The 111,016-nt window shown below is 47.4% G+C and overlaps 3 protein-coding genes and 1 non-coding gene across 11 annotated transcripts; 3 read left to right on the top strand and 1 right to left on the bottom strand.

Annotated features, from left to right (window-relative positions):
• The first annotated feature begins 914 nt into the window (after window positions 1-914).
• FAM3B (FAM3 metabolism regulating signaling molecule B) lies at window positions 915-29,438 on the top strand. 3 transcript variants are annotated; one of them, XM_019745760.2, is made up of 8 exons: window positions 915-1,381; window positions 4,856-4,999; window positions 9,762-9,885; window positions 18,776-18,834; window positions 19,775-19,825; window positions 20,937-21,024; window positions 22,434-22,566; window positions 26,854-29,086. In XM_019745760.2, exons 1-8 carry the CDS (start codon window positions 1,363-1,365, stop codon window positions 26,941-26,943), a joined length of 708 nt encoding a protein of 235 aa, XP_019601319.2. In that variant the 5' UTR covers window positions 915-1,362; the 3' UTR covers window positions 26,944-29,086. The 3 variants fall into 3 exon arrangements, with proteins under 3 accessions (XP_019601319.2, XP_019601322.2, XP_074181234.1); XM_019745763.2 differs by lacking the exon at window positions 915-1,381 and adding an exon at window positions 1,482-1,577 and having other exon boundaries at window positions 26,854-29,438; XM_074325133.1 differs by lacking the exon at window positions 915-1,381 and adding an exon at window positions 1,532-1,686 and having other exon boundaries at window positions 26,854-29,438.
• A 3,074-nt stretch (window positions 29,439-32,512) lies between these two features.
• Window positions 32,513-67,118, top strand: MX2 (MX dynamin like GTPase 2). 4 transcript variants are annotated; one of them, XM_019745756.2, is made up of 14 exons: window positions 32,513-32,652; window positions 39,459-39,784; window positions 40,308-40,557; window positions 41,977-42,117; window positions 47,243-47,397; window positions 49,364-49,502; window positions 53,109-53,307; window positions 57,614-57,692; window positions 59,731-59,853; window positions 60,158-60,299; window positions 61,080-61,238; window positions 61,667-61,743; window positions 63,571-63,825; window positions 64,790-67,118. In XM_019745756.2, exons 2-14 carry the CDS (start codon window positions 39,530-39,532, stop codon window positions 65,018-65,020), a joined length of 2,205 nt encoding a protein of 734 aa, XP_019601315.2. In that variant the 5' UTR covers window positions 32,513-32,652; window positions 39,459-39,529; the 3' UTR covers window positions 65,021-67,118. The 4 variants fall into 4 exon arrangements, with proteins under 4 accessions (XP_019601315.2, XP_019601318.2, XP_019601317.2 ...); XM_019745759.2 differs by having other exon boundaries at window positions 32,629-32,767; XM_019745758.2 differs by lacking the exon at window positions 32,513-32,652 and adding an exon at window positions 33,416-33,594.
• An 8,110-nt stretch (window positions 67,119-75,228) lies between these two features.
• MX1 (MX dynamin like GTPase 1) lies at window positions 75,229-107,521 on the top strand. Of its 3 annotated transcripts, none has more exons than XM_074325077.1 (15): window positions 75,229-75,310; window positions 79,943-80,008; window positions 80,726-80,851; window positions 85,508-85,700; window positions 86,707-86,844; window positions 87,584-87,738; window positions 88,388-88,526; window positions 89,370-89,568; window positions 91,820-91,898; window positions 93,501-93,623; window positions 94,019-94,160; window positions 97,068-97,226; window positions 99,446-99,522; window positions 100,594-100,839; window positions 106,835-107,521. In XM_074325077.1, the coding sequence occupies exons 3-15, from the start codon at window positions 80,747-80,749 to the stop codon at window positions 107,063-107,065; spliced, it is 1,986 nt and encodes a 661-aa protein (XP_074181178.1). In that variant the 5' UTR covers window positions 75,229-75,310; window positions 79,943-80,008; window positions 80,726-80,746; the 3' UTR covers window positions 107,066-107,521. The 3 variants fall into 3 exon arrangements, with proteins under 3 accessions (XP_074181178.1, XP_019601325.2, XP_074181166.1); XM_019745766.2 differs by lacking the exon at window positions 75,229-75,310 and adding an exon at window positions 75,688-75,816; XM_074325065.1 differs by lacking the exon at window positions 75,229-75,310 and adding an exon at window positions 75,791-75,949.
• On the bottom strand, window positions 104,855-104,928 carry TRNAI-AAU (transfer RNA isoleucine (anticodon AAU)). Its single transcript has one exon. It is a non-coding gene; the product is annotated as a tRNA-Ile (tRNA).
• Window positions 107,522-111,016: the final 3,495 nt, after the last annotated feature.

Here is a 111,016-nt window from a genome sequence, read left to right as displayed (position 1 = left end):
TTCACAGTTGCATCAAAAAGGATAAAATACCTTGGAATAAATTTAAAGAGGTGAAAGACCTGTACTCTGAAAACTATAAGACATTAAAGAAAGAAATTGAAGAGGACACAAATAAATGGAAGGATGTACCACACTCATGGGTTGGAAGGATTAACATCGTTAAAATGTCCATATTACCCAAAGCAAGCTACAGATTCAATGCAATCCCTATCAAAAATACCAATGGCATTTTTCGCAGAAATAGAACAAATGATCCTAAAATTTATATGGACTCACAAATGACCACAAATAGCCAAAGCAATCTTGAGAAAGAAAGAACAAAGTTAGAGGTTATCATGCTCCCTGATTTCAAACGATACTACAAAGCTATAATAATCAAAAGAGTTTGGTACTGGCACAAAAACAGACACATAGATCAATGGAACACAATAGAGAGCCCAGAAATAGATCCTTGCTTATATAGTCAATTAATCTACAACAAAGGAGGCAAGAATATACAATGGAGAAATGACAGTCTCTTCAACAATTGGTGTTGAAAACACTGGATAGAGCCATGCCCCCCAAAAATGAAACTGGGCCGCTCTCTTACACCATTGACAGAAATAAAGTCAAAATAGATTAAAGACTTAAAAGACCTGAAACCATAAAACTCCTAGAAGAAAACAAGTAGCAAACTATTCGACATTAACCTTAATCATGTCTTTTTGGAACTGTCCCCTTGAGCAAGGAAAACAAAAACAAAAACAAAAATGGGACGTCATCACACTAAAAAGCTTCTGCACAAAAGGAAAGGAGCAACAGAAAGAAAAGACAAGCTACTGAATATATAAGGGACTGGAGCAGGTGCTGGGCTGTGACAGAGCAGTGGGGTAGCCAGATTAGCCTTATGGTGATGGCCCAAGGCCACGGGGACGTGGACCCTGCTGAGACCCGGCTTTGAAGTTTAAAAGGCTCAAGTCGTGCTTATCTTTGCAGCCATTTCCTTTGTGAGACATTAAATTGGGGGCTTGGGGTCTCCATCCGTTAAGGGACCCTGCATCCCCGCTTCATAACAAACCCTGCTCATTCTCTCTGGGCCCTAGTCGCTGGGCAGAGAGAGCAGTCCCCCGGGACCGGGGACCTGGAGCTCCTGGAGGCCGCCCAGCGCACCTGCCCAACGGCTGGAGCACCTACCTCCCAGGCACCGCCCCTGCCCGGCCGCCCACACCTGCCCGACCCGGTGTCCGCCCTTTGCCCGCCGGTCTCCGCCGCCGGTCTGCCCCAGGACGTGTCGCCCGGCCCTGCGTTCAGTGGGTAGGAGGTTTCTCGGTCGCCCGGGCACTGCGGCCAACGGCCAGGAGGACGGGAAGCAGCACCCGGAAAATGCGGCCCGGGGCTGCCAGTGAGTGCGACCCCCACCGTGGGAGGAGGAAGGGGGGACCTGGGCGGGGAAAGGATTGCCCCCTCGCCCTTGAAGGGACCGCCCGGCTGAGCCAGAGGGTGGAGCTGGCGCTGGAGCCGGCTTCTCCCTCAGACCTGGGATCAGGAAAGCTGGAAACCAGCCCAGCAGAGGCCAGTCGGCTGGGGGTGCGGAGCAGGTACTCCCCACAGCGTTTCCCCAGGCTCCCTCTGCCCGTCCCCGTCGGCCCAGTCGGGGTGCGTGGCGGGGGGCGACGGGGATCAGTGAGTGGGACAGTCATCTGGAAAGTAGGTACTGGGTGACCACAGGACCCAAGGAGCTGGGGGGCGGGGCGGGGCGGGCGGGTCTCCTGCCGTGGAGGAGCAGGTGACTGCAGGGTTGCCCTGGACGGCGGCGGGTGCCAGCAGGGGGCGGCCAGCTGCAGGTTAGATGCACCTGTGGCTCCACCTGGGGCTCTTCTGGGTAGTGAGGAGTCAGCCACTGCTCCGTCCAGCTGAGCAACCCAGGAAACTATGAAAAGTGAGGGGCAGTGAGAGCCCTTTTTAGGTCGCTGGGGACATGGGTGGGTGGGGACTAATTAACACGGAGTGCCCCATGGTCACTGAATCTTTTTATAAGGCTGTTATTATTTTTTCCATTTATCTAATTACTTGAGACCACAGAATGTTTGGGGGGAAAAACTAGGAAAGAGGGAAGAAAAGACCAGTGTTTTCATCAGTTATTTTCTCTTTCAAGTCCTGTCTTTCTGACTGTAACCTCTGTCTGTCTTTCCAGTGGGTCTGGGGTTCCCGTGTTGACCACCCCACCTCTGTCACGCACTCTCTTCCTGGTGGATTTTGCTGTTTTCTTTCTAGAACTGAGGAACCTGGATTCCTTTTTTGCAAGGCAGCAAATCCTGTACAAAACCAGAAAGTTCTTTTGGCCTCCTAAAGGTCATTTCCCTGTCTCTGGATGGCAGATCATTAGCCATGAGGTTTTTGTGAGACTAACATTTCCAAACTAGCTTCTGGTTGTGTGGTCACACTCCAGAAAGTTCAAAACACCACCTTTTCTGCTCCATCCCCCAAAGGGTAGGAAAGCCAAATTTTAAGATTTGTGATTTATTGTGTGAAACCAAAAATGGTTTCCTACGAAACCATTTATTTATGAACTGGTTTTGGTAACTCATGTGGATTATAGGATAAATGGGTGGAGATATAGATCTCTTTTGGGGGAAGAAAACAACTCCCTTGGGCTCTTCCGTGATACCCCTCTGAGGAATTGTTTTCATTTATCTCCACATGACATACTTACAGTACCATTTTGCCGGTTACTTAGAGGAAAATGCGGGATACTGTCAGGTTGCCTTGCCATCCACCACTTTGCCACACACACACATGCACACACACACCCAACATCACCATTCATTCATGAGCAGTGAGGTCCTCTCACTTACAGCTTTGCCATAACACCAGGAATGAGTTTATCTAGGTGTGTGTGGTTGTGAGGAATGTCACGTGCAGAAACTCAGAGCCACGTCACCTTCAATTTTATGAGCTAATAAAGGTTGGGCAAAGTTGCTGGAAGCAACATTTCAGTGGCGACTTCGGTCAGATCTGTCCCAGGTAGACCTGGGAGGACGTTCAGATTGAATGGATGAAAAAGTTAAGCTGCGACCACCCTCGCCTGGGGCACACAGTCACCCTAGTTTTTCAAACTTAGGGAAGAAGCATGGCAGCTTTTAAAGGTGGCTTACCTTGCAAACTTGCTGTGGTGTGCAGGTGTGGCACTTGCCAGCTCTTCTCCCACAAATTCTCAGTTGACAGGACAGTGACACCAGTGGTCACCAAGGCCAACAGAGCCTGGAGTCACAAAGCAGCTGAGCCCCAAGTATAGCTGAGTCCCCCAATACTCCTGGCCCCTCAAGGACAAGAGGTGCATCTGTGACCACCTCCGGGACGAGGGCATTTTGTTTGTGTTGGCCAGGCTGCCAGTGACAAGGCTTCCTCGTTCCACCTCATCCTGTCCCTACAGGTGGGGGGAAATCCCACCGGTAGGAGTGTGTTGGGTTCAGAAGTGCCCTCTTTAGGGGCCCTGGACTGAGACCCCAGGACCTCCTAGCCTGTAGCCTGGTGTACTGTAAGATGATTGGAGGAATGATTTCTTCTCCAGCGTCAGTGTCCAAGGCCAGCCTGAGTCCCCTGAGAACTCACACACACAGGCAGATGCACATGTATGCATATGCAGACACGCACATATACACACACGCACATTTAGCAAGGGACTCAGGAGGAAGTCCAATGCCTCTGCCCTGTGCTCTGAGATGGAACACGTGGGAGGACATGTCTGTGAGCTGCTGATGGCTTATTACCTTACGAGGAAAGTCAGGTCCTGGTTACAGAAATCACAGAAGGTTCCTGGACTCAGGGCACTTCCTCCCCCAGCCCTGAGTCCCTGGGCTCCCAGCTTTCCCAAGACGAGTTCCCCCTGCTGCCCAGTGTCTGACCAGCTGCCTGCGTCCCCCACCGCTCTGCCATCACCCCTAGAGACTGAGCTCCTGAGCTCGAGGCCACAGACAGGTTGGACCCCAGCTCACCACGCACAGCCTGCCTGCCTGTCCCTCACCTCCGGGCTCGTAGGCCTGCCTCCCACTGGCACCTGCAATGCTTCTGTGACTTTTATGCAGGGCCTGCAGCCGTCCCTGCATTGTGGCAGTTTGGGTAACCCTGATCCGTGAGCTATTTAGGGGGTAAAATCAGAAAGACCTGGCAGCCGATTGCCTGTGAAGGGGTCGGGAGCGATGCCCTGGGCCTCCGGTGATCTAGGAGTGGGTAATGCCTTTTCCTGGGCAACTGAGAGGAGGACATTGAAGCCACCACCGGCCAGAAAGGTGATCTGCAGGCCCTTCCTGCTGCGGGGAACCTTGAGGGTCTCCGCAGGCTGGCCTCTGGTGATAATGACGGGTTCGGGGGCTTCCTCCCGCGTTACGGGGACCCTTCGAAGGCTCACAGGGCACTGGTTGATGCCACAATAAACAAAGCAGACGAAGCCCCCATCCTCTGGAGGTCTTGGGCAATGTCAGAGCAGAGTCAGGTGGTCGCAAAGGGAGTGAGTTGTGGCTTTTAGGCCCACGTGGGGCATATTGGTTCACACGGGCCCTTGGTGAATCATGGACGTTGGCATTTGAAGAACCTCAAGACCCAAACCAGCAGCAAACAGAAAAACGTGCATGTCTTGTTTGTGTTATCTGCTACTGTCCCCCTCACGTACCTGGCCTGAGCGAAGTCAGCCAAGTCACGGCGGTTCACCAAGGCGGCTCTGGGCCTTACCTGTCCCCCACCTCCCCAGAATAATTCCTCTTCAGAGCACCTGCTGCCATTGGTGCACGCATGCGGGTGGGGGCGTGGGCGAGAATCCAGCGGGGCTGCTGATGGCGCCTGGCCTGGGCATCCACCTTCCTGTCCGGTCTGTCCCCAGGCACCCTGAAAGTACTCTTCTTCATATTCGCGTCCATGTGTGCCTGGTACTCCGGGTTCCTACTGGCAGAGCTCATTCCAGACATACCCCTGTCCAGTGTTGCTGACAGCATCCGGAGCATTGGTGACAGGCCCATCCTCACAGGTCAGTACCGTGGGGCATGGTAGACTAAGGCCTCTGCAGCTCGGTTTGGGTGAGAAGTGGGTCCTGGCCTCAGCGCTGCCCGAACAGCCATTTTACGTTGATGGTGATTGGGTGGGGGTTGGAGGAAATGGCTGGTCCTTTCGTGCCTGTGCGATACCAAGGTAGCTATCCCTGCCCATCCCGTGGGACACCCCAAGGCAAATCAGGATGCTAGGAAAACAAACTTTACATGCAGGACATGTTAAATAACAATATGCATTTGGAATCCAACTCTAATTGGGAATGAAGTGGAAAGACAAAGTAGCCAGTAAAAATTACGTTGCTAAACATAATTTTACAGAGGAATACTGAAGTAGTCCTCTGTACCCTTTTTCAGTATCTCATTGTGAATAGATGTGTATTTGTAATACAGAAATACTTTATACAAAATTAATTTATACAAAGAACTGGGTAATGATAAAAATGTTTTTGTAAAAGCCTTTCCTTTTCAGTTTGAGTTGCCTTTTATGGCCAAAAAGAGAGAGAGAGAGAGAACTTTCTAGGAACTGATCATAACTGGGGTATTTATATTTTAATAAGGTCGTCACAGTGAATTTGCTTGGAACCAGAGAGACATATTGCATACAGACTGGCAGGGGGGGCCCAGCGCTATCCGTGGGATTCCTCGTGTGGAGGCAGGGACACGCCTTCAAAGGGCTTCCTCTCTTTTTTTTCCATTTTCACACAAAATGGGAAGCCTGTCCTGGATATGGCTTGCCCCAGGAGCCGCCTCCGACACCAGGTGTTCTAGGAGGGCTCGTCAGGATGGTTTCTGGTCCCCCCATCACGGGCCAGGGAAGCACATCACCCTCTCCCTGTGACAGAAGCACCTCAAGTTATGGGAAACCAAAGGTGTTGGGAGAGGTGTGGCAATGGCCGGCTGTTGCTTGGAACCCCCACTTGGAGGGCCACGTGACTGCTTGGGGGTCTGGTGGGCTCAGAGGCTGGGGGTTGGACCTCTAGTTTGTGCTTTAGTGCTCCTGTGGCTAAGAGAGTACCAAGGGGACTGCACTGTCCACAGGCCACACTGGCCTTGCAACAAGGCTTATTTCCTGCTGTTCTCAGCAGTGACCGGAGAGGGGCCCCCAGGATTGCCCTGACCATAAGCACAGGTGTCCTGTCCAGGTGCTGTGAGCAGGTGGTGATGAGAGATGAGTATTGGGTACTGAGAGAAATGAGCCGCGGAAACTGACACACAGAGCACCGAACCCGGTGGCCAACGCCACCAGCGGAGACCGCCTGAGCTCAGGGCCCTCACGGCCAGTCAGCTGTGTCCGTAGGCCACCTTGACTTCACTCTCAATCCATGTGGGTTCTTTCCACTTTGTTATCTATTCTTTATAAATGAGCCGCCTCCCAACATGGGCAGGCCGTGGAAGCCCTTGGATCCCGGCTTTGGAATTCCTGAAGCGAACCCTCATCCCGCAGTCTGAGCTCCCTCCTCTGCCCTCTTTTCCCCCCAGGCAGTTCTCCATTTGGAATCTGCTGCCCCTGCCCCGGGCACCTGTCATGGGAGGCTTGGTGGCATGGGTGCCCTTTGAGCTCCTTCCTTAGGGAAGAGCCGGTTGGTGCCAGAGCCCGAGAAAGAAGGGCACGGAGTGCATGTCTGCGGTTCAGCCTCACAGCGGCCTTTTAAAAATTTTAATAAATCTGAAATAACTTTACCTAGAAACCGTTCACTACTACTTTTACAGTGAAAATGTATTTTCAGTCAAAGCTGTTATTTGATATGTTTGCAGACATAGCCCTTAGCTAAATCATAAAAATACTGATTATTTTATAAATCTTCCCAGCATTTTTGCAGAGAACTTTCTTCTTATTACCCTCCCCTCCCCCATTACCCAGAGGCTTAATTTCTAACCAGCTTAAGTACTCTCCACTGTCTGAGTTGCTTTCTCACTGAGCAGACTGTGGGGTCTGCACGGGAGGCAGCCAGTGCAGGTGAAAGGTTGGGATGTATGCAGGTGGGTCCTTACACCCAACCACGCTGTCGCTCTTCACTGCTCAGCTGAAAGGGCCGCAGGCTGGAGGCTTTGCTGTGGCTCTGATGCCTCATTCGGCCTGTGGGAATCTTTCTCGGGCTCATTGCGATTCCATCGGACACTGGTTACCTGCTCAGCTGGCTTCAAAGCTAAGCAGAATCCCTCCATTCCTCCTCCGGTGCCCTCGCTGCCCCAGGTACTGAGCTGCTGCTGTTCTGTGTGCAAACTACCATGTCCAGCATCCCGGGGGACTCGGTGTCCTCGTGGCCTTATCGTGTTAGAACCTTTGGGGCCATGCCTGTGCGCGTGAGCTAGCACACCTGTCGGACCACCCAGCACACGAGCGTGAGGACTGGGGTCTTTGTCCTGATCTAGTCAGGGGCCAGTGTGGCTGAGCAGTCCTGCAATCCCGTGACGACAGTCAAGGGGCCTGGAAACACCATCATTCTCCTCCGACAGCAGAGAGCTGGTTCAGTGCCTCTCGGCCACTGTGGCCAGAATAGCAGGGTCCCCATGAAAGGGAGCAAGGCTGTGCCCTTGTTAAGAGGGAAAGGTCACCTATGGGAAGGGACAGGCAGGTGACAGGTCAGAGGACGGTGGGTGCCACGCTTGGAGCACTCTCTCTAGATGGGGTACACTGGCTAAGATGGGTGTCTGCCAAGTCAGAAGCAGGGCACACCCACTTTTCAACAGCGTGTTATACACTTTCAAATATTATGCTCAATGTGTCTTTAGGGAAGTTACCTCTAAATTGAAAGTAGTGAGTATTATTATTAAATTTAAAAGAAAACTAAAGTAATACACTGTAATGTCCAAAATGCAGAAACACTGGGAGATACTCTATTTATGGCCCTATTCATGTTCATAGTTGGATCGCTTGATTTAAAGTTAGACTCTGGAAATGGAGGAAAAAACATACTGAGTATATTATCTGAAAGTTTAAGTAACGTAACCTACTGTCCAAATGTGTTTCGTCTGTGTTTCCAACTCTGCAGACGCCATCTGCATGCATCGAAAAGTCTGGAAGGGAGTATATGGGAAGGTGAAACAGTGACGGTTCCTTAGACTGAAAATATGTACGATTTTTTTCCCACCTCTTTGCTTTTCTATTACTTCCACCTTTCTTCTGCAGAAATTATATAAGGAAAGATAAAAATCCCATGGTCCTTTCCCATTTAAAAAAAAAAATTAGAATCAATAGGAAGAAAAATGGGTAAAAGCAAACCCAAAAGAGCTGCAGTCCACGAGGTCTGACGGGGGCTTCTATCGGGGACGCAGGGATCAATTTATCTGGCATTTTCACTGAATAGGTGCGGATTTCTGCCCACCAAGGGGCCACGTGTCCTTTCACTCATTTAACAAACGTTGGAGCAGCTGTGTGCACTGTCCCCACTCCCGCCCCACCTTGGAGCTGGGGGTACAGTGGGAATAAACAGACCACATCCCTGCCCACGTGGAGAATTTTTAAGAAGAAAATTGTAGGATATTAGAAAGTGATGAGTGCTGAGGAAAAGAAAGACAAGCAGGGTGGACAGGGCTGTGTGGGTGACAGTGGAGGTGAGAGCTGGGCTGGGGCAGAGGCGAGGAGGAAGGTGTGAAGGTGAGGAAGCACAATGTTGTACACTCGCCTGAGAGCTCTGTTTTCTCCTCCTGGGCCCCAGGGCTGGTGCCCACCCACTTCCCTGTGGTCACCGAAGCTCAGCCCCCGTCCGGCTCTTCCGGTGGCAGCTGGGCCATCACAGCACCCGCCTGCACTGACGCCTCCAGCAGGCGTTCTGAGCCCCTGCTCTTGCTCTCGTGGTCCTGGTATCCTAGCTCACGTCTTTACCACTCGATGAGCTGTGCTTCGTGGCCTTCAGTGCTCAATCGGAAAAGCAGTCATCCGTAAGACAGAGCCACGTCCCTACTCAAACTGGAGGAGTGACAGCACTTGCTGATTATTTTTCTGGAGACTCGGGGGTTTCAATTTGAACCAAGCACAGCACAGTGTGTTCTGTGGGCGACGGACGGTCACCCTGCCCCTGTGATGTGAGCACCTGGTAGTGACAGCAGAGCAGCACCCAGCAGTGGGAGATTCACTGGGTGGCGGGGCCAGTGTCCAGGGTCAGCTGGACTCACAGGCAAGTGCTCACTCCACCCCAATGGCTGACCCCTCTGAAATACGGGTGCTGGACGCGTCCACTCCAGAGCCTGCCAGCGCTGATGTCACAGCAGTTCAGGCAGAAAAGCTCAGTGCCTCAGGCTCAAGGAAAGGGACAGGGTCGGCCATCGCCAGAGAGGTCAGGTGTGCATGTGTGTGTGCGTGTGTGTGTGTGTGTGTGTGTGTGCGTGTGTGTAAATGCAGAAGCTGGATAGGTGCTCTGAAGATGGCCGTGTCTTTCTTCACTCCCACTCGTAGGCCCAAGTAATCTTTCTTCAATTGTAAGAACAAAACACGCATTGCATGCCAAGAATGTTGAGTTACATGGCCAGTGATGGGCGGTAATTCCTGACTCTTTCAAACTTGGTATGCCCACTAACCATCCCCTCCTTTTGCACATTTTTTACTTTAAGACAGAAGCAGATTGGATTAACTTAGTATTTTTGTTTGAATTTCTGACTCTCCTAATGAGAGTTGGTGATCCCTTCCCCACTCCTGTTTATCCCCCACAACCATCAGGACGTGTGAGTGTGAAGGTCAAGCAGTGGGTTTGACCGTGGGTCTTTGCATGATGCAAACTCTTACATCCTTGTTCATTTCAGCCCCAGCCCCCAAAAGGCAAAAATGTGACCACTGGACCGCGTGCCCCCCAAACACCTATGCCTACCGGTTGCTCAGCGGGGGTGGCAGGAACAAGTATGCCAAAATATGCTTTGAAGACAAGCTGTAAGTACCAGTGTGGACAAGGAAATGGCGGCCCCACTTGATTCCTTCCCTTCTCTGAGGCTAGCCAGCAGCAAGTCTGCCCGCAGCAGAGAAGGGCTCGTCCTTGACCTCAGGCAAAGGCTGGGAGCTTGGGGTGGGGGGATGGGGGACCCTGAGACTGCCACGCTCTGCTCCTTGGTGAGGATGTGCGTTGTCTCCTGTGGTTTTATGTGTCCCCCTGTTGAACTCTCATTTCACAGCAGGTAGAATAGGCCTTGTTTTCTGTTTCATACTCTTCCTTGAATATGTGGCATAGCCCTACCAAAGTCATGGGAACACCAAAATTCAGCGGACACAATGTTTCTTCCGTTTTGTTGCATGACCCCCATGGATTAAAGCAGATGTAGTGTCCCTTTGCAGCCCACAACTCTTTGTTGCAGGTCTGTGTGACTGCCTTACCCACGAGAGCCTAAATCAGCCCTGCACTTGGAATTGTCCTGGCCTAGTGTGTCTGTCCGCTGGGGCTGCCCTAATGAAAAGCACACACTGGGCGGCTTAAACTACAGAAACTTATTCTCTCACAGTGTGGAAGCCAGAAGTCCGAGATCGAGGTGTCAGTGGGGTTGGCTCCTCCTGTGAGAGAGAACGTGCCCCAGGCCTCTGCCCTTGGCCTGTAGGTGGCCATCTCCTCCCTGTGTCTTTATGTCATCTCCCTCTGTGTGTCTGTGTCCACGTTTCTACATTTAAAAAGGACACCAGTCCGATTGACTTAGGACTTATTCCAAAGGCCTTAATTTAACTCCCTCACCTCTTTAAAGGCCCTACCTCCAAATAAGATCATATCCTGGGGTCCTAGGGGTTAGGATTTCAACTTTAGAATTTTGAGGGAACACAGGACAACCCGTCACACATATATATATATTAGGTTGGTGCAAAAGTATTGCGGTTTTTGCCATTTTAACCTTTTAAACCATGATTACTCTTGCACCAGCCTAATAGCCAAGGAAGCTCATGTGATTGAATAATCACTGCAAATGAGGGAGGACACAGGCTTTTCCTCACACTGAGGCGGGAGCATTTCCTCACCGCCATCCTGAACAAGTCATGAGACTGTCATTTGGGTTTGATCAGAATCCAGCATTTACATTTACTGACTGTCAAAAGAAGATTCGGGGTTTAACTGGATGATATGGATATTTTATTGAGTGAGAAACAAACAGTTCAAGAACAAGGGGACTTCCAAGCCAGAAGTGGTTGAGAAGCTCGGCACTCGGTAGTCCCGCCTCGGTGTGTAAGCACGAATGAGTGAGTGCATTGTTTTCTATTGTAATTTGTTGCTAGAAGCTCACACTCCGTCCGTTGCGGAAGCTTCTGGTTGGTAACTACAGTGGTATGCTGACGTGAAGAAAGCTGAAGTTTTGTTTAAGGGTCAGAGTCAGCATTTCAGGGAGGCCAGGACAACTTTTGGTTTTCTGACTGTGTCTGGTCGAGGGGTATCATCAAACTGACCTACAGTTTATTTATTTATTTTATTAGTTTCAGGTGTACAAAACAATGTAACAGTTAGACATTTACACCCCCCCACAAAGTGATAAGCCCCCTCCCCCAATCTACCACCCCTCTGACATCGTGTATACGTAGCTGTTACAATCCCATTGACTCTGTTCCCCATGCTGTACTCCACATCCTGTGACTGTATGTACCGGGAGGTGCCAAAAATATGTATACACATGATTTGTAGTCATCTTTTGTTATCAGTATATATTGAGTATTACAATTTTAATACAGTTTTTTCCTTTCTTAAAATGTGTATACATCTTTTTAGCATCGTCTGTATATATTTCATTATAGTTGGCATTCATTATTTCATTATTGTTCAGCTTCAGCTTCAGGCATACAGCGCAGTGGTCAGACATCTACACATTCCATAAAATGGTTTCCCTAATAAGACAAGTGCCCATCTGACCCCCTACAAAATCTTTTCAACATTATTTTGTTATATACATTTTATTGGAGGACTGTGTGTTTCCCCAGGGCCCATCAGCTCCAAGTCGTTGCCCTTCAGTCTAGTTGTGGAGGGCGCAGCTCAGCTCCACGTCCAGTTGCCATTTTCAATCTTTAGTTGCAGGGGCACAGCCCACCATCCCAAGCAGGCATTGAACCTGCAACCTTGTTGTTAAGAGCTCGCGCTCTAACCAACTGAGTCATCCAGTCACCCCTCTTTACGACATTATTGATTATATTCCTCAAACTGTATTTCATATTTCCGTGGCTATATTGTGATTACTAATTTGTACTTTCTAATCCCATTACCTTCTCCCCTATCCCCCTACCCCTCTCCCACCTAGCAACCCTCAGTTTTTTTTCCTCTGTCTCTGAGTCTATTTCTGTTTTATTTAATCATTTATTCTGTTCTTTAGATTCCACATATAAGTGAGATCATATGGCATTTGTCTTTCTCCACCTGACTTATTTCACTTAGCATAATATTCTCTAGGTCCATCCATGTCATTGCAAATAGTAATATTTCATTCTTCTTTATGGCTGAGTAATACTCCATTGTATAAATATACCACTTTTATCCAATCATCTATCAATAGGCATTTCAGTTGTTTCCATATCTTGGTTATCGTGAATAGTGCTGTAAAAAACATAGGGGTGCATATATTTTTTCAAATTAGTGTTTTGGATTTCTTTGGATAGATACCAAGCAGTGGAATTGCTGGGTCATAAAGCAGTTCCATTTTCAGTTTTTTGAGGTACCTCCATACAGTTTTCCATAGTGGCTGCACCAATCTGCAATTTTGCCAACAGTGCACAAGGGTTCCCTTTTCTCCACATCCTCGCCAGCACTTGTTGTTTATTGATTTATTGATGATAGCCATCCTGACAGGAGTGGCGGTATCTCATTTTGGTTTTTATTTGCATTTCTCTGATGATTAGTGATGTTGAGCAGTTTTCATATGTCTGTTGGCCATCTGTATGTCCTCTTTAGAGAAATGTCTATTCAGGTGCTCTGCCCATTTTTTAATTGGGTTGTTTGTTTTTTGGTGTCCAGTTGTATGAGTTTTTTTTTAATAAATTTTGGATATCCGATGGACCATTGGCAAATATCTTCTCCCATTCATTAGGATGTCTTTTTTTTTATTGATGGTTTCCTTTGCTGTGAAAAATACAATGTTGTTAACATGACTGAAGCTTCTTCATGACTAAAACATGTTACATACAATAGTTATATCTGCTTGTCTTCTTGTTTGTTGTTGGCTTGCTTGTTTTTCCATGTACTTGCATCCATGTAATGCCTAATCTTTCCTCTAGTTAAAATTAATCTTCTCTCACATTAGATGTTTACCAACTTCATCTTCTGGAACCTTCTGCCCCACTCCGTCCAACTAGGTTGCTCTGGAGACCGCTGAGCCACTGTCATCTGGCAGCCCTCTTCCCCCATCATCCTGGGGGTGGCCTTTGTCTCCTGCTCTGGCGTTGGAGCCCCGGTTTCCAGGACACAATATCTTCCGCTGTCTCAGCTTCCTCCCTTGCTTTGCTGGCGCACATCCTCCAATAACATCCTGAGAAAAGGGTAGAAGGAGAGGTAAATTTTTAAAAGATTCGTCATATTTAAAATGTATTCATTCCCTCTCACAGTTAATTGATAGTTTGGCTGAGTATAGATATCTAAATTAGAAATAATTTCCACTTTGAATTTTGAGGTCATTGCCTGGAACCAAAGTACTCTCCCACCAGCGATGTTTGAGTGTGGTAACCAACCATGAGGAGGCACTTCTCAGGTGTCCAGGGGCAGGGAGTTGATTGAGCCAGAGCCCCCACTGCTGCGTTCCGAAATCCATGGCATGTTTGCTTGAAGCTGTGCTTCCATGAACTGTTCCTAGCCAGTGATTGAGCACTGTTAAAGAAAAGTATATTCATGACACTTGTTGAAGATAGTAAAGCAAACTTTATTCAAGGGGGCCATGGCAAAAGTTGTAGGGACCTCTGTAATGGGGTCTTGCAGTGAGGGAAAGAGATTGGACTCCAAATACATCCTGGGCAAATGGTAATTATAGACAAGGAGTGGAGTGGGGTTGGTGGATAGACACTTATTAAGAGGAATTACATCATGGGTCAGGGGGAATTCTAGCTCAACTGACCTAACAAGATTCTTGCCGAAGGTAGGCCAAAGTGGTCAGATATCACCTGGTGGGGGAGGCAGGCTGATGGAGGATGAGGGACCCAATCAGATATGGAAGGTGATCAGATACAAGGGGGGGCGGTTCTAGTTAAACTGACTTGGCAGAATTCTTGCTAAAATTGGATAATGCAGAGAATGAACACAAAAATAAAAAAGTTGGGCCTACTTGAAAAAGAGCTCAGGGGAGGCTGAATAGAGTTTGGGGAAGGAGAGAATCTTTGTGAGCACAGAGGGGTACCAGGCAGGCCCAGTTCAGGGTGCCCTGCTGGACCCTGCTGAGACTGCATGGCAATCTAGTCCACAAGCTTTGCCCTCTTTCCCTCACTTGGGGTCAGACTTGCAGCATAGTAGGACAGCTCTCCCCAGTTAACCCAGCCCCCACCCCATCTTCTCTCCAGGCACTTCCCTTGATAAAAATGCTTGCGTGTTTGGTTCTGTTCTGGTGTCTGCTGCTCAGAGAACTCAGGTTATCATGGTGAGAATGACTGTTTCTCCACAGTCTCCAACACAGCGTGTTGAGAATATTTTGATCTTTGCCATTTCGTGAGAAGAAGCTTAGAGTCTCAGATGAGATTTCTACTAGGTTATTGCTCTTGCTGTGAAGATCTGTTTGTGCTGAGAGGCTTTGTATTTATTTTCTGTGAACTATCTGTTCATATCTCCTGTCCATTTTTATTGTTTTTTATTTTTTGGGTTTTATAAGACACTTTTTACTTAAAATTGAGGCCTCTTTGGAGCCACGTGTGATGTATGTGTCACACATAAGTAAACCTAACTTACGGCATGAAACACGATGGACATAAATGAATGCTGGAGGGTGCTTTACAACTGTTTAACAAGAAATAAGTATGCTGTTTTAAACCACCCCAGTTCTCCATTGAGGCTGAATCCTGGGAAAGGCAAACCCCTTTGGGTCAGACCATGTAGAGCAGGATATATAAGATGGACTTGCAGCTCCATTTTGTCCACTTTTATTTTTGTCATTGGACTTTGTTATTGATTTATAAGATTCTTTACATATTAAGGTAATTAGCCCTTTCTTTTCTTTTCATTTCATTTATTAAAATGGTATTTTTAAATATGCTATACCTTAGTTAATTTATGACCTTTAACAAAACAAAGAAAATATACATATATAGTGAAAGCAAATTTTTTTTTTAAATTTTAAACCTCAGCTGGAACCACCATCTGATTGGAAAAATTATACTCAAAGAAATCTTCCCTCTACCCTCCACTTTGTTCTCCTTGCTCTCTGTTCCCAGCTCCATTAATTTTTTTTTTAGTTTCTGATTTATCCTTCCAGTATTTGTTTTTAAGTCAAAATAAACAATGGTATGTGTATAATTAATATATACCCATGTTTCTGTTATATATATATATATGTTTTATTTGTGTGTATGTATAATTAATATATACCCATATTTGTGCTTTATATGTTTATATATGCATATGTGTGTGAGTGCATTTGTCTGTGTGTGTGTGTACATAAAAAGCAGCAAAATCTATACAGAGCTTTGCACTTCACTTTTTCACTTAACAGTGTAATAGAGATCACCTCATATCAGTACATAGAGATTATCCTCAGTCCCCTTTATGGGTACATATATTCTATAACATGGATGTGTCATAGTTTATTCAACCAGTTCTCCACTGACAGATGCTTTTGATGTTTGAAATCTTTCAGTGTTACAAGTTATACTGCAATTAATAACCTTGTGAATATGTTGTTTTGTTTTGAATTATAATAAAGTGAACACTTGTGTAACCACCATCCAGACTAAGAAATAGCACACCACACACCCTCTGTGTACCTCTTCCGAAATGCAGCCCCCCTTTCCTTACTGCCCAATGGTAATGTCTATTCCATCTTTTATGGTGATTATTTCCTTGCTTTTCTTGATAGTTTTATGGCCTAAACATACATTGCAGAATACTATTCTTTAATGTTATCTATTTTGAACTTTATGTAAATGGAATAATAGACCATATATTCTTGTGTCTAACTTCTTTTGCTCAAAATTATATCTGTGAGAATTATCCTTGATGATGAGTAGAGCTAGTGTTCATTGACTTGTATTGCTCTGTAATACTGCGTTTCATGAATATACTACAATTTGTTTATCCATTCTACTATTGAATGACATTTGGATCATTTCTAGTTTGGAGCTATTACAAATAATGTTCATGCCTCTTGCTGCACATATGCATATATTTTCGTTGGGTATTCTTTTGAGGGCATCCCACAACTGCTCTCAACTTCAGTGATACTCTACAGGGACTCTTGAGACTCAATAACAGCTAATACTTATAAAGTTTGTACAGCAAAAGCTACAGAACAAAAGCTTCTGTATTGTCTGCTGGTGGTGAATTCTCTCAGTTTATGTTTCTCTGAAATGTCTTTATTTCATCTTCATTGCTGAAAGATATTCTTCCAGGTTGTGTTGCTTATGATTTTCTTTCAACCCATTCAAGATACCATTCCATTGTCTCCTGGATTCCATTGTTTCTCTTGAGAAGTCAGCTAACAGTCTAATTGCTTATACTGTGAAAGTAACTGCCTTTTTTCTCCTCTCTGATTGCCATTAAGACTTTTTCCTTATCTTTGGTCTTCAACACTTGTACCCTACTGTGTCTGTTATTGTTGCTTTATCTTATTGGGGTTTTTTTGAACTTCTTAAATATGTAAGTTTTGAAGTCTTTTATCACATTTAACAAATTCTCTATCATTGCATTTTCTACCCCCTTCATTTTCTCCTGTTCTTCTGAGACTCTTAATGAAATGTGCTAGATTTTATTATTATATTCTCTATAGCCTGCAGTCTATTTTGTATTTTCCATTTTATATCTCTCTGTCCTTCATGTGGACAGAGCTATTTTCCTCTGAACTGCTTTCAAGTTCTTTAATTCTCTCTTCTGCTGTGTCTAATCTGCTGTTAAACCAGTTCTTAACTATTGACTTTAGTTATTATTTTAGTTTTAGAACCTCGTTTGGTTCTTTTTCTAATCTTCATATCATTTTTTGTAGTTTCCAGTTCTGAAATTTTCAATTTTATTTGCCACCTTCTTGAACATATTAAGGATAGTTATTTTAAAGTCTATTGGATAATTCTATTATTTGGAGCCCTTGTGAGAGTGCTCACTATTATCTGTTGTTTTCTTCTGGTTCCATTGGCTCTTGTTTATGTTGGCTTCTTTCCTTATGCACATATTTGATAGTGTGCTAGACGGTGCATCATTCAAGAGGTTTTTTGTTATTTGTTGTTTTTGTTTTTGTTTTAATTAAGACAGTAGATGATATTATATTCTTTTTCTGAGGATTTTTGTTTACAGTCAGGGACCTGGAACCATTAGCAGAATAGAATGATCTGAATAAATGTTAAAGACTGAGATTTTTCTGGGCCACCTAGTTGACTTAAAACTGGGCTGCAATTATATTGCTTCTGATTTATTTATGGTTCACTCTCACTTTTAAGATGCAACCCTTTTTTATTCCAACCCAAATAAGATGTGGGGAATTTAATAGGGTAAGCCCTGGTTTCCAACTTTTGTCCCCCTAGCTTCACATGGTTGTCAGAAGCGCTACTTATGTTCTTGGGCACTTTTTCTAGAATCATCAAATGCTTGTAGGATATAAATAGCCTTAAATGCTGGACTCAGCACCTTGAAATTTAGTCTTCTCATAAATCTTGCCCTGGGAATTCTTTACTGCCTTATTAGGTCTCTAATATATTGAAGCAGATTTTTTTTTAAGTCCCCCCCCCCTTTTTTTTGGTTTATTTTTCTTTATGAGAGAATAGGTTCAGATTACTCAACTTTCCATTATCATACATGGTAGTTGCTTTTTGCTTCTTTTCCAGTTCGTATGGAATATTCTCTAAAATTGTCCAAATGCTGCTCCTCCAAAAAGGACTTAGCCTAGAAGGCTTCAAGGCAGTTTAGGTAAACTTGCCAAGAGCAGAGTGTTCCAGTGCCATACTCACTATTCCAAATTCTTTTCATGAAACTAACATATCATTGATTCTACAACTTGACTTGTGTGCACACATACACAAAATTCCCAAGATCGTCAGAAATAATTACTATCTCTAGGAAAGTCAGCCTTCTTCCTGGTTTTAGGACAGGATTCCCTTGAAGTTGACATTTCATATTCTCCAATTTAAAAGTGAAAATTAAGTGAAGTAATATAGGGGCTTATTTAAGGAAATAAACTGGGTTATATTCTGGGGTCAGAGAAAAGGATCTTCAAGTATCAAGCAAAATCTCCGTTCATACACTGAGGGGGAGAGAATGTGCAGCTGTTGATGCCAGACTTGGGTTGGATCCATCTCTTCCTGCTCCACCTCTCCTTCATATGCATAAAACAGAAAAATGAATGCTTACGAGGCGGTGGAGGATTCAGTGAAAACATATTTGTAAAGCGCTTGTGCTAAACAAATCTTAGATTTTCCTCTCCTTGACCGTTTGCCTAAATTATAAGATTAAATGCAGTTTCCAGATTCCCTGAGGGACCAAGTTTATAGAAATTTAGGAATAGATGTGTGTGGCGTGAATGTGGAGGTGACATTCAAGGGATTTGGGTCAGGCCAGTGCATATCTGCGAGGGAATGGTAAGTGACAATGGATGGGGCAGTGATTCTGCCAAGAGAAGATCTGATGGAGCAGGGAGGGTTACCTGTTGCTGAAAGAAGGGCCTTCTTTGACTAATGTTTATTTACATTTCAGGCTCATAGGAGAAAAGACCGGAAATGTTGGGAGAGGAATAAATATTGCCATTGTCAATTGTAAGTTATTAAATGTTTTCTTTAAAACTTCTCTACAAGCTCTGTGAAATGATTTTCAAAGATACCTTGGGTTTTCGGTGATTTTTGCTCATGACCTAGTCTAGATTTATATTTTAATGTGTTTTAAAAGTAAATATTTATTTATTTTTACAATGCCTCTCACTTTACAGATTATTTGTGGTTCTTAAAATAAAAAAAAATTAAGAAACTGAAACCAAATATAAATAGACTTAAAAAAACAAAGGACCGGCAGAAGGCAAGGTTAAAACCAAAAGAGCAGAGCTAGAGCCATAGACTGTCCTCAAGTTGAGCACCACATTTGCTCTCCACTTCCTGGTGGTCTAGCAAAGGGTGACACCACTAGCCAGTTGCCACCTCTGTGAAACAGAAGGTGACAAGGTCCTTGGGTGGGAGTGAGGGGAGGGCAGGGAACAAAATCTGGCCTCTTCTTAGGCCTTGGAAAAACGTTCTGTCATGATTGCCCTGACAATAAGAACTGTAGCAGGTTGGAAAAAGGGGTTTCATACAGTATCATGTAAGCAAGCTGAGAGCATAGTCCAGGGACATAGGTGGGGCTGCAGAACCCAAGATAAAATGTGCCCCACAGGATAATCTGACGGGGAAACCTCAAGTACAAAGTAGAAAAGGCTGAGCTGGGGCTCTAGTGTCTGTGGGAAGAGGCAGGTATGACAGAATCAAATCTCACGGGACACAGACAGGAAGGAAGTTCTAGGGCAGCTGAAGAGGCCTTTCTCTCTGCCCCCACACTGATAACATCCGTCCGGGGAAGGCAACCCTTTCTTCCGGCTGGGTCATCACAGCGGCCATGCTTTCTGGAAAGAGACAGAGAAGAAATACCCCGTTTTGAGAACTGTGGAGCCACACATGCACCCTGAATCCCGATGAAGTTTCTTTTAAAAACTGTTCCTTTTATTTTCAGATACAACTGGGAAAGTGATAGCAACACAGTATTTTGATATGTATGGCGGTGGTAAGAAAAACTCTTTTCCTCTTAAAATTTAAATGAATTATAAACATAAATTAAGATTTTTTTGAAAAGCACAAACAAAAATGTCACACATTCTTATTTTGTCTACTAAGAAAACTGCCAGAAGCTCATGTGAGTATTCTAGAAGTTTCATCCATAAATCCTCGTTGTCTCTAACAGAATTCATGTAATGAAGTTTGAAGGCATTATCTAGAAAATCCCTTTTCTCTGATCACACTTGTCCTGGATCTTTTCCCTCTGTTCCTTCATTGGATAAGGGGAAAGAAAAAATGTTTTTAAAATTGAATGTATGTAAAATCATGCAGTCAGCATCTAGCCCTGAATATGGTCACAATCACCGTCTTGTGCCTGGTCCCCGCTGGGCTTGGCCCACCCATTCCTGGTCCCGCAGTGCCCACTTGCCACCAACAGTTTCTCCATTCTCAGCACTGGGTCTTGACTACCATTATCGGTCAGGATATGCCAGCCCCTTTTGTTTTTATTTTACACTGAGAGTTATTAAAAACAAGTCTCTATGAAGATAATAGGGAAGTATAAAAAGAAATGCCCAGGTGAATCTGCAGAGGAACTACGCCTTTTTTCTCTTCAGTTCATTTAAGCATAACTATACAGAACAAGCCCAAGTGGCAGGTAATGGGGTTTGAAAGGCACTTTCCTCTTTTCTCCTGTAAGGCGTAGAGAGGTCACTTAGCAGAGCCGTGCCCCTGCCCAGTCTGGTCTGCATTTGTCTGTGTTCCTCACATCTGCCCGACGCGTCAGGGCCTGGGGCTGCTCTGATCTGGGATGCTCATGACCTGGGGTGCTCGTGTGTGGGCTGGGCGTTCTTAGGAATTGCAGACAATGCTCCACGTGGGCTGCCAAACTTGTTGCTGGTTTCGAGTTTGATCGACAGAATCTTGATGATCTGAGCGAGCTGCTCATTTCAGAGGGTCCCACCATGGAAGCCCAGCAGCCGTTTCCTAGTAAAGAGCTGGAGGGCCATTTGCATGGGACTTGGAGTGGACACAGACGCTGAGGGCAGAGGAAGCACCGCATGGAAGGCAAGAGTCTCAGTTAACAGAGATCCTAAAACTGGTTTGCATTGACCCGGCAGATAACTCTGGACCGATGACAAGGTTCATTGAGGGCGCGCCTGCGAAGTCCCTGCTCTTCATGGTGACCCACGATGATGGCAGCAGCAGGTGAGCATGTGCGGCTTTCTCACAGCAGTGGGGGTGGGGAGGAGGAGGCAGCGGGGTGCAGAACGCCAGGCCTCATCAGAGCCCCTCAGTGCACCCTCTAGGAAAGCACAAACTCCAAGGAGCGAGATGCTTCTTTAAGGAAAAGGAATGGAGCTCATGACAAAACAGACTGTGTTTCTGAAAACATGGCCAGCCAGTGGAGCACATAAGTACCAGAAGTTATGGGGTACGTGCAGGTAGCAAGACAGAGCCTCCACTGACCATAATTAGAACAGCATGGCCAGAAGAGCTGCACCTCAAACTGAGAACATGCCTCTGTACGAGGAACCAAAACAGGACGCCCGCCCGCCCGCGCAGTGCGTTCCCTGGGGAGCAGCTGATCTAGCTGGGTTCCCCCACCTGTGCTCTTCTAAGTAAACAGGCGTGTTCACTGCCATATGACCACGAACCTTGAAATACTCATTTGCATTACTGTGAATTTCCGAGATGGGGCTACTGATTTGTTTGATTAACCTCAGATGTCCCCCGCCCCTCCGGTTCAAGCCGTTGTTTCTCAGTCTAGTTGTGTAGGACACAGCTCCCCGGCCCATGCTGGTGTTATGAGCCTTGCGCTTGCCCAGCTGATCGCTGGCCGTCAGTAGGCTGCTCACCGCAGCCCACGCCAGAGGCTCACAAGCAGCCCTGCTCCAGGTCGAACTGTTGTTCACAATCTTAGCTGTAGAGGGCGCAGCTCACTGGCCCATGTAGGAATCGAACTGATGTCCTTGCTAGGAGCACATCGCTCCAACCACCTGAGCCACCTGGCCACCCCTCAGATTTTATTTTTAATAGAGTTTCTTACTAGACTGAAGTTCTTTGATGCTCCCTGGGAAAAGACTCCGATATAACTCGTGTTGGAAAATCTGAACTTGTTCCTCGTTTCCTTTCCCTTTCTTCCCTCCTTCCTTACCTTACTCTAAGTTGCCCCCTTTTACAATGAGAGTAGTGTTTTAGATTGTTTTTCTTTTTTGATACTGACTTTTCTGAATATGAAAGGAACGGTTTTTTATTTCATCTTTCCGCAACGTCTGCCGCCTCATTTTGTGGTCAGTAGACAGGAGAGTCATCAAGGACCGGAAAGCACTTTGGCTGAGTGTTGAGGGTGTGATTGAACCCAAAGACACAAGGGCTTTTCAGAGCTGGGAGTTACAACGCTGTGCCCAAAATGAGTCCTAGAGAGTCCTGGGCGTTGTCACATGCTTAACTAGAAATCTGACATATTCGACAGACTCGTGACCCATGAACGTCTTGAGTGCCTTTTGCCTTCTGTGTATACCCCAGGAGATGAGTCGCTTTAGAAATCTCTGTCTTAGGACCAACACTGGAATCTCCCCACGAGACATTCAGACTCTCTCCCCTTTGCCCCCCAGGCTGAACGCCGCCGCCAAGAAAGCCATAGCAGCACTTGGGAGTAAAGAAATCAGGAACATGAAATTCAGGTCGAGCTGGGTGTTTCTTGCAGCAAAAGGCTTTGAACTTCCTGCAGGAATTCAGAGAGAAAAGGTGAGTGGTTGTAGTTGTTTTTTTTTCAAGTACCATTGACATGCACTATTGTACTGGTTTCATGTGTACAATATAGTGATTCAGCATTTATATACCTCACAATGTGATCGCCATGACAAGTCTAGGAACCATCTGTCACCGTGCAAACTCATCAAAAGCTGAGTGGTTTTTAAATGTCCCTTGCCACAAATGGTTAGTATAATACGAGCTGTGATTTGACTAGCTGCGGGTAGGTTACATCTTCCTGTCTGCAATACATTCCTGCATAAAGTGCATGCCACTCGGGGTCCTGGGGTGACGGCCCCTGGGGCTGACTGTTCACGTCCCCACTCAGGGTTCTGTGCCTGCGTTTCCTCATTCCTAAATCTGGAAAAGCCACACCTTCCACTCAGTAGGCACTTGATAAATTATTATAAGTAAACAGTCCATTACAAGAGGTTCAGAAACCTTTCCCATTACATCAGCATTAGAAAGGCACTTGACTGAAGTTTCAATTCTCAAATTGCTTTAGATGTTAGACGTAGAAAATTCTGCACAGGCTGTTGGTATCGATCTTCCATCATGCTGCGCCGACACTGTGGGCCCCGTCTCTGTCCTTTGCCTCTGTCAGGGGACAGTGACAGTACTGACCATGGAGGTGGTCTGGAAGATGACCAAGCCTGTCCATGTGAAGTACTTAAAACAGGGCGGGCACCAGACAAACACTGGAGAAGTGTAGCTTTCATTGTTGCTATTGCCATAACTTGCATGATTGATTTGAAGCCCCTCCCATGAAGTCCTTCCTTTTATCCAAGAAAAGTAAACAGCAAAATAATGAGGTTCTCATGTACTAGTCGCCTATGAGAGTTCCAGCTGAGCGTTGGCAAAATGTCATGGGATTTACCAGCTGACGCCTCTGGGATAGTGGCAGGGCCCCTGTCTGAGGGTGTGGCTCTCCCGGAACCAGTGCTGAGGGAGGAGGGACCTGGCTGTGTGCCAAGACCTGTGACTCTTCTGGGAGAAGGGCCTTCTTTCCACAAGCTAGAAACAGAGAGGGCAGAGGTCTGAATGTCTCCAGGGCACAGGTCTGAATGTCTCCAGGGCACGCCACTGGTTACTTCTGACTTCAGGCTAGGACGTTTGGTCCCCGTCCCCTCATTGCACGTCTGGCACAGGGATGGGTCTGGGAAGGAAGACAGAAGCAGCACGGCGGCTAGGCCTCTCTTTGTTGGCAGGTGGGGGAGAATGGAGTGGATGAGTGACACTTCAGTGCAGCCACCTAACCAGATAACGCGTTACAAACACCCCGAGAAAGCCCTAGAGCTGCTCTTCCTCCAGAGCCTCGGAAGTCATGGTTATTTAGCATGCATCTAAAAGCATGTTTTCTCCTTGTAACTCCCATGTTCTGCCATAGCCAGGAAGCCAGTCCTGCAGAGCATGTCAGGAGCATTTACCTGGGGCACCTGTCCAGCCCTCTCATTACTGATGATCGGGTCTGGACACCCAGTGTCCAGCTGAGACCGCACAGACTTGTCCTAATGAGTAAGGCACTCCCTGGGCTCTGTGCGGTGCCCTGAGCCCCCGCTGCCTGCACCTGTGGGAGCCAGGTGAGCCAGGCACAGCTGCCAGAGGGGGCTTGACGTCCAGCGTCAGGTTGGCAGGGGCCATGTGTGATCCTGAGGTGAAACCTCCCCTCACTGGGCTTCGGTTTCCTGGTCTGTGCAGTGACATGAAAGCTAGGTAATGCTTCAGGGCCTAGCAGTTGTGACGTGGCTACGTGTCCCATTTGTCCTTGGCTTTCCTCAGGCTGACTCCTGTGGTAATACAGGGTCACTGTCTCCTCCACCCTTTGTATGATCTTCAAGCTTTGTCCACCTAGCTGTGTGGTCTTAGGCAAGTTACTTAACCTCTCTGTGCCTCAGAATCATCCCCTGTGAGAAAGGGATAAAGACAGTATCTATCCTATTAGAGCCAAAGGGGATTAAGTGGGAGCAACAAGGAACTCAGGGCCTAGCAAGGGGCTGACTGAGCAGAGAGTCCCATAATTCAGAGCAACTGGTCCTTTCCGGAGCTTCCTCTGGTCTTTCTCCCCAGTCCACCCACCTGTCCTTCCCAGCCTGAGTCTCCTTAAACACATGGACGCCCAGGCCTTATACAGGCCAGCTGAACTAGAAGTTCAGAGGGTGGGGCCTGGCCAGGATATTCTGATGCACAGGGAGGGTGGACCCATTGCTTTGAGTCTTACGAGAAAATGGCAGCCCCATCCCATGTGCACATCCAAATTCCCCCTTAAACATCCCCGCTGGCTTTTTTATAGAAATTGACAAGCTGATCCTAAAATCTGTATGGAAATTCAAGGGACCCAGAATAGCCAAAATAATCTTGAAAAAGAAGAATGAAGCTGGAGGACTTGCACTTTCCAATTTCAAAACTCACTACAAAGCGACAGTGATCAAGATGGTGCAGCTCTGGCATAAGTTAGCCACAGAGACCGATGGGCTAGAATCGAGAGTCCAGAAGTAAGAACACACTTTTTGGATCAATTGATTTTCGACAAGGGTGTCAAAACCACTTAATGCTGGAACGCATGGTCTTTTCAATAAGTGGCACTGAGACAACTGGATACCCACATGCAAAAGAATGAATTTGGACCCCTACCTCACGCCATATGTAGAGAATAAGTCAAAATGGGTCAAACAGCTAAATGAAGGAGGTAGAGCCATTCAACTCTTAGAAGAAAACTTAGCCATAAATCTCCATGACCTTGGATTAGGCAGTGGTTTCTTCGATATGACACTAAAAGCACAAACAGCAAAAGAAAAAATAGATAAATTGTATTTCATTATAATTTAAAATGTATGTGCATCAAAGGATACCACCACAAAAGTGATGAAAAAACAAATAACCCAATTTTAAAGTGGGCAAAGTGTCTCAATAAACATATCTCTCAAGAAGACATACAGATGCCAGCAAGCACACGAAAACACAGCCATCAGGAGCCACCAGGAAAATGCCAATAAAAGCCACAACGAGATAACACCTCACCCTCACTAGGATGGCTACAATAAAAAAAAGACATCGCTGGAAGTGTTGACAAGGGTGTGGGGAATTTAGAACCTTCATACATTGCTGCAGGAAGTGTAATGATACAGCTGCTTTGGGAAACATTGTGGCAGTTCCTCAAAGAGTTAGGCGTGCAGTTACCCTGTGACCTAACGATTCCACTTGCAAGTATGTGCCCTAGAGAATGAGAACACGTTCACACAAAAACATGTACATGCTGCAGAACAGCATTATCCAAAAAGTGGCTGTTAATGGATAAAAGGTTTTATTAATGGATTAAAAAATGTATAAATAAAATAGGGCATAGCCATACACTAGAATATTATTCAGCCATAGAAAGAAATGCAGTTCTGATACACACTATGGGGATGCAAACATGCTAAGTGGAGAAAACCAAACACAAAAGGCCACATTTCATTTTACATGAAATTTCCAGAATAGACAAAATCCGTAGAGACAGGAAGTAGATTAGCGGATGCCTAGGGCTGTGGGGGATGGGGGCTGACTGTGTATAGATACGTGGTTTCTTGTTCAGGTGATGAAAACGTCCTAAAATTGACTGTGATGGGTGTAGAGCTCTGTGAATATACTGAAAACCATTAAACTCTGTACACTTAGGGTGAATTTTGTAGTATGCAAATTATATCTCAAAGCTGTTGCATTAACAAGGATATATAACTAGAATTCCAAGGTTTAGAATGCATATTGTTCTTTGTAAGCATTGAGTTAAGGTGTTCCATTATCTGAGAAAGATTGAGAATACAAAGGACTAAAGCCCGTGTCCATATGAACCCACAGGTGCTGAGCTAGGAATCCTAGGTACCCTAAAAAAATAGTCCTGCTCCCAAAGAATTGAAAACTGCACGTTGGAACTGTGTTGTCCAGTGCAGCAGCTCCGAGCCAAATTTGCATTTGCATTTGAATTTATTAAAATGAAATGGAATTGAAAATCCAGTGCATCCGTCGCACCAGGTACATTTCAAGTATTTGATAGCCTAACGTAACTAGTGGCGACTCTATTGGACAGTGTCGGTCACAGAACATTTACATCAGTGCAGAAAGTTCTGGAGCTGCATTAACAGCACGTTCAAATACTATTAAGAAGCATGTTGAGAGGAAATCAAGCACCCAATGTGGGATGGAGCAAATTCCCTTCTAGGAACTGATTCTTTTACAGGACTTCGCTCATAGCAGACACATGAAATACTTATTAACAAGTAAATTTCCTTTCTTTCCTTGACACAGATCAACCACTCCGATAACTCGAAGAACAGGTACTCGGGGTGGCCTGCAGAGATACAGATAGAGGGCTGCGTACCCAGAGAAGCAAGCTGACGTTTTGTGGCTTTAATAAAGGTGGTGTTTCTATAAACAAATGCATCATGGGACGACCCATGCATCTTATCCAACAGTTAATATTTAATTTGGGGGGTTTGGTGTCAACTGGACAATATTGCTAGTTGCATGAAATCTTGGCACACAGTGCTTCTATGCCAGTATTTACATAGTGAAGCTATTAATGAGCAGGAAGACTGAAACGAATGGACTTTGTTAAAGAGAATAAGGGGGGTTAACCCGGAAAGGAGAGGGTGACCAGGTGTGGAGCGCTTTTACGAGCCTATCTAAGTTTGACATTGTAGCCCAGATAGCGCTGCAGAGAACAAAGCTTGCTTTCTTTAGCACGGAGCATACCCTCATTTCAGATAGTCGTCTCCTAGGAAAATGAGCCACCGCCACAGAGCTGGGCAACTACAGCTTCCTCGGTCAACCCCAGTGGAGCCCTTAAACTTCCTGTGGGTCCCTGAACTTACTCTTTCGTGACAAATCTGGGTGCCTGCTGCTGTCTGCCACCAGGGGTGCAGTTAGTGAACCAGACACAGCCTCTGCCTTCCTGCAGGGCTTTCACTCCAGTGGCCTGTTTAGTGGGGTGAGGAGAAGGGAGTATCAGATCACCCAGACAGCAGGGACTCCCAGCAGCACTGATTTCTCCTTCCAGTTATCTGTGGGCACAGGGCCGCTGTGCCTCGGCCCCCGGCACTGGGAGCCAGGCGAGTTGGGTCCCTAGCAGGCATAGAAGCCAGAGAGAGCAGAAATCCATCTGTCCCCAGCGTTCCTGCCAGGACACGGTGTGAGTCCCACCCCCCTCCTGGATTCCGATTGCCCAGGTCCAGCTGGGGACAAGTCAATAATGTGGCTGTGGATGGGGTGACTGGCCTCCCACAGGAGGGGTAAATATTTGCAGAGCCAGGAATGCAGTAACTATCCACAGCCAGGCAGTGCCTGGGCCACAGAGGAACTGGCGCCTGCTGTTCCCTTGCTTTTGGCAATGGTCCCTCAGGGATTCGGGGCTCTGCCCTGCAGAGGCATCTGCAGACCACTGCATGGGATCTTGGCTCAGTTGCATTCTGTCCCCCCAAAATCCGTAAGTTGAGTCCTAACCCCAGCACCTAGCACGTGACCTTAGTTGGAAATAAGGTCATTGCAGTTGTAAGAAGTTGGAGTAGGGGGCTCTAAGCCTACAAGACTGGTGTCCTTAGATAAAGGGGACATTTGGACGCAGACACGCATCCCTGGAGAGGCCACGTGAAGGTCAAGGCAGAGGTCAGGGTGATACAAGCCAAGGAGCCCAAAGATGGCCAGCACCCACCAGAAGCTGGGGCGAGGCCTGCGAGGGGCGCTCCCCTGGGGCCCTCAGAGCCAGCCCCGCCCTGCAACACCTTGATCTTGGACTTCTGACCTTAAAAACTGTTCCCAGAGAAGACATTTGTGTTGTTTGAGTCACTCAGTTTCTGGTGCTTTGTATGGTAGCCTCAGGACACAACTATATAGTTCCCTTTAGATTCTAAACTCTTTGGTACCCGTAAATACTCCTGTATTTATAGGTGGAGCGGGGCTGGATATTTTCCTTTCCTTTTTTTCCTTCCCTTTTTACTCTGGCTGAAATGACTACATTTTCACAGCATTGTTGATCTTAATTCCCTGTAGTGGGTGAAGCCCCAGGGACACTTCTGGGCAGGCTTGTCCAGAAATCCTGCCTGGGGATATGAAGCGCCTCTGACACCCCCGCCCCCATCCTGTGACTGTCCTGGGTCCCTTTGCCTCTGCTGCCACTGCCACTGTCACTGGTGCATTTCTGAATTGTCATGTCCTATTTCCTGCCAACCTGGGCACTGAGTGCCCAGGTTGTCATGCCTCCCTGGGGCCCAGCTCTAGGGGAGGGGAGGGGGATGGTGGGGCCAGGGACGGGGGGAATTTGAGAGAGTGTGAATATCCCTCCAGACGATGCCACCTGCAGCTGCTCGCCTGGAAAACTTGGAACATATGTCAAAAAATAGACACCGTACTAAAAACTTCTTCCCCAGTTGTGGCCTTGGCGATATTTCTTTTCCAAGTTCCTCTCTTCTACCTACGTTTTCATTTTATTCCATTAAATAAACTGTTGATCAGTTGAATGACTTCCACAACATGCCCAGTTTTGCGATTTCTCCCGTGTTGCTGGTGCGTGGTTTAGTGTCTGTTGCAGTGATTTTCTTTTTTCTTTAGCAGTTCAGAGTATAACTTTCCTGACTACAACCATCAATAACCCCAGGAGTGGGACACCATTCTGCCGTTGTCCACCCGAAGGGTTCCCCCCTGCAGAGTGGACTGCTCCCTCCCCCAGAACTCAGTGCTCCTGCCTTTGGAGGCTGCAAACCACTAAGGGAGGTGAGGGTGTCCCCCCAGCTCCGCTCTCTGTGTCTGCCCCTTACTGGGAAGCCCTCTGGCCCTCTCTGCAGGGGCAGGTGTCAGGGGTGGTAACCAACCCCCTCTCTGGGTTCTAGAGCCCCGAGAACCCCTCTGGAGAGCACCTGTGCCACCACTGAAAAGGTGGCAGGGGTGGGCAGGGGCTGGGGGATGCAGGGGTGAGTAGGGGGAGCACAGAGGATGTTTAGGGCAGTGAAACTACTCCGTGCGATGCTATGATGGTGGGCACATCACTGTACATCTGTCCAAACCCACAGAAGGCACAGTGCCAAGAGGGGCCCCTGGTGCAAAGTGTGGGCTCTGGGTGATGACAATGCATCACTGCAGGTCCATCCATTGTAACAGATGCCCCACCTGGTGGGGGCGCTGATGGGGGAGGCTGTGCGTGCGTGGGGGCGGGGGGGGGGGCGTATGGGAAACCTCTGTGCCTTCTGCTCAGTTTTTCTGTGAAACAAAACTGATCTAAAAAAGCAACTCTTGCAAGGGGAAAAGAAGCTGCCAAGGAGGAGACTTAGATGGGCGACAATCCCTGGGCGTCCTGATTGCCAGGCCCTCTGTGGGGTGAGCCTAAGCCCCACCCCAGCATCCCCCCAGCAGAGGCACAGCAGGCCCAGAGGATAGCACAGCTGGGGGCCTGGAAGCAGCTGCCCCTCCCACACAGAGAGAGGCCAGCGCCTCTAGCTTTCTGCCCTGAGAGGAAGGCTGGAAAGATAGGGTTTTTCCTGACCCCTCTGAGCACTTTTATTACGAAGATTCCTGGACTTTTGACACCAAAATCCTAACAGATATTGTGCCTGACTGTGGAAAGGGTGTCACCAGCTGAGACACTCCACCCCGGTGGGCCTTTGTCTCACTCTAGCGCCAAAGCAGGGGCACAGCCCGCCCCCAGGCCACTCAGCCCCCTCCTGCCAGGCACCATGCAGGAGGGCGGACAGCACATTCCTGTACTCACAGCTTGGCGTGACCCTCCATCATTCCTCCTGGCACCCGCCTTGTTTTGAGGGTCACCATTATCACCCCCATTGGAGCAGGTGGGTCCCAGAGAGTGAGGGGTCAGTGGCCTTGGACCCCAAAGTGCCCTGCGGGAACAAACACCCGGGTAAGATCTGTGCCGTCCACTGGACTCCCGGGCCCCCTCTGAGGAAACAGCCATGTGGCCGCCTCTGTCCACTGATGTAGGGAAGATGAGGAAAATTTGCCCTCGTTGGTTGATGTGAGCTTTTGTCTATTAGCCCTCCCTAGTGTGTCCTTCCTCCTTCTTTTCCCCCCTGCTTGTCATTACAACTGAGAAAGCAAACTCCGAAGGAAAGGCCCATCCGAGGGTGGGCACACTCTGCCCCAGTTGGCAGGGAGCTTTGTGAACTCGCAGGGGCCCTGAGAACAAGTCCCGTCAGCTGCAGTTTGAGCATCAGGTGACCCTGGTTCCTCCTGGAGAGGAGCGTGTTGGAGGGGATGCTGTTTTCCACAAAGAATGGAGGGTCCCCCCGCTGTTCTCGCTGCCTCCATATAAGCTGGCATCACTCTGCCCAGCTTCCAAGGTTCCTTCTGTTTAAAAAAGAAACAGGCCCAAAATGGAGTCATTTGTGCTAAGCTATGTCACCAAACCGATGCTTAACACCTGACCTAACTGCAGTCCTCCCCCAGGGATGTGATCTTAAATGATCAGTTTGGAATTTCCTGGTCAGCAGTAGTGATGTAATCCACCCCATAGATCAACCCCTCGGGTCCCCCCAAAGAAAAATGAGGCAATCCGCTTTTTCCTCCTCCCTGCCCCTTCTGTCTATGAAAACCTTCCATTCAGTGCAGCAACAGGGACTCCTTTCTATTTTCTAGATGGGATGCTGTGTGATTCATGAACCATTGGATAAAGCCAATTTGATCTCTAAATTTGTTCAGTTGAATTTTGTGTGTTTCTTTTTTCTTTTCTTTTCGTTTTTTTTTTTTTTTTTTTGTTTTTGTGCTTCATTTGTGCCTTTCAGGGAGCCGAAGAGCGAGCAGCAGGGCCTGTTATAAAAGACATAAGTGGTGAAACAAACAACCATCGTCAGGCTGCAGACAGCCCAGCCCCCCCCCCTCCCGCAGCGGCGCCACCCCGCCTCCTCAGCCCGGCCCCCCACTCTGGAGTCTCACGGTCAGTGTGGGATCCTGCAGCCCACAGGCTTGGCCCATGACCTCCCCCTCATGCCAGGATTTTAAGAACATCTTTGAAGCCTCCAGGTTCCTTCTTTAACAGGAAAACTTGTCCACAAGGGCAGTCAGTAAAATGAATGAGCAAGGAGGTGGTCAGAATGAGTTTTGTTCATTTAATATGTTTTGGAGAGGACTGGAAATGAGATTGAAGCCTGCTCCCTCCCTCCTGCGCCAGCCCCGCTTCCCCGGGCTTCTCCGGGCTTCCAGACCACCGCTCCGACCCAATGGTGGGAGTGCCTGGCTCTCCTCCACTGCCTTCACGGGGGCGGGGAGGGGGCCTCGGGACACCTGGGGGCTTACTGCATTTTGGCAGGTGCGGTAACTGAGGACCAGAAAATCAGGCTGCCTCGGGGCCGAGTTCTGGCCGGGAGCCGGGCGTTGGGCCTGGGCCCCGCCCTCTTCCTGCCACACCCGGTGGAGCGAGGCCTCTCCAGGGCTTGGGAACCATCGCCAGTGGGAGAGAGAGAACACATTGTACAAGTGGGTTAATTGCATGACGCTGTACACTTAACCTGGGGAAAAGGTGGCAGAGGGTGACATCGGTCTGCGGTGGCTCAGGCGTGAAGCCAGCAGGACGTCTGAGAACTTTCAGATCACATGCTTGAGTAAACTTTGCCGCGCCCTCCCGCCCCACCCCCGGCCCCGTCTGTGTAAAACACCCAGCTTCTCCCCGCACCAGCCGCATTGCAAATGCTCAGTGGCCTCCTGTGGCTTGTATTGGACAACAGAATGGAACATTTCCAGCATCGCAGAAAGTCCCAGGAGACAGCGATGCTGGGTCACTGGATCCCCAAATGTGGGTCTACACCAGCTTCCCCTGAAAACCTGGTTGCAATGCAGATTACGGACCCCAACCCAGGGCTCGGGCATCCCCCCCCCCGCGGGGTAGGTCTAGCCCCCCATTGTTCACTAGCAGCCGCAGGGTTCGCCCGTGGACCACTGTATGAGTCACCCACGACCTTGATCTTCAGTTTCATTTCCGTGTCCACGACACTTGGTTTCATTTCTCTGGTTGTTGGTAAAGAGGGAAGAGTGGGGAGGAGTGGTTCGCAGACATATAAAAGGGAAGCCCTGGAAGGGACTCCGGGACTCCGTGCTGAAGGCGCACAGGTGAGAGCTGGGCCGGGGCAGGCGGGCTGCGTCACGGCGTCTTAGCGCAACAGATGTGCCTTTCCAGAGGGATGCCTGGTAAACCTGGCTGGTGCCAGGGGCAGCTGCCCTAAAGGTCAGATTCTGGCGCTGCCCCGTGTTGGCGCTGGCCCACAGCCAGCCCCTCTCGCTGAGGGTGCGTTTTACAGAAGTGGTCCCCCTTCCGGAATCTGACCAAAAGCCTTGTGGCCACGAAAGGGGCACTTCTTGGGACACTTGCTCAGCATCCACGGAGGGCACACATCCGGGGGTGGGGCGGGAGCTTTGTGTCTGTGCAATATTGTGATGTATTGGAAGAAATACTGTGCATTACATCCCCATAGCTAATCCTACTGCATTATTTGAAAGGTGCTAAGAGAATAGATCTTAAAAGTCTTTATCACAAGAAAAAGAAATGTTGTAACTGTGCATGGCAGACTTATCGTGGTGACTGTTTTGCCGTCTATACAAATATTGAAAAAAAGATACAGTAGACTACCTGGTCTTCATCCTGGCTCAGAGCTTGAACCCCCTGTGACTTCTTTAGAGGGGAAAGTGTTGTCTTTTGTCATGTTAATGAGGTGACCTTTGGTCTATTGGGGGCTGGTTGCCGGTGGAACAAACCCGGTGATTAGAAGGTTGGGACTTTCAGCTCCACCCACAACCTCCAGGTGGGGAGAGAGGTGGGAGGTTGAGTCAATCGCCAATGGCCAATGAGTTAATCAATCGTCCCTGTGTATTGAAGCCTCCATAATCACCCCAAAAGGATGGGGTTCAAAGAGCTTCCAGGTTGGTGATCACGTGGACATTCAGGGCGAGGGGCACCCTGGAGAGGGCTCGGGAGCTCTGTGCCCTTTCCTCACACCTTGCCCTGTGCATCTGCCCGTCCTGAGTTACATCCTTCTGTAATGCACCAGTAATGCGGTAAGTCACTTGTTTCTCTGAGTTCTGGGAGCCGTTCTAGCAAATTAATTGAGCCCAAGGAGAGGTTTGTTGGAATCTCTGATCTAGTCAGTCAGAAACACAGGTGCCAATCTGGACTTGCCCTTGGCATCTGAAGTGGGTGGGATGGTCGGGGCTGGAGCATTCTTACAGGACTGAGCCCTTACCTGAGGGATCTGGTGCCATGTCCAGGTTCATAGTGTTAGAATTGAGTTAATTGCTTGTTGGACTGGGGGATGAAAAACACCTGGGAACTGGGCTCAGGATGGCAGCCCCAAAGCCTGGCCTCCGGGCTTCAGGGGCCCTCTCACTTATGGTACTGGTGGCACAGGGCTGCCCTCAGTGGTGTGCGGAGAGCTCCACCTTCTGAGGGGACAGGGCACCTGATTTCCAGCATTTGCTGATGCTCTATGGTAACATGTAGTGCTACATTATTCTGCCTTCAGTTTTTACTTAGAGAGACATTGAGGCCAAGTGTGCCCAGCAAAGTGGCATTTGGGGGAAGAGATGAGGTGTAAACCTAATCTCCTCCTAATCTACACCTCCAGGTGTCAACAAACCTGGAGGATTATGTCTTGGGGCTGCCATGACAAGGCTTAAACAATTGAAAGTACTCTCTTCCTGCCCTGGAGGCTGGAAGTCTGAGATCAGTTTTCCCGGGTTGGTTCCTTCCAGGACTCGGTGTAGAACCCTTCCTTGCCTCTTCCAGCTTCTGGTCGGTGCCAGCAATCCTTGGCGTTATTTGGGGAAAGTATCTCCACATGCTGTGGTGGCCTCTCCAGATCGTGCCACCAGCCAGAAGAAGAAATCTACATGGTCACCGGTGACATGGGGCCAATTGTGGCAGATTTTTCAGGACAATCAGACAGTCAGCTCTTGCCTTGCCGAGAGCCAGGGGGTTAAGCAGAGAACAGGGTGAAGGCGTGGACTTGGGTCCTTGAGTGATCACATCTTCTTTCTCTTTCCGGGAAACTCGGTGAATCAGATGGTTGTTGTTGTATTCTGCTTTTAGGAGAAACCAATTCCTAATTAGTGTAGAAGGAGGCAAAATACCCCCACAGGCTTGTCTAAAGGATTATACAGATTCAACACAAGATGCCAGTGCCAGGTCAAAGGGGAAACAAGTTTTTAATTAATTACAGTGCTCTCCACTCTGCAGCTGTGGAGACCCAGGGCCAGGAGGCCATGCTGGGGATGGACGCAGGGCACTGGGATTCAGGCCTCTGGGGCCTGCAGAGACTCCTGGTGCTCAGTGAAGCATGTGGGAAGCTCAAGCTCCCCCCCACCACCACCACCAAAATAAAAAAGCCTAAAGGAAGAGGTGCAGGGCAGAGGGGTTTGTCTTCAAGAGTGCATTTCTGAAGTCTGCCTGTCTAGGATGGTGTTCGCCACACCATTCCAAAGCCCCAATAACTTGACTCTTCCCTCTTTATCAAAGTAATGTATTGTTTACTGGCATCCTGTGTCTGTCGCCTTCCACCCATGGGACATGGTGTCCTGGCTGCTTAACTTGTCTGAACTCCACTGCCCCTTCTCATATAAAATTCGGGATAATGTAAATGAAATGTGCAGATCACATAGCACTTGAGGAGGGCACACCAGGGCACAAATGATAGCCAAGCATGCCCTGGACCCCTGGGAATTGTGCCTGACCAAGGGTGCAGGAGCTAAACTGTCTCTTCTCTCCCAGAAGAAGGCAGTTGATTGACCTGGAGCTGCGCATGCTCCTGCAGCATGGCCCTCTGCAAAGTCATGGCTCGCGTGCTTACATTAAGGAAGGTCACATACTCCTTGTATTATTTCCTTATATTGAGGAGAGTAACTAAGTTGGTGGCATGTCCTTGAGGGCAATTTGATTTAAATCAAAACAAAAACACAAAAAACAGAGACGGTTCACACAGGATCGTGTTTTCTCCTGACACTTGGGGAAGGGTGGGCATGGGTGGAGTGGCTGTTTTGTAAAAGGAGTGATTCCGGGGGTGCGGGACAGTGTGAGATGGTCACTGAGGAAACTGTCTGATGCCAGCGCATCAGAGGCTAAAACTCAGACTCCAGAGAAATGAACTGAAAGATACAGAACAGCTGGAAATAACTCAGACTTCTTTTTGGTCCCTGATCAGCGGGGAGGATTTGTGCAGCTCTTTGCTCTAAATCTAGTAATAGGCAGAGGGGCCCTTCTGGCAGGTGCATGACAGTGATTCCTGCACGGGACACGCCTGCAGAGTGTTTAGGGGCAGAGCGGTCGCACACGGGATCAAACTTCAGGATGACTGCCGGGCTGGCTGTGAGTTGGACATGGGACATGTTTCTGTTGGACAGGCCGAGGTTGCTTGTCACCCAGAAGACGGAATGCAAGAGCTGGCTTAGGATCTGAAGGACACAAAGCACAGCGTGAACTGGAAAAGATTACATAAGCCCAGGTGATAAAGAAATTGCTGTCTAGACGTGTGGCATCTACCAAGTGTGGCAACTACTAAGTTCATGAGGAAGTGAGTCTAATTCATTTAGCTGCTGCTGCCTTTGGCTGTAAGCAGAGGGCATGGCGAAGCCAGCCAATGCTGCTCACTTAGGCCCGCCTTCCACCAACACGCCCACAGGTTTGGCCCAGAGCAGCATGGCCAGAGTGGAGGGTGGCCCAGGGGCCTTCTCCAGGGGAGGCCCTTCCTTCCACTTCAGCTCCCACGACCAGTGCCCAGTTCAGGAGTGCGGCATCAGTAGTTATCTCTAGTAAACGTCACCAGGCCAGGTGGCCAGGTCAGCATTCAGTTGACCGACCACAGTGGTTTGAATCAAGGTGGCAGTGGTGGGGGTAGTGGAGACTGTTACATGTGGATCGCTTTGAAGGCAGAGTGAACAGGTGTGCCTCGGGGGCCGTGGGACTGAGGCAGAGAGGGGTCAGGGAGGCGGGGAGAGGTACGGCCGGACCTGCTAGAAGGTGCAGCTGGCCTTAACGGAGAGAGGCACACCAGGCTGGGGTGGGGAATGCCCACTAGTGTTGTTTCTAAGAAGGGCCCCAGGCATATCTGAATCCTGCCCTAGAAAAATAGCCCACCCTGTGTCCACCTGTTCCTTCATGGAACCAGTAGCTAGTGAGGGCCTGCCACTGCCCAGGGCCATCAGTGGAGCTGGGGACTTGTGAGGGCACGGAGGTGACAGGTGACAATCGAGGAAACATAAGGAGAGTGACTGCAGGTGCACAGACAGAGGCGCAGGAGCTCTTGAGCTGACGGCCTGGCCGTTCTCAGGGCTCCCACCTGAGGGGTCCCCCTTCGGGTCAGGTCTCCAGTCAGTGCAGTTGACCCCTCGGAAGAGAGGTAGAAGATTCTCTCTCCTTTCAACCCAAGGTCAGGTCCACTCCAGCAACATCGGGAAAGGCCAGAGCACATCCCGGGCAGGGTGAGGCCGTGAAGACCAGAGGGACACCAGGAGCTCCCCTACCTACTAGAAGGGACTGCCCCCAGCGTGGCTTTGTGGCCCCCCCAGGAGGAAAGGAAGCCTCAAAGACAGAGAGAAAGCCTAGCACCAAGCTTCAGTCCCCTTGCTTCTCTGGACTCCAAAATTAAAAACAAACAAGCAGCCAAAATAAAAGAATTAAAAAGGAAAGAAAGCAAGACAGAGATAAGCAAGTCTTCTCCCAGGGGGAACCCGGTGAGGATCTTGCAGACCCCATGGCAGGGAGTGCTGGCACATGCTAGGTCCTCGTACTGGTTTCTTAGTGTCACCGTCATAAAGATCCACATGTCGGCAGGGTTGGTTCTTCTGAGGCCTCGCCCCTTGTAGATGGCCATCCTCTCCATGTCCCCACATGGCCGTCCCTCTGTGCGTGTGTGTGTCCTGATTTCCTCTTCTCAGAAGGACACCAATCAGATGGGATTAAGGCCTCCCTAATGGCCTCGTTTTACCTTACTCACTTCTTTAGAGGCCGTGTCTCCAAGAGTCACACTCTGAGGTGATGGGTGTTAGGGCTTCAGCATCTGAATTTGGTTGGGGGGGAGGGGGTTACAACTCTGCCCATAACAGTCCTCAGTGAGTATTTCTTGAATGAGTGAATGAATGAATGAATGAATGAACTATAGCTCATTTTTAAAGTAGGCCATGACACACACCACGTCATGACTCTGCACTTCTGTTTTGAGGAAAGGAGAAATTTCCCCTTCCCCAGCATTCAGAGAAGAGATGCTATAAATACAGAAAAGTAGGTTGGGGCCACACATTTTAGGGGCTTTGTTCTGAAAAAAAAGGTCACAGAAACTTTTAGAAAGGGTGGTGACTTGTTGAGCTTGGGGGTTAAGAAAGAAAACAGGCACAGTAAGTGCACTGATGCACAAGGTCACAAGGGAGGGCGTGAGGGAGGGAGGGAAGGAAGGAGTGAGGGAGTGAGGGAGGGAGGGACATGGGCTGATCCACTGCAGCTGTGCAAGGAACTTAAGTGGACATTCCAAAGTCCCGCTAGTGGACAGGAGCCAGCCTGAAGACGCCAGTCCTTTCCACCATCTGAGTGTCCCAATTAAAGGCTGCCATAACGAGTTACCCAAATTCTGTGGCTTAAAACAGCAGAAATGGGGGCAGCCGGATGGCTCAGTTGGTTAGAGCACGAGCTCTCAACAACAAGGTTGCCGGTTCAATTCCCACATGGGGTGGTGGGCTGTGCCCCCTGCAACTAAGATGGAAAACAGCAGCTGGACTTGGAGCTGATGGGCCCTGGAGAAACACACTGTTCCCCAAGAAAAGCACAACAGCAACAATAACAAACAGTAGAGATGGATTGTCTCAGTCTGAAGGCCAGAAATCAGAGACCAAGGTGTGGGCCGGGGCAGCTCCTTCTGGAGCCATGACGGAGAACCTGTCCCGTGGCTCTGTCCTAACTTCTGGTGGCTCCTGGCTCCTCGGTGGCCTTGGGCCTGAGGCCACATCCCCCAAGTCTCTGCTTCTGTCTTCACATCGCCCCCTGCCTTGTGGGTCTCTGGTCTCAGGTCTCCCTCTCTTGTCTCTTATTGGATGTAAGGCCCGCTCTTGTCTCCAAATCCTTACCTTAATTACATCGGCAAATACTCTTTTTCCTAATAAGATCACACTCATAGTTTGGGAGGACTTGGATTTGGGGGTGTGGTGGAGGAGACGCCATTCCACCTACAGCACCCTGTCCGTAGGGTGGAGGGGCTGTGTAAGGGATAGTGGAAAAGCTTCATGTCGAGAGTCGCCCAGATTGGGTCTGAGTCCTGACTCGGACCAGTGACTGGACCTTCTGTACTTGTTTCTTGACCTGGAAAATGCAGATAAGGAGCTGACGCGTAGGGCTGTTGTCAAAACAAGGTGGCTGTCCTGGGGCAGCCTTGGATATGCCAGCAGCCCTACCACCCACTGCTTCTAACAGGGCCGCCTTGATCTGAGCACAGGCCACAGACACTGAGAAGCCGGAGACCCAAACACACACTGTCTTAGACTCCCCAGCAGCCTGACCGAGTCTGGGTGAGGAGCAGTGGGTGGGGCCAGGGCTGGCTTCCAGAGGGCATGAGCGACACTGCATCCCCTCGCTCCATGCCTGCTGGTCCCTGTCCGATCTGCGCACAGGGTCATGGAGCCCATCAGCAGTGACAGGAGAACATTCACATTTTCCCATGGAAACATGGAGTCTACTGCCCCTTGTCCCCAAGACCCTTGTGCTCTGCGCCTGTTTGCTGCCCACAGCCCCTGCACACAGGCCTGTGATGGGCTTCTGGCGTCCCCCGTGTCTGTGTGCAGGGGCTGGGCTATGCTGGGGCTGCGGGAGCCGGGGCTGATGAGGGGCAGCCTGGGGGATGACCACATGGTGACTTTGAGCCCTTTCCCATCCTGTGTCTCTGCAGAGCTTGTCAAGAAGATTGGAGGTGCTAAGCAACAGGAAAGGAACCCACCACGTGCAACTGGTCTCCAGTTGATGCCAAAAGCCCACAGGCCTTGGCCACAACAGAAGCACAATCAGTTTTCTTCCCAACGCTATCCGAAAAAAGCGATGAATTTCTCCCAGCCACAGCCACCGCTACAGCTGTTTGGAGGGGCAGGAGGACAAGTGAGGTTTCCCCCAAAATGGCCGATGGGGCAGAAGGACACTGTTAACCTCAGCAAGAACTTCAACTTGATGACAATGAATGCTCAGCCACCAGCAGAAAACAGGGGCCAAGAGAGGACACAGGTGAGTCAGCCTGGGGTGTTCAGCAAGGGTGCATTCCAGCCGCCAGTCAGAGGAAAGGCGGTGAGTGGCTGTGGGTCAGCCCACCACCCCCGACAGCACAGCTGGTTTCCCCGGCTCTCCCCAACAATAGGCACCAGAGATACACCCAGCAATGACCTTCCTCGACATGAGTCTAGGGGCTTCTGTTCCATGTGCTGGGGTCTCCTTCCAGGGGCTTTTCCTCCAGCTACTCCTGCTGGTGTCACCATTGCTAGCACACTCTCCAGTTCCCTCTGTACTCCAGTTTGGCAGCCCAGGGCCGCAGCGCCCCTCCTGCCTCGGACTGGAAGCCCTCACCTCTTGGTACCTTCTCTCTACTCTGTCAGGTACCCCCACTCCCAGCCCAGTACCCCTGCTCCTGTGGAAGCAAAGCCTCAATAGGAACAGAACACAGGGACCTCCCTGGAGGTCCATTTAGAGCCCCCTTTCACCCTTTCGGTCCTCCTGTCTGCAACCTAACATCAGTACATGCCCAATTCTGCAGCAAATCCTCCCCAGCGGTGGGAACCTTCCCATGGGCCAAGGATATGAAGCCGCCCAGGGGCCCCAGAACAGCCTGTTCAGCCACTATGAGGAGAAGGTGCGTCCCTGCATCGACCTCATCGACTCGCTGCGGGCCCTGGGCGTGGAGCAGGACCTGGCCCTGCCTGCCATCGCAGTCATTGGGGACCAGAGCTCGGGCAAGAGCTCCGTGCTGGAGGCGCTGTCGGGCGTCGCCCTTCCCAGGGGCAGCGGTAAGGACGGCCAGCTTCGTCCTGTGGGGGTGGCCGGGCAGCTGCGAGCCACAAAGGGGTACCAATGGTGTCAGAGACAGGCCTCTGGGAAGGCCCCCAGGAGGGCGGCTCCTGCAGGCTCTGGGTGGGGTTGGGGGCTTAGCTCTGGGCATCCCACAATGTCCCTCGTTCCCAGAGCCCATGTCCACATGGTGCTAGCCATCGCTGAGCCTGTGTCAGCCAAGGTCCCAGGACCTGGTTGTTTCCCCATAGTGCTGTTTGTAAGCCTGCACCAGCATTTCTTTTCTGATCACGTTAAATCTGTGTCAGGTGAAGAATTTTCTCAACATTTTGAGAAGCGATTAGCCGGGATCGTAGTGTGATAAGACACTTGCTTTGCTTTAGAAAAATGTTAAGTATGTACGTAAAGAAGCTATTATGCATATACAATTTAATAAATAATTGTAAAAGGAAAAAAAGAGAAAGAGCTAATAGCCTCAAAGTGGGCAGATGGAGACCCGTCCTGGCCCCGCCCTGGCTCCGTCTCCTGCCAGCGCTGCCCACTGGCCAAACCCAACTGGAACCAAGGGCCTGGGAGTCACCGGTGTCACCCTGCCAGGCTGCCTCCCGGGCACAGAGGAGGGTGTGGAGATGCCAGAGAATTGCACAGACCCCAGCAACAGCCTCCATGCCAGGCAAACAGCCTGTGCTCCCACCTGACCACAGGCAGCCTGGTCCTGCCTGCAAGGGTTCCTGTGAGGTCCCCATCAGCCCAGGCACCTGATGCATGAAACTAAGAGTCTGGGACAGGCATCCATCCTCTTCTCTGCCCTAAGTTCAGCATTTTGGGGAGAGGCGTGACAGGGTGTGGATGACCGTGGCAGGCATGTGACCCAGGGCAAGTCCCCCGGCTGGGTGAGGAGATGGTCCTCCCTTATAGGGGAGCATTTACTCCCTGCCCTGCAGGCACTGGGGCTTCACCACTGAAGCCCCAGCGCCAAGAAGCTCAGGGCTGTTCCAGGCTCTCTGAGCTCCAGATACATAGGAAGGGCCTCCCTCCCCACAAGATGCTCCACAAACTGCACCCTTAGAATTCCCTTGGACCCCTCCTTCGGGTCATTCATCTTCCCCTCATGTTCTCACTGCCTTCCCTCACCCCCATCTTGGGAGGGTTGGGTGGCCCTCAGGCATCTCAGTGCTTCGCACTTCCATCTGTCCCCTCTGGGGCTGCCACCTGTCCCACCTCCAACACCTGAGCTGTTTCTGGGGCCTGGTAGTAAGTGAGGGGGCCTTGGTTGGGCCCAGACAGGGACCAAAATTTCAGACGAGGCCTCTGGGGACACTGGGGCAGCCCCTTGGGGGAGTGAGGGGAGAGAGAAAGGGTGTATGCAACACTTCATTTTAAAGGAAACTTAGAATGTTCGGGAACCTCTCTCTTAGGAATCATAACCAGGTGTCCGCTGGTGCTGAAACTGAAAAAACAGCTCGCGTGCGAGTTCCCGTGGAGGGGGAAGATCAGCTACCGGAACATGGAACTCCAGCTTCAAGACCCCTCCCAGGTGGAGAGGGAGATATACAAAGGTAGGGTCCATTTCTGCAGGCTGGGTGCTGGGGCTGCTCCCCTCACGGCCCTGCCTCCTCTGCGCCTCATGGGGCTTCCTCAGCTCCACAAGGGAGCACACGTTCCCTGCCAGGCTCTTCCACTTACCCTGCCCCCCATGCTGTCCTCTCCTTTCACTTAACTCCTACTCTTTCTTGGGGTCTCAGTGTCCCCGCCCCTCCTCGGGGAAGTGTCCGCACAGCGCTGAGGCACTGCTGCTCTAACCTAACCTAACCTGGCTGGCCGCCTTGTGGCCGTATCTCCATGCAGCTTCCCCAACACAGACCCGCCCGCCCGTCATTTCTGGAAGCACAGCCAATACCTGGCCTTTGAACAAAGCTTGAGGTTAGTGTTAGGTAATAACAGAGGGTTGAAAGGCGTAATCACTCCTGGAGTCCATTTCCGCAGCCCCTCAGAGGGACCCTGGTGGTCACTGCCCACCCACGTCACCAGAGAGCCCGCACTTGCCCCTGGGCAGCTTCCCCCCTTTCCCACTCTCACACGGGTCTCAGCTAGGCCGGCAGGAATGACCCCAACCGTAATAAGAATCTCTGCAGGGGCGACCTCCTTTCAGGGAGATGGGCTCTTCATATCTGTAAACAACAGCATCTGAGGGGAAGGACTTTACATGACTTTGGGAGCTCAGCTCCCCCAGAATCCCGTGGCCTCAGGCTCACTGGAGGGATCCCTTCCAAAATGGAGAAGTCCTGTTCCCAATTGTAGCGTTCAGCCCGAACACAGCAGCTGCTTGAGACCCTCACTCCGCGAGTTTCCTAGCTGGAAATGACATGAACCCTTGCACCCGGCTGTGTCTGTGACAGTTGTCCACCCCGCAGCCATCGTTGACTGTCTAGGCCTGAGCTCTGCAGGCAGGACCAGGAGGGCTGTGTGCTTGGCACGCGTCAGAGTTCCGCACAGCATGGATGCATGCTCGGTAAATGCTCTGGGGCAGGATGTGTAATGAGCAGCCCATCGTATAAGGCATCTTTAGAATAGCATCTCGGAACTCCCGTCCGCTGCTGTGGGCATGTAAGTTGGTGCAGCCACTTTGAGAACTGGTAATAGCCGTTACAGCTGCAGGTGTGCACACCCAATAACGCTCCAATACTCCACTCCTGAGGATCACCCAGCCAGGTTGTGCACGAAAAGCCCGGTTCCAGCATGTTCAGAGTGACAGTATTGAGAGAGCCCCACACTGGACACCACCCAGATGTTCATCAATGCTCAACTCACTGTCGCAAGGGCACAGGGTCCTCCCCACTCCAAGTACCAATAGGGGTGAATCTTACGGATGTCATGTTGAGTGAAGGAAGCCAGGCACAAGTGAGCACGTAATTTACAATTCCACGGCTAGCTTTGGCAGCATAGACTACTGTACGATTCCATTTATAATTAGGTGGGGCCATGTGCAATTGTTGTTCTTGTATCAAAAATTGTCGTATATCAGCAAATTCATTAGACTCAACCAAATATAAAATACAAAAATGGGCAAAAGCAGTGGATGCTGGGAGGTCTCAGGGGAGTGAGTGGTCACTCTTGGCGGGGGCTAACGAGTGGCCAGAGCAGGAGGGGCTTCTGGGGGCTGGCCATGGTCTGTTTCTTCATCCTGGGGTTGCTTACATCTGTGTGTTCGGCCTGTGAAAAGCGTCAGGCCACACACTTAGGACAAGGAATACTTTTTTGTACATACGTTACACTCCATTACAACATCACGGGCGTCATATCTTAAGGAGTGACTGTGAAATGATAAATAAGGCAGGAAAAGTTTACAGAGGAGCAGCCCTGGTTTTTAACCTGCTCCCGGTCCTGTCTCTAAAGGATTCGGCAATTCATTGGGGCTGTCCTCAGATCAGGGCTGTCCCCTGAATATAAGCGACATACGGAACTGTGCACAGATTGCATTGCTAGTGCCCCAGGACAGTGCCAGTGTGCTTCTCATCTGACCGAGGCCCAGCGGTCCACTCAGGGAGAGCGCTGAGTGTCTCTGGTTCATTCATTGCCGTAACTTACAGTGTCAGTGCCTGGAGGTCACAACCCTCCAACCTTCCCAGGGGACCTTTACCTAAATCTTTGGAGTCCATCCAGATGTGTCCTCTCCCCAGGCCCAAAGCCATCATCAGGCAGAATTGGTCGCAAATAAGTTGCACTGTCCAGTGAGCTTACCGTGTTGCTAGTGTAGACTCAATCACCACCAGGCAAGGCTGCTGGAGGGAAGGGCCTTCCAACTCTGACCTTCCAGGACGGACTTCCTGTTCCAGGGAGGCTCCAGGGGCACATTCTGAGAGGTGCCGAGGAGACGGGCACCCTGGGGGATAAAATGAGTAACTGGAAGTCCTGGGAGCATTACCTTGTGTCTCCATGTTTCCCCTGAGCTGGTAACAATGGTCTCTATGTCCTTGCCTTGTCCTTGGTGTGTATGTCCTACTTACCTTTCCCTCACCTAAACCATCCTAGGCGTCAGTTCATTTCAAGATGTTAGCAGGTCCTCTAGCTCCTGGCTTCTCAGTGTGGTTCCTGGTCAGCGACATCCCCTGGGGCTTGTTGAAACTGCAGAACCTCAGGCCACAGCCCAGACCTGCTGAGTCAGAATCCTGATGGGGCGTTAACCAGACCGCTGACGAGTCAGATGCACTTAAATTTTGAAAAACCCTGATCAGAGCAGGACCAGCTACATGATTCAGGGGGCTCAGTGCAAAATAATCGTAATCAAATCCCTCTGTATTATATATGTATAGTTTGGGGTATGTATTAAGCATGTAATAAATTGTATGTATTAATAGTTCTCAAAAAGAAACACTTTAAACCTCCTCTGAAGACTGTATCTAGGAAATAACCCATTTTCAGATAAAATATTAGAGAAGAAATAATTTTCCTTCTTCTTCTGCTTCCCAGGAATGTTTCTTCCTTGTCCCACTCCCTTCCTTCAACACCTCTTCACCTCCAAGGACAGCACTATAGGATTACGGCAAAACAGTTCATGACCAAAGATAAATAGCAAATAGTATGAAACAGTGACAATATCTATTATCAACATGGCACATTTACTTACGTGTCTCTGTTGAGCCAGGGGTCCTTCCCCCTTGAGTTTCTCTGTGATCTCTCCAGTAGACCCTCTCCAGTAGCTGGCGGTTTGCTTTAGGAGAATGTCCCCTCTCAGGGGTCTGCTTAGCTCCAGACTTACCACCGGCTTTTAGATTAGCCCTTGTTCCCAACAGACAGGAAGACGCAGAGGGGTTTTGCACTAGGTGTCCTGGAGTGGAGGGGTAGCTACCATTGCCATAAACACATCTACCAGTGGAATTTAGTGTGTGGTGTTTGTCACGTGTGTTTGTGTGTGTTAGCATGTGCATTTATGTGTATGTGTTAGTGTGTGTATGTGTATGTGAGAAACCCCTGGATACAAAGAGGCAGAAGACATGTAATACTGTCCTGGAGTAAATTATATACATATATTCTGGTTATAAAAGTAATACATACCTCTATTAGTTAACTATTGCTACATAACAAAGTTACCCCCAAATTTAGCAGCTTAAAACGCAAGCATGTCTTCTCTCACACTGTGTGGGCATCAGGAATTGAACACCTGCTGGGTGGTTCTGGCTCAGACTCTCAGATGAGGCTGCTGTCGAGAGGTTGGCTGGGGCTGCATCATCTGAAGGCTCGACTGGGGCTGGGGAACTGCTCCCTCATAGGGCCGTTAACAGGAGCTTCTGGCTGACTGCTGGCAAATGCCTCTCCATAGGTACTTGGTATCCTTATGACAGGACAGACACCCCAGAGTGAGTCATCCAAGAGAAAGCAGGAGCAAGCCATGATGCCTTTTAGGACCTCGTCACACTGTCACTTCCACCATATCTATTCTCTTCATTATTTATTTATTTATTTATTTATTTATTTATTTATTTCAGTTACAGTTGGCACCTCCATATCCACCAGGGGTGCCAAAAGAGTGTACACATTTTAAGAAATCTTATCTATGTATTACTCTTCAAAATTGAGTTGAATTGCAGTAGCAAAGTGTAGTATGTTGTTCGCCCAAAAGATAGCGTTAATCAAATGAATGTTAGTGTCATTCACTGTATTACAATTGTAATAGCTTTTTCCTTTCTTAAAATGTGTATACAATTTTTTGGCACCCTCTGTATATTTTAAACACAAGTCCCTGTGTCCAGCTCCCCTCAAGTTTCCACCTTTTGGTGGGGAAGCTTTGAAGGATTTCTGAACATGTTTTAAAACCATTGCAACACCCACTGGAAAATGCTCAAAAGCATAAAGAAAGAAAGAACAGAACCCATCCACAATCCCAATGTGAATATATCTATCTGGAATATATGAGGTTTGACAATTAAGTTCACAAACTTGTTGCAACGATGTTGCTAACATTTTTTTTTATATCAGAGGGATTATTCATTATGAATTTGTACCAATTGGAGAAACAGTTAACCAAGTTTACTATTTGGAAGTGCTGAAAAGGCTGCATGAAAAAGTTAGATGACCTGAATTTTTCGCCAACAATTTGTGGCTCTTGCATCACGACAATGCACCAGCTCACAAGCCACTGTCTGTGAGGGAATTTTAGCCAGTAAACAAATAACTGTATTGGAACACCCTCCCTACTCACCTGATCTGTCCTCCAATGACTTCTTTCTTTACCTGAAGATAAAGAAGATATTGAAAGGAAGACATTTTGATGACATACAGGACATCAAGGGTAATACGATGACAGCTCTGATGGCCATTCCAGAAAGAGTTCCAAAATTGCTTTGAAGAGTGGACTAGACACGGGCATGGGTGTATAGCTTCCCAAGGGGAGTACTTCGTAGGTGACCGTAGTGATATTCAGCAATGAGGCATGGAGCACTTTTTCTAGGGTGAGTTCACAAACTTAATTGCCAGACCTCATATGTACCTGCTACCCCTGTATTATGCAGCCAACTGAGTGGCCTCAGCGATCACTCTGCAGGCTTCTGTGATAGGTGGTCTGAGCACCAGGGACTCTGAAGCTCCCACACTCTGAAAATAAGCAGTCACCTTCAAGAGCAGCTGCTTTTTCTCAGATGGGCCGCTAATATGGACTCTGGGCTTCTCCTGTCTTGGCCTCCATAGCGCAGAACACCATAGCTGGGATTGGAGTTGGCATTAGTCACGAGCTCATCACGCTGGAGATCACCTCCCCTGAGGTCCCGGACCTGACCCTCATTGATCTCCCCGGCATTGCCAGGGTGGCCGTGGGAAACCAGCCCCAGGACATAGGACTGCAGGTGAGCATCTGGAACTTGGCAACAGGCCCAGCTGAACTTGGGGAGACTTCTGAGGCCTCTGATGGCTGTCCTGAGGGCTCTGGTACGTCTCCCCAGCCCTCTGAGTGGTTGGGGAGGAGACTGGGGTGAGACCTTCCAGGGCAGGGGCCTCATACTCAGGATCTGACCAGAGCCTGGCAGGTCATGGAAACAAGTTGACTCTGGGACTGGAGGTGCACGGACAGCTCATGCTCTGCCTGACCTTGTCGTGTGGGCATGTGGGCCCCATGTCATCAGCTGTCCTGATATTCCAAAGAAGCCAGAGATTTGGATTTTTCCATGAAATCTGCCAGTTTCAGCAACAAAAATATCCTGCCCCAAGTTTCATACCTCTTTTCTTCTCTTTATTAAATTCCTGTTTAAAATATTACAAAAGGAATGTGTTCTGTTATTGAAATTCACAAGCTAGACCACAAAGAGCATTATTCTGTCCCAGCCCAGTACCATTGGGCACATAGCCCTGCACGCCATTTCCTGTGTGTGCACCTGGCACGTACTACCTGGTAACCAATCGTAATTACTAAGCTGATTGAATCATTTCCGATCGTTTTTTTCGTTAACCATTTACTTCGCATCTAACTTTACTCTGTTATAAATAACACTTAAAAAGGAACCAAGGACCCATAAGAAAAGAGTAGGGGAGGAAAAATAAGAACTTATAAAAAAGTAACTAAAAAAGACTTTATAAGTATGGTAAACCTCCCTTGCTGTTCACCCAAAGTAGAATTACTCTAAAAACAAGTGACTAGCAACCACGACACGAGTGTCCAAATGTTCCTTTCAACTGACTGACTGCTTGACCAGCATCGTAGCTAACTGACTTTTTACTTTCCTGGTTTTGACCAAATTACACGCTCTCCTCTCCCTCCGACGCTTCCTCAGGCGAAGCACTCCTTTCGACGGGCAAAGGAGAGTATGTTCCCTTACAGCAAATTGCTTGGCAGGATGAGGACACAGGACTTGAAGGGGGAAAACTGACAAAACGCCATAGTTTGGGGCTGCAAGAGTCTGGGGTACAGAGAAATAAAATGACAAATATAAACAGATTCAATTAGGTCATTTTTATTTTTATATGGATTTGCAGGGTTTCATTGTTTACATGATGCTACGTTGTGCTCATGGGATACAAATGTCTTACATGTGATATAATACTGGCTTCGCAGTAGTGTATGCCGTGCACAACTTAATGTAACTAGATGGGACATCATATGAGCAAAATTGCATGTGAATTGCATGTGAAGGAAATATGTCTCAAGGTGACAACCTTGTCCGTATTTATTTATATCGTCCAGGAGGAAAATATTATTGAAATTTGGTATTTAAAGGCCTATGTTGCCCACATCTCTTTTGCTTACAAATTCTAAGAAATTTTATTGAATTTCTCGAATTTGAATAAGCTAGACCTTTGCCAAGAACAAAGTGCAGAAAATTCTTTAATATTAGACTTAAACATACGTAGTGAGTGATACTGATTCAGATACTGTTGAAGCAGGCATTGAGCACCTGCCACTTGGGGGCGCTGTGCTGGGCTCTGCAATAACGTCAGGGATCACCAGCCCGCAGCGTGGGCCCCTGGGGCAGGTACAACACACACAAATTACGCTGGTAGAAGACAGAATCTCAGAAGCATTTCAGGTGCTATCCGGAGAGGGAGGAGTGGTCTCACAGGCTACAGGAATCAGAGTCCGTGGAAAAGAACAAATACCAGTGATGGGCACTGGGGGATAAGTAGGAAATCAACAGATCGCTCAATTAGGGCAGGTGGGACAGGCATTCCAGAGGAAGGGGACAGGTCATGCCACAGGCCAGAAGTGTGATGTCAGCTCTGGGATGACACTGGTTTCCATAATGACACCTATCTCGCTGTGTTGTTTGTTGGATGACCAGACATGTACTCTTCCTTTGTGTGATTTTTGGCATCAATCAGATCAAGGAACTAATCAGGAAATACATCCAGAGGCAACAGACAATCAACTTGGTGGTGGTCCCCTGCAATGTGGACATCGCCACCACAGAGGCACTCAGCATGGCCCAGGAGGTGGACCCTGAAGGAGACAGGACCATAGGTAAGAAGAGGGTGCCAAGCTTCCAGAGGACAGGAGGACAGGAAGGGAGGGGGAGATCCTCGCAGGTCGTGGAATTAGGGCCACTATGAGGGACGCCTGCATCCTGCATGAGATCCAAGTGCTGTCCCCGCAAAAGCTGCAGGGACTGGGTGCATTCACACACTGCAGATGCGTGGGTCATCTTCACTCACAGTCAGGGTTCCACGTGTCCCCAGGATGTGGTTCCTCACCCTCCTTCCTTTTGTCCATCATTTGCATCCATGAACAACTCTGGATGGGGGACGAGACCTGCCTTGTTTGCTCCCCTCAATGGTCCATAAAGGAGAAAGTGGCCCATCAGTTCTGCCATTCCCTAGGGGCAGGAAGAACGCTTCCAAAGGCCTCATTTACCACACTACCAGGCCAGCACTGGCGCGTGAGTGTCTGCAGGATTATTGATATTCAGTCAGAACTCTTCAGGGGAACTGGGATGTCTTAAACTTCTTTTTAAGAAAATGTCACCCTGGAAGACATAGGGGACTTGGTTTAAGAGCACAGATGGCCTAGGTTTGAATCGTTGTTTTACCACTTAACTGGCTCCGTATCCTTGGGCAATATGTTAAACCTCTCCTAGGCTCAGTCTCCTCATCTGTAAAATTGTACTAACAGTAACACCTATCTGCTAGGGTCTTTGGGAGGATTACAGGAAGATATGTTGTGTGCACATAATGTATACTCAGCACATGATAGCTGCTGTTTTTAACGTTGTTTATTATCACTTCACCAGTCATTCCACGTACCCATAGAGTTTACCTTCCTGAAAACTTGGAAATCATTTGTTATTTTTATTTGTTTTTATTGGGGAAGGGAACAGGACTTTGTTAGGGAATAGTGTTTACTTCCGGGACTTTTCCAAGTCAAGTTGTTTCCCTTTCAATCTTGGTTGTGGAGGGTGCAGCTCAGTTCAAGGTCCAGTTGCCATTGTTAGTTACAGGGGGTGCAGCCCACCATCCCTTGCAGGTGTTGAACCGGCAACCTTGTGGTTGAGAGTCCATGCTCCAACCAACTGAGCCATCCGGGAGCTCAGTGGCAGCTCAGCTCAAGGTGCCGTGTTCAATCTTAGTTGCAGAGGGCAGAGCCCACCGTCCCTTGGACTCTGGCAACCTTGTGGTTCAGAGCCCGCGCTCCAACCAACTGAGCCGTCTGGCCACCCAGGAGCTGAGCGGCAGCTCATTGACTTCATTCTAGTTGCAGAGGGTGCAGCTCACTGGCCCATGTGGGAATCGAACCAGCAGCCCGTTGCCCAGAGCTCATGCTCTAACCAGCTGAGCCATCCATCCGCCCGGAAGTCATTTCTTTCGCCTAAGTGGATACTCAGTATAAAATTGTCCTTTCCATTTCTTCCCAAATGCCTGGTAGTCCAGTAAGGATAAAAATCAATATTGGGAATACACTTCAAGTATAAGGTTTTACTGTACACCACACTACGTGTGTGACTGGTAATACTGACTTCTGCAGGCATCACAACACAGTGAGCTTTGGAGAGAATTCAGGCTTTGTAAAGCTTGTCATCGTAAGTCCAAATGCTTTCTCTTCTCACAGCCATAAGTCATCGGGGACAGCTTAGTGGTGACCAAAATAGGTAATATCATGTGCCTGGTACATAGATCTATTTGGATATTAATATCTCTACAGAAATTTAGGAACACTTCTTATCAACATTCAGTTTCCTTGTCCTCTCATTAGCCATAGATTCAAATAACCAAATGTTCCCACTAAATATTAGCCATTCTTATTATGAATACAACCAAGTACTATAGTCACAGAGTATATATAATCAGACCTCAGTATAATCCAAAACATTATAACATCAGTGCAAATTTTTTATGCTATTCTTTCTGAGTTAAGTATAGAAATAGAGAACAGTGTGCCAGGTTTAGCAAGGAAATGGAGTCACACCCACGTTCATAGCAGTATCATTCACAACAGCCAAGGTGAAAACAAACCAGTGTCTATCAAGAGATGAATGGATAAGCAAAATGTGATCTATCTATACAACGGAGTATTATTCAGCCTTAGAAAGGAAGGACCTTCTAACACATGCTACGACACGGATGCCCCTGGAGGGCATTCTGCTGAGTGAAATAAGCCAGTCAGAGGACAAATGCTGTGATCCCACTTGTGTGAGATTTCTAGAGTACTCAAATTCACAGAGGCAGACAGCAGGGTGGTGGTTGCCCGGGATGGCGACAGGGGAACAGAGTTAATGAATGGGCATAGTGTTTCAGTTTTGCAAGGTGAAAAAAGTCCTGGAGATGGATGGCGGTGATGGTGACACAACAATGAGAATATACTTAATGCCACTGAACTGTACTGAAAAATAGCTACAACGCTAAATTGTATGTTATGTATATTTTACCACAATTTTTAAAAAATTGATTTTTTAAAAAAAGATTTTGTTGGGGAATGTTGGGGGACAGTGTGTTTCCCCAGGGCCCATCAGCTCCAAGTCGTTGTCCTTCAGTCTAGTTGTGGAGGGCGCAGCTCAGCTCCAAGTTCAGTCACCATTTCAATCTTTAGTTGCAGGGGCACAGCCCACCATCCCATGTGGGAATTGAACAGAAATCTTGTTGTTGAGAGCTCGCGCTCTAACCAACTGAGCCATCCGGCCACTCCCAAAAAATGGATAGTTTTAAAAATAGGGTAACGGAGGGTGAAGTGAAGGGGGAAGATCATATTTTCATTAGTTGAGTTATTCTCTTCTACACATGAGTATATATTATCACAATTTTTGATACAGGAAACTGAAGGATTCACCACAATTCTAACAGCAAACCTCAATTTTTATTATCTTACTACTTTTCTCAGAATAAAGTATAGTGATCTAGGCTTTCATGAATAATTACTGGTTCCGGGGAAGAGCTTTCTCTCCTCTTACTGGGGAGGGTCCTTTCCTTTACCAGTGGAAAGTACAAAAGTAGATTTGGGGACATCTTAGCTCTGTTAGTAACAGGAAGGTCTGTGCTCACACAAGCCTTTTAGTGAGTATGCTCCTAAGTGAAAACTTTTGGTCATAAAACTGCCTCCATGCCAGGAAAGCTTCTTAGAAACGTGGTGCTAGAGCCTGTCAGCTGTGATGACGCCTGCTGCCCTAGTGTCTGGCAGACAGCAGGCACCCACAAAACAATTGTCAGGTAAACTATGCAAGGCGCTTAGTGAACTGAGTGAGTGGGTGAGCAAATACGAGGGGTAACAATGGAGTGAATGAATGACGTCAGGCACCGGACAATCAGGCTGCAGAAGACTTCGTTGGTTCTAGCCTAAAAAGAATCCTGGAGCCTACCCGTGTTCAAATATATTTGAGGAGAGAACTGACCTTTCCACTGACCTTCTATTTTTATTTTTTTTTTTAAATATTTGGTTTCTTTGCAGTTTCAAGGTAGCTTCTTCTGCATGTTTTTAGTTGTAAGGCTTTTGCTCAGCTCGACTTCAGGCGAGTCTCAGTGACGCTTGTTCTGTAGTTTGGTTGTAATTGATGTGGTCGTGAGAGGAGGGGAGCACAGCCCTTGCCTGCTCCACCATCTTGACCGGAAGTCTCTCCACTGCCTTTCTGTAATTGTCTCACAGGGATCCTGACCAAACCAGACCTAGTGGACAAGGGCACTGAAAAAGTTGTCGTGAATGTGGTCCAGAACCTCACATACCGTCTCAAGAAGGGCTACATGATTGTGAAATGCCGGGGCCAACAGGACATCACAAACAAGCTGAGCTTGGCAGAGGCGACCAAGAAAGAAATGATGTTCTTTCAATCACATCCGTATTTCAGGTGAGATGCTAGAGGACGGCCCCAGAACTGGCCTCCACGGAAGCCAGCCCCACCTACCAGGATTGGCCAAGATGATAACCAAATTGCATATAAAAATTATATTACACAACGTAGCATAAACTATCCTTGTCTGCTTTAATGTTAAATTTGTTGGCTTATTTAAACAAGCCATTTTTTCGTGGACTCTAATGACACTGCTGATTAAAAACTGTAATATGGCATTTCGTGGAGTATAGAGCATTTTGGTTTCCCAAAACGTTTTCACCTGCTTTCTCATTGGAGTCCCACAAAATCTTAAGACATACGTATGGCAGATAAGGGTCTTCCCATTTTTATGGGTAAGGATAATGAGGTCAGATCAATAGTGAAAGGAAACAAGACTAGAAACAGGCCTCCTAAGTTCCAGAAACCTATGTTGACCATCACACGTGGGATGGTCAACGTGACAACCTGCTTTAGGGCACTCACCACCTCTTTAGAGCCTGCAAACTGACTGGTTTTATTACATGTAAATTATCCTGTGGAGGTGGCAGTTTGCAAGATATTGGGATTTTTCTCCCATTGAATCAGTCACTTTGCCCTTTCGTTTAATCCAGGAACTTGCTAGTCCTGAGTGATGTGGGAGCAGTGCCGTGAGGCCCAGAAGTCACCCCTGCTTTAAAGAGACATGCAGTGGAAACCAGAATTTGGGCAGACCAGGTTGGCTGTGTGCCTTTGGGAAAGGGCTCAGCCTGTCTGAGCTTTCGCTTTCTCATGTGCTCAGGGAGTGTTACTACTGCTTCATAGGGTTGTGTTTCGGATTAAATAATTTGACACACGCAGAGGTTCTGGTACATTCCAGAAATACCACCCGGTTCCTTCTGTCTTCCTCTCTGCTCCTGCCCTGAGTGGAAGAAACAGATCATTTTCAACAGCGTTGGGGGTCACAGGGGAGGGGAATCTGCTCACTGAGCAGAGGGAAGATTATATAATAATCACGCCCACGGTTCTCAACCCTGGGCCAGCAGCATAAAGAGTTCATTAGAATCCAGCTGGTGCCCTGTCCCAGAGTTCCCGAGGTCTGGGGTGGGGCCCAAGAATTTGCATTTCTGTCAAGTTTCCGGTGGAGATTGTTATTGCTGGTCCAGGGACCATATTTTGAAAACCATGGCTCAAGGCTTTGGGCAAAGTTAAGCTGGGATGAGAATGTGTGTTGCAGTGCTTTGTCACTGAGCATCCGGGGTGACATCCTCGAGTGTCCATGTGCGGGAACTCAGCCCTTGCACAGAGGCACTCCAAGCAGCACTAGAAAAAACGATCCTATTGGGGGGGGGGGGGGGTTTCCTTCCTGAATCTGTGTTGACAACAAACCATCTGCAGCCAGACTGCCTGCGGTGTGGCCCTGGGTGAGCTACTTAACTTCTCTGTGCTTTGCCTTTCTCTCTCTAAAATCGGTTGTTCCATGATTAAATAGGTTACTATTTGTGAAGACCTTAGACTACTGCCTGGCACTTAATAAGCTCCATGTAAACATATTTTTAACTATAATTTTATTGTGGTAAGAACACTTACTCTGAGGTCTACCCCGTTAACAGCATTCTTAGGGCACAGCACCGTTCTGTTAACTCGAGGCTCCGTGTTGTGCAGCAGTTCTCTGGAACTTCACTCTTCTCGCGGAACTGGAACTCCAAGTCCATTGATTAGCATCTCCCCTTTCCCTCTGCCTCCAACCTTGGCAACCACCATTCCACTCTCAGATTGTGAGTTTGACTATTTTAGTAATAGCTTATTAAGTGGAATCATGCAGCATTTGTCCTCCTGTGACTGGCTTCCCCAACTTAGCATAATATTCTCAAGGCTCGTTCATGTGGTCACATATTACGGAATTTCCTTCTTTTTAAGGCTGAATCATATTCCATTGCACTGTTAAAATCAAACACAGATGGAGACCAGACTTGAAAATTCCCTGAGCAGACAAAACCAGTTTAGTCACAGAGGCAAAGTTTAATGTAGTTTATTCTGCAAGAGAAGTGAGTGCCCCCTCCTGCATATGCTTCTGAAAATCACAAGTGAAACTTAAATTGTTCCTTAAAACTGGTATGATGTAAACACTAGTCAATTCCCTTATATTTAAGAAAATTCTAATATTATAATCAATCACTGTGAAGAATAGTCACTGTTTCTCACTATATAAGCTGCCCTGAGCCTCATCCCATGTTTTGGTTTGAGGGTTCCCGGTGTGCAATCACTTTTGCTGTGTGCACAGTAAGCTTTTACCGATTACTACACTTCCGTGATTCATTGGTTTTACTTCTGTTTTTTCCTGAAATTTTGACAGCATGTATATACCACCTCTTCTTTATCCATTCATCCGTTCATGACCACGTAGGTTGTTTCCATATCTTGGCTCTCGTGAATAATGCCGCAATCGATATAGGAGTGCTAGTATCTCTTTGAGAGCCTGATTTCAACTCCTTTGAATAGACACCCAGAAGTGGGGATGCTGGATCTTATAGTAGTTCTGTTTTTAATTTTTTGAGGAGCCTCCATTCTGCTTTCCATAGTGGCTGTACCATTTTGCATTCCCACCAACGGTGCACAAGGGTTCCAATTTCTCCACATCCTCACCAACATTTGTCTTTTATTTTTTTTAAGATTTTATTGGGGAAGGGGAACAGGACTTTATTGGGGAACAGTGTGTACTTCCAGGCCTTTTTTCCAAGTCAAGTTGTTGTCCTTTCAATCTTAGTTGTGGAGGGTGCAGCTCAGCTTCAAGTTGTTGTCCTTTCAGTCTTAGTTGTGGAGGGCACAGCTCAGCTCCAGGTCCAGTTGCTGTTTTCTAGTTGCAGGGGGCACAGCCCACCATCCCTTGCGGGAGTCGAGGAATCGAACTGGCAACCTTGTGGTTGAGAGGATGCGCTCCAACCAACTGAGCCATCCAGGAGCTCAGCAGCAGCTCAGCTCAAGGTGCCGTGTTCAATCTTAGTTGCAGGGGGTGGAGCCCACCATCCCTTGCGGGACTCGAGGAATTGAACTGGCAGCCTTGTGGTTGAGAGCCCACTGGCCTATGTGGGAATCGAACCGGCAGCCTTCGGAGTTAGGAGCATGGAGCTCTAACCACCTAAGCCACTGGGCCGGCCCACATTTGTCTTTTTTAAATATATAATATCCATTCTAGCAGATGTGATGTGATATACCATTGTGGTTTTGATTTGCATTTCCCTGATGACTAGTGACACTGAGCATCTTTCTATATATCTGTTGGCCGTTGGCATGTCTTCTTTGAAGAAATCTCTATTCAAGTCTTTAGCCCATTTTTTAATAAGGTTATTAATTTTGGGGTTTTTTTGTTTGTTTGTTTGTTGTTTTTTTGCTATTGAGTTGTAGGAGTTCCTTCTATAGTTTGAAAATGAACCCCTTATGAGATACAAGCACTTAAAAATATTTTCTGTCATTCTGCAGGTTGCTTTTTCCTCTGTTGATTATTTCCTTTGCTGTGCAGGAGCTTTTCAGTTTGATGTAGTCCCACTTTAGTCTCTTTTTCTTGTCTGTGTTTTTGGTGTCATATTCATGAAATTATTTGAGACCGATATCATGAAGACTTTCCCCTGTGTTTTTTTTTCTAGGAGTTCTACAGTTTCAGTACTTACTTAGGTTTAAGCCTTCAATCGTCAGTTGACTTTTGTGTGAGGTGTGACATAAGAATCCAATTTTATTCTTTTGCTTGGGGAGATACAGTTCTCGTAACATCACTGGTTGAAGAGATTATCTTTTCTCCATTGTGTATTCTTGGCACTGTTATTGAAGATGGGTTGACCGTATCTGCATGGATTTATTTCTGGGCTCTCTAGTCTGTACGTGTCCATCCTTATACTAGCACTATGCTGTTTTGTAATAAGAAACTGTAGCTTTGCAATATATTTTGAAATCAGGACAGGTGATGCCTCCAGGTTTGTTCTTCTTTCTCAGGATTGATTTGGCTGTTCAGGGATAAATATTTCTTACAAGAAATAAAATACTAGTTTGGACAAGTCAATAAGCCTCTATGAAGTTAGGTTTGTTTTGTTTTTCTGTAGATAAACTTACTTTATGAGGGTTTTGGGGATGATAAAGAAAGAAAATGTGCATAACCTTCCTAGAAGCTCCATGCTTGCCTAGAGATAGGCTTATCTCTTAATTAGCAACTGCCTTTCTCATGTACTACCAGGGTTCTCTGAGGGCATGTGTCACTTCAGGGAGCTGAGCTCATCTACCCGCTTCCAAAGCCAGTGCTGGGAAAATGACCATATGGGCTCATCCTGAATTCATGTGTGCTGTCTTATTTCAGAGCCCTCCTGGAGGAAGGGAAGGCCACGGTGCCCCGTCTGGCAGAAAGACTCACCTCCGAGCTCATCTTACATATCAATGTGAGTCGAGGGCTGGGTTGCAAGTTATACAAATTGTAGACTGCCCACGTCCCTCTCTCAGTCTTGAGTTGGCTAAGACACCACACTGAATGGCCCAAACAAGCAAACAAACAAGTACACCCTGAAAACCAAATTTCTCATGGTCAGAGGCTCATAGGAGAGCGTCTGAAACAGGAAAGGAACAGCTGCCCAATGTTGAAATGAAAAGTTGGAGCAGTCAATTTGGGGGAAGCAAAAAGGGAGGAGGGAAACTATTATACCGGTTTCGCAGTGTAAAGAGGAACGAACCCCAAGTTTGCACATTTTTCTCTTTCTCAATGGGTTGTGAACACTTCACAGTATAAAAGACATTTTCCCAGCCTCACACTTGTAAGAAATACACATTCAGTTTTCACTGATTCTCAAAAATGGGCAACTGCCGACAAACCTCTTGAGATGTCATTAAAGATAGGAGAAGTGTGGCTTAGTATTTATGGCAAAATAGAATATTTGTAGGGCTGGCCTGAACCTTTGTACATGAGTTTGAATAACACAGCAAGACTGAAGGGTTAACCCTTAGAGCAGGGATGATCCCAGGGTCTGGGTTCTAGTCCCTGCTAAACTACGTGCCAGACGAAAGCAATGATACTCTTTTGAGCCAGGAAACACATACTCAGATAATACTCGGTTGCAAGGAGACAGCGGTTCTGAAACTGTAATACACACAAGAATCACCTGGTAATTTTGTTAAAACTCATATTCCTGGACCTCAGCCCAGAGTTTCTGAGTCAATAGGTCTAGTGCGGGGCCCTTTGCACTTTTAAGTTCCAGGTGATCCAGGGAATACCCTTTGAGAAGCACTGATGACCGTGGCATACCCTCGTTCTGCCGAAGAGGGCTCCAAAAGAGATAACCCTGTCTAACTGAGAAAAACATCTTGTTTTGCAAAAAGATGTCGCCTTTAGATAACTTTTTTGATAACATATTTCTCAACATTTAAATATTTTACATTAAAATTCGAATTAAAATCTGTACTATTTTTCATTAATTTTTTAAAATGTATATCAAGACTCAGTTATGATAACTATAGATTCAGTTATGAAAGACTCAGTTATGAAATATCAAAAAAAAATTTAGTACCTTTCTGCCTATTGATACAAAACATCCAAAAAACAACAACAACAAAAAAGCCTGTGAGGCCTTAACTTCTTGGCATCACCCACCTTGGCCATCATTTTCTGTAGCCTTGGCAAGCTGCCTCTAAATGCCAATGAACTCAGCCCGGCTGGCTGCAGTGACTTTGTGCACTGAAGCAGAAGTTGGGGCCACTGCTCACACAGGTGTCTTTACTTGCAGTGTTCACCTGCATGGGCTTCGGAGGTGGTGAGCAGTGTACAAATTGGAACTCTGCCACTTACTAACTCAGCAATGACATCAATTTGCCTCTCTGAGCCCTAGGTTCCTCCCTTGTATAAAGGAAGCACCAAAGCCATGTGCTTTGCTGCAATGTGGGGCTTAACTGAGATGCGGAGGGCTTGCGACGATGCTTGGCCCCAAGACAACCCTCCACGGTACCATCCTTCTCCTCATCCTCATCCCCATCATCAGCATCCTTAGTTGGTTACGACTCTACCCAGCCTGACACCAACACCCAAGACATATCCTCTACCAAAGCACCATTTATCAGTTTATAACCCTCACGTTGTCACCAACAAAACATGTTACTAAAGAAAGCTTACATCATATTCAAGTGTACTTATTCTCGAAATCCAAAGCACGGAGCCAGAGCAAACAAAAGCAAACACTGGCCACCACCTGATTCCTGCACACGCCACCTGCATAACAGAATTCTGCACCCGACATCCAAGCTGCAGCATCCCGTTGCCTGCCACGCCCTCCTTGGGCTCCTTGACAAGCCTTCATCTCAACAAGCTCACACAATAATAGAAACTGTGCATCATCTCAAATGCTTTCAGATGGGATTCTGCCCCCCTACCCAAGACATCTTTCACCTAATTGCAAGCTGTAGAGTTTCATTGTTTGCTATCATTTTGTTCAGAAATCACTCCCGTTGTTAGAAAATCAAATCAGAGATTGCCACCAGAGTGCGACAGAGGAGCTGCGCCAGTGTGGGGAAAACGTCCCCACCACTGATGCTGATAAGATGTTCTTTCTGATTGAGGTGAGAATTAGCGGGGACTCCACGCGACACTCAGACACAGAAACTGGCCTGTCTGACACCAGATCCCTTTAGTTGGCCACATCCTTGGCCCAGCCCATCCGAGGTGGCCCTCTGTGCGCCCCCAACCTGTGCTCTGCCGGGAGCCCTGTTCTGCCCTCCATGGTCTCACCTGGGAGAGGAGCGGGTCGGGTGGGTGATCTGACCTCCTTACAGCCCCCATCCCCCAACACCACACGCTGCTCCCCCAGGTCTTGGCTCTTTCATGTGATTACAGCACAGATTGATGACTTCATCTCATTTTCAGAAAGTTAAAGTGTTTAATCGGGACATTGAAAAGTTAGTACAAGGAGAAGAAATAGTAAAGGAAAAAGATACCCGCCTATACAACAAGCTCAGAGAGGAGTTTAAAAACTGGATACTCATACTTGCAGACAATACCCAACAAGGTAAGTCATGGGACAGCGCTGCCCCTAAAAGCAGTGTCTTGTGTACCAAGACCAGAAGCTGGTTCTGACACATCAAAAGTGTGTGAAGAGCTAACATGCCCACACCAGACACCCTGGGACCCTTGTCATCCACGGCTGCTTTCCATCACCATCATCGTGCAGCGTTACCCTCACCTCCTCAATAGAGCAATTCCACTTTCTCACATCTTTGTTTTGAGGCCAGATAATTCCACTTACCCAATTTCCCCCTTCTCTTCTCCCCTAATCCAAGACCACAGAGGCCAAGGCTTTGATAAAACCTCCTTGCTCTGCCCTTCCCTTCAGCTTCCGTCCAGATGCCAGTAGGGTGTGTTTGCGTGCGTGTGTGTGTGTGTGTGTGTGTGTTCATTTGGGCCCTTGACAAAAACAGCACTATTCACTTCCGTGGCAGCATTCCTCCAACTGTAGTCTGACTGTATTTTTGAGAGACCTGTAAACCCTACAAGAATGTAACTTTCTATTTTCATTGAACTAATCAGATTCTTTTCTACCAACTATGAACACTAAACTTCTCCCTCGGGGTGACGACTCAATTGAAAAATATTTTTATAGAATTAGATTTTTGTTTCTTGAAAGTCATTGTCAGACCATGTTTGGTTTTTTTTGTTTTGTTTTTTTCTTTCCATTGTGAAAAAAATTCCATGTAGAAACATTGCCTTCAGGTACAGTGGGTAAGCAACACACACAAAAATGTCTGTGGAAGTGTCAGAATTCACCATGGTGGTGTGTTTTATGTTTCAGTTAAAAAAGTTATTCACGAAGAAGTCTCAAAATACGAAAAGCAGTATCGCGGCAAAGAACTGGTGGGGTTTGTCAACTACAAAACGTTCGAGACCATCGTGCAGCTGTACATGGGACAACTGGTAGACCCCGCAATCGACATGCTCCAGAAGGCTGTTGGTGAGGCTGTCCTATGAGGTTAAACGATCCCCCAGTACCTTCCATGGGTCTCCATGCCTTGCAGAGAGAGACAGGGATGGAATGATCAAACCAAGACTGCAGATGTTCTTTGCCCATTTTGGGGAATGGGGGGAGGGCAAGACCTACCCCTCCATGCAGTTGTGTGAGGAATAGTCAGGTGCTAACCCCGGGAGAACACACGTTCCACGAGAGGACAGGGAATTGATGGGACCTGCTCGGGGTGGGTGGTGATGGTGAATTTTGTGTCGCCCTGGGACCATGTGCACCCCTTCTTTCTCTCGTGGTCTGTGAATCTGGGGAGCTCGGCCTTAGAATAGGGTCATGTGTCATGATTTCTCTTCTCTGTGTCTTCAACCCATTTTCTTACTGCTTGCATTTTACTGATGTTTTGTCTTTCCTTTGGTCAGAAATTGTCCGGCAAAATTTCGTTGACACAGCCAAAAAACATTTTGACGAGTTTACCAACCTTAATCAAATAGCCCAGGTAAGCGCCCACAGTTTACTGCTGGTCACCTGTTCTACTGGCTGATTCATGCGAGTCTAACCTTTGAAAAGAGTTGGATATGTACTGTTGTGTGGAAATACTGAGGCCAGGGTTATATTTGCCGATGTGCTGGGCTGGCGACTCCAGCAAGATTGCCGTTCTGCTCCTGCTCAGGAGTTAGTGGGCACTCCCTGGGAAACGTGAAACAGCATGTGACCTTGTTCTCTCTCCACCATAATCTTCTACAGCGTGACGTGTCTGAACATATGATTGCCCGTAGTCACTGGTTGGTATTTTGGATCTTTTTCTAGCACAAAGGACAGCATTGTCTGCTAGTGTTCGTCCAAAATCTTTATAAGTCTGACTTAAAAATATTGCCACAGCTGTGTGGGTTTCCACTCAACAACTTAGCAACTCCCCCAAACCCCTCGCTCAGTAAAGGAAAGAGAGGGGTGTCCAGCTCCCACCTGGGTTCTAGATGAAAATCTTCCTCTGTCCCTGCCTGTGCTGTCGGTCAGAATCTCATTCCACAATCTCATTCAGGTGAGCAAAGAAAAGAATGTCTGTCATTTTTCCCATAATGAAACTTAATTTCTTCTTTTACCTCTTTTGCCAGTTGGTAAAAAATATTAGGCTTGTGCAAAAGTAATTGCGGTTTTTAATTGCAAAAACCGCAATTACTTTTGCACCAACTTAATAAATCTCACTTCTGAGTTCTCCAACTTTCCCAGGGACTGCGTCTGAGTCCTGGGTACTTCACCACAGGATGGGTGACATTCCTGGTCCTTGATCGCCTCCAGGGTGGCAACTCCAGGTTGTATGCCATCCTTCCTGGGCCTCAGTGGTTGGCCCTGTGGGCCCCCCATGCTCCCGACTGTAGGGCTGGTTCTCCTGAGCTCTTGCCAGCTGTGCCAGGACACAGAAACACTCCACTGCAAACACAGGCTACCCTGGGGCCAAGGAAACTCCGGCACCCACCAAGACCTCCACCCCGTGGTGCCATGCTCTGGTAGCTAAGAAGTCTCAGCATAGCGTCCTGTGCCACACTGGGACTCCCGGAGCGCTCTGAGGCCACCCCCCTCCACCATTGTACTTGCTCCTTCTGAGCTTCGTCAGAGGCAGGGGGTTTGGCACCTGCCTATGTCACTCTTCTTGGAAGTGATGCACCAGCCATTTCTGCTCTCAGAAATGTGAGTGGGTTTGACACATACACTCCAAAAAGGAAGAAACGTCAGCCTCTGTGAAACCCACAGACACTCGCTCACATGCTCTAAAACCACTGTCTCTGCCGTCCGTGTACAAAAGTCTGTTTGAAACTCAAAAGCTAAGAAGTGACTTTTCTCCACTAGGTTGTCCGTTCCTGTCCCAGAATGCCTTTGACGGTGTGGGTGTCACAGGATTTCTGGGAAATAAATATCAAGCTGTTATCCCCCTGCATTCATTGACACACTGGCATTTGAGTTGTTCTTGAAAGTGTGGGTTTCAACTAGAGAGACAGGAGTGATGGATGTGAAAATGTAAACTAAGCCACAGTTGAGAAAGATGATGATGTGGGAGAAAATGGAGGTCAGGGCAGAGAGGAAGAATGGTGGGAGACACGATTGGACTGGCATGAGCCACAAGTACAGCAGCGACGTGGGACTGGTGAGGACAGCAACCCACGGTCAAGTGGGGACCTTGTGGAAATCACTACTTAAAGTCTCGGGACTTCTTTCACCTTAAATTATTTTTCATTCTGTGTTCAACGTATTGATAGTTACTTCCTGAGTTATTTGAGCAGTAAGAGGGGGGGAAGCAATGATGTGTTTCTCTTTCTTATCCAACCAGAACAAGATTGAAGACATAAAAGGGAAACAAATGCAAACAGCAGAAAATCTGATCCGCCTTCAGTTCAGGATGGAGCAGCTGGTTTATTGTCAAGACCAGATTTACAGCTCGGTTCTGAGAAAAGTCCGAAACGAGGTCTTTAACCCGCTCGAAAAGCCTTTACAGAATCCTCTGTTGAAATCGTCTTCTTCAAATGATGAGTCTTCGATTTCCTCCATCACTGAAATCGGGGTACACCTGAATGCATACTTCTTGGTGAGTGTGGGTGCCCAGGTCAGCCCTCTGTGGCATGTGCTGGGCAGAGGGTAGGATGTCCTGATTGAGAGTTGCTTAGCTGAGTGAAGAAGGGATGGACCACTGTATGTATTAAACCCTTTCTGCTCTGATGAAGTACTCATGTGTTATCTCACTTACAATTTTACAGTAACCCTATTGAGACACTTTTAATTCATTTGCCCCAAATCAGGTTCTTCAAAGTACTTTATATTTTATGTGATGCATGAAGTACAAAACTACTGTTATCAGAATACAGCAAAATACAAGCACTAATCTCACTGACGGTCATTTAGCTTTCCTTGATGTTCAGAAGGCACTCAGCTCTTGAAACACCTGAAAGTCACCAGCTTCACAAAAACAGGAAGGAAATTCCTTTCCCTAGATTTTGTGACCTGACCCAATCAACTTTGTGGTTTCTAACTCCCCACCCGTGGGCTAAAGTACTAGGGCCCACAGAAAGGAAGATAACTTTAAAAAGCTGCAAAGAAGTCCAACTCCTGAAGCCTTTTCTTAATCGGAAGAGAAAGTAGAGCTACCCAGATGTGGAGTCCAGCTGCCACGCACACTGGGCATGCGTATGAGGAAAATATGAGACCAGCACTGAAGCAGGTCCCAATGTGTTCCCTGAAGGGAGCCAGGGGGTCATGGGGCCAGAAGGTCTCGACAGGGAGGAGCTCCTGGGCAGGCTGGGGTGCCCAGAATGTGCTGTGGGTTTGCTAGCCTACCATGCAGGTTCTTAGTGCCAGAGGGAATGTCTGGGTAGTAAAGATTGGACAGCCCAAACCACCTTCCCGTGGTTTGATACTGAACACGAGTTGGGTAGATGGGACCACCAGGACTTAGCAAGACGACCACGCATGCATCCAGAACCCCAAAGCTTCTCTGCAGCCACAGGCCTTGGGCCGAGATCCCTGCAGCTAAGTCTTCTCACTCCCTCTTCCAGGAAACCAGCAACCGTCTCGCCAACCAGATCCCATTCATAATCCAGTATTTTGTGCTCCAAGAGAATGGCGATCAGTTGGGGAAAGCCATGATGCAGATACTGCAGGAGAAGGAACACTACTCCTGGCTGCTTCAGGAGCAGAGTGAGACCGCCAACAAGAGGAGATTCCTCAAGGAGAAAATTTACCGGCTCACACAGGCACGGCGTGCTCTCTGTAAATTCTCCTGCTAAAGGCAGGAGACGGATGGAAGGGCAGCCGTACTTTGTGGCTCATCTTATGTGCATTCATTGTAAGGCGAAGTGGTACAGGAAGTGGCTTGTCGTTCGGGGCCAGACTTTCCCAAAGCTGTCTATGTTCAACTTGGCTGTGGTGCAATCGCCACCAGAGTTTTCGCAGGCAGTCCACATGTGCTCAGAGCTGTCACCTCCACCAACCTGAAGAGGTGGCTCTCCAGTCCTTAGTCCCCATGGCCTCCAATTACAGCATTCTTCAATACTGCTATCATTCTTTGTTAATTTGATCCCCCCACCCATCAGATTAGGAGACCCTAGGGGGGAAGGTCAGTATTATAGTCTTCTTTCGTATTTCCAGAATCTTGCATGGCAGCTGGCACAGAGTAGCCGCTTAATAAATAATAGCTCATTAAACAAATGACTAATGATTACCTAGGGCTATGGCTTCAATTCAGACTTTGGTTATTTGGCTCGATGTCCGTCAGCTGGTCACTCTCAGATGAATTTGGTCATGCCACCTGCTGCGAGCCTGTTTCCCAGCTCTCCAGGAGAAGCAGGCCTGGAGGATGTACCATTTTTAATTTGTATTATTTACATGGTTGCGACTAGCTCCCATGGCTATGCTAAGTCTCCTGAAGGGAAATTCAGTGAGGAAAAGCATTAAAAAAAAACAAACCAAAAACAAAAACCAGAGCTTTGTACTAGTTGTCATCTCCTGATGGCTAATTTTATTTTCTTTTTCACAGTAAGCGATAACGGGAATCACAGGAATTTTAGGAAGGTTAAGTAAAACCATTTCTACAAACTACCTGTCCCAAAGCAGGTGTTCAAAAATGCCAACCATGCTTCCTCCATCAAAGACCTCTTTTATTCTTTATCGCTAGGTTCATAAAGCAGCCCACACTCCTGAAGCTCTTCCAGACAGCTCTTTGATATGTTTATTTCATTGGTATCTTTCTGAGTCAATTTTTGTATATGGTGTTAGATAAGAGTCCAGTTTCGTTCTTTTGCGTGTGGATCTTCAGTTTCCCCAGCCCCATTTGTTGCAAAAACTGTCCTTTCCTATGGGCCTTGGCACCCTTATCAAGAATCCTTTGACTGGATGTGTGAGGATTTATTTCTGGGCTGTCTGTTCCATTCCATTGGTCTATATATATGTCTGTCTACATGCCAGTGCCACACTGTTTTGATAACTAGCTTTGTAGTGTTTCAAAATCTGGAAGTGTGAGTCCTTCAGCTTTGTTCCTCTTTGTCAGGATTGTTTTGTCTATTTAGGGTCCCTTGAGATGCCATTTGAATTTTAGGATTTTTTTTTAATCTCTGCAAAAAAATGTCGCTGGGATTTTGATAGGAATTGCACTGAATCTGTAGATTGCTTGGGTAGTATTTGCATCTTAATAATATTAAGTCTTCCAATCACAAACACAGGATATCTTTTCAATTTTTTAAAATTTCTTTAAGTGATGTTTTGCAGTTTTCACTGTACAAGTCTTTCACTTCCTTGATTAAGTTAATGCCTAAGTATTGTATTCCTTTTGATGCTATTGCAAATGTAAATGTTTTCTTAATTTTCTTTTCAGGTTATTCATTGTTAGCCTACAGAAATGCAACTGGTTTTAATGTGTTGATTTTGTATCTTGCCACTTTGTTGAATTCATTTATTAGTTATAACAGTTTTTGTGAAATCTTTATGGTTTGCTTTTCCTCATATAAGTTCATATCATCTGTGAACAGAGATAATTTTACTTCTTCCTTTCTGGTATGGTTTATTTCTTTATCTTACCTAATTGCTTGGGCTAGAACTTCCAACACTGTTGAATGAAAGCAAAACTAGCGATCCTTGTCTTGTAAAGTTACTCTGGTTTTAAAGAACGTTTGTGATATTGAAGCTGAAAATGAAGAGAACTGAAAAGACAAAACACTGGCCTTAGTTTAGGTATCCTCTACTTGCTTTTTTAAAATTTGGCTTTTCCCCCTCATTTTGTGAGTTAGGTCAATGTGCAGATAGTCAGTAGCAGAGCTAACGAGAAGAATTAAATCTCTTCAAATTAAATCTCTTCAAAGCACTGTTGTGAAAATAAAGTACGATACTTAATATTTGTTCCATAGACTGTATTTTCAAAGCCTTCCCTAAGTGTTCAATACGTTTCACATAGATGTGTACACATGCACACACACACAGCCTCAACAGAAGCGTCTCATGTACCACCTCAGGACGGATGCCCAAACCCAGATTTGAGCTGTCCAGCGGGAGGCCTGGGCTCTGGTGTATGAGTTTCCAGGGGGTGGACATAACAAAGTGCCACAAACAGGATGACTTTAAAATACAAAAACAACAGAAGTTTGTTCTCTCACAGCGCTGGAGGCCAGAAGTCCGAAATCAAGGTGTCAGTGGGGTCAGTTCCCTGTGGAGCTCTGAGGGAGGATGTGTCCCAGGCCTCTCTCTCTCCCGGATCCTGCTGGTCACCTGCAGTCCTTGGCGTCCCTTGACTTGTGGCTGCGTCACTCCAGTCTTTGCCTCCGTCCTCACATGGTGGTTTTTCTCTGTGTCTCCTTATATCAAGTCTCCCTTTCTTTTTTTAAAGACACCAATCTGGATAAAGAACTCACCCTAAACCAGGATATTCTTATCTCAAGATCCCTAACTTAATGACATCTGCAAAGACCCTACTTCTTTCAAATACCGTCACATTTACATGCTGTAGGGATTACAACTTGGACATATCTTCTGGGGACTCACAATCAACCCAGCAGGTGAACTCTCAGAGCATGGAGCTGGGTGGATGGCCCGTGTTTTCGTTAGAATTAGCTAACTGCTAACTTAAGATCTCTGCAGCTTAACACACCCCAAGTGTGTTCTGGGCCTCACTGGCAGTTGGGGCACCAGTCTTCTTCCACCTAGTGGCCCCACCATTGTGGGGGCCTTTGAGCTTCCACCTAATAACCTCCGTATTAGACCAGCAGGTGAGAAGACAGTGTAGAGGGAGGTTTCCAGGAGCAGGCCTGGGCGCAGTGCACGTCACTTCCTACACAATCTATGGGCAGATCTCAGGCCTACAGCCACACTTAGCTGCAAGGCAGGCTGGGAAATATAGTCCAGCTAAGCAGAGAGGAGGAAGAGGGAGCAGGATTTGGACACTGCCACACGTGTCCCACCAACACAGACATGCTTTCTGCTCGTCTCATCCCAGGCCAGCTCGCTCACTCACACATGCACCCTACACACACACACACACACACACACACACACACTGTTTCCTCCTCCAGTGTTACTATGGATCTGGGGTTTGTTCCTAACAAGTGTAGAAATAAACGAAATTCACCCAAATGAGACAAGCAAAGTTATTTATCCAGAGCTGACCAGCGAGGGGTCAGCCCCCATCACTTGTGGTTGGTGGACACTCACAGGCAGGAGAGAAGAAGGAAGGCTTCGTAGTGGAAAACGGACAGCTCTGGGTGAGGCCTGTTGGAGGCTGTGTCCTGAGGAAGCTGTGGGCGGGGCTAACTAGAGGGGGGCGGGGCCTGTGTGGTTAGGGTGCACTTTTAGCTTTCTCTGGTTGGCCCTAAATTGGAAGCGGGGACAAAAATTAGAGAAGCTGTCAGTTACTAATCAAGTCCTGGATATTTTGAGCCAACTGTTACAAGGTTAGCGTTTGGCTTCCTGAACTGGACCCTAGAGACAGCAGTCTGAATTCCCACACGGCTGACTAACAACAGGCTGGCTCCCTGGGCTGGTTAACAGAGATAATGGTTTTGTTTCCTGGGCAGGTGGCTGCAAGCTGTACAGCAGAATTCCGTGTTTATATATGGTCTGGCCATTGTCCGTGTGTATATTCAGTCCCTCACAGCTGACCGTACCGTGTGGGGCCTTCCTCTCGCCTGTGCCCTGGACACGGCAGACCTGCTGCTGCAGGTGAACCTGACGCAAGTATCTGGGTATCTGCCTACACACAGGATCCACGCCTGTGTTCAGACTACCCTGAAATTCCTCATAGGGGTGGAAGGTGCTCTTTCGGGGTGAGGGTTGGGGGGAAGGTGTGTTTTCTTCAATCAGTGGTGTAGCCATATAACTGAGCAGTATCCATGAAAAGGTATCAACAGAGGGATACACAAGTTTGAATTTCCCATCTTGTTCCTACCCCTTGAGGCCCTAAAATGCCCCTTTTGTCAAGCATAGTAACATGGTACATTGGTAATGTATTGTTTCATAACAAATTACCCCGAATTTTACTTCCAAAATTTTTTTTTAATTTTATTGGGGAACAGTGTGTTTCTCCAGGGCCCATCAGCTCCAAGTCATTGTCCTTCAGTCTAGTTGTGGAGGGCGCAGCTCAGCTCTAAATCCAGTTGCTGTTTTCAATCTTTAGTTACAGGGGGCGCAGCCCACCATCCTATGCAGGAATTGAACCTGCAACCTTGTTGAGAGCTCACGCTCTAACCAACTGAGCCATCCAACCGCCCCTCCAGAAGCTCAGCAGCAGCTCATCTTCAATCTAGTTGTGGAGGGAGCAGCTCATTGGCCCATGTGGGAATCGAACTGGCAACCCTGTTGTTCGGAGCTCACACTCTAACCAACTGAGCCATCCCGCCACCCTTACTTCCAAAATTTCTTATCTGTTTCTTTAAATCAGGAATTCACACGTATGCTGCAGCCAGGTGTCTCCAGCTCAGGGTCTCTCGTGAAGCTGCAGTCCAGCTGTGGGCCAGGCAGCTGCACTCTTAGCTCAAGGCTTAGCAGGGACAAAAGTCACTTCTGTGGTTGGCTGAGTAGTGGCCCCCAAAATGGCCAGGTCCTAATCCCTGGAACCTGTGAATATTACCTTTTATGGAAAGACTGTCTTTGATGATCTAATTAAAGACTCTGAAATGGGGAGTTTATCCAGGTTCTCATAAGAGGGAGGCAGAGGGAGATCCGACTACAGAGGAGAGAGCATTGCAAAGATGGAGCAGAGAGGGAGATTGGAAGATGCTACACAGCTGGCTGTGAAGGTGGAAGAAGAGGCCCCAAGCCAAGAAATGCAGGAGGTGCAGGTCTAGAAGCTGGAAAAGGGAAAGAAAAGGATTCTGCCTAGAACCCCCAGAGGGAGTGCAGATTGGCAACACCACGTCTTTAGCCCTGTGAATCTGATCTGGGACTTCTGGCCTCTGGGACCAAAAGAGAATAAATATCTCTTGTTTTAAGGCACTGAGTTTGTGGTCGTTTGTTCCAGCAGCCACAGGAAACTAAGGAGGCCTCCAAGCTCACTCACCAGGCTGTTGGCCAAAGACATCAGTTCTTTATCACATCACATGTTGGGAACAACATTGCAGCCCAAACGAAAGGCCTATAGAATTATCAGGATGGCTTTTTGTAAATAAAATTGATTTGACTTAATTTTTCTTAAAGCGGCCCAAGTGATTGTGATGACCGGGCAGGTCTGGGAATGACTCTTCAATGCAAAAGAAGTCGGCTCCTGCAGTGGTACCTGGCATACAGCAGACACCTTAGAAATATTTTTTGGAGCAATGAGTGATGGCTGGCAGGTAATTGCAATGGCAACAGAGAGAACAGGACCCTGTGAAAGTTTGAAAAGCACTGTGGAGATTAATCAACAGAAACCCCTTTAGCTTGCAGTTGTGAGGTCCTGTAGAGCGAACTGTCATCCTAGACCATGCACAGTCAATTACCACAAACAGGAAGAGACCTTACTTTCCATCTCCAGTAGGAAGGTGTTTTCTACTCTACGACTTCAGCAAGAAAAATGAGTTCTTGTCCTGCTACATTCAGCCAATGAAAGATGGTTACAATATGGGTGGACCTAGAGAACAATATGTTAAGTGAAATAAGCCAGACAGAGAAAGACAAATACCACATGATCTCACTTATATGTGGAATCTAAAGAAAAGAATAAATGAATGAACTAATCAGAAACAGTCTCAGAGACATAGAGGAAAAACTGAGGGTTGCTAGATGGGGGGGTGGATAAGGGAGAAGGTGAGGGGATTAGAAAGCACAGTCAGTAACCACAAGATTGCCACAGGGAAACGAAAGTCAGTTTGGGGAATGTAATCAATAATGTTGTAAAGATTTTGTAGGGTATCCGATGGACACGTGTCTCATTAGGGAGACCACCTCAGGGATGATGTAGATGCCTGATCACTGCACTGTACACCTGAAGCTGATGCTGAACAATAATGAATGTTGGGGGCCGGCTCGGTGGCTCAGGCGGTTAGAGCTCCATGCTCCTAACTCCGAAGGCTGCCGGTTCGATTCCCACATGGGCCAGTGGGCTCTCAACCACAATGTTGCCAGTTCAATTCCTCAAGTCCCACAAGGGATCATGGGCAGCCCCCTGCAATTAAGATTGAACACGACACCTTGAGCTGAGCTGCCACTGAGCTCCCGAATGGCTCAGTTGGTTGGAGTGCGTCCTCTCAACCACAAGGTTGCCGGTTCGATTCCCTCAAGGGATGGTGGGCTGCACCCCCTGCAACTAGCAAGGGCAACTGGACCTGGACCTGAGCTGCGCCCTCCACAACTAAGACTGAAAGGACAACAACTTGACTTGGAAAAAAGTTCTGGAAGTACACACTGTTCCCCAATAAAGTCCTGTTCCCCTTCCCCAATAAAATCTTTAAAAAAAATGAATGTCAACTACAATTTTATATATATATGTATGTATGTATATATATATATATATATATATATATATATATATATATATACACACACACATACACACACACATATATATTATATATATAGTTACAAGAAGCGGAGCACAGCATTAGGAATAGAGACAGTGGAAATATAATGGCTGTGTGCGATGTCAGAGGGTAGTGGATGGGGGGATTGTCACTGTGTGAGTGATATAAATGATAAATGTCTAACTATCACATTGTTTTGTGCACCTGAAACTAAGAAAAAAAAAAGATGGTTACAACTCAGCCAATGAAAAGCCACTATACTTCAGACAAACTCCCAGTTTCCTCCAGTGGACTTTTCGTTTACAACAGCCCCTCTGAACTCTCCTCTTTCCTCTATAAAGAAGTTCCTCTCTTTTCTTCTCTGGACTTGCACTTGATTCGCCATTAGGCTGCATGACCTGAACTGCAATTCTTTATTGTTCCAAATAAACCCATTTTACTGGAGAAATATCTGGCTATTTTTTTAAGGTCAACAGGACCCAGTTTCCATTTCTCACTAGCTTTGTGATTTTGGGCAAAAGCGTTTACTTCTCCATGTCCCCATTTCCTATTTGATTGGTTTTTGCTCTCTTGGAAGATCATGTGTTTAGAGAAATTAGCCCAGTGCCTGATGGAGTCACTATTCTATGGACACTCCACAACCAAGAGAAAGCATTTTTTTTGTTTTTTTTGTTTTTAAAAGATTTCGTTGGGGAAGGGGAACAGGACTTTATTGGGGAACAGTGTGTACTTCCAGGAATTTTTCCAAGTCAAGTTGTTGTTATTTCAATCTTAGTTGTGGAGGGTGCAACTCAGCTCAAGTTCCAGTTGCCATTGTTAGTTGCAGGGGGCATAGCCATCACCATCCCTTGTGGGAGTCGAACTGGCAACCTGTGGTTGAGAGCCAGTACTCCAACCCTGAGCCATCCAGCCCCTCAGCGGCAGCTCAGGTGCCATGTTCAATCTTAGTTGCAGGGGGCGCAGCCCACCATCCCTTGCGGGGTTGTGAAATCAAACCAGCAACTTTGTGGTTGAGAGCCCACTGGCCTATGTGGGAATCGAACCGGCAGCCTTTGGCGTTAGGAGCACGGAGCTCCAACCGCCTGAGCCACCAGGCCAGCCAAAGAGACAGCATTTTTAATACAGAGATATTGCATTAGGGTCTCTCCACTTCCTGCACTGTGAAATGTGGGAGCCCAGTTGTGGCAGAGGAGGAATGAAGCAGCCTGAGTTGGAATTTGAAGCACTGATGGAAAGAACAAGCTGGATCAATACCCATTAGCCTTCTGGGGAGAGGTCCTGGGAAGGCAGGAGACACCTGCCTTCACCACATGAAAAATAAATTTTCATCAGGTGAGTGCCATAGGGACAGTTGGCCCTATCCTAGAAAAAAACGATTTTGAAATGGCCACCGACCTTCCCCCAGTGACTGTGCACTGGGCCATGTGTACACCAAGCCAGGACCCAGGGTTCCCAGCTCAGCTCTACCAAGCTTTCAGCATCTGTCCCCTCAGGACAGGGCTCGCTGGGGGATCTGGGGTAGATAAGAAGGCAAAGCCTGGCCCTTTAAGACCAGATAAATAACAACCTTGGTGGTGCCTGCCTTCTGGTGCTTTAATTGCAAATGAAACACCTGGAGAATCCCTTAAAATGCAGATTGATTCAGTGATTTTGGGGTGGCCCCTAACCCTGAAGCCAATGCTGCTGGTTGGGGGACCACCCTTTGAGAAGGACTGGTTTATGCCACAAACACAGAGGAGAAAACGAATTGGGGCCAATGACACCTGGGGCGGGACCAGTGCTCCGGGCCAGACAGAGAGGACGCTGGGTGGGGGGGCGCTGTCCTGCCTTTTGGCCCCACCTCACAGGCGTGGGCGCATTATCCCAGTGGTTCCGGGCTGCCGAGCAGTCCCGCGCCCCCCTCCTGCTCCTACTTCCTCAAGGCACGTGACACAGGCAGAACTGAGGCCAGGTTCAGCCAGATGTCTGAGAGGCATGGGGCCAGAGAACCTCCTCCGGGCTCCGCCTCCTTCTCCCCAGCTCCTGGATTTAGAATTCTATTGCTGCTCCATCTAACTTACTTTTCTGTGAACCCAGGAGGAGAAAAGAAACTGGAACCGAATCTGAGTTGACTAGAAACGGAGACAGGGGAGGAGAGGCGGGGAGACTATGGAGGAAACTGAGAGGCTTAGGGAATCTCTCCGGAGGTCACTTGAGGACCACGTCTGCAGGGCCAGAGCCAGTCCTACTCTCATTCATTCAGACACTCACTCATTCCTTCCTTCCAGAAACATGTATTGAAACACTGTGCCAGCAACTATGCTGGATTCCGAGTGCAACAGCAAGTTTCATGGACCTGGTCCCTCCCCATGTTCACCGCCACAGAGGCCAAGACAGTGTGAGGAAGCCCCACTCCACGGGGGAGGGGGGAGAGCACGGGGCTCCCAGGGAGCAAGTCCCCTAGGCCTGGAGAAGGGGGCGGGGGCGAGGAGGAGCGCCTTGGGCTGCAGCAAAGGCGGGCAACATCCCAGCAGTGGTCCTGGGGCAGGGTGAGGCTGGGCACAGGCAGGCCTGGCACACCACACTGAGTACGAATGCCCACCCCTGCAGTGGGGCAACTCGCAGCATTTTTACGGAATGCAGTTTTGAGAAAATGCCCAGTTGGGGCCGTAGGGAGTAACGCATGGAAGCTGACCAGGCATTGCTTTTCATTAATGCCAGCTCATCTCTCCTTGACACACCTGGGCCAGCCCCAGCAGGTGATGAGAGGGCTGGGGTCACTGTCACCCTAGTCACCCCTTAGTGCGCAGGCAACAGGGGCTGGGGTCACTGTGACTGCTTGGCCACTACTATGCTTCCCTGTGGATGATGTGCTTTTGCCAGATAAATTTTTTTTTTAAGATTTTTTATTGGGGAAGGGGAACAGGAATTTATTGGGGAACAGTGTGTACCTCCAAGACTTTTCCAAGTCAAGTTGTTGTCCTTTCAGTCTTAGTTGTGGAGGGCTCAGCTCAGCTCCATGTCCAGTCCCCCTTGTTAGTTGTAGGGGGCGGAGCCCACCATCCCTTGGGGGAATTGAGGAATGGAACTGGCAACCTCGTGGTTGAGGGCCCATTGGCGCATGTGGGAATCGAACTGGCAGCCTTCGGGGTTAGGAGCACGGAGCTCCAACCGCCTGAGCCACCGGGCTGGCCCTTGCCAGATACATTTTAATGGAGGTAGGAAACAGTAGTAAGGGGGCAGGAACCGGCTGTGCCGTGGTGGGAGCCCAGGGCCTGAGGTGGCTGGGCACCGCAGTGCAGTTAAATTCAGCCCATGTTTACTGAGCACCTTCTGTTGGTAGGGATAGAGCTTGACAAGATCTCAAACCTGCCTTTGTGGGGGTGACAGCCCCATTAGGAGATGGCCACATCCCCCACAATCCAGGACAGCCATCTGACATGAACTGCATCAGTCTTAGCTAAGCCAGTGTGGGGCGGGATGAAGCACGGCCCAGGCTTGGAAGGAGCTCCCAGGGGCAGCTGCAGACAGGGCACATCGCATTTGGGGCTTGGCAGGGAAGGAGGGTGTCTCCGGGAGCCTGTGGGAGAAGGGCGGGCCAGCAGGAGTGTGATGGAGACGGTGAGTGGGGCGCTGGGCCTGGGAGACAGTCCTCCAGGGCGAAGAGCACACAAGTCGTTTGGGAGAACACAGAGTAATCGATGTTTCTTTAGCAGAGAAGGAATCGTCAGCAATTCAGGGGGAAGGTTGTGTGCTTCCATCTTGTCGTTGCGGCTGGAGAGTCGGCGAGGCTCCAGAGCTCCCAGCGCTGCGGATGCTTTGGTGCCGGGCGCGCACGGAGCGCCTCGCGGAGGCTGCAGCTTCGCCCAGGAGGGGGGAGGCGGATTCGGTTTCCTTTCTGTTCCCTCCGACCCTCAGGTTAGGGGAGTTTCGTTTCTCCGCCGCCTGGGGCTGGCGGGAGATCAGGGCCGCAGGGTCGGTTTCGTTTCTGTTCCCTCCCGCCCCTTGGCTTAGGGGAGTTTCGTTTCTCCGCGGCCGGGGGTGGGCTGGAGCGAAGGGCGGAGCACACACACCACTTAAAGCCGGAGGGTGGTGAGCGTGTCTCACTCGCGGCAGCGAAGAGCCTGGTGAGTGTTGCGCTCCTGGGTCCGTGCACCCTCCGGCCGGCCGCGGGAGGCTCGAAGACGGGCGTTTGGGAGGCTGGTTGCAGAGGGAGCGCTCGGCGCTGTGGGCATTGCGGGGCTGGTAACAGTGACGAAGGTGAGAATGACGAGAACGACACTGATGTGGGCTGCGCTGAGAGCGCGCTTGATGCTACTTCAGAGCGACGGGCTGCTGAGGCTCCTGGGGGACCGATCCCAAACAGCCCCCCGAACCTGTGGCTTTTCTGCTTGAGGAGGTGGGAAGGTATTGGGGATGGGAGCCAATGGGGTCTCTGAAAGGGCGTGTTACGGGGGACGCGCTGAAAAAGTTTCACATCCACTGCCGCATGGTCTCTGAGCCCACCCCAAAAGCCGACCACTTTTTATTGTTTACTTATCTAGCTAACGAGGTCAAAACGGACAAGTCAGCCCCGGGGATTCCTTGGAAGCTGACGGACAAAGGGCCTTCACGGACCCTGCAGGGTGTGAGCGGCTGGCGCTGAGCGTCCTTGCGAGGAAGCTGGGTACTGGCGCAGCCCTGTAGGGAGGACCTCCCGGTGGGAGAGGCCAGGCATGCGCCGAAGTGCCCTGCGCCGCATTGCCCCACCCAGGGAATGGGGAGGTGCCCGGGACGCCCCGTAAGTTTGTGCAGCAGGGTGCCACTGAGTGGGGCAGACTCACACTCAGGGTCTATTGTCATTTGCGGGCATAAACGGAGGCAGGATGTGCTAGGGGCTGAGGGAAGTAACCCAGCAGCCGCGGAGAGCTAGCATGTGGGATTCTCGGAGTTAGGTCAAATTTTAAATCAAGTTTTTGTTGCAAGTACGGTCAACTGGTACTAACCGTCAGCTGTCAGTACCAAAGGGTGGGAGTCACCTTTCTGTTTTGGAGCACAGCTGCTCTCCCCACCCCCACCACCTCCGAGGTGACCCCCGCCCTCCCCCCCTTCTTTCCTCTTCTCCCCACCTCCGGACACTCAGCTCAGTGTGTCTACGGAGAGAGCATTAAGGCAAAGTGGAGATGTTCTCCCGTTTAGTAATAAAACATTTAAATGTCTGGGCTTTTGGAAAGCAGAACACTTTCAAGAGACAATGCAAATGTAAGTCCTGCAAGATTATTTTAAGAACTAGTCTGATTTATGAGTGTGAGTGCTGAAAAAAATACTTTTCCTCCCACGTAAGTGCTTCTCTCTGGGTTAATAATCAAATTAACAGAGACAGATTAACAGGAGAAAATCAAATTTTAGTACATGTGCATGGAAAATGCACAGAAGCAGGAAAATTCCAGGCAGCGAGGCAACACTGGGTATATGTGACATTATGGACAAAGGAGAAAAGGGGGGATGAGGTATTAGATTTTAGGAGTGAGAATGGGTGATTTACAGGTAGTTGAGGAAGATGGAACAACCTGGCAGGCAAATTCTTGCTGGGCAACCAACCCCGAGACAATGGGACTTGGGAGGGATGGTCCACAGGCTCCCGCGTGGATCTTCCTGTGTAGTGACCCCTGATTATGCTAAGTTTCCTCCCTGAAGCAGGTTTTTCTGTCTGATTCTCTAGAGCAGGAAGGGGTTGGGGGAGCAAAGGTTCTTTCTGAGTCTTTTGTTTCTTAGTAACCAGCTTGAAAATCAATATCCCACAAAGTAAAACTTTGGTCCCCTTCTTGGGCAAGATGCAACTCTGGATCTGGCATTCTGTAGCACATGCTAGGTCTGCGGTCCTACATGGAGGTGGGGCGCTGGATCACCCTCCCATCCCTGCTGCCACAGGCTCTCCAGGCTCAGGAAGCTTCCCCACAAGCACGGGAATCCACCCCCTCAGCCCACAGCAGGGATTCTCCAGTGACACTGCTGTTAGTTAGATGGGCCTCCAGTCTGGAAGCCACTGGCAAGCTACCAGTCCAAAAATCTGAAGTGAAGGAGGCAACCAGCCTGTCACCCCCACAGACAGTGAGACCTGAGTGGACACAGAGCTGCCCTGGGCAGGAACGGAAAGAGGCTGCTGCACTTGGGCAGGGTCTCCTCCCTAAACCAAGCTTAGGAGTGAGAGGAGAGCCTGGTCCAGTAGCCCACCAGTGCCCACTGGGAGTGTGCAGAGCTGAGGAAGGTGAGAGCTGGAAAGGAGAGATGGTGTGCCGGCCTCAAAACTCCCTTCGGTCTTGTCTGCAAACGCAGGGTCCAGGGTAGACGCAGGGTCCAGGGTAGACGTTTGATGAGCAGTTTGGCCTGAGAGCTAAGGGTCACCACGATGGCCAAAGTTGGCAAATGCATTCAGATGCATTTGGCAGCTGTAGCGGAATACTGGGTGTGATGAAGTCAGAAGTGGTTTTCCTTACTGAGATTGTCCTGCACCTGAAATCCAAACTGATCCTCAAAGATGATCCATGAGAGGTACAAGCATTTAAGATGGACAGAAACCTACACGTTTTTGCTTTCAGGGACTGTCATTTTACGAATCAGGAAATCAAATACCATATGATCTCTATTACGTGGGGAATCTAAAACAAAATAAATGAATAAACAAAACAAAGCGGAAACAGACCCTTAGATATAGAGAATACGCTGATGGTTGCCAAAGGGGAGGGGCATGAGGGATGGGAATTAAATTCTTTTTTAATAATTTGGTTTTTTCTAATTTTAAAACATTTGAAAGAAATAAAGACGGATCCTGTGTGTGGGGAACTTCCTTAGTAATGCTAGCCACTCAGAACTTTCTTTTAAAATAAAAACAAGATGTCCTTGAAAAGCTGCAAGTTTTCTATGGGAAACCCTTGCTGAGTCCGTTTTTAAACACTGGACACAATTCTCATAGAGCAGGTTCAGGTTTACTAGGATGGTTGCCCCATATTAACGACTGACTCCTTTTACCTTTTTCTTTTGCAAAAACTGCACAAAATAGTTTTTACTTTTTGTCTTTGCATATTTACGTAGATAGCAATATGGAGACTCCTTACTGGGAGGAGCAGGGACTGTGGCCTTTGAGTCATGGATTCAGAATTCATTGAGCACCTTTCCTGTGCCAGGCAGTATACTGGTATGACCCGACAATGCTGGAAAAAAGACACGGAATTCATAATATTAACATTTAAAATCACAACTGCTGAGACTATATGTGTGGGTAAGAGAGACAAGAAGTCCTCTGGGCAGTTGGGTCCATAGAGTGTTAAGTATGTCCTTCCTTAAAAGATCCCATGGATGGAAGATGTGGCAGCTGCTATGAAAGGGATATAAAAAAACACCACAAAACCATGAAAACGTGTAATGTGTTGAAGGCAGAAAGGAACTCTGACGCCCACTGGCGAGTGTTCCCTTTTACTGGTTGGGAATTTTTTCAATTGTAATATCGTCTGCCATCTCTAAAGCCACAAATATATGTAATTGCCGTTCCTGAGCTGAGCCCTTGTTTACAGAAGACCTCAGTGCCCCGACTAGATACCGCATGCATAGCCAGAGAGAATCATGACAAGAAAAGAAAAGGGGGGAGGAAGGGAATATATTCACAAAGTCCTGTTTTGCCCCTACTCGAATTCATAGTTATAGGGGTATAAGCCCTGGGGATCGCTGACGCCACCTGACTGGGTGCAGTAAGGCCAACCGAGGCAGCTGTGGTTTTCAACATGGGGCCCCAGCCTGGGACCCCCTGGGCACACAGTCTTTCCAAAGTCATGGGAGTTGGGGGTTAGGGAATAAATTTCTAGAATGCCAAATTCCAAATGGTAGTCTTTAAAACTGATCACCTTTCAAAACTCCCCTTTCTCCCACTTGGCGATGAAAGGAGGGCGTCCCGGTCTCCCTTTGGTCTTTTTAACCTTGCCCTTCAACTGCACCAATACTGAGGATGATTGTATAACTCTTGGGGGAGAATCCCTGGGAAAGAAGCACAGAGCATCAGAAAAAAGTTATTGATTCAGGCAGTAAGTTTATAGCAAGACTATCTACCTTAGAATTAAAATATTCAAGATTTACAAGAAGGATTCTGGGCACTATGGATGGGCTTCAAAGCGGGTCCCCTCTGCATTTGAGCCATTGTCAGCAATGGGAATATACCTGGGTGAGTACCCTCATTCATTCACCAGGGTTTTGGTCTTATTTGTATGTTTTGTATGATTTCAGGGAGGTGGAGGAGAACAGCTCTGCATTTCTGCCCAACTCATCAAGTAAAAGGAAGGTATATTGCAGGTAAGTAGATAACTTTATATATTTTATAACATTTATTTCAAATCGTAGGAGAAATATTTTTGTTTACTCTTACCCAAGATTATTAGATGTGTAAAATTTAATATTTAGAAACTTGTGGTCCCAGAAATATTTTTAAATGAATTTCAAATAATGCATGTATATTTTTTTTGATGTAGACAAGTGTGATAAAGTGGTCAATTTAATGCTTTCAAAAATAAAATGAATGACATTAAGATACACTTATGTGGAGGAAATGGGACGAAGTATGAAATTGATGATCCAAAGGAACAGAATAAATGACTTGGAGTTCATATAGTTTTTAAACTATATGTTTGCATATCAATTTGCCATAATATTTAGATTCCCTCAGCTACATTAGAAAATGTTCTATAATAATTTTATTTATAAATGTAAATTTTTTAAAAAGGCATCAGATCTTTCATTCTTTACCACTATCTAAATTCATGGTGAAAAACAATTTTAATGCTCTGCCCAAAATTGTGACAGTCAATACCCAGTTTAAAAAATCTTTTGGGTTCTGGAAGCAGATTCGTGAAGACCACTGAGTGGTCGTGCAGCATTTGTCTTCCTCTGACATTTGCTACCTTGGGGTCCTCCATCATTCCTTTTTCAGTCAGTAAGGAGTGATGGGTTTGATTCCGTGACCGATGTCCACAGCTTCTGAACTGTGTTAATTCTGATCTGCTTGACTTCAAGCTGAACAGATAAAGGAAGAAGATGGTTCATTCTGAAGAGGAAATTGCAAAACCTGGTTCAGCCTCTGCATCAGATCATCACTTACCAAATGGAAATGATGACATGCCAGGGGAAAATCTGAAAAAAGTAAGTTGTTGCCTGAACGTCAGTATCCACGTGGATGTAAGCTGTGTCCACTGAGGGCTGTCCTCGTGCACGGCGACACTCCTCCCTCACCTCTCCTGGTGCAGGACAGGACGCGGGTCCTACGGGCTGAGCCCTTCTGGAAGCCAAGTGTAGACGTTTTGCCTTCGCTGGTGCTGGTTGGTGTTCAATTTTGGCTTGGGAAGCCAGGTGACATGCTGACTGGCTCGTGTAGGTACTGGCCAGGGCTCTCGGCCCAAGGAGCCCTGTTACCACACGCCCACATCATGGTTCCGTCTCAAGCTGCAACCCCCTGAGATGTCATCATGACATTTTCTCACAGGGAAGCCATGTGCTGTCTTCTTTCTCAGAAGCAAGATATATTTTTGGTGGGAACCAAACGCGGCTTCTGGAATCAGTCCAACCTGAAATTGATCCTAAAGCTGACACTTCCAGCTGTCTGATCGTGGGTGGATGGTTATTTTTCCCTTTATAAGCCTGGTTTTCCATCTCTGAAATGGGAATAATAATGATATTTACTCTGTGTGGCTGTCGAGGGGAGTAAATGCAGGTACAGACTGGGCACTTCATGCTTAGTTTATTGCTGCTACATGTTTTAAAGCCACGGATCATCAGCTTCTTTCAAGTTGACTCCATTTCCACGATCAGGGTTAAACAACATTAAAAACCATGTTGAAGGACATAGGGAAATAAGGAGGTCCACCCATCTTTCCACCACCCCGTATAACTGTGTCTGGCCTGGCTAGAACCGGCACGGTACAGGGCAGTAAGAACTCACACTGCTCATAACCACCTGCTTGGCCTTTTCCAAGCAAGTTGACCAGGGTGTGTCTTGTGATCTGGCAGTTCTACCAAGGCATAGACCTTGGTTCTCCAAGTGTGCTCCCCAGACCAGCACCATCAGCATCGCCTGGGATGCTGAAATGCAAATGATCACCCCTCCGCCACCTCCGCCACCATCACAATCCTCCCCCAGACCTAGTGAACTAGAAACTCCAGGAGCAGGGCCCACCATCTGTGTTTCAATAAGCTCTCCAGGGGATTCTACTTCATTGCTAAAGTTGGAGAACCACTATGCAGTCTCTTGCATGTATCCTCTTCATGCAGACTCATGCATGAATTGTTTATAATAGCAAACTCCACACATGTGCCCATGAGTGGTGGGATGTGTACATCGATTGTGGTGAGCTCATGTTGCAGAATTCTACAGAGAGGTGAAAATGAATGAACTAAGGTTCTAGGCATCTGGAAGGCTGAGTCTAAGAAACAATGGTGAACCAAAGGATCGAGTCATAGAAGAAATGTACAGTATGATCTCATTTAGATAAAGCTCCAAAACAGGCAAAAATAATCAGTATATTGTTTAGGGAAAGGTGGATAGGTGGTAAGATTGTAAAGAAGAACAAAAACATTATCACAAGCCTCAGGATAGAGGGACCCTCTAGGGGTGAAGGGGCAGTAGGAGGAAGGTGACTAGGGAGGGGTGTGTGCAATGTCTTAAGTTAGGAATATGTGTTTTCTTAACCCAGGAGGTTGGTACATGCATATTTGCTAATTATTATTCATCTTTTATACTCTCTTGTGAATGGATGATAGGAAGAAATGAAAACCTATAAGGAGGGCTGAGACTGAGGTTGCTCATGGGTGCAAAGGCACAGCCAGGCTTCCAGCACTGCCACCATAGGCTTTCCCTGTGGAGGTGTGCTCCACAGCTTTCTAAGTGTTGTTATGGAGAAAAAAGGCACCAGGCACTTGTTAAAAGAGCAGCAAGGCAGATTTTACTCAAGACTATTGCAATAGGAGAGAGAAATGGAGCTCAGCTGGAATACAAGAACAACTGGGCTTTATAACGAGCCCAGTGCACAGGGTGAAAGAGAGCAGGAAGAATGACTAAGAGGAACTTGGTTAGGATCACGGGGTTGGGGGAGGGAGCTTGATTAATTACCAAAGGTGATGGACTTCTGGATGAACTGGCTTAGCAGCAGGCCGAGGAGAGGGCTCAAAGGAGCCCCATTCAGTTTGGTCAAGGGAGTCCTTGCCAGTGTCTACCCCTTTCTGGGCTGAAATTTGTCAGTATTCCCCAAATATGAAGTTTTGTATTCATGCATGCTGTAAGGCAGTGGTTCTCAACACAACCCAAGGCAGTTTTGCCTCTTGGTACGTGTGGCAATGTCTGGAGACATTTTGGTTGTCACAACTCAGGGAGAATAGTGAATAGAGGCCAGGGATTCTACTAAACCTATATTGCCCAAAACAGTCCGCCACAACAAAGGTTTGTCTGGCCCCCAAAATAAATAGCTCCTCACCATGATGTAAAGAAACTATTCTAGTAAAATTTATGTATATTATAAAGCATACACAAAAATAGGAATTAAAAAAGAAAAATGTAAAAGATAAACAAAATGATTTTCTCATATTTTATTCCTAATTGGGTTGTTCATTTTATTGTTGAGTTTTGAGAGCTTTTTGTATATTTTGGGTAGAAGTCCTTGGCAGATATATGCTTTGCAAACATATGCTTGTCTTTTTATTCTCTTAACAGCCTCTTTTAACCATCAGATATTTTCAATTTTAATGAAGTCCAATTAATCAGTTGGTTCTTTTATGGATTGTGCTTTTGGGGCCAGATCTAAGAAATCATAGCCTAATTCATAGTCACAAAGACTTTCTCCTCTATCTTATTTTAGAAGTTCTATAGTTTTAAGTTTTGCACTTAGGTTTGTGATCCATTGTGAGTTAATTTTGGTATATGGCATGAAATATAAAGTCTTTGCGTGTGTGTGTGTGTGTGTGTGTGTGTGTGTGTGTGTAGGTAGGTATTCAATTATCCCAATACCATTTGTTGAAAAGCTTATCTTTTTCCCACTGCATTGTCCTTGCACTTGTGTCAAAAATCAGTTGTTCGGGGCAGCCAGTTAGCTCAATTGCTTAGAGCGTGGTGCTCTCAATCCCCGCGTGGGCCACTGTGAGCTGCGCCCTCCACACCTAGATTGAAACAACTACTTGACTTCGAGTTGATAGGTACTGGAAAAACACACTTAAAAAAAAAAAAAATCAGTTTATTTCTGGAATATGTATTCTGTTCCATTGATCTCTTTCTCCATTTTTGCACCAGTATCACATTGTTTTGGTTTTTGCAGTCTTATAATAATTATTGAAATATGATAATCTTAGTCCTCCAACTTTGTTGTTTTTTCAGTCATTTTTTAAAAAATTATTTTTAACCTTTTAAACCACAATTACTTTTTTTTATTATTATTGGGGAAGGGGAACAGGACTTTATTAGGGAACAGTGTGTACTTCCAGGACTGTTTTCCAAGTCAAGTTGTTGTCCTTTCAATCTTAGTTGTGGAGGGTGCGGCTCAGCTCCAGGTCCAGTTGCCCTTGCTAGTTGCAGGGGGCGCAGCCCGCCATCCCTTGCGGGAGTCGAACCGGCAACCTTGTGGTTGAGAGCCCACTGACCCATGTGGGAATTGAACCGGCAGCTTTCGGAGTTAGGAACATGGAGCTCCAACCGCCTGAGCCACCGGGCCGGCCCCTCCAAGTCATTTTGACTACTAGGGGTACTTAGACCATTTATATTTATTGTGATTGTCAATATTAATAATTGGGCTTAAGAAGCTCATTTTGCTATTTGTTTTCTATCTACCTTATCTGTTCTTCATTTCCTCTTTCCTCTTTCTCTGCCTTCTTTGGAATTAATCAAGTATTTTTTTATGATTCCATTTTATCCTCTTTGTTGGCTTATTAACTACAACTGTGTTAGGGTTTATGTTAAATATTATTAACTTACCAAGTCTACCTTTAAATGATATTATACTACATCACATTTAATATAAGAACCAATATTATTCTTCCATGTCTCCCCTCCAAGCCTTTACATTATTTTTGTCATGAATTCTAACTTTAGCTACATCATAAACCTCACAATACATTGTTATTTTTCTTCGAATAATCAAATATCTTTTAAAGATATTTACATAATCTTTAAAAGTATAGTAGTTACCGTTTCTGGTGGGGATTGCTTTATGTCGATTCAGGTGTCCATTCAGTGCCATTTTCCTTTTGCTGGAAGGACTTTAACATTCCCTGCAGTGCAGGTGATGGCTTCATCCATATTTGGTCTCTCTGAAAATGTCTTTATTTTACAGCATATGAAATAAGTCTTTATTTCTCCTTTGGTATATCTGAAAAAGTCTTTATTTCACCTTCATTTTTAAAAGATATTTTCAGTATTTTTAAAATGCTGCTCCTCTGTCTTCTCACTTGCATTATTTCTGATGAGAAATCTGCTGCAATCTCATCTTTGTTCCTCTGTACATAACATGTCATTCTCTGGCTACTTTAAACATTTTCTCATCACTGGTTTTGAGCAATTTAACTATAAAGTGCCTTGATGACGTTGACTTTGTTTCTTGTGCTTGGGGTTCAATGAGCTTCTTGGGTCTTTGGGTTAATAGTTCTCACCCAGTTTGGGAAATTTTTATCTATTATTTCTTCAAGTATTTGTTTCTTCTGTTCCTCTCCCACTCTCTTTTGGGAACTCCAGTAATCTGCATTAAGCAATTGAAGTTGTCCATTTTTGATGGAACATGACCTTAAAGCCATGACAAAATTTTCCTATTCGTCCTCCTCCAGGGGCCCGAGAACAGCCTGTCCAGCCACTATGAGGAGAAGGTGCGTCCCTGCCTCGACCTCATCGACTCGCTGCGGGCCCTGGGCGTGGAGCAGGACCTGGCCCTGCCTGCCATCGCAGTCATCGGGGACCAGAGCTCGGGCAAGAGCTCCGTGCTGGAGGCGCTGTCGGGCGTCGCCCTTCCCAGGGGCAGCGGTAAGAACTTGCCCTCTGGCTTAGTCAGCGTGGATGGCCATAACAAATCCCACAGAAGTTTATTTCTCACAGTTCTGAGTCTGGAAGCCAGCCGGTTGGCTTCACCTGAGACCTCCCCTGTGCAGACGACCATCCCCTCGTCGTGTCCTCACATGGCCTTTTCTCTGTGTGTGCACATGTCTGGGGTCTCTTCCTCTTTTTATAAGAACACCAGTCATACTGGTTAGGGCCCTACCCTGTGACCTCATTTCACCTTAATCACCTCTTTAAAGACCCTATCTCCAAATACAGTCACACTGGGGGCCAGGGCTTCAACATATACATTCTGAGAGGGACACAGCTCAGTCCCAAACACCCTCTCATCACACATTTTTGTATGGGTTGTATGTAACCTGCAGTTTGTGGAAGGTCCCTAGGCCACAACTATGGTCATGTGGGTGTCTTTCATGAGCCCCTTCTAAGAGCTGACCCTCCATTGCGGAGGTAAAGGTTGGTGCCCTGGTTAGTGGTGCTGTCTGAGCTACAAGGCCCAGGATATCAGTGAGGGCTCAGGGGAAGGGGACAGACCTGAGGTGGGTCTTGAAGTGTGGGTTAGATGTGGACAATGGCTGGGATTTGGAAGGAGTTTATAGTGAGCTGGCCTGGTGAGCTGGCCTGGTGGGAGCAGTGTGCCTTCCTGATGGGAGTGCTATGTATCTCCGGGGATAGTGGAGGATGTTGGCGTAAGTTTGGGGTTTTCCCATGACTGTTTGCCATCTGAGCGGATGGCAGAACACTGGGATAAAGTGAGAAGCTTAAAATGGTGGCTTTCAAGCATTAGGGAGCCCCAAATCACCTTAACTGGATATGCAACGTGCATCAGCGCATCGCAGGGTGAGACCATCGCAGGGGCTGCAGTGTCAGCAGTCTCCCAGATTATATAAAAGTTTGAGACCCACTCGTCTCAGGCTACCATGTAGGATGTTTAAGAGCAGAATACAGAACTGATGTGGACGTGGCCTCCTAGGTATTGTTACAAGATGTCCTCTGGTGCTGAAACTGAGAAAACTTGGGAATGAAGACGAGTGGAAGGGCAAAGTCAGTTACAAGGACGTGGAGCTTGAGATTTCAACTGGTTCAGAAGTAGAAAAGGAAATCAGGCAAGGTAAGTGCCCTGTGTTCATTCATCCTCGCCTATTGGAGAGCTGGTCAGACCGTGTGGAGTGGGTGGGGTCTGCCTGTCATCGCCCCACTCCTTCTTTTCTGGGTCTGTCCTGCTCCCTTGGGAACCAGCCTCCCCCCTCTCTACATCCCCCTGCACATCAGACCCCAGCTTCCTTGTGTTTTCCCTCATTAAGACTAGTGCTTTGGGGCAGAATCTGACTTCAGTAATGTATTTCTTAGTACCTAAATTAAGTATCTTTGAGAATGATGTGCATTTTAAAATTTAAAGCTTTTCTCCAAATATCAAGTATCTGTTTCTTAGTCAAGGGTTCCCCCCATCCCCACAGACCTGATGGAAGAAGCATAGGGGTAGGCCTTTTCCTCCAGGAGCAGAATGGACGTGTTTACATAATTCTTGCTTAGCTAATTTATGGCAGGTCTCAATAAATGCAAACCACAGAGATCATTTGATCAATTTGAAACGTTCAAAGGGAGAAATAATACTTGAAGTCAATAAAGACAAAGGAGTGACACAGTTAGTTGCCCCTAAGTGTGATTGAGATGAATAAATAACTTTTCCTTATTGCCTTTAATTTCATCCTAATATGTCACATAATTAAGTTTCAGTCATTTAGGGGTGGTACGAAAGTGGCTGGTAGGTGTCGCTTTCAGAGGATTTGCTGTAATGAGACACTTTCATCCTGAGTGCTATTCAGTTTTTCTTTTTTCCCCTTCTCTAGCCCAGAATGCCATTGCTGGGGAAGGAATGGGAATCAGTCAGGAGCTCATTAGTCTGGAGATCAGCTCCCCTCATGTCCCAGATCTGACCCTGATCGACCTGCCTGGCATCACCAGGGTGCCTGTGGGCAACCAGCCAGCTGACATTGGACGTCAGGTGAAACTTCAGGCTCCATTCTGACCTTGGTCTTGGGGAAAGGGGGGTTGCATTAGAGCAATAGTATATTCAGGGCTGAGTTTGAAGGGTGGATATTAGGAGGTGTGAGTGGGGAATTTGGAGAGCAAATTGTGGTCTCCTCCACCAAGTCAGATGGAAGCTTCTCTGGAGAGAGTGAGGCAAACAGGCAAAACTGGAAATACATTTTATATGTTTTGTGTTTTATACAGTGACTCGTTTTGGGTTATCGTCACATTTTGCTGCACGTCTAAACTGACGTGTGTCAGGAAGGGATTTTATGTGGGAAGAGAGCGCATTAGGAACAATATAACAATATTTCCATATCAATGACTCTCACTCTATGGATTAAAGATTTAGGGAATAGTCTAGCATCTTGCTTTTCATTGAGAGCCTCAGATTTAAGGTCTTAGGAGATAGTAAATGAGTGAAAACCACAAGGTTTTCCCTGATCCCAGAACTGTTTTCTGCCAGAGAACTTGGTTTCTCATAACTCTGGCTTGGGAAGTGCCACCAGGCTTGTGTTGTGGGCTCATTTATTTTGGGGAAATATTCCTAGGACTCTGAAGGCCTGAAGCAAGTACAAGGTCAGGACCTATCTCAATTATCACATCCTCTCATTTTCTTGCAGATCACAACACTCATCAAGAAATACATCCTTAGGCAGGAGACGATCAACTTGGTGGTGGTGCCCAGTAATGTGGACATCGCCACCACAGAGGCACTGAGCATGGCCCAGGAGGTGGACCCCGAAGGAGACAGGACCATAGGTAAGAAGAGGGAAAAACCTAAAAATGATCACGGTCAGATGGTGGAAAATCATCCCTTGAATCTAAATTGGTGTTTCTTGGCACACATGCAGGGCTGAGGGCCTGCACCCAGCCGAAGAGAACTGCTAAGGTGCCAGGTTTGATGCCCATGAATCCTGATCACATGGGCTGCATACACTCTGGGTGCAGAGTGTTGGCTACAAGTTGGCTGATAACCTTTGTCTACCTGCTTATAAAAGGCATGGTGGGGTCAGGGGGCAGAGCAAAACCAGAAAACAGTTATATCAGTTAACATTGCATTTGAGGTAGAAAGGAAAGACATTCTGACACATGCCACAACATGGTTGGACTTTGAAGGTATTCTACTAAGTGAAATAAGCCAGATACAAAGGGACAAATACCGTGTTTCCCTGAAAATAAGACCCAACTGGAAAATAAGCCCTAGCGTGATTTTAATGCATCTTTTGGAGCAAAAATTAATGTAAGATCTGGTCTTATTGCAAAAATTAATATAAGGCCTGGTCTTATTTTGGGGGAAATATGGTACTATATGATTCCACTTACATGAGTTCTCTAGAGCAGTCATATTCATAGCGACAAAGTAGGATGGCAGGTGCCGGGGTCTGGGAGGGGGAGAATGGAGTTAGTATTTAATGGGAACACAGAGTCCATTGAGGAAGAGGGCAACTTCTATGCCTTGTACCTGGACTCTACAAGCCCTATTGTCTGCCCTCAAGCAAGAGTAGGAACAAGCTGGGGGGACTCTGCATGGGTGAGCTGTCTGTCGCTTCTGCCTCCTGAGAAGCTGTGAGCGTCCTTTAATCCGGAGGCTCTGGTTCACAGGAATCCTGACGAAGCCCGACCTGGTGGACAAAGGCACTGAAGATAAGGTGGTGGACGTGGTGCGAAACCTGGTCTGCAACCTGAAGAAGGGTTACATGATTGTCAAGTGCCGGGGCCAGCAGGACATCCAGGACCAGATGAGCCTCACTGAGGCTCTGGACAGAGAGAAGATCTTCTTCGAGGACCATCCACATTTCAGGTATGCCCGGCTCTGTTTTCCCAAGGTCAAACCCAAACTAAATACCTCTGACCTCCCAGGGACATCTGTGCTTTCCGAAAGCAGATATCGGAGTACTGATATTCTGTGAGTGTGATTGTTCTTTGATGATAACCATAGACTTTGCCTGAAAGAATAAGCGAGGAATTCACAAGAGTGACAAAAAATAAATTTAAAAAAATCAAATTAAGGAGGGGACTTGCTACGATAATTTGAGTAGTATGGTGCTAGAACCAGAATAAAAAACATAAATACAAAAACCAAAAACAAACAAACCCATAAATACAACAGAATGGGGAAAAAGTAGAAAACCCAGAAATAGACCTAGAGACATATTTAATATGTGATAAATGTGGCATTTAAAATCCATAGGCTCTGTGAGTTTGATTATCAATTAGTGGCATTTGAGAAAATTGTTTAATATTAAAAAGTTAAATTGTGCCTTTACTTAACACGTTACACCAAAATAAATATCACTTGAAGTTTAAATCCAAGGAAGAAGCCATAAGCATTCCAGAAGAAAATATAGATGGAGAGTTTATAACCCCATGGTTAAGACCTTTCTGACCTCAATGTGAAAGGTGGAACTTTTTAAACAGGAAAAGACAGTAAAATTGGTTAGATTGAAAATAACGAGAAGATGTGGCATTGGCAGGACAGGAGGAGCCTGCACAACCTCTGCATGGCACTGGGTACGAGGCCAGCGGGTCTTAGAAAGGTGCCTCCCTGTGGTTCAGAGTTTCAGTTCTGGGAATTCCACCCAGGAAAGTAATCAGAGATGTGCGCACTGATGTCTGCCAAAGGATGTTCGGCACAGATTTGTTTGAAATGGTGAAAAATTGGAACAATCTAAGTGCTGAAAATCAGGGGGTTTATAACCAGAGTAAATGCTCACGGTGTTTGCAGCCATTAGAGTGCTGTGCCAGTCAGATGCCACTAAAAAGCTGCTTATGAGATGTTAAGTGAGGCCCCTGTGTGCCCATGGGTATGTAGGTGGGGCCCCACGGATGCTGTTGATACTATTACAGTCAATTCCCCCAGAGGCTGTGGAGAAGTCGTATTCAGAATTGACAGGTGTGTAAACAGATGCTTGTAGACACCACTGTGCACAGCAGCATTGTTCACTAAAGCCGAAAGGTGAGACAACCCAAGTGTCCACTGATGAAGAAACAGATCAATATGATGGGGTCTAGCCATGCGATGGAATATCAGCCTTAGAAAGGAAGGACGTGTGACACAGATTACAACATGGATGAACCTGGGGGACATTATGCTCGTAGTGAAATAAGTGGGCCACAAAAAGACAATACTGTGTGATTCCATCTCTGTGAGGTCCCGAGAGTGGTCAGATTCACAGAGACAGAGTGTAGAATGGTGGGTGCCGGGGGCTGGGTGGAAGGGAGGGCGAAGGAGCTACGGTTTGTGGAGATAGAGTTTCAATTTGGGAAGATGGGAAGTTCTGGAGATGATGGTGGTGATGTTTGCACAACAGTGTGAAGGTGTTGAACGCCACTGAGCTGTGCACTTAGATTGTTCAAATGGTAAATGTATGTGATGTGTGTTTTACCACAATTAGACAAATTGACAGGTGTGGAAACTGAAACTTAGGTGTGCATGTACTCTCACCAATAGGCATGTCAACTCATGCTTCGCTGTCTTTTTTCCTAAAAAGTCCTTTAAAATAAAGTCCAGTCATAAGTCGTCCTATGGACACAGACTTTGTTGGAGTGTGAAGAAGCCGTGGCTTCCCTCCTGCCAGCAACCATGGCTTCAGGTCTTGTCTCGGGGGAGGATGTGTCCCCAGCTCAGTGTGCATGCGAACACCAATGTAAATATGTGTCGATAGACTTTTATGAAGCCTTATACCGATTTGCATTATGTTTACTTATATAGGTATACACAGAAGGGTGTGTGTGTGTGTGTGTGTGCATGGTAAAAATGTATCTATAGGTGACTGTATGTATTTTTCTAAAGACTAAGTCAGATGTCATGAGATGCATTTAACATATCAGCTGAAAGGGCCCATTCCACAGTGTTGAGTCATCTGAAGTTACTAAAATGCAGCCATAATTAATTCTATGCGATCCACTTCTGAACGTTGGTGGGGTACCACCTGCAGGACATGCCACCCAATTGGAAATGACTGGATTTGCCTGAACTTCCCCAGCAGCACAAAGCTGACTGGCATTTTGTAGCTACACCAGATGGACGTGTACACTGTCTTCTCTTGCAGGGTTCTCCTGGATGAGGGAAAAGCCACGATCCCCTGCCTGGCAAACAGACTGACCACCGAGCTCATCTCGCACATCTGTGTAAGCACACACAGAGCTGTCCATCCTCTGGGTAGACTCCCACAAACACTAAGCTGAACCGCGGGGACATGCACACGGACCTCCTGGGGGTCTCGTGACGATGCAGGCTCAGATTCAGTGCGGCTTGGAATTCTGCATTTCTACAAAGGGCCCAGGTGGTGTGCATGGTGCTTGTCAGGGGACCACCCGTCGAGTGGGATGCTGAGACACTATCCACGTGGCCTAACTAAAAATTAAAATCGTGTGGGCACTGTCCTAAGCCTTCTTTTCTCATTGCCAACCATGTCTTGGTAATACATTTCATTTCTTAAATTTCTCCGTGGTCCTTTTCTAATCTGTCTGGACAGTCTCTGCGTTTTCACATTTTCAATACTTTTAAGAGGATTTTTCAATTCTTTTGAATATTTCTTTGTACATATTTCTGCTGTGTCTTGTGCCTGGTGAGTCCAGTGACAGAAGCTTGGTACTTGGGTCTGGCTGGCCATCACCCACAGTGACTTGGGTTGGAGGTTTGACTGTGAGCCTGTCTTTCTTGGAACTTGATCTGTGGGTGTTTCTGGAAGCCTGGGTTCGCACTGCTCTTCTCCAGGGAGGAGCAATGTTTGCTTCTGCGAGATGCCTAGAAGGGCCTCCCGCTTCTCAGCTTGTGCTTCGGGGGACACCTCAGTGAGTGTGAATTGGGCATCAAACCTGTCTGAGGACGAGCTTGTGGTTACAGATTCCCCGTGGAGATTTTCTGTTCCTCTCCCCTCGGTGCCAGAGTTCAGGCATTGCGTATCGTCCCCAGGAACGGGCTTGCGGGCAGGGCTATGCCTACTCACCGTTAGAATGAGAGCCTAGCTGTGGGGTTCCCAGCTTTCTGCAGAAAGAAGGTGCTTGCCCATTAGATTCCCCACGTGGGACAAGTCCACTGGGGGTGTATCTTTTGCCCTGGCACCAAGTCAGGCTCTGAAATGAGAGTTTCGGTTTTCTTTCCTACATATGCCCTTGGGGCCAAATCCAGCTTCACTCTGTTTTCATCGCACATCCCTGGGCACCCATTGTCCCCTGGTTTTGGCTTCTGGGTATCTCTTTTGTACCGGACAACCCCCTGATACATTGAAACGGGTGCTTGTGATATTTTAGCCAGTGTTTCTAGGTGTGTGCCGTGGTACGGTAAGCCAGCCCATGCAGTCAACATTATTGTTAGAGCCAGAAGTGGACAACTTTTCATCTCTGAACAACATAAATGTTGTTGAATCTCAAATGATCCCAATGGCCACTTCAGAACCCACTAGAAACATGGCTCTTTCTGAGCTCCCTGCAGAGTTTATGTAAAACGATCACAGGGGCTGTTCCTGGCGTTGCTTTTACAGGGCCCAGGAACTGGACAGAGTGGTCACCTCAGCGTGGCTCTGAGCCTGTTTACACAGGAGCAGGAAAGTGGGAGGGCCTGGGTGGAAAACAGTGCCCTTCTCCCTCTGGAAAACCTTTCTAGAGGAAGCCAGGAAGTCCAATGTACTGCACAGCTGTCCTGCCCCTTGCAGAAGGAAGTTCGGGACCTCCTTTTCACTCCTGGTTCATATTTATGCATTTCAATAATTTTCTCTCTATTTTTCTCAGAAATCTCTGCCCCGGTTAGAAGATCAAATAAAGGAGGCTCAACAGCAAATAGCAGAAGAGCTGCGTAACTGTGGCACAGACATACCAGAAGACGAAAGCGGAAAACTGTTCTTTCTGATAGATGTGAGTATGGCCTTTGCATCAAGTTGAAGAATCATGCACTGACCATATAAAAGGGGCCGTGTGCCTTATGCACTTCTATCCTCTTCTGCCCACCAGAAAAGAGCCAGTGTGGAGGGATGGGGGCAGAGAGGAGTGGGGTGTGGAAGGCGGAGTCAGTGTGCTGAATGGTCACGTTGCTCATGGACTCTTCATCATGTGACTCACTCAAGATCCCAAAGGCATTAAGGGGAGAGTGGGGTGGTCTGGTGCCCAAGCCTCCTCTTTCCCTTTATCCCAGTGGCCCATCGGCAACAAAGAATGATTCGCCCACTCTCAGCCAGCACATGACCTCCAAACCACCTTGATGCTTCTTTTTGAAATATCACCACTTATACTTGTGTTTTTCTTCTTGACAGAAAATTAATGCATTTAATCAGGACATCCTTGCTTTAGTAGAAGGGGAAGAACCCGTGAAGGAAGACCAAACTCGGCTGTTTACCAAAATCCGACAAGAGTTCTACAAATGGAGTACTGTGATTAACAATCATTTTCAGAAAGGTGAGTCCAAGGCACCACCGTAAATCTGCTGGGTTGGGTTGAAATGCAGGATTGGGGAGGCAGATAATACGGTCTGAGGAGGACGGAGGTAAGAAGTTAGTGACACAAGGCACATTTGCTCTGTACCGTGTCATTGAACCCGGCCCAGCAAGCATCTATTTCAAATGACACTGAAAGAAGCTTCCAGAAGAATCAGCAGTCTTTCCATAGTGAGCAAGTTGACATGACGTGTGTACTCCTATTTGTGTCACCACTGAAATAACCCAGATCGATCTTGGTTAAATGGCTGGGTCCTTGAAGCCTGACCTGTATCTTAGTGCATTTTTATAGTCGCAGCAATGAAAAGAAAATAAAACAGTGTGCTAGATGCCACCCTTATATCATCAAATTCTTAAGAGTATGAGAAAAGTAGAAAATGTGGTCTGAAATTGCTTTTTTAAGACTAAAGGAAATTATATATTGATCAATGATAAGGCTGTAGCAACTGAGGGAAATTTGAAGTAATTTTGCTTGACCTGTCTATCCCTTCAAGGAAGACAACAATTCTCTTGTATGGTGCTCAGCCAGCATATTATGGCATAAGTGCTTGTGGCACGCAGCCTGTGAGAAAAGAGCCCTTTTTTTTTTTTAATACTAAATTCCTCCCGGCAAGTTATCGGTTACAAATCCCTGGATACCCACAAGCAAGAGGATGAATTTGGACCCCCTAACTTACCCCTATAAATAAATTAACTCAAAATGGATCAAAACCCAAAATGTACGTCTGTTAGAACATAGGTTTAAATCTTTGTGGCCGTGGATAAGGCAATGGTTTTTTTAGACAGGACACCTAAAGCACAAGCAGCAAAGGAACAAATAGATAAATTGGATTTCATCAAAATTAAAACCTTTTGTATGTCAGAGGACACTATCAAGAAAGTAGAAAGACATCCCACAGCATGGGAGAAAATATTTGCAAATCATAGGTCTAATAAGGATCAATATCCAGAATATAGGAAAAACTCTTACAACGCAACACCAAAAAGACAAATAATTCCATTTAAAGATGAACAAAAGATTAGAATAAACATTCCTCCAAAAATAAGATATGCAAGTGGCAATAAGCATCATTAGCATCAGAGAAATACAAGTCCAATCCACAAGATCTCATCTCACACTTACTGGGATAGATATCATCGAAAAGACAGATGATAAAAAGTTTTGACAAGAATGTGGAGAAATTAAAATATAAAACCCTCATACACTGCTGGAGGAAATGTAAAATGGGAGATTCCGGCAGTTCCTTAAAAAGTTAAACACAGCTATCCCGTGACCTCGCAATTCCACTAGCAGGTATATACCCCAGAGAACGAAAACATAAGTTCATGTAAAAATTTGTGTATGAATGTTGGCAGAATTATTCACAATAGCCAAAAAGCGCAAACAACCCAAATGTCCACCAACTGATGAATGGGTAAAGAATATAGTAAATCCATAGGTGTTAGTTTACTAGGGCTGCCGAAACAAAGTACCACAGACGGCATCTTACTCAACAACGTGAATGCTTTGCTTACAATTCTGGAAGCTAGAAATCCAAGATCAAAGTGTCAGCAGGTTTGGTTTCTTATGAGGACTCTCCTTGACTTGCAAACGGCTGTCTTCCCATCTTCTCTGTGTCCCCACATGGTCGTCCTTCTGTGTGTGTTCTAAGGTCCTCTTCTTATAATGGCACCGGTCAGATTGGAGTAGGGCCCACACTGATGGACCTCATTTCAACTTAGTCAGCTCTGTAAAGGCCCTACCTCCAAATAACACTCACATGCTGAGGTACTAGGGTTAGGACTTGAACGTGTGAATTTTGGAGAGACACAATTCAGCCTGTAATACCATAAATGGAATATTATTCAGCTGTAGAAAGGCATTCAGTACTGACACATACCACGACATGGATGAAGCTTGAAGACATGCTAAGTGAAAAATGAGACACAGAAACCCATGTGTTGTAAGATCCCATTTATATGAAATGTCCAGGGCAGGCAGATCCACAGAGACAGGAAGTAGAGGTTTCCAGGGCTGAGGCGGGAGGCATGGGGAGTGACCACTCTAGGGTACAGGGTTCCTTGGGGCAATGGAAATGTCTGAGGATTAGATAGTGGCAATGATTGCACAACTTTGTGAATATACTATTATAAAGTCACTGAACTGTACACTCTTAATACGGTGAATTTTACAGTACACATATCTCAATTTAAAAAATTCCTATAAAAAAATACCTCCTAACCAAAAGAGGGTACCCAGACCACTATCCCTGGTTAGTTCTTCAAAAAGAGGAACCAGACCCCTCCTGAATGAGGCCCTGCCCCCTCAATGAGGGTGTTTGTCAGCAATGCAGTGTGTTGAGAGTAAAAAGAATTCCAAAAGTATAAAGCAAAACCTAAGTGGTCATTATATAATAAACAGTGATCCCGTGCCACACTGACAGGAACTTATGTGCCCCTGGACTCTGTTATCCCGTTTGATCTACACACACTTCCTGCCTGTGCGACAGCACACGAATCAGTGACATGTAGCTGATTCTGGGAGGTGTCAATCCTACTTTTTAAAGGGCCTGCATATCATAATATTCTATTCTGATACAATTTCTTTGGTCAAAATCAAACTGGATTTATAAAATTTCATACTCAAGTACCTTTTCAAGGGTATGTCTGCGTTTGTTGCTTCCTGGCATCGCATCCAGGCTCTGTACTTGCCACCTCGAGATGACCGAAGAAAAGTGTCTTGAGACTTGTTTCTTAATTCTAATCCCTAAATATGTTTTGATGTTTTCCCTTGCTGCTCTGTGCTTTCAGAAAGTCGAGAATGGTCTTGTGTTTAGAAAAACCTGCAAGGTTGTTTTCGTAAAATAATGCAGAGCTCTTGCCTCTGTAGGTTACGAAGCTATATGTAGGCAGATCTGGAAATTTGAAAATCAGTATCGTGGCAGAGAGCTGCCAGGATTTGTGAACTATAAGACATTCGAGAACATCATAAAACAGCAAATCAGAGCATTGGAAGAACCTGCTCTGGACATGCTGTTCACAGTAACTGGTGAGTTCATGGTGTTTCACATTATTTCTTGGGCAGGGAAAGGGGTGAACTAAAGCCAGCACTGAACTTCACAGCTCTCCTGGGGTTTTCCAACACCAGCAGCCCAACCAGTTCTCTGATTTTCCTGATATCAGCTGGGAGTGCAATAATTCAACTCAGTTCTCACCCCAACTACCCAGAGCTGACACCAACCCCCACAACTTATGGCTCAGTCCCAACACGACTGCTACACTTTGGGTGGCAGTCACAAGTCCCATGCCCCTTGTTCTTCTGTCCAGCCATCGCTAAACAGAGTTCCCACAACTCCCTCCTCAGGGTTGGTAATTTGCTAGAACAGCTCACAGAACTCAGGAACACACTTTATTTACCTTTATTGGTTTATTATACAGAATTGACTTACCTTTACCAGTTTATTATAAAGATATTGTAAAGGATGCAAATGAAAGAGATACACAGGGCAAGGTCTGGGGGTGGGGGGGTGGTCCCAACTGCAGATCCCATGGAGTTGGGGACCACCACCCTCTTGGTACATGTTTGTGTTCACCGACCTGGAAGCTCTCTGAACCCTGTCATTTCGGGGTTTTATGGAGGTGTAATCAGTTATCAAGGAGACATAATCACTTATTAACTCAGTCTCCAGCCCTTTTCCTCGCCCCGTCCCCGGAGGATGGGCTGAAAGTTCCAGGCTTCTGTCAAGGCTTGTTCTTTCTGACAACCAGCCCTTATCCTGAAGCTACCCAGGGCCACAGGAGTCCCCTCATTAGAATAAGAGAGGACCCCGATTATCACTCAGGAAATTGTAAGGGACTAGGAGCTGTGTGCCAGGAACCAGGGACAAAGACCAAACAGAGAATTATGACACCACACCTCCACTCTGCTCCACTGCTAGGATTACTTCAATCTCAGAAGACTCTGTTTATTTGAATTCTCTGAGAAGTAAGGTTGACGACTAAATAACTGCATTACGGCAGTGTTGGGTGCAGTCTGCAGGTGGCATAACCTTTGTTGTGTGTAGGGAGGAAGCTGCCAGCGGCCCGCAGAGGAAAAAGGCAGCACTTCACATACCGACTTCCCTCTCCTTCACCGTCCGCCCCTCGGTTTCGGGGGCGTTATCCGACCTCTTCTCGCTTTCTCTCCCTGGCTGCCACCAGCCGCACTTAGTCTCCAACTGTCTCATTTTAGCCATGAGTAATAATCATTCATGGACCCATGAACTAGTGGAAATGGGGGAACCATGAGAGCTCATTAAGAGATGTGCTTCTACTAAAATTGTAGATTTTTACATATACCAAAATTTGTCATTGTGTTGTGTGGCTCAATTGTGCACTCTTAATCCTCTCCTGAAGAAAATGTGTAGTATGTGTATCCTTACAGTCATAGAAATAATTAAAACATATATATATATATATATATATATATATATATATATATATATATGAATAGATATATGTATATATGTATATATAAACTTGTTTCAGAAAGATATGATATGGGGTCGATAGAAGATTTTCAAGCATAAAGATACTGTATGTCATATTAGGATAAAATTCTGTAAGTCAAATAAAAAGATGTCATGTAAATTTTCTGATTTAAATAAGAGCTTGTTCATGTATTTTTTCCCCCTTAATTTTATAGGGGAATATTGGGGAAACAGTGTGTTTCTCCAGGGCCCATCAGCTCCAAGTCGTTGTCCTTCAATCTGGTTGTGGAGGGTGCAGCTCAGCTCCAAGTCCAGTCACCATCCTCAATCTTAGTAGCAGGGGACACCGCCCACCATCCCATGTGGGAATTGAACCGGCAACCTTGTTGTTAAGAGCTCGCGCTCTAACCGAGTCATCCAGCCGCCCCTCATGTATTTCTTTTCAAATAGATAACATGCACGTTTAGACTCCATTGTTATATTTAAAAGAGTGATGTGATGTTTTCCTATAAAATATTGATATATTTGTAACTTACTAGAAATTACATTCTTTGCAACTATTTATATTTAGGATGAAAACTTTAAATGTCAAATAAATATGCCAGGGGACATTTAGATTTTAAAATTCTTCTAGAGAGTTCTTGGGACAAAAGCATACGTTCCTTCTTTAGTGAAGAGGAGAGGAAGGGAGGGAGGATACTTCTCTTTCCTTGTCATTTTATCCTCTTATTTTTTGCAATTTATAAAGACGATCAGTGATTCTACCAATACTGGACTTTTTTTGTTTTTCTTTCATCAGATATAGTCCGGCTTGCCTTCACAGATGTTTCCCAGAAAAATTATCAGGAATTTCTCAACCTTTACAGAACCTCCAAGGTAAAACTGACCGTATATTACTAAGAAATAAATAAGTAAATAATCCTGACACTAGAAAATAGATTTCTTGGATTAAGACCATTGCAACTTTATTGTATTTAGAGAAGCAAATAATGAAGCTTATTAGTGAATCTTCCTAATAATATTATCAGTGAAGACTGGTTAAAAGCAGTGAGCGGTGGGGGCAGCGGGGGGAGAGAGAGAAGGAAGAGGGAGGCAGGCCTCTGGAGGCTCATCTTACAAGAGCACTAATCCCATTCTGAGGGCTCCGCCCCCCAAGACGTAGACCTCCCAAAGGCCCCACGTCCACATGCTATTACCCTGGGGTTAGACTTTCCATACGTGAATTTTAAGGAGAACACAAACATTTACTCCCTAGCACCCAGCACAGATGGGAAGGCCTGCTCTGCCATGCACAAGCTGGTGGTCAGGGGGCGGGCCCAAGCCACGGCCTGGGCCTCCAGCTCCTCACCCACAAAACACAGCTAAGAATGGCTTCCTCAGAAGGTTGTAATGGCCATAGAAGAAAATGTCGAGGACATACCTGCAGCGTGCATCTCACTCCATGAAGCTCAGTGAGCTAGGAGTGGAATGGGGTACAGATGTTTTCTGTGTGACAGACCTCCCCCTGGCTTTCTGGTAGCCAGTTTCTCTAAATCCCAGGAACATAAGGATAGAGAATTGACTAACTTACATTCAGCCCCCATCCTGTCCCTGTGAGCTCTCTGATGGGTATACACTCCTCATCAGATGGACAAGCCTATAAGGGGGAACAGAAAGCAGCTGAGGCCTCAGGCCTTCAAACAGAACCTTATGGGTTCCCAGGCTCTGGGGATGAGGGCTGCTGTCACACGTGTGACTCAGCTTCCCCAGGAGAGCCCTACCCTCTACTGGGGATGGGAACCCCGTCCTAGATAAGCCAAGGTGGAGGTGCAGAAGGTTGCTCCAAAGCAGTGTGCTACTTGCGTGCAAGTTGGAGAACCAGCTATTGTGGGCTTTGCGTGTGATTCTCTTCCTGTGACCCAGCAATTCACTTCTTGAGGAGAACCTTGTGTGTCTCTTGTGCGATAGTCAAAAATTGAAGACATTAAACTGGAACAAGAGAAAGAAGCTGAGAAGCTCATCCGACTTCACTTCCAAATGGAGCAGATTGTCTACTGCCAAGACAAAGTGTATCGGAGTTCATTACAGAAGGTCAGAGAGAAGGAAACAGAAGAAAAGAAGAAGAAGAACTCAACGTTGCTGCCGTCCCTTCAGCCCGATTCTCTGAGTGACACCGTAGCTGAAATCTTCCAACATCTGATGGCCTACCGCGAGGTGAGTCCACGCATGTCTCAAAGATGTGGTTTCTGCGTCGCTTCCTTTCCTTGATGCCTCTCTCTTTAGTCTTATCATCTCCGTGCGGTGAGCATCAGGCAGCTCCATCTTTCAGCCATTGAGCTTCCGCAGCAGCGACTCAGCCTTAGGCTGACAAGAAGGGGTTATGGCGTACAGCCACTCTCCTCTGGTCTTGACTGGCTCTGTGGCCTTGGCCAAGTGCCTCCAGCTCTCTGAGCCTCAGCATCCTTCTTTGTAAAATGGTCTGTCCTCAGGTGTGTGGTGGCTATTCAGCAGGATGAGTGGGAGACCCCTAAGCATGGCAGTAACGTGCAATGGCGGCTCACCACATAGAAGCCACTCATCAAGACACGCGCTTTCATGGCTAGTCTATATATCAGGTAGTGTGAAGGGTGATCTAACTCATCCTGGGATGGCTGCAAAACTCAGCTGAGCACACCTCAGTCAGAGCCGCTGGGATACGTAAAAATCTGGACAGGTAAAGCAAATCGTAACCAGGTCCCTCCTTCTCTTCACTATTCGAGTGCTTAAGGCCGTGCTTCTCAAACTTGACCTCCCGGGGTCTTGTTGACAAGCAGCGGTGGAATGCAGGTCTGAGTTTGGGCCCAGATTCTGCATTTCTGCTGGGCTCTGAAGGGGATGCCCTGCAGCTGGACAGAGAAACAACTCACTCTGAGCAACACCAAGGGTCGAACTCCATTTCCCGCCAACACGGGGACATGCACACAAGTGAGTGAAGCTGGTGAAGGGCAAGACAGGACACCTGTGCATCTCGGCTGCTCATGCAGCGAGCTTACCACCCATCTGCTCACCTGCCTTGTGGAACCTGACAGTAGGTAATGCATGCACAGGCACAAAATCCAAAAAGGAGACAGTGGAAAGTGGGTCTCCCACCCACCCCGTCCTGAGCCATGCGGTCCCCTCCTCAGAAGCCCTTCCCCAGGTGTTTCTGGATTTCCTCTGAAGAAAAGCGCTATATTACACATGTTACACCAAGGTTAGCCAAGTACACATACTGATCCCCACCTTGCTTCCTTTATGGACTTTGGAGGTTCCACTCCAGCTCACGTGGAGCCCCCCCCCTTATTCTTTTTCATGGTGGCTGAGTATCCCATTTTATGGGTGCAGCAGATTGAGCCCATTCCCTATTAACAGACATAGTTTGTTTCCAGTCTTTTGCTAACACGGGGATGTTTAAGTGAATAGCTTGCTTCATGTCATATATCTGGAGGGCAAATTCCTACAAGTGAGATTCCTGGTGTATTAGTCAGGGTTGTGCCAGAGAAGCAGAACCAATAGGATATATGCAGTATGATCAAAACCTATGGTGAATGTTTAAATTAAAAAATTTTATTACAGTAAAAGGCACGTTGCCATAAACCTCCGTCAAAACCCCCTCGCTTCAAATGCACTTATCCCATCGTTCTTGCCACTTTCTGAAGCAGTTCTGGAAGTCCTCTTTCATGAGTGTTTCTACTCATCCTCCATCATGACAACGCTCCGTGTCACACATCACTTCGAGGACAGCAATTTCTGTCAAATAAAAACATTATGGTGTGTCCTCATCCACCTTATTCACCGGATCTGGCACCACGCGACTGCTGGTGCTTCCCCAAACTCAAAATGACTATTGAATCGATTCAGGACAGGGAGGCAGCACGGCAGCGCAACTAAAGACACAAAAGAGGACTTGCAGAACTGCTTCAGAAAGTGGCAAGAACGATGGATAAGTGTTCGAAGTGAGGGGGAGTTCCTTGAGGTGCGTTAATGGCAATGTGTCTTTTACTGTAATAATTTTTGTTTTTAAATTTAAACATTCACCGTATTTTTTTTAAAATCACATCTCATGTATATAAGGAAATTTATTTCAAGGAACTGGCTAATGGATTGTGGGGGCTGGCTGGTCAAGTCCACAATCTGTAGGAAGGCCCTCAGGGGAGGCAAGCTGAGGTTCTCGGGCAGGAGCTGAAGCTGCTGTCTACAGGCACCATTTCTTTCTATTTCACTCATAAGGTCTTCAACTAATTGGATGTGGCCACCCACACTAAGTAAAGGTTTTACTTAGTTATCTGGTTGAATATGTTCATTACATCTGTAGATTACCTCACAGTAACACCTCAATTAATGTTTGAATAATGGTACGATCGCCTGGCCACGTTGACACATGAAAGTGTCAGGATAGGGCTTCTTTTATATCGACGTTTAAAATTATATTGTATTACCCACAGGAGGCCTATTTCTTTCCACACTTGCCCATTAGACTACCCTAAAGTTGGTTTTTTTAATAGTCTGATAAGTGAGAAATTGTATACCTTTGTAATTTTAATTTGCGTTTTATCTTATTACCATGAGATGGACATCTTTCACAGTGTACGAGTTATTTCTATTTCCTATTCAGTCAACTGCATCCAGTCGGAGTTGTTTCTACAGCGAGCTGTTCACATGTAGAGATTTGTGATGCAACTGCTCTGAAGTTTGTCATTTGCCTTGTGGCTTTGTATGTGGTGGTTTCAGACGCTGCTGAAATGTTCTGGATTGGTGGGTTGGATTTCAGAGTCGTTTCTTTGGGGGCTTCTGCGCTTTTTTTGTCACACTGGATAAAGGACGTTGTCTTGTTGAGATTTATAAACAAAGTCCACAGTATTTTCTTCAAGTAACTTATTATTTCAATTTTTATATTTAAACCCTTGGTCCCTTCAGAATTATTTGATGTGCAGACTGAGGCTTGCTCTGGGGCCAGGAGCTGTCCCAATACCCTCACTGAAGAATGCTTGTCCCCATGGTGTGCAGTATGCCCCTTTCACATATTCTCTCCCCCTGTGTATGTCGGCCTGTTTCTAGATCCTGAATTCTGTCCTACGGGTTTGCTGTTCTAATGATCAGTGTCACCGTGATTACATTAGTAGATCTTTATACTGAGTTTAAATATCTGGTGCACTTAGCACTCCCCTAACCTGCCCCACCCACTTCTTTTCTTTTTTCTATATTGTGGTAAAATACAATCTCGTAAAATTTACCGTTTTAACCATTTTTAAGTGGACAGTTCAGTGGCATTAAGCACCTTCATATTGTTGTACCACCATCACCACCATCGTCTCCAAAACATTTTCATCTTCTGCTCCTGTTAACCACTGCCTACTGCCTCCCCACTCTTCCCTCTCCCTCGACTTCCTGTCTCTATGCCTTTGCCTGCTCTGTAGCTCCCATGAGTGGCTTCATAGAACATTTGTCCTTTCGAGTCTGGCTTATTTCACTTTACGTAATATTCTCATCCTTCATCCTTGTAGCATGTGTCACAATTTCCTTCCTTTCTAACGTGGAATAACTGTCCGTGGTATGTATGGACCACTTTTTGCTTACCCACTCCTCCATCCATGCACGTTGAGTTGGTCTTACCTTGGGCTGCTACGAACATGAGCGTACGACCATCTGTGTTCGCACGTCATTTTATGCAGAAATTCTCTGCCTGTTTTTATTTGTTCCAGTTTCAATATAAATTTTAGAATTAACTTATCCAGTCCCTCTGAAAACAGAGAAATGTACATATTCTTACTAGAATTACATTCACTTTATAGGTCTCCAGAGGGACCGTCGACGTCTTTATGACAGTAAATCTTCTAGCCCAGGACCATCCTGGGTCTTTGTATGTCTAAGATCTCCTTCTGGGGCCCTCAGAAGCGTTTTAAAGTTCCCTTCATGTAGCTTGTGCTCATTTCTACATTTAATTTCTACATATTTTCTCATCTTTGTCCCTATTGTCAGTGAGTCTTTTTTCCCATTATGTCTTCTGTTTGTTGTTGGTTGCTGTGCTCTCTGTGTTGTATGTATTTTATACCCTGTATTCGTACTGATTCCCTTATTGTCTGTAGAAGTTCCAGAGTTTTCCCCGGGGACACTCATCCGTCTGCAGACATTGGTAGCTTTCCACTTCTCTCCCCTTTCCCTCAGACTTCTTTTTCTCTCTCTTTTTTTTTAAGGAGGGCACAGCTCACAGTGGCCCATGCGGGGATCGAACCAGCAACCTTGGTGTTATTAGCACCACGCTCTAACCAACTGAGCTAACAAGCCACACCCAGACTTCCTTTTCTTGCCTCGTCTGGTCCCTTTCGTGAAACTTGAAACGATAGTGAAGCTACTAGGCAGGCTTGTCTTGTCTCAGACTTTAATGAGAACGCCACTTGTCCCCATCCAGCACGATCCTCACTGGCTCAAGTCAAGTTTTTGGCAGAGCTGTGTTCCTTCTTGAGGCTCTAAGGGTGAGTCTGTTTCCCTGCCTCGTCCATTCTAGAGGACAGGTGTGCTCCCTGGCCCGTGGCCCCTCCTCCATCTTCACAGCCTGCCGTGTTGCATCTCTCCCACCTTCTGGAGTCACAGCTGCCTCTGACTCTCCTGTCAGCCTCCCTCCTTTGTATGGGGTCCACCAGGTAATCCAGGATAGTCTCCCGATCTTAACGGCAGCTAATCAGCAGTCTCCTGCAACCTCAACTGCCCTTTGCAGCGACAGGTCACACGTTCGCAGATCCCAGGATTAGTGCGCACCAACACGTGTGGAGCCATCACTGCCTCAAGCACACGCATCATTAAATGAGTTGGTTTTCTCCGGGCCAGTGATTTGCACAAAGTCCCCGTGGGCACTGGGGAAAGGTCCAGAGCTAGTGTTTACCACTCACACACTTCTTCTCAGCTACCAAAGAGAGTGTTTCATGAAAACGTGGCCCATCTGTGAGTCTCTTGTGTGGCATCGCCACGGTGCCCCCAACGCACCCTGGTGGGAGGGACTTCTGCCACTGACCTTACTCAAATCCCTTGCAGGAAAGGAGTTTCCTCCTCTTGTCTGACACACGCTGTCCCTGCCCACGCTTCCTCTGTCCCCTCCTTGCATGTGGCTCTGCCTGACTGCCGCTACTTTTGCTACACATGGGTCAGAGGTGACACGTCACCTGTCTCCTACTGCCACCAGAACTGTTGGTGTTTTGGATGATCTTCATGAGAACGAGAAAATGATTCTTGCAGCCATATTCATACCAGAAGTCTCAAAAGGTATTTTGGGTGCCTGATTTTGTCACTGCAGATATTAGCAGTCCCTTTCAGCTTGTGTCCGTTCTCCAACGTCAGACTCCAGTGTTTGCAGCCCCCAACGCCCCTCTTGAATGCCTCCCATCAGCCTGTCCCTTCTCTCCTTGCCCTGTTTTCACTGCCGCCCTGGCTCACCCTCCTCCTAGGACACACAGCATATGTACCATCTCCATCTCACTGACCCCCTGACTAATATTCACTGAGCTCTAGTCCGCCTAGCATCTTCCTAAACGTTTATCTTTTAGCTCATTTAATATTTTCCACCATCCATTGAGTCCGGGTGCTCGTGTTTTATAGAGAAGGAAACTGAGGCACAGAGAGGTCACAGAACCCGCTAGGTGCGAGCGCCTGTCAGCTTGTGAGAGATCACTGTCTTCGGGAAGAGAAACTTTTCACCAGCAGGTGGGGCGGGAGACGGAAGGGTTGAAACTACCTGTCGACCTATGTGAAACTCCACAGGGCGCCCGTCCGTGGTCTTTGATAGCCCAGCCTCTGTTCCGCTAAAATCATTTTAGTGCTGATTTTTCTAAAAGTCACGAAATCTTTTTGGCGGAATTGTAAAGAATTTGCACTATAAGTAAGTTGTAAATAGTTTTTGTACTCCGTCGCCCATTCCCTTTTCGCAGCACGTTACCCTCTTCCATCACAAGGAAGCATCTCATGGCTCGGACAAGCGTGTGGTGCCCAGCTGGCCCCTGGCCCCCAGCAGGGTGCAGTCTGCACTGTGTGCGTGTGTGTTGTCCCCCGCTGCCCTTAGCACACAGGGCGCTGATGGGTATGAAACCCAGGGAGGCACCTTGCACCTGCCGGGTCCACGTGCTTCCTGGTGCTCGCGTGCTGACGTGGAGTCTCCTCATTACAATGTCCCCTCAATCCTTCTGTGAACTGTCCCTTCCAGGAGGCCAGCAACCGCCTGTCCAGCCACATTCCTCTGATTATCCAGTTCTTCATTCTCCGGTCGTACGGCCAGCAGCTCCAGAAGGCCATGCTCCAGCTGCTGCAGGACAAGGACAAGTACAGCTGGCTCCTGAAGGAACGCAGTGACACCAGCGACAAGAGGAAGTTCCTGAAGGAGCGGCACGCGCGGCTGACGCAAGCTCGGCACCGGCTAGCCAAATTCCCCGGCTAAGGCGCGCTCGGTCTGGCCTGTGCCTCCACGGCATGTATGCAGGGAGTGAGGACCCGGCGCCTCCCCCACAACTGTGCTTTTGTTAGTTCCCCATTTCACAGAGTGGTTGGCAGTCGCCATGCTCGTCTCTTAGTGGAGATGGACTCTGGGTGAAGCTGTGGTGAGCAGTTGGGTTTCAAGCACTGAGACTCAAGGCCCATCCTTGTGAAGGATGTGGATTAGGTGGGATGGATGATGCCATCTTCCCGGTTAGGAAAAACGACGACCCCCCTCACATAGTTCCCGCTCCCCAAACGCTCTCTTGCCTTTAGCAGAGACCCATGCTCGTGAGCATTGTAAGGAGCTGTTTCCTGGGTTTTCTGCACGATCTCTCACGCACCCAATGTTTTAGGATCATTAGTGCCATGACGTAGAAATCACACCTTATTGATTTGTAATAAACTCTTTGATAACAGACTTCTCTCTGACACCTTTTTTATTTTGGGGAGAAGCCTGAAAATGACAGCAGGTAGGAACCTGGGGGAGCAGACGCGGCCCACCATGGCCGGGCCAGGTACGAAGGAGTGAGTTGGGTACAAGATCGGGGTCTGCTTATTTACAAGCGGATGAGAGGAAATGGGGGATAAAATGAAACAGCGTGAAGCAAACGGCATTGGTGTGTAATGTGCACCATTAAGAGTCCAACCTGTTAAATTCCTGGGTACCTGCGTGGACTTGAGGATAAAAGGCCAAGTCAGGAGAGGTCATTTGCCCAGAGGCAGAGCTCCAGCTTGGGGAGGGGGGCAGGGCAGTACTAAGAAGCAGAGATAGTGGCATATTAACCATGCATTGCCCTGGAAGAGCATGCACTGTCATGACCTCCTGGTCTAGCCAAGTGTGGGGACACTCACAGACACTCGGCCACGGCCAGCTCAGGGCAGGACACTGAACAACAGGCTGTGGCTGGAGGCAGTGGGGGCAGGGGGTTCCAAAAGGACCTATATCATGTCCTTTCAAGTGAGAGTTGATGTGTCACAAGCCTAGAGGAGAGATGGCCAGGGAACAAGCGGAGATGCCACAGAGGAGGACCTGTGAGCGGCTGCTCTCCAGGGAGACCCACTCTGCACAACCAGCATGAGCGGCAGAGGCACGTAACGCCGAGATGTCCAGAAAGAAGGGCTGCCTCACGCGGTGCGGGCCTGGGCAGCGGGGGCTTCCGGCCAAGCTGGACAACCGCTTGTCGGGGTGGGAGAGGACTGGCTACACTGCCTCCTCCATCCAGGCCCACTCCAGATCCCTTCTGACTGGGACTCTATGATGCTCAGTGTTTTGGGACAGTTCGAGAATTTATTTATTTGCAAGAGGGAATGCCAGGAGAACAATGAGCATTCAACAAATTCAAATCAAGACCCACTGTGGGGGAGCAGCACCTTTGTGCCTCTCCCAGGTGCCAGTATGACTCCTATTTAAAGGGCACAGTATACCAACACCCACAGACTTGTAAGAACAAGGGGAGGCGGGCAGTGCCTGCAACCCCCAGGCCAGTACCAAGCATGTGTCCCTGTAGACTGACAGCTCCTCACCAGGTTCTGGGGAGCTGGCGCCCCCTGGTGGCTGGCCTGAGCAACGTCTCCAGTACCAGGCGTCCTTACCAGCGACAAGATTCTGTGGGGACCAGAAAAGTCAGAGGAGGCAGTGTTCTTTGCCGTTACAATTTTCCTGGTATTCTCAGAGAGGGCGGAGGAAGAAAGGTGATAAAGTGCACCAGATCAAGAATTTACCCAGGGAGGGGCCGGCCCCGTGGCTCAGGCGGTTAGAGCTCCACGCTCCTATGGCCGAAAGCTGCCTGTTCGATTCCCACATGGGCCAGTGGGCTCTCAAACACAAGGTTGACAGTTCGATTCCTCAACTCCTGCAAGGGATGGTGGGCTGCGCCCCCTGCAACTAAGATTGAACATGGCACCTTGAGCTGAGCTGCCGCTGAGCTCCCCGATGGCTCAGTTGGTTGGAGCACGTCCTCTTCTCCACAAGGTTGCCAGTTCGACTCCCATAAGGGATGGTGGGCAGCGCCCCCTGCAACTAGCAATGCAACTGGACCTGGAGCTGAGCTGCGCCCTCCACAACTAAGACTGAAAGGACAACAACTTGACTTGGATAAAAGTCCTGGAAGTACACACTGTTCCCCAATAAAGTCCTGTTCCCCTTCCCCAATAAAATCTTTAAAAAAATTTTTACCCAGGGGGTAAATCTGCTGTGGACTCGCCAGGTCTGTCCCCACGCACCAGACCACCCACCCATGGGGAAGATCCATGGGGAAGAAGCGTGCGCTCCTTCCAGGTGTCAGGACTCAGGGAGACACAGCGCTGGAGTCCACGTTGGGAGATGCCTGCAGAGGGTGGTGGGGCTCAGGCAAGGGGTTGAACTGCCCCTGCTGTACCGCCACATTCCCACGAGAGGCAGCGCCAGGATCAGAACCTGTGTCCCCAGATTCTGCTGCCTGACCAAAAACATCTACCTTGAAGGTCCATCAACCCATACAGAAAATGCTAGAATACCAATAATGTCCACTCATGGACCCTCACTCCAGGCAAGTCAGGGGCTCAGTGGACCCACAGGATGGAGCTGAGTTTGGAACAGAGCAGGGTGAGGGGCCAGAGAGAACTGAATTGACGGAAAGCCTCCGTGTGGGGACAGAGCCGGGAGTGCAGTTTCCAGGCTCTCGCCCTCACATAGACAGGTGCTGGCTCGGGTAGTAAATGGCCATCAACTATGATAGGATGGCCATCAGCTGTGGCTAGTTGGCCATCAGCTGCAACCAGTGAGCCATTGGCCACTAATATAACTGCCATGGCTACGCTAGCAGGACACAGGGGCTAGCAAGAAGATGGTGGCTGGCGAGCGCGGATTGCAGTTAACACGGCGGAGTGCGGGTTGCAGATTGCTGAGAAGTGGACGGCGGGCTGTGGATCTTGTGGCTCTTGCTGCCTGTGTCTCCAACCCAGCCGCCAGCAAGACTATAGTGGTATAACCCCTATCTATGGCTCCGTGGGTGTTTCTTTTTGGCCTCACCATGTCCTGCGTTCTTATGTGTGGAGCGGGAGCTGAGACCCTGCATGACACTCCATTTTTCTAGAACCTGGGGTCTGGCATGCTAAAGGTGCTTAATAAATGCTATGGGAGGGAGTGGGGTGTGGGAGATGCTGGGCGCGTGTTCAAATGACTTTCTGGATTCCTGACTATCCTCTAGAAGCTACAGAGCATATGCCTTTATCACTAACTATCCTTTCAAGCAAAAGCAGAGACAAAAGCACCCAGTCTGGGGAAGGTGGACCAGTCCCCCAAGGGGCGTGTTTGTCTGGCAGGAAAGGACTCCAGCCCCAGCAGCAAATCCTGCACCAGGCGGCAGGAAAAGCAGCAAAGGGGCACCCGCACTGGCTTTCCCTTTGTCTGATCCCCACTTTGCTTTCCTCCTGCGGAAACGATCCCAGTGGTTTGGTGGGTTTTCAGGCAGTGACAAGATCAGTCTCCTTCATCACAGCAAAGTGATGGTTCACACACCACTATTTATGAGGCTAATTCATTTAGAATGACGTAGCTGGTACACTGGTGAATTTCTTAAATGTTACTTTAGAAGCAGCCTAAGTTCCAGCACTTTTCATAGAACGCTGCGTGCACTGGGGCAGGGCGTTCTGCCATTCACGTGACATGTCACCTCGTCCAAAGCAGCGTGTGGCCGTGGGAGTCGTCACCAACCAGGGACTGTGGATCTTCACAAAGCCAGGCCTTGGGGGGACGCCTTGGTCTGGGGGGCAAAGGCTCCGAAATTGGAGCAGGATGAGGGGAACTAAGCACAGAACAGACAGAAAGAGCTGGGAACAGGCCAGAGCCAGGCTAAGGTGGGACTGTCCCCGCAACAACTCAGCAAGAGGCAAGTCAAGGTGGGGGACGCTCCCACCGGCCCAGCTGCAAGAA

The sequence above is a fragment of the Rhinolophus sinicus genome, linkage group LG01 (assembly GCF_036562045.2).
Source record: "Rhinolophus sinicus isolate RSC01 linkage group LG01, ASM3656204v1, whole genome shotgun sequence".
NCBI lineage: Eukaryota > Metazoa > Chordata > Mammalia > Chiroptera > Rhinolophidae > Rhinolophus > Rhinolophus sinicus.
The sequence above is the reverse complement of the archived record's forward strand: the minus strand, read 5'-3'. Positions and strand labels throughout refer to the sequence as shown.

What these genes read in the sequence shown, in the direction of transcription:
- FAM3B (XM_019745760.2), top strand. An exon ending in ATATGCTTTGAAGACAAGCT is followed by an intron (nt 9,886 to 18,775) that starts GTAAGTACCAGT and finishes TTTACATTTCAG; the next exon opens with GCTCATAGGAGAAAAGACCG. An exon ending in CACGATGATGGCAGCAGCAG is followed by an intron (nt 21,025 to 22,433) that starts GTGAGCATGTGC and finishes TTTGCCCCCCAG; the next exon opens with GCTGAACGCCGCCGCCAAGA.
- MX2 (XM_019745756.2), top strand. Translation starts at nt 39,530, where the DNA reads ATGCCAAAAGCCCACAGGCCTTGGCCACAACAGAAGCACAATCAGTTT. An exon ending in CAATCACATCCGTATTTCAG is followed by an intron (nt 53,308 to 57,613) that starts GTGAGATGCTAG and finishes GTCTTATTTCAG; the next exon opens with AGCCCTCCTGGAGGAAGGGA. An exon ending in ACCTGAATGCATACTTCTTG is followed by an intron (nt 63,826 to 64,789) that starts GTGAGTGTGGGT and finishes TCCCTCTTCCAG; the next exon opens with GAAACCAGCAACCGTCTCGC.
- MX1 (XM_074325077.1), top strand. Translation starts at nt 80,747, where the DNA reads ATGGTTCATTCTGAAGAGGAAATTGCAAAACCTGGTTCAGCCTCTGCA. An exon ending in AACTGTTCTTTCTGATAGAT is followed by an intron (nt 93,624 to 94,018) that starts GTGAGTATGGCC and finishes TCTTCTTGACAG; the next exon opens with AAAATTAATGCATTTAATCA. An exon ending in ACCTTTACAGAACCTCCAAG is followed by an intron (nt 99,523 to 100,593) that starts GTAAAACTGACC and finishes CTTGTGCGATAG; the next exon opens with TCAAAAATTGAAGACATTAA.